This window comes from Poecilia mexicana, unplaced genomic scaffold (assembly GCF_051168715.1).
Source record: "Poecilia mexicana isolate PSO_F unplaced genomic scaffold, ASM5116871v1 scaffold_2, whole genome shotgun sequence".
NCBI classification, from domain to species: domain Eukaryota; kingdom Metazoa; phylum Chordata; class Actinopteri; order Cyprinodontiformes; family Poeciliidae; genus Poecilia; species Poecilia mexicana.
Genome location: NW_028263371.1, coordinates 12,163,369 through 12,288,455, shown reverse-complemented (window position 1 = coordinate 12,288,455; position 125,087 = coordinate 12,163,369). Strand labels below are relative to the sequence as shown.

At 39.8% G+C, this 125,087-nt stretch overlaps 5 protein-coding genes across 7 annotated transcripts; 1 reads left to right on the top strand and 4 right to left on the bottom strand.

Annotated features, from left to right (window-relative positions):
- Positions 1–3,613: 3,613 nt before the first annotated feature.
- On the bottom strand, positions 3,614–56,263 carry slc49a4 (solute carrier family 49 member 4). The gene is made up of 9 exons (XM_015001457.2): positions 55,821–56,263; positions 51,157–51,250; positions 40,307–40,578; positions 37,331–37,460; positions 32,566–32,674; positions 28,135–28,202; positions 19,623–19,750; positions 15,424–15,606; positions 3,614–5,256 (listed from the first exon to the last, which is right to left on the bottom strand). The coding sequence occupies exons 1-9, from the start codon at positions 56,116–56,118 to the stop codon at positions 5,141–5,143; spliced, it is 1,398 nt and encodes a 465-aa protein (XP_014856943.1). The 5' UTR covers positions 56,119–56,263; the 3' UTR covers positions 3,614–5,140.
- A 38-nt stretch (positions 56,264–56,301) lies between these two features.
- On the top strand, positions 56,302–68,568 carry hspbap1 (hspb associated protein 1). Of its 2 annotated transcripts, none has more exons than XM_015001456.2 (8): positions 56,302–56,501; positions 58,081–58,292; positions 58,639–58,817; positions 60,180–60,316; positions 61,820–61,991; positions 64,064–64,147; positions 65,171–65,281; positions 66,925–68,568. In XM_015001456.2, the coding sequence occupies exons 2-8, from the start codon at positions 58,097–58,099 to the stop codon at positions 67,396–67,398; spliced, it is 1,353 nt and encodes a 450-aa protein (XP_014856942.2). In that variant the 5' UTR covers positions 56,302–56,501; positions 58,081–58,096; the 3' UTR covers positions 67,399–68,568. The 2 variants fall into 2 exon arrangements, with proteins under 2 accessions (XP_014856942.2, XP_014856940.2); XM_015001454.2 differs by having other exon boundaries at positions 56,367–56,451.
- Positions 68,569–69,113: 545 nt separating this feature from the next.
- Positions 69,114–89,079, bottom strand: slc15a2 (solute carrier family 15 member 2). Of its 2 annotated transcripts, none has more exons than XM_088010923.1 (22): positions 88,088–89,079; positions 84,519–84,606; positions 82,756–82,897; positions 82,489–82,581; positions 82,151–82,250; positions 80,503–80,593; positions 80,350–80,427; positions 79,043–79,125; positions 78,837–78,920; positions 78,651–78,740; positions 77,132–77,176; positions 76,833–76,868; positions 74,801–74,889; positions 73,556–73,637; positions 73,248–73,373; positions 72,725–72,889; positions 72,390–72,436; positions 72,192–72,299; positions 72,007–72,106; positions 70,608–70,751; positions 70,173–70,277; positions 69,114–70,051 (listed from the first exon to the last, which is right to left on the bottom strand). In XM_088010923.1, exons 1-22 carry the CDS (start codon positions 88,277–88,279, stop codon positions 69,845–69,847), a joined length of 2,295 nt encoding a protein of 764 aa, XP_087867049.1. In that variant the 5' UTR covers positions 88,280–89,079; the 3' UTR covers positions 69,114–69,844. The 2 variants fall into 2 exon arrangements, with proteins under 2 accessions (XP_087867049.1, XP_014856938.2); XM_015001452.2 differs by lacking the exon at positions 88,088–89,079 and adding an exon at positions 87,710–87,984.
- A 3,026-nt stretch (positions 89,080–92,105) lies between these two features.
- Positions 92,106–110,012, bottom strand: cyp27a3 (cytochrome P450 family 27 subfamily A member 3). Its single transcript, XM_015001453.2, has 9 exons — positions 109,567–110,012; positions 104,497–104,687; positions 100,667–100,866; positions 96,485–96,682; positions 94,997–95,160; positions 94,646–94,812; positions 94,063–94,144; positions 93,626–93,832; positions 92,106–93,527 (listed from the first exon to the last, which is right to left on the bottom strand). Exons 1-9 carry the CDS (start codon positions 109,813–109,815, stop codon positions 93,381–93,383), a joined length of 1,605 nt encoding a protein of 534 aa, XP_014856939.2. The 5' UTR covers positions 109,816–110,012; the 3' UTR covers positions 92,106–93,380.
- Positions 110,013–113,052: 3,040 nt separating this feature from the next.
- On the bottom strand, positions 113,053–117,526 carry eaf2 (ELL associated factor 2). The gene is made up of 6 exons (XM_015001451.2): positions 117,317–117,526; positions 116,799–116,893; positions 116,492–116,628; positions 116,189–116,352; positions 115,835–116,086; positions 113,053–114,058 (listed from the first exon to the last, which is right to left on the bottom strand). Exons 1-6 carry the CDS (start codon positions 117,417–117,419, stop codon positions 114,015–114,017), a joined length of 795 nt encoding a protein of 264 aa, XP_014856937.2. The 5' UTR covers positions 117,420–117,526; the 3' UTR covers positions 113,053–114,014.
- Between the last annotated feature and the right edge of the window lie 7,561 nt (positions 117,527–125,087).

Here is a 125,087-nt window from a genome sequence, read left to right as displayed (position 1 = left end):
TTTCCTTCCTCTTCTCAGAGGGATTCTGATTCAATCATGCTTTTTTCCCTTTCATGAGATAGATGGAATAAATAAATAGATAGGTGCTTATTACATAAACAGATTTTTGCTGCATACTGATGAGGTTTAGATCCAAAATCCATTTTATGAAATGGTCAGCTGTAATAACGGAGCGTCTGTGTCTGTCTGATCAGCACAAACGCTCTAAAGACACTGAATATAAAAAATCTGTTTTATTTTTTGGCTCAGCAACTGTTCCATGAGGCCGTTTATTGAAACTGGACTCTCCAAGCAAAATCTTGATATAAATACAATAATTAGGACTAATAATGTTTTTCTTTGGCAGATTGTCAGCTTTACTAAAAGTTTTAGGGTTTTTTCATAGCTTTATTTTGGCATCATACAAGCGAACTAAAAAGCTCAATGGAATAATTTGGAACGCTATCAATGCAACGTCGATAAACTGAGGAGCCAAAACAAACCTTTTGTCTTTCAATTGGTGTGATGAACGCACGATGGTGTGAGAGGCTCCCTGCAGTGGATTCGTTATACATCCCATCAGGGATAGTTTTCCATCAGGGATAGATTTGGGTTATGGCAAGAATTTGAGGTCACACCCAGCCTAAAAACATCCAGACGTTTTTTTTTTTTCCTTCTACTTGTTAATTTTCTGAATATGTCAAAAAAAAAAAAAAAACATCTTGCCTTAGGTCACAACAAATTAGCATCCTAATATTCTTTTTACACTTTTTCAAAGTAAACCCAACAATTTCTTGAAATCTTAAGCGACTCTTTCAATTGATCTGTGCTGAAACCTTTCTTAATAAACAAATGTTAAAGTTCTAGATCCATGGTTAAAATTCAAGTATTTATGGAGCCCCCTGTAGTTCTGGATGGGCTTACGCAGCTGCTTAGTTTGCTTTGCCTTGGGCTGGCACCATTCGCAATAGAAGATACTCGCAATGAAAGATACTGTAACACAGTCAAAATAGCTGTTACCTTTGCTGTGCAACTAACACTCAAGATGACAGCCAAGACATATGCTTTGTTTTAAGTGAAAAACCAACTTCTTTTAGGGTTAGGACAGAAAATGCATAGAAAAAGAATTAAGGAAAGACATGTTTTGTTGTAATTTAAAACAAGATTTTTATCTGTCCGTCCGACGGATTTTCAAATTTGTGCATCCCTAACATTTTCTTTTCTGTACTTGTAATTAACCAGTAACAATAACGGCTGACTTTTTATGTCAACCTGGAAGAAAATTATACCAAAATCTGAAATTATATTCAATTTAATAATAAAGCAGTAAGTCCACAAAGACACCTATAAAAAAAAGAATGTCTATAGCCAGTTCCTCCTCGCAACTTCAGGGTCTGGAGCATCAGTCATGGTTAGATTGGCTCGACTCCTGCAATCAGTTCAGGATGACACTGCAGCTCCGCCGAGCCTCAGCGAGAAATGCTGATGTCATCAGATTTCTAATGGAAAACAGGAACTAGATGTCGAGGTCAGAAAAAAAATAAAATAAAATACTCATTTTCCAGCCAGGCAGGCTCTGATGAATGGATTGAACCATGCCAAAAAGTGACAACAACAACAAAAAAACTTCTGCCTCTGTTCCTTCGATTTTCTTTCAAAATGGCCAGCAACTTTATGGAGGAGCAATGACATGGTGTATTAAATCGAAATTAGCCTATGGAGAAGCTTCAGTTTACATGGGCTTGGAGGGGTATTATGAGGAACTGCTCCTAAGTGACCCATTAGCTGGAATTGATTGGTTGATTTAACTCCAGTGAATCGGACGTGGATGCGAAAGAGCATCAAAAAAAAAAAAGCATCTCCAGCTCAATGCAATATTTCAACCGCAGCGGCGCACAATGGGGAGAAAAAGAGCAACAAAGGGAAATTACATAATGAATAACATAACGGAGCAAAAGCAATTTCTAAACTCTTAAATGCGTTCAGCGTTCAGCTGAAAAGGAATTAATCGTGAGAGATGCATGAAAGAAAATCTTCAGCTGTGGTTCTGTGGAGAGCAAACAATGGGCTTTGGCTGATAATAATGGAAGGAAACTTCAACGAAAAGTCAGATAAAGCACGACGGGCACAAATAGAAATAGGACAGCATGTTAAAGTCTCCCCATTCTGTCGAAGATTACACGGTGCATTCGCACCGCTCAAACTTTTACATTTTGTCACAGTAGAAAACATAAATGGTAGTTTAAATCTGATTTAATGTGAGCGACCAACACAAAGGAAGTAGTCCTTGTAAAGTTGAGTGAACGAAAGTTGAAAAGCAAGGCAGGCATTTGTATTTAACCACCTTAGTCTATCGTGTCAAAGTATTAGCTATCATTGCAGGTAGGTACCTTTAACTACTCTTTGCAGCAAAACCCCCCTCATAAATAAGTTTTAATCTATGCCAAATGGAGCCACGCCTATTCGCAGTTCAGTATTCGCAGTTTTTTCTGTGAAATGCAACTACAAATTCTTTACGGAAAATTCACCTATTCTCTGCGTTTTTCTGTATGAACATTTCTAAAATATTCAAGAAGAAACTGCAGCTTGTGGCTGGGATGCTTTTGTGTCATTTACAAAGGAAAATTGATGTCATGTTGACGCTGATTGACTGTTTACCCCAAGAACGAACATAAGGATGCTGAATTGTGGACGCTAGCTTCAGTTTCCACTGTGAGTATTGAGGTATAAAAATATATATTTGGCATTTCAACTATTAAAACAGGCAGTTTTAAGCAAAGATGTGAATTTTAACCATTCAACAGTTGTGGTACCCAATTCCTGCAACCTTCCACATAGAACTGGTTTAATGTTCAGCTGTGTTGTCCTGGTGAAAAGGTCAACCTTCCTCTCAGTTTAAATTGTTTTGCCGATTGTTAGCAGACGTCTTTCCATGACTTTACCTGTAGAGAAAGTCTTCCCCACATCATGATATCGGCACCAACATTTTCACGTGGAGGTGACGTATTCAGCTTAGTTCGGTTTCACTTTACTGTTGTAAATTATCAACATTACACACAGAAAACAAAACAAAATGATAATTTACAAACCCGTAATTGACCACAAAAGGGAATAGGCTTATGCTTGACTACCATGTTCAGGTTAATGTTTTCCATGTAAGCCAAGAACTTTTGAGTCTTAGTTGAACAGAGAACCTTTTTTCACTCGTTTTCTGTGTCGTCTACACAATTTGTACCAAACTTAATGGGATTTCTTATGGCTTTTTTTCCCCTTTTCATTCTTCTTTCAAGCCCAGATTAATTGCTGTTCTGACAGTGGTTATCCACCCGAGTTGCAGATCCCCTCAACTCCTCCAGAGTTGATAAGCTGTTTTTATAAACAAAACTTTAATGCTTTTGTAGATGCACTGTTGTTCCAAACGTTTTCCATGTTTGGAAAATATATTGCAGATGTAACTCTTGGAACATTATTTGATAACCTTACTGACTAATAGTTTTTCAACCACAATCATGCACCACTTTATGTAAATCTATCACATAAATTAGACAAGACTGTAATACTTTAGCGAGGCATTGCAACCGGGGGTTCATGAATAGAACAAAGGCAAACCATAATAACAGACAAAAATGTGAACTGTAATTTGTAAAATCATCACTTTAATAAGGTGCTGAACATTTGTGACAGTCGTGTTTTATACCAAAGGAACTCAAAGTAATAACCAAATCACCGGACGCTACATAGTGTAAAAAAAATCAAAACAGAAAATGACCTTTGACATAATCCAGAGGTAAAATATTCACAGTGTGGAGAGAAGGAGGGGGTTGAATGCACTGCACTGGATAATTAAGGCAACACATCTGCAGGTGAAAGAGAACCTTTTCTTTACAAGGCGAGAGAGGAAAAAACAGCACCAGGAACAAATTACGCAGCCTTCTTTATCTCCAGAGGGAAAACATAAAAAAAATACTTCCTATAGTTTCTGGGAGAAAAAAACACACCAGAAAATAAGCATGTTAGAGAAAACCTATTTTTTCCCTCTACAGCAGAGATTAATATTCAGATGCTTTTGTTGTAGTGGCAAATCCATCAGATGGACTACTACTTCGTTTTTTTTATTTATTTATTTTTTTAGTAAGTTGTTGCAAAGGACGCTGCTGGTGCTTTGAACAAAAAAAATTGTTAATACGCTTGTTTACTTATAAATAAAAGGTCTGTCATCAAACTTCTTATTTCTGGCTGTTGTCTTGTTAGTGTTGAGGCTTTTTTTTTGTTTCAATAAATACTGGCACATCGCTTAGGAAGAAAAGTGAATGATTTAAAAAAAAAAAAGCTGTACAAAACAAATTAAAGTTATATTAAAATTATGGACATAATTAGTCATAAATGGGCTGAAGAACAGAACAGAAAACCCTCCAGTGAGTCCGGTCGCAAGGCCGCGTCTTTGGCTGGCGTCCAGTTGTCGATCTGACAGCATCTTTCTCTCTCTTTTTTTTTGCATAATATTCATTTTGAGAGGGCGATAAAACACAATTCAAGTGGCTCGCCTTTCGCTGACGGGTAATATCACAGGTCGCTTAACGCTGCAGGGTCAGTTAAGCCTCCCGGTGAGTCATGGCCGGCACTAAAACACGAGGAGGTCCCAGTTTTAATTCCTGATGGGACTAGTCCTTACTTCAATGTGCATGAAAGTCGCTCGGCGATGAGCCTTACTCTGTCTGACGTCCCTTTTGTAAACTTTGAGGAGAGTTTTCCGGTTACTTTTGAGATGAGGCGAGTGAGACGTAAAGTCACTCTATAGAAGCTTCCAAACTATCTGCGACGGGGAAACTGTTTGTTCAGGTGGGTCCGCCTCAAGTCATTCACGGACAAACAGAGGAAACCGTTAAAAACAGGTCGAACCACCATCAAACCTCGAGCTAGCTACTTCTAAGGTGTAAACATTAACGCCTCTCTACGGCGGAAACGTGCATCACCCTCACCGCGGCTTTACAGGCATACATATATACATTTACGTCCTAAAATTTTACATCTCACAAAGAGCGTAGAGTTTCCCGACTTGCTCTCCGTGTCCCTTTTCTCCTCTTCTCTGTGCAAGAGCAGGTGTTTAAATAGCCTCGATTTTCTTCCGTTTTTTTTTTTTTTTTTCTTTTCCTCGTAAGCGTCACACGGACACAAAGACGTCCAGGTAGAGACGATCGTAGGACTCCCTGAAGAAGAGGACGAGGACGAGGCTGAAGAGACACGAGCCGGTTACACACCAGTTCAGCCACGACAAATCTGTGCGAGACAAAAACAAACAGAGAAGATAAAAGTTTAGACACGAGGTTTTTAGTACAAGTTTAGAGCTAGGGTTTCCAACCTGAGGCTCTGGAGTTTAAAGTGACTCTTTATAACTTTGACTAAAATAATAAAGAATCAACAAACATGCTAAAATGTAGATTTTTAGAGATTTGGTGGCATTTATTGTAATACTGATAAGAGACAATAAAAAAGTAAGTACAACTTATTGTGCTTGTCACTGCAGTCAGAGCTACACAAATCAAAAATATTGATCTGCATTGAATCATTTTCATCGATGCTCTAATGGAATGAACAGTAGGGAAAATACACAATGCTGACGGTCAACCAGTTTTTAGGGTTTCCAAACATCATCCATCGTTACAAACGATGCATCACAAGTAAAACGATGCCCAAATTAAGCCGTACATAAATCCTGAGCAATGCGCCAGAATATATTTGCAACTTTAGAAAGAGTCATCAACATCTATATTGAACCCAAATGAGAGTCAGTCAGATGCAAAGTGATTTATGCACAGGCCTAATATATAATCAATGAGAATTTCTGACGTACCATAAAGTAAATATGAGCTTGTGCTGCTCTTTTACAATCATTCTGAATAATTCAATGGTATTGGCGGTGTTCCCTGCTACCACTGACCTACACTTGAACCTAAATGTTGTGTAGAAGGAGCCGTTTTATTTGCCTCGGTTTGTTCAGGCTCCATTAGGCACAGGGGAGTTGCTCTGGCTGTCTTCGTTAATGCTGAATTTGTTGGACAGGTTGGGAAGCTCACACCGCCATTGAACCCCTAATTCCACGTTACCATAACACCTCTAAGACACGTGCTTCTCTTCATCAAAATTAATGATGCCAAGACCGTTTAAAACACATAAAACATACACATCAGCCAGATGGCATTTGATTTTCTCTTTAAAAGCACCAAGTCTGGTAAGCTTGACCTGTTTGGAGAGGGAATCTCAGCCAGTGGTGCTTTGCTCTGGAGAGCAAGACAAACTAAATGTAGGAAAATCAGGTCAAGACAAACAGTGGGGGGTCTGGGACACAAGCCAGGACTATGTCCCACAGCGGCTCTGCTTCGAGTGCAAGCAGCTATTCATACGAGCGTCAATCACCTCAGACGATCGGTGTGTAAAGAAACGTTCATTTTTCCAAATCCGAGTCAAATTTCAAGTGAAGAAAATTAACACTCTCTCATCAAACTACTACTTGCAATACAGAACTGCAGAAGTTTATTAATTCAAACATTCCTTAGGTCAAATTTAACACAAACTCTTGCCAGCTTTATTTATTTATTGAACATTCAAATCAGCATGTAAAATACTGCCAGTAATTAATTTGAAAATTAAAAGATATATTTACTCTAGAAAGTAAAAAAAAAAATCTACATGGAACATTAACACAATTCAACAGCAAACGTCTGAATTAATCAAAGAGGGGGTGCTTTTACTTTCAAAGAACCGTAAATGTCAATAGCTGGGTTTTCATTACAAATGTGCATAAAATGTTGTCAATATTCCACTAATGTCGAGGAGCACACAATTTTGCAATTACGATGTTTCCATGAAATGAGAAACCTAATTAAAGTCAGATGTGAATAAGTTTGTTTATGCAATAAATCATTAAAAAGAATACTGCGCCATGATCCTCCAACTACTTCCTGTCGTCTTCTTCTTTGTGGTTTCCATCAGTGGCAACTTCTGGTTGTTGATCATGTGAGTCATGACACCACAAAAAAAAAAAAAAAAGATTCCCTTGCAGTTTTGCAAAATAAACCAATTTTGATTCAGCCAAAAATGCCCCCTTCATTCTAGGGCCAAAACGTTCTGCTGAAAAATGACAACACGATTGTTGCTTCCATTAAGCAGATATATTTTTCGAAATGCCAAAATGCACAATGGAAACACAGGTAGTATCAATGATGCAAGGTCAGAAGTGAGAGAATAAAGTAATTGCTATGAATACGAGCACAAGGATAGATTCTCAGTGTTCATAAATACTTAAAGCACTTAAATAAAATGTAACTGAACTTGTTCTCATTTCCTGAAGACATTCAAACCTAAAGGTTTCTTCAGTTCTGAAGATGAGCTGGGAGCTTCAGGCTTATAAATTTGTCACATTAATAGGGATGTTAAGGTCGATGAAAAGCCCGTTAAGGTACCCAGTATCTGACAGCAGTAGATACCCCAACTGGGCTTTTATAAAGAGATCCAAGATTAATAAAAACAACAAAAAACACTGTGCCCAGCTCAAAGAAGGATGAAAGTACAGCTGGAAAAACATTGTCATTCCAAATGTGGATGAAGTGTCCAAGAGACTCAGAAGGCTATATTTCAGGCGGAGCGCATTTTAAACACACAGACTGGCTTCCCTGACGGATAAAACCCCCAAACACAAGCTCAGTGATGTGATGCATGCGGTCCTGGGCAGTGAGGAATGTTTAGACCTCTGCAGTGGAGAAACTAAAAAGCAGCTAGACAAAAGCACCGTCCCAACGCAGAAGAGCGTCAAGCCTCAGTAATTCATCTACAACACTCTTGAAGATCGCAAGGCAGAGCGGGGATTCTAGACTGTAAAAACCCAACACAGGTGGCCTCAGATTTGATCCTTCTACCACCTACCGTGCCGTCTTCTTGTCTGCACAACCATTCACACCTTCAAACGTGTGCTACTCACATGCTACGATAAGTGGCATCAACCCAAAGAACAACAGAACAATGAGTACGACCAGGAACTCATGACTAACAACCCCATTAGTCCCATACTGCCCTATTAATGCGGTTGCTATGACTACAAGTTACAAGCAAACTGATCAGACTTGCTGTCTTATTTTCAGCTACGATAAGAACAGATAACAACTCTTCTTGAGTCCCAGACCTGGAAACCAATGCCCAGTTCACGAGAACGCAAGTTCTAACGAGAAATCAGGGCACAGCTTGTTGAATGTGTCGTTTAGCCGATCAGGAAGCGAGGTGACAGAAACACTGAGGGGAATTCAAAATGCACACAGAAAACAAAACAACTGCTATGGCCCACCAGAACGCCCGGCGGACATTGACGATGTCTTTGTATCGTTTTGTCTCTGGTAGATTTAGTCCACAAACTATCATCATTGCTTCTTCCTAGCTGGCCGTGTGTGTTTACTCAGAGATTTTCTGTCTGAAATCACAATGTTAGTGAGTGGAATCGGTTTGGTTGTGGTGTGTCACTCCACACTGTACCACCAAACCTGTCATCCCTAAGTTTTTTTTATCATCATGTGTGTGGTCTCTGATGTTTGGAAAGCCGGCCGACGATTTTAAAATCTTGCCGTGTGAACCAGGCACATGTCAAGAGTCACTCTTTACAAGTCTTAGTCAAGACTACATTATTTTTTTTCAACTGCAGCCTAAGTTACACAGTGCTGTCTCTGTGTCTATTAGCACACAGATGTGTGGTCTCCACTTTGAATCCTGGTTGGTTGGAAGTGATTAGCTTCACCTGTAAGGCTTACACTCTCGCTCACTTAATGCTCCTGTTTTTACTAAGAAAAACACGGACGTCGGGTCGGCTGAGCGAAGATGAAAGGCGTGTGGTTTAAGAGGAGAGGGGTTGAGGGATTGGGATGTAGGTGTCTGCTGAGAGAAGTCGAGACTCCAGAAGAGGCCTCATTAATCAGGACTGTGCGAGTTGGACAGCAGGAGACCGGGCATGGAGGTAGGTTAATGGAGTGTATTTATCTGACGAGCATTCTCCGTCGCAAACTCTCTCCCTTTCTTGTCTGAGGCTCGCCCATCTGAAGTTGGAGAAACTCGGCGTGTATGCGCGTTTGTTGGAGGGGTGGGGGGGAGGCAACGGCATTAAAGGAATGCTAATGCGACGCTGAAAGATTTACGAGATCTCTGATTTCTAAGGACAGAGTTGTCAGAAAGTCTGGAAGAAACTCAGCTGGCATACCAAACAAACAGAAGAGGGGAGGAGGAAGCGATGGGGAGGAGAGCGAGCGGGACTTAAAGACAAAGTGACAATCATTCTTATTCTGAACAATTTTATTAAGTCAACGACTGCTCGTTTTGTAAGGACAGAGACGACAAAGGAACTAATCAGACATTAGCACCAGGAAAGATTGAAACCTCATGAAAGTCTAAAAATCTCTACATAAATACATGAACCCCAGCTGAACCTCACACCTCTGGCATTCCTCCATGACCAGCATAAAACAAAGTTAACATGGTTTTTATTATGCTAGATTTGAAATAGGCATTCAAGCCGGCAGGGAAGACTGGAGTTATATTTTGTAGTCATTTCTGGAGATGAAATTTTACAATAAGTGGGATGAGATGGACAGAAACACTGATTGTTTTATATAAAGACGAGATGACAGGCAGGTAGACAGATACCCTATAAGAAGGACAAAGTAGAAACAAACTAATCCATCTGGAGAAGACGGTGAAAGTTTAGTAAGAAAGTTTGGTTAATGACCATTAGATGATGAAACGAAATGATCTGGGCCACATAAAGTGTTTCCAACTACTAATTGTTGCTTTTTAATGACACTGATTTGCAATGCTAGACTGCAGCAATGGAAACTGTCAGATCAAGGGTTATGTAGGGAAATTATTGTAGATTATTATCCAAGTCTTTGTAAAATGCTGTAAAGTCAAAGTATCGATTTAATAGGTGAACACAGCTATAACTGTAATGGCCAATCTGCTGTTGTTTTTATAGCAGAAGTTGGAATAATTGTCCATTTTCTGTTTTAAGTAAATGAAGTTTGAAAGTGGTATAGTACAAAGTAAGTGAATAAATAAGCTGGTAGTATATGCAGTTATCTTACTTGGCGACAGGTCAGTCATGTGACGATGAGCATGAACATCGTTTTCAGGAAATGGTTTTACCGTGAAGGATGGCATTCAGAGGACAGCTGTGTGAGCGGCTACAGTCCCTCATATTAACAGCCTATTATATCCGCTGCCAGTGTCAGCAGAACGGTGCCTCCGATCGGCGCAGGAACGGGCGTCGGCGGCCATCTTATGGCTTTTATGAGCCTTAATTGAGGTCAGAGTGGGGATGTGATTAATGACGCTCACTTCTTTATGGCATTGGCCTTTTGTACGAAAGCATAGGAAGGGAAAGAGAGGGGGCGGGGGGGTCACACCTTGAGATGGATTAGATCACTCAGGAAGAATAACTTCATCTTACAAGTGTATCAAATAAATTAGATCACCAAAATGTACATTTTATTCAGTAATTCAATTTGACACTTCAGCCGACTTTCTGCATGTAGGAGGTCTTCCTGAATGCTACATTACAGCTTCTTTGTGAGAAAAGCATCACTGTCTCGGTAATGTCTGAGTCCATGATTAAAGACCTCCATGGTGTCTTTAAGGACGATTTCATTTTAGGGCTGAATGCAAACTTTGGCAGAAACCAAAAAGGAATTGGTCTTGGTTGGGACTAAAGAAGTGCAGCAATAATATGCGCTCCTCCCCCCCAACATGTAGGAGGTCTGACGACGCACCGCTCCCCTCTGTGGGGAAAAACTCAACACCACCCTTCAAGTTTCATCTCGTCTTCCTCCTCCTCCGCATGCAGTTTTGGTTCTACGATGTCCCTCCACTGCTTTGTATGCTCTGTGTTCAGTGACACCAATACTCTGCAGACGGAGTCGAAGGGAGCGACAGTATGCATATATGGCCTCGGGGGTGCTGCACTCGTGTTCGAGAGTCACGTGGTTCAGGAAATTTTTTAAATATTCAAAACACAATAAAGTTGAAAGTTATCAAAGCTCACTGATCCACGACCAGATATTACAACGAACAACAGGGTAAATTCATAACTGCCTCCCTGCTCCCAGCGCCGTAATTCTGACCGTTTACCGAGGAAGAGGGCAGCCAGAAGGAAAACTTTAAAGTGGAAATAGAAGGGGATTTTTTTTTTTTCTTTAAAGGTCCGTTTTGCTAAGTTTTCAATAGCGAGAGGTTACCGGGTTTTCGAAAAGATGACGCTGATGCAGAACTGATTCGATTCAAAGTCTGAATCTTATTTGCCTCATCCATTATGAGACCACAGCGAGGATAAAATCACATTAATGAGACCGCGCACTAGAATACTTCCTGAGCGAATTTTGATAATCCAATTTTCTTTTGCACGAGTGATCTCTTGCGGAGAGACAGAATGTTGTTTTAAAGACAAAACTGGATTCAATCATTTGTCACGAGGCGATATAAAGTTGGACAACTCGCATGTATAATTGAAAGCAGAATGCGCCTTATAAGAATGGAAATATGAGACTAGGATAGAAAATACGCTACAAAGTCGCATAATACCCCAATACAACCTGTTTGGATCATTAGGCCGACACGTTACAACCACCACGCTCAATGAATCACGACGTGATTTTATGTAACACAGACAAAGTGAAACCAATTGCTTTAAAAGTCACTTAATTAGTCAATAGTAGAGGTGTGCCGATCGATCCCTTACATTTTGTTACAGTGAGTCTCGAGTTCAGGACGTAAAAACCTGCTTCTTTAAGTCAATATTCTTTATGTGCCAGGAGTTACATGATTGCCACAGAAAAGAAGCTGTCTAGATGTTTTTAAATAACTGTTTATATTGTAAACTTTTACTTGAGCTGCTGGTAATTGTGATGTTGGAACCTCAAAGACCTAGATGTACACTTATTGTCTCTGATGAAAAGTCATGTAAATAAGGAAGAGTCCCAGTGATTAGAGCCTTAAAACAAAAAGAAATGAAGTATCAGTGATGCTCAGGGTCATATTTTGTGATGTTTTGTGAAGAAATCAGGTGTGGATTACTATCCAAACGTCCCTCTGCTCTGACGTTTTACCTCAAACCATCCTGGAGACGCCTCTAACCTGAGACTGGATGACACACAAACAGATTTCTTTGGGCCATTAAGGCGAACACTGCCAGCGGTGTTTACCCAACACTTGTCATCACCCTGAGGCTGTCATCCAGCAGTGAAAAATGACGACGGCAGCAGCAGCCTGCTGCGAGGGGCATTTATCAATGCCTCGGAAATGGGAAGTTCTGCATTTCCCGCCGTTTAGGACGGCAACGAACCCTGTGATCGTTCCAGACACTCAGGGTCAGCGGCGCTTTGAAATATTCTGAAACATTTCGAGAAGAAATATTCTTCTGAAAATAAGAGGGTGGAGTCGTACGTCAGTACCAACGTCGTGCCAAACCAGCAACGATCTGGAGAAAACGACACAGTTCTACAAACTCGACCGTGACGTTGTGCATCAGCGAAGCTTCGAGAACGTTTTGCCAGTCATTGCGTCTGAGCTGATTCAGACAGTCGTCAGGTGTTTTCCCCTCAGGCCTTAAAAACAGCAGCTATCTGGACAATTGGCTGCTGCAGACTTTCAGGCCGATATGCAGCTGCCCATTCATCAGCAAAGTGACTGAAAAAGATGTTTCAGCAGTTAAATAGTTTCCTAACAATGACCAACCGCTTTGACGTCGTTCAGACTGATGTTTATGAAACATGGTGGAAAATCCTTTAAGTCAGGGCTGCGTAGCGATGCCTTTGATTAATAACTGTAACATCATAAATTGAAGTCTGTTTTTTCACTTTTCTTTATTCTTCCACTGCAGTGTAATGTTTTGCTTGCTTGTTGCTGTATTTTCTTTTTAATCTCATAAAGCACTTTGAATTGACCTGGTGCTGAAACTTAATAGACAGATTAAATTGCGTTTCCTTAAAAACGTAATCCAAATGTTACACCCAATAAATATATACATAACAGTTTAGAGTATAAAGCAGCAGCCTTTCCTCTGAGTGAGTTGACTGTGTCAAAAGTCAAAAGTGCAAATTGTGCATCTAAATAAATTATTAGATTAAGCTGAATGCTGAAAATTGTAAAAACTATAAATCTTCCTCATTAGTCACATCATAGATGGTGTGATCTCTAATCAGAAAAGAGAATCAGATCTTTGAGTCGTCCACCAGCTGGTCACTAATTCAATTCAAAAACACTTCATCGATCCCAAAGGGAAATCAAATTGTGTTGCAACTCATTTAATTAAAGAGTTGTTGCTGAAACACAACAATATTACAACCAATTTGAAGAAGTCTCCGATTGAAGACGCTCCGTTTTGCAATGTCAGAGTTGACCATAACTTTCTTATATTAAATTGAAGAAACTGTAAATTTAAAAATTACATTTTTTTTTTGTAGAGCTAAGCAGGAAAATTGTACACAATGTGGAGATCAATTAAAGGACAGACCAAAGATTTGATTTATTATTTTTGGGATCATATTGTGGTGAAGAATAAGAACAAAGGGGGGGAAATGTAATGCTAAAATACACGCAAATCTCAGGATCGGGTCAATTTACAGCCCTGAGTGCCACACAGTGACCGCTGAGACAAGATGACGCTGGAGCAGACTTTCAGAGACGCTCTCCGAGTAAGAGGCCAGCAATCTACCACCGTGGCAGCCGTCTCCACGCTCCCTTTACTGTGCCTGAAGCAAGGAGAAGTCTCTAACAAGAAACCTTGGGTGCATCATTATCTATTCATCAACTTCAAGGTTGCAAGTGCAGAAAAGGGAGAAACTAAAGCCTCCTTCTAATGTGCCTGATCTATTCAATTCCTGACACACTGATTGTAGAGATCTATCTCAGACATCTCTGAGCTTCCCCCATCACACACACACACACACACACACACACACACTTCTATGCACACAACATACTTAGATGTGCCTGCATTCAGCCACACCGTGTAGTCAATCATTCAGAGATGCAGAGAGAAAAACCGAGCAGAGGATGCATCATGTATACTTTATAAGTCCAGCTCTCGTGTCAGGCTGCAGTAGATCAATGCACACCTGATGTATTTCTGTCTCCTCCGTGATTCATCCTCGAGCTGAGGTGTGGTCATTTCAAATAAATCAGAAAACATCATCCGTCTTGTGGATCGCAGATTTCAAAACCGCTTTCACTCTGATTAAGTCGTCCCTCAACGCTTCCCGTTGCGGCAAAAGATAAATCTGCACATTTCAACCCTTCGCGCTGCTGTTCAACACGTGAAGCCGCACCGACGGTACAGCCACTGATCGAACATCACGGGTGATTTATCAAAGGTAAATCTGATTCTAGGATCTTTAAGCAAGAAAATATGGAGGGAGAAAAAAAAAATCAAGCATCCCAAATAACAATATGGCTCTGAGTTTGCACCTGTATTCACGCAGCAACAGCAGCTGTGTGAATGTTAGTTTTTCTTGCCTGGAAAACAGAAGAAATGCAGATGACAAGCTGTCCCATCCCTGCCCAAATTGTTACCTAAACTGACTTCGACAGCCAGCTCAGAGACACAAAAGGAGGCAAATGCAACAAAGCTTTTGTACCCTTCAGCAGGTTAGCTTGTCCTAGAAACAACATTTCCTTCCAGGTGCACCAGGATGTCTAATATTTACCCATTTAAACAGGAGTTCATGTGGCATAAATGTGTGTTTTACGTAAATAAGGCTGCAGATGATCCCCGTCCCCGTGGCAACCACGAAGGCTCTGCTTTTGGTGAAATAAAATGAGATTAAATGCTTTAAGTTTTCTGCAATTAATTAACCTGAACGGAAATGTAAAACTCTAATCCTTGACATGAATTAAATAAAAGGAAGAAAATATATAATAAACTATGCAAATAATGCAAAACATAATAGTTGCAATGAAATACACTGAACAGTCAAAGAAAAAAAAAAAAGAAAATATGTTAATGTGCGTATACCTCAAAGTTTCTGCTGATTAAACTTATAAGGTCTTCTGGTTATAGTTTACTCTGCATCACCAGAACCAAAACATGGAAAAGCAGCATTCAGTTTTCATGCTCCAAAAATCTGGAACAAACTTCCAGAAAACTACAAAACAACCGAAACGTTGACTTCCGTTAAATCAAGGCTAAAACCCCCTCCTGTTCAGAGCTGCCTTTCATTAATAACAACTGAAACATTGATTAATATAATTGATGTGTATTTTTATTTATTTTTTGATGACGATGATGGCATCTGACAAGATGCAACGACTATTGCTTGCGTCACATGTTTTTATCGTGTAAATCACTTTGTTGCTGAAATATGCTACGTAGATAAACTTGATTTGACCTTTTTACAGGTAATTTCAGCCGTTTGGTCTTACTTGTTGGGTAAAAGGTGAGGAAGAAGAGAAGAAGTCCAGTAGCCAGGTTCCCCAGGAAGGTGACGACACCACAGGTGACTCCTTCAGGGACCGGGTACACCGTCTCAATGAAGAGTTCGAAGAATATCGGCACGCTGCTGTTAACGAATATGCCAACCAGGATGCAGGAAGTGTAGAGGATGGCTGTGGAGAGACAAAACAAACCAAATAAATCAACAGAATAGCAGCACATTAATAAAATTAACCTGAGCAATTCTTTTTGAAAGAAAGATACGAGGATGCAGTTTGTGGAACAGGAGTGATATATTCAACCTTTTCGGGGCTTCCTGCTCCCCCATTTTTTACCAGCACCAGATTTATGATGGACCTTCACCACAACACAACGGTCCATTTAGTAAGCGAGGCCTCCAGGTGGCAATTTAACAGGAAACCAAAGTACTGTAGGTGTTTTCACAGTAAATGGCTTTCTTTCTCAAACCCAATTCCAGCGTGCCTTTGCCCCCGTTCCTCGCCGCGACATTAGTTTGTCACTCGAAATGTGTTTTTCCGGCTCAACTTCATAATTATGATGTTTCTCTTTCATGAGTGCTGTCTCAGAAATAATTGGTTGGAGGCAGAAGGTGCAGGAGCTAATAGAACATGCGAGCATAAAACGCAATTTGTTTTTCCACCAAATTGTGTTTTCGGTTTCTTCTTTCTCACTTACATCTTTAAATAATTCATCTTTAACTTTGGGGAAAATATTCATTGATGAATATATTAGCTCTGGACTCATAATTGTTGCATCTACCTTTAAGAAAAGTTGAGTGAGGAGTGATGTGTCCTGTCCTATTTCTTACTTTCCATCATGGGGGGGATTGTTTGTACCAGTCTGGCATGTCGTGCAACAAAAAACATGTTGATTGCCTTGGCCGACCAATTCGGTTTCAATTTATTTTGCAATATATCACTGGTTTTAGTTCGCCTGCGCACGTCGCATTAAGATGCAGCTGGTATCACGGATCCTATAGTACATTAAAATGAAATTTCTTATTCTTTTGCCAAAATGCACAGGTGTCCACTTGGTTAACAGCTTGTCTCATTTGCTCCTTGTGCACGGTGCGAATGAGCAAAACCAGCTCACAGGAACTACATTCAGCATTTTCAAAATTTGCTGGAACTGTTGGAGGGGGAGCTTGGGAGCTTTCAATTCGACATCTACCGATTCGGTCCGAGGTGACGCCAATGTGCAAAAAGAAACAAACTCATCCCTTCTGGAGCGTCAGAGTTCCCATTTTCTTCCTAATCTCAGCGAAATGGTGGAAATGACTGTCCCATTTGTCTGCATGTTCTTTTTATCCCAGCTCCTCTGAGGACCATCACATTCCTGAGAACAGGTTTGCTACTGGGAATCCTTGCCCCCAAGAGGCTGCCTTCGAAAGGAGATGTGTTTTCTCTGTGCCGGCTCCCAAAAGGTAGGAGGAGACCCTTTGAAGGAAGACGATAACTAATCATCTCTGAGGAACGCTTTGAATATTGTAAGCTGGCGGAAAATGTAAAAAACGAGAACAAGAAAAAAATTTAGAGCTACGGATCTATAAATATCTGTTACATGAAAGACCTGTCTCCATTCACTGCCTCAGTAAGTGAACTGTCACCCCGTAACAAAAAGGTGTTTGGGTTGCATCTACCACATGCTGAGAAAGAATACCTTGTGTTCCATCTTAGCATATGCAATATTTCTATAGATAATCCCGTTTTCCACCCACTGAACAAAATCGTTCATGTTTTAATTGTGGATTCTGTGTTAACCAATCATTGGAGTGGTTTTCTATGTTGGTAAGTAGGTTTTGAGTCCCAACCCGACGGTATTTTTGTGTTATTTAAGTATTTAGTTGGTAGTAGGTATGGACTTCTGACTGGTGATAGTCAGTAGAGGTGCAGCAATTGCATTTTTCTGAACCATCACTGATTTTTTAAAAAAGCCTTACCTGCCGATTACAAATTTTGGCCGATATCAATTTTTTTCTGTCTGAAAAGTCGCCAATTAAACAGCAACAAAGTTGCTAAGTTGGCAACAGTGTGGTGACTATTGTTAGCCTCAGACGTGGCCTGCTGGACGGGTCCATCATTAATTTATTGTCTGCTGATTTAGACATAGGTGATGTTTAGTACTGACACACAAAATGTAAAAACCACATTGAAACAACATATTTTCTAACCAGAAATGCTTACAGACAATACTGATGCTGATAAGACATGAACTGTTGTGCCCTTGTCTTTTAGCCTTGAGTCGTTGCTTCCCTTAAAGCTAACTTTCCATTTTTTTTCTAACAGTTGGGGAAATAATGTTTCCAACAGAAATATTGCTTTTGGTAAATGGGGTAATTCAATCCTCCTAAGTGGTCCAATATGACAAAACTAATCAATGTCCTTTGGTGAATTTTGGAGAAAATAAGTGTGCACTCTCCTTTTTATTCCCTCTGAATATTTTTTCTTTTCGCATGGCATATTAGGCAAACAACATGGATATACTACATGCCTACATGTACCAGGGGAGTGTTACTCTAGAAAAAAAGATATTGGGAGATATCTGAATTGCTTGAATGGTTGAAGGTTATATACTATAACCTTCAACCATCAATCAGTTTACCTCATTTCCTTTTGAAAGAGAAGTGATTTCTGGATTACAAATATGCTTCCATGCTCTGTGGTTCTAGATGTCACATCATCTATAAGTGATGGGTGTGAGAACAAACGCTTTTGTGTTTTAACATCCTTTTTATGTTTCTGCTTGAGAAACTGTGAAATGCCCAATTGTGATTAATTTAAGCTTTATACGTTGATGAATGGGATGTTTTCTGGTTGTAAAATATGACACTTCCTTTTCAACAGAATGCATTAGCTTTTGTGTGTGTGTGTGTGTGTGTGTGTGTGTGTGTGTGTGTGTGTGTGTGTGTGTGTGTGTGTGACCATTTCTAGCACATTTACTAAACCTCTGCAGACCAAAGGGCCTAATTTGGTGTTAGATGTTAGGTTTAGAGGTATGATGTGAGTTTAGTTTAAGGTCAGGGAAAATGTCTGGGTTAGACATAAATGCAGTTACTAAAATGAATGAAAGTCAATACAAAGTTCTAATCTGAGTAGAAATACAAACTCAGGGTTTCCTCCAGAAAGCCTGCTAAGCCCGGTGGTAGGGGGCGCTATAGGGAACACTACCATGTTTTTGTGCTTTAAAAATTTCTTTACTGTTACTGTACAAAAAATCCCATATAAAATCAAACAAAGCTTAGCCTGGTGTTGATCAAGTAAAGCCTGGTGGCCCGCCAGGCTGATAATACACTAGAGGAAACCCTGAAACTTGTGTGTGTGTACAATCTTAACTATTCTTCTTAGAACTATAATTTCTGGCATATTAACGAGCCTTCTGAAGGCCAGTGGTCCTTACTGGTACCAAAGCCTAGAGCTGTGGACTTCCCTGTGATTTTTATGGTTTTAGTTAAGAATATGGGTTAAGAGTAAGGTGTGAACTGAGTTTAGGTTAGGCTTACGTTTAAGCATGTGCTGATTATGGTTAAGTTTAGAGTAAGGGTACAGGTTGTAGAAATGAATGAAAATTGAATTAAAGTCAATGTAAAGTCCTTGTGAAGACAGAAAGGCATGCTAGGTGTCACAACGCGATGTCTCGCTGGCATCTTAGGTATGATGCCAGACAAATGAGAACTGGCTGCAGCAGGCTGCCAGTGTCTGGGATAAAAGGACATGAGCTAGATAGAGAGAGAGAGAGAGAGAGAGAGAGAGAGAGAGAGAGAGAGAGAGAGAGAGAGAGAGAGAGAGAGAGAGAGAGAGAGAGAGAGAGAGAGAGAGAGAGAGAGAGAGAGAGAGAGAGAGAGAGAGGATCCAGGGGTTGGGACAATGATGACGGACGATTGTGATTATAATCTGTGGTTTAGAAATACATGATTATATGCTTATTAGATGGCTTAGGGAAGGGGAGCTAAATCCACTAACATCCCTAAAGGTTGTTATCGCTGATGTAAATTGATTGATAGCTCAGCTTGTGACACCTACTTCCTTTAATCATTTTGACTTTGTACTCCAACACGCACAATGAGACAGTGACTACAGGGTGGAAAATGTGACTAAGCTTCAGTGACTGGAAAAAAAAGAAAGAAAAAAACCCGAGAGTCACCTTGATGGCGATGTTAGCGCGGGCCTACCTGCGGTGACTGGGAGGTGGGTAATTGTGCTCAAACAGGTGAGCGTAAACCACGTCGAGGACAGCGAGGCTCCTGCCAGCATTAGCACCAGAATCAGCTTCAGCATCCCACGGATGGAGTCTGCAAATCTGAGGATCAGAAAAAGGTAAGGAGGGGGGAAAACGACAACAAAACAAAATTCCCTGTTGTGTAAAAATGTAAAACACAGAGTCAAATTCAGAGATACGTACAAGCCGACAAGATTAAAAGGTAGCTGCTCCGGAAACAAGACGCATCCTTCACAAGCACAAGATGATGCGACGCAATTTTTCAGCAACTCAGGTTCCTCTGTGACGAGTGTCAAAATATATTACAGAGGACACGCACCGTTTCGCGGGAAGGATAGATCATTTCCATCTCCCACTTGTTTCTGAGTGCGTCAGTTCTACTTCTCATTAGACTGGGAGACAAAACGCTTCGAGTTGATTCAATTTGTCTCACCAACTGAGCAGGCAAACTCAAGACGTGCGGCATATTATAGTGTGGAAGGGAAGCCACTGGGCCATATTTACAAAGAGATCTTTCAAGTTTCCAGACTTCTTTCCCGTCTAAACTCATTTCAGCTGGCCCTCTCTTCTCCTCTGGGTATACATATGTATGCTTGAGGAAGATTAGATGAGGCTGGATTTGCCTGTAGCAAAGACAGGCACTAATTGCTTTCATTTCGTTGGTCACAGACGAGATGCAGAAGAAAAGAGGGCTGAACCCGACGAGCAACCCGATACGAGAATAAAAGAACCTGCTGCGAATGATTGATCGGTTCGGCTGGGTGGTGGAGTTCTGTCAATGAGCTGAAAGCGAGGGGATGACAGAAAACAGCCTTTGCGTTGAGAGACACATTGTGCTCCGCCGTGGCATTTTTACAAGACTAATGCCTTTTACACGTTCTATACGCTGACAAATTAGTTCTGTGTTCTCGTGTGAATGCTTCGACGGCCCGCCGCGACAGGCAACAGAGCTTAACCTGACGAAACACCGAATGAGGAGTTCATGGTCCCGCTCTTGCCAAAACACATGGATCTCTGTTCCGAGCGCACAATCGCACCACTAAAATCTGCATTCGCCATCTGCCGCAGGCTGGCTCGCATCCACAGCTCTTCACGCACTTCTGGTGCCAGAGATGGGCGAAAACATTTCCCCCCGCGGCCCGCAAAAGCCTCTCAACCCTTTGGCGGAGAAGATCACCGACGACCGAGCTGTGTGAATTCCAATCGGCTCGTTTATTCGCACCGAGCAGCTCTTCTCGAACAGTTCCCCGTCTAGCCCCAGAGTACGCTCAATAAACATGTTTGTTGCTGCTTTTGCTAAATGTCAGCTGAGCTCAAGGGTTCAAAGAGGAGTCAAGGACTCGATGCAACCTGCTGGGTTTCCCCCGATAGAAAACTTTTTAAACTAATCTGAATGATAAACTTGACTGCAGTGTTTGATAATACCAATCAGAATCTATGTTTGATTGGACTGAATGGACTTTTTTATTATGTAGCTTGAGATGACATGTTGTGAATTGGGGTTATATAAATAAATTGAATCGAGTTAAAATGCTAAAAAAGAAAACAGGGTGACAGCAGCTTCTCCAGTGGGACGTTGTAAAGCTAATGGTAACTTAATAGTGGAGTTGTTAGCGGCTAGCGGCTAACAACTGGACTAATCAAACCTGAACTAAATAATTCTACGTCAGAGATGATTTAAAACGACGTCAAGGTATGTAAACACAAAGCAGGCATTTTCAACATTCTTTAGAATCAGGAGTAACTTAGTATTAGACATAAAAACTGCAATAAATACAGCGGTTAAGGTTGGAATATTCTATACTGATCACAGATTTGTCAAAACACAGTACAGGATTTGTGAAGCCTTTAAAAAGAAATAATAAAAATAAAAGAGGACTCCAAATTCTTTTAAAACGTAAAAAATACTGTTAAAACTTTGTCTCTCTCATGAACTGTGCCATTTGCTAATTTAGGCGACTTAAAGAGGTAATATTCAAAGTAAAAGTCAGTATTTTCCATCGTTGTAACAGATTTTATTACCAGCAAACACAACATCATCTAAGTAGCGTCGAGTCAAATTGCATTTTCTGCTCTCCGGTGGATGCAGGCGGGGATGTTATCGTTCAGGCCTGTCCGCTGTGAGCGTGGCAAGCACAGATGGAATAATGTGATGACCAACACGCAATCACAAATCGTCCCTGGTTACAGGCAAAACCTATTAGGCCGAATCTGATCATCATTTGTGTTTGCTCTGTATCGTCTCATGGAGCTGGAGATTTGGGCACCTCGGGGCTCCGTGACGTGCAGGAAAATTACCTGGTTTGCTTTTCTGCCACCCACACGTCTCTTGGGAATTGTAATGGGAGGATAATTGCTGAAGCTCGTTAAGTTGTTTCTTTCTACATTCTTTGTTTCGTTTTAGGGAAAAAAAGACAAAGGCGCAGCGCGGAACTTTGAACCCATCAGCTGACGAACAGATACTAGTTTTTCTGCCGCGTGCGTTTCATGACAGGCGCGAAGACTCGGATTGCGGCCGGTTTGACAAAAGCCGTCATGAGAGCGCCCACCGGAAAGAGCCAATTTGTAAGTAAACGCTAAGCTCTGTGTTCCCAAAGAGGTTGAAGCAATCCGGGATTAAAAGCAGATTAGAGGCTTTCGCTGTAGCCGATGATCTTTCTATGATAAACTGGATTACAGACTGTTGCGTGAAATCTCCAAAGTTTGGGATATTTTCTATAATCTAACCCTGCTGTGAACTTCTTCTAAACTTTTACAGGGTATAAATATCTTACATTGAAACCACAAGACACCATAAAACACAATTTTAATGGAAGGAATTAAGTGATCGTACATTGTAGCAAGAAGACAAGATCTACGGTGGCCGACAGGTGCAAATGCGCACCAAAAGAGAAAACATGCAAACAAAAGAAAAGACACACCCCCGAATCAAATGCAGCAAACAAAAAAGAAAACACCCCCGAATTAGAAAACACCCCCGAATTAGAAAACACCCCCGAATTAAATGCAGCAAACAAAAAAGAAAACACCCCCGAATTAGAAAACACCCCCGAATTAGAAAACACCCCCGAATTAAATGCAGCAAACAAAAAAGAAAACACCCCCGAATTAGAAAACACCCCGAATTAGAAAACACCCCGAATTAGAAAACACCCCCGAATTAAATGCAGCAAACAAAAAAGAAAACACCCCCGAATTAGAAAACACCCCCGAATTAAATGCAGCAAACAAAAAAGAAAACACCCCCGAATTAGAAAACACCCCCGAATGAAATGCAGCAAACAAAAAAGAAAACACCCCCGAATTAGAAAACACCCCCGAATTAGAAAACACCCCCGAATGAAATGCAGCAAACAAAAAGTGTTGAAAACGGAAGTGCTCCAGACCACTATGGGGAGTCTATAACAAAAAATAGCTGTGTCCGAATTCAGGCTCTGCATCCTTTCAAGGGCCCTGAGAAACTGATCCTTCGAAGCATAGACATAATAAAAGAGTACACCCTCCCCCCCACGATTGGCTGCTCCGGCGCAAATACACTTTGCTTTGCTCAACCAAAACAGCAGAAGATGCCTTCAGCACTGCGGAATATTGTTGATCGGATCGACGGACTACTGACGTGAGGGCTCGACAGACTTTTCGCAAGTAAGATGGACATATTACTGTGTATTTTTGTGATTAGAATATTACTATACTGTATTTATGTCCACTGGCGAAATACCAGCTAATGCTAGCTATAGTGCTTGGTGTTCAGCCCCCGCTCTGACAGCTAACCGAGATTCCGTAAATCTTAAAATGTTTAAGTCATTCTCCAACATTTAGATTATCTGATACAAGAGCCTACTATAGAAATGAAACAATATTATAAAAATCATAACATTCACCAGCAAAGTTTACACAGATGACAATGGCTATTATTTAATTATTTAACTCAGTCAACGTAAGATAACTCGAAAATGTCCCGTTTTTGTTTTGAAGGTTTCCTACGACGTGAGGAAGAAGGGAGAGACAGATTCACTGCACAGCACGGATGAATCTCGTATCGGATTTTGGACCCAATCTCAGCTGCTGAATCACTCTTAAACCAGAACTCGTAGGCTGGAAAACATTATATATATATATATATATATATATATATATATATATATATATATATATATATATATATATATATATATATATATATATATATATATATATATATGTGTGTGTGTGTGTGTGCGTGCATAATCATGCATAGCCTAATGTATATTATTCAGTATTAATGATTATTTATTTATGTTTGTATACTTATATAAGTATGTATTGATAAGGCGAGAGCGGTTCATTAGGCGTCTGTCCTTTTATTATGTCTATGTGAGAAACGGCCCGATCTACAGAAGACGGGTCCTTCGAAGGCCACGAATATGGACGACCAGAAGAGAGAAGCTGTAGCCTCCGGCTAGCTGCCTCGCCTCCATCTCGGCGTTATGTTGCTTAGCAACCGTGACAACGTGAAGCACAGAGCAGCGAAGGAAAAAAAACGGACTCAGTTGTTTTTTACTCTTTATTTCTGTATTATTCTTCACCTTTTGTAATAAAAGTTGTTCCATAGTAAAAAGAAAATCTGTCTGATTCTAAAATGTTTAATGTATACAAGGGATATTATTCATTTTCAAATACTCTCCAGATCTCAGGTAGTAAGACATTACAGTTAAATAAACTATGTTTGAAGGCTTAACTTTAATCAGTCAAACCCATTTGCTCAGGAATAAATTAAATACTTTATTAATATCTACATGGAGCGCCCGGCCAGCTGACAGCTTGCGAGTGAAGCTGGCTGTTAATGCAGCGGGAGAAGACATCTCCGAAAACGTCGGAGCAATATTGGAAGTAGGTGATTTATTAATGAACCGAGCAGATATTTCAGATCTATACATCTACATTCTCGCCTAAAAACATTGTAAAAAATACATTTGTGTAATTTTAAGTGTAATACAGCAAAAATTATTTTGTCGCCATTGCTGCTTCGGGGGTGTTTTCTAATTCGGGGGTGTTTTCTAATTCGGGGGTGTTTTCTTTTTTGTTTGCTGCATTTAATTCGGGGGTGTTTTCTAATTCGGGGGTGTTTTCTAATTCGGGGGTGTTTTCTTTTTTGTTTGCTGCATTTAATTCGGGGGTGTTTTCTAATTCGGGGGTGTTTTCTTTTTTGTTTGCTGCATTTCATTCGGGGGTGTTTTCTAATTCGGGGGTGTTTTCTTTTTTGTTTGCTGCATTTAATTCGGGGGTGTTTTCTAATTCGGGGGTGTTTTCTTTTTTGTTTGCTGCATTTGATTCGGGGGGGTGTCTTTTCTTTTGTTTGCATGTTTTCTCTTTTGCTGCGCATTTGCACCTGTCGGCCACCGTAAAGATCAGACATTAAACAAATATAAATCAAAGCTCGTATTTAGATACAAGAGGATGAACAGAGGAGGTCGGTGAAGAAATTAAAATTCTGTTTAGCTCCTTTTTGTTTCATCTCATGTAAAGCAGCTCTTGCAAAACTGTTTTAAAATCAAAGGGCTGTCAAATCGCATCTCAGATTAATTTCTAAATACAGGCCCAGTGAGCGCTGATATGAGTAATGAGAACATCAGACTTCTGTGATAAAAAAGACACTAAAACAGCAATTCTGCTCTTTAATCATACTTCACTTTCCTTCTTCGCTTCACGTGTAATAAGTCCAGTGAGTCTGGTTAAATGGTCGCTGCATGTGGATGGGTTGCACTACACAGCAAAAACCTTTTGCCCACTACATGTAGCTGAATAAACTTACTTTAAAGTCTAATTTTTATGCTCTTTTCTCATTCTTCTGCAGAATGATACAGCAAGACAGAAAATCCAAATTAAAATTGAATTTTAAAAAAATTGCCTAGTGTAAAAAATATATATATTTGAGTTGTTGGAAGTTTAATAAACCTCATTAGTACTGAAGCTCCTTCCAGTACTGTTCAATACATTTTTCCAGCGAAAGAAGCGACGGGATAATTGCCAAAGCCAAAATTCATTTGAGGTATAAACTACCGCTCCAACGAGAGAGAGTAATTATTCCCTCCCCTGACTCTCAGAATGCATAATCTACACCACAATTTATCAGTTTTGTTTACAAATGCTTTCATCTCGTGCTGCAAACAGCCATATTGATTAAGATCGGGGGGTAAAGGGGGGGCTACGGGCTCATTTCCCTGATTATGACCTAAAGAAAACACCAGAACTGCCCGGAAGCGACGATTGGCTGTCGGCCCGCATCCATCAGAGCATGAACAAGATCCCCCCCCATCCCCACTTTCGTCTTTTGCAGACTCCACGCTTTGTCTTCGCCGCGTGGCTCTCTATCCATCAGCGGAGGGGGAAGTGGTACTTGCATCAGCATCAATTCCACTCTCTCTTTTGTCACTGGGCTCGTATTAAAAAAGAGAGCAGACGACACGAGGGGGGAAACAAAAGAGACAGATCCTCTTTGTTAAGTTCAAGTGGACGCTCCACTGTTCTTCACGTGGGCCTTATCGCTTGCATCTGATGTTATAAATAATGCTGCTAAAGTGCGGGGAGAGAAGTGGCTCGTCTCACTGGTTAGGCAGCGCAGTGACAGCCGAGGCTCTGGCAAAGAACATGAACATGTCTTGAATATGTCTTCAGATGACGCCTCGCTGACAACCGGCTTTTGTACTTCCGTACTGTTTTGACAGTGTGTCAGCTGTCATATATGTTAGACTCGCAGATGTTTTGAAAGATAAATTTGTATGTTTGCCGTCTCATCTTGCCTCCTAAATTGAAATCCACTTTGTTGCCGTCCATTTCTGTCGCCACCGTTTTCACATTTTGATGGCCTCCTTTACATTTTAGAGAAAATTGACACCAAACCTCAATCCCCAGCTTAGCGAGGCCTGATCTGAAACAACTGGGTTCTTTACAGTTCACCAACTGTAACTGGTGACTTTCCTTGTGCGTACAAAGTGCATCTTTCAGAGAGGGAATAAGCCTGCATCCTCTTTTCGTTGTAGACGACCTTTTCTTCTGAATAACTGACACAGCACGACATTGAGGATTAGACACAGAATGTGTGTGCAACCGAGCTGCGAATAAGGAGTGCAGCTGTTAATGAGGTGTTACAGTGAATGCTTATTTTCTAATTTAATGCCTCAGTGGCTCCATCAAGTTTCTACTGAGCTGGCTTGTATTAGCTTAATAAACAAACTGAACTGCCATTTAAAAATCAGATACGCGAGAGGCCGGTCGTCTCTCGAGTCTGCAGAGGATTGCTTTTGCAGACCGCGTTCATTTGACACTTGGTGTTAAAGTCTTGTAGTGTAGATGAGAAGGATGTGCATGCAGTGCCTTGCAAAAGTATTCAGACACATTTCTTTCACAATCGCATGTTACAAAGGCGTATTTTATGTGACAGACCAACACAGAGAAGTGCAGTCTTTTTCTTTTTGCAATAAATACAATAAAATAAAATATCTAACTATTGACTTCAGAAATTAACTAATTATAATTTAAAGCATAAATTAATCAAAGGTCTGTTCACACAAAGGCAATTTCAGGTGCATCCGCAAACGTTTTTTGGCATTTAGGTTTTGCCTGTACAGATTCTGTGTTTTTCGAGACCATAAATGATTATTTTTGAAACCGCATTTCAGAGTGGATACATTTCAAAATGCTGCCCTTGTGTTCCTCTTTAAAACGACAAAGTCCCTGTCCTGCAGGCGCCTCATTCTCGCAAGTAACAAAAATGGAGCCGTTTGCTGGGTTTTTTTTGTGTCGTTCTCTGCCAGCGTTACAGCGCCACCGATTGGCCCGGCATACCTACTACATCGTTTACTGTGGTGCTGCTTCCCCTTGTTGTTGTCTGTTGTAACTCTAAGAGAGCTGTGGGGCTCGATGGCTCAGACTGGAGAATCTTTTGATGAAGCTACCACTCCACAAGTCTGATCATACGGGAAGAATTACAAGAAGGAAGTTTTTGTTTAAAAAAAGGCAGCAGAAGTCAAATTTGCAGGTTGCTAGTGGAGACAGCAAACATTCAGAAGAAGATGATCCAGTGAGATGACAACAAGGACAGTAGGACAACAACACTGATGGATTGGTTTGGTCCATCTGGTGGCGAATCTGTGGTAGAGTTCAGTGATGCTCTTGGTAAAATCAGAAAGATGTTGAACTGTTTCTGCGAGACACATTGGCACAAATACCAGTTTCCAGATGTGTAAAGAGACTTATGTGACAGATTACAAATTTAAAATCAACAAAAGCCTCGAAAACCTTTTCCTTCCACTTAATTATAATTTAAAGTGTTAATAGAGAAGAGTAGCAGTTTGCTTGTTGAAAATTAGAGCGTCCATCACTCTAGTCATGTTATAGTCTTAAGTCTCAGAAGTCTGGACCTGATTGTGCAGCTTTACAGGCTAAATTGGTGTGATGTACAGTAAACGCAGGAGTATTTGACTTACCTGGCCATTGCTATTCCAAACACACATCCGCCAACAATAGACCAGAAACCAATCCAGCCTGCATCCACCTGCGAGCAAAAAAAAGAAGAAATTGAACAGTGGGTTAAAAGAGAAGGTAAGAGAGGGAGGACAGAGCAAGACAGAGAGCGAGCACTAAGTGTTTGAAGCCTACTGAGACCTTTCAGTCACCATGTCAGCTAAATTGCCTAGTCTGACAGTATTGCGCGCGCGCGTGCGTGTGTGTGTGCGTGTGTGTGTGTGTGTGTGTGTGTGTATAAAGGATTGTTGTCCCGCTTCTATTTAGAGGAATGGAAGCCAGCGCTGGAACATTTGCTCAAAGTCAGGAGACAGGATGTTATGGCCAGGGGACTGTCGGAGAATCAATGGCAGGTAAAATGCTGCATGTGTTGCAAACCTACACACAAACACACAACCAATCAGGGCGAGGCACCCAGATGAAAACAAGCAAGTGCCAGCGGCATCGCTTAGCCTCCCCGGGGCAATAACTCACTTTTCACCAATTCCGACCAGATGGAGGACGACACAGCGAGGGAAGCGAGTCAAAGCGAAGGATCCGGTGCTTTTTGCTTAATCATCCTCGGCGCCCACGTGTCACCGAAGGCAATAATAAATAAAAGTGGACTGCCAAAGTTATGGAACATAAAATGCGTTTTGGCGTAGTGAGTGATGAATGCCTGAATGCTATCAATGCTTGATGTAAATGACTTCCTGTGTCGTGTCCTTCGGATTTCTCAAAACGTAACCGCGTCTTCCAACTCAGACGAGTAGCAAAGATCCAAAAAGAAACATTTTAATCAGGAGGATTATAACCGAACATTTGGGTTCAATGATTACCCAATATTTGTTAATGCGAGCTTGTGCAGCACAATGGAAAGATTTATTTATTCTTTTTTAAATTTGCCCTCATTGAGGAAGCGAAACATAAATAGACTCCTAAGACATTCCAGTTCCTAAATCTGAATTATGGTGCACCATGAGCGGATGTAGAGTTAATTAACCGCGGTATTCTTAGTGCCTTGGAAGCCTTAGAAAGGGCAGATTTGAAGCCTAATCATCTCTGCTATATTTAAAGTGTGTTAATAAGCTTCAGACGACTGCTCCTGTAAAAAGGTAAATCCAAGGCTCCAGGCTTTACACCGGTTTTCATGTTTGTTGTCTTTAATTCACTCTGTCAATAATCCACTCAAACCAAAAGTCTAAACAAATATGACTACCAGCTCTGTTTCGTTCTCCTAACGGCTTTATGTAATCTTGAAGAGCCACACGTTGAACTCGCAAAAAAAGAAGAAGGCAGCTTCTGCACTCTGGTCGAATTGGACCTTGGAAAACGGTTTGGAGATCGATTCCGAGGGGAAACAAAACGAGGTAATTAAACTAAAAGAAGCTCAGACACATTGGATCAGAGTTCTGGGTGCTCGAATTAAAAATGCATATCCACTAAAGCGGTGAAAGCAGATGACTGATGAGCAAAGTGGAGCACCTGTTTCCTGAAACGTCGTCGTTATGGTGACGGGAAGTTCGGCGCTCAATGGGCCCGTCGACAGGTTTCCTCATACACAGATCCCGCAAATGCTTTAAAAAAAATAAACCTTCAGTATTCCAATACGCGAGCAATCATCGTCACTTTACACATTATTTTGTGCTTTAATGAGGGTTTTTACACGCACAGACAAAAGAACCGCTTTGAAAGAGAAACTTGTGGCCATCCTTGTGTCTGTCTTATGAAAGCCCATTTAAGTACAGTCTTATAAACACACCTTGCATATCTACGTCCTATGATGATAGTAGTAGACCCCAAACCACTTCATGGATTTTTTTTTTTTTAATAACTCCAAATTATGTGTGAAAACTTTGCCCATTTGGGGATTTTATCCATGGAAGATGTCAAAAATATTCAAAAGAAAATCCAGCTTAGGAATCGCAAAGCTGCTTGAAAGGCTATTGGCTGGCGTTTGCAAAGCATCCAATCAGGAAGCGCCATTCATTGTCCTTTGTGCCAAGAGGCGACGCCTGGTTCACGCAGCAAGATTTTAAAATGGTCTGGTGATGTTCAAAACCTGAGACACCTCACATATGACGATAGAAATATCATCGGTAAAACAGGTTTAGTCCCACGCCGAGTATAATAAAGACAATAAACAAATTTCACTCATGAACATTCAAATAACGGGGACAGCTTGTTAACCGTTTTTATCAAGAGAAAAGACAACACAAAAGGACGTCTCCAAAGTCCATCGGACCTTTTTGGCATGCCATGGCAGAACGTTTTGTGTTTTTATCTTGTATTTTGAAGAGAGGCGTTTCCATCACACCGCTTTCTGACTGGCTACACGTCACATGTTCTTTTGAGCCGCCTAGATCACTCTTACACACAGCAGGAATATCTTTAGAGCAGTCATGGTAATCAGAGCGTACTTGAGATGTCAGAAGGGGAAGATCAGGTCTAAATCTGGCATCTGAAACATCAGTGGTAGAGTCTACTGCGAGTATTGACACAATAAGGCATATTTGGTGTTTGAGCTATTAAAACACGCAGTTATAAGGGGGCCTCAAGTATTTGTTGTGGCCCCTAAATCCCATGAATATCAGGTGTTCACTGTATGTTCATTACCTGCAAAACCTGGCTAAAAATGATTAGATTTGGCAAGGTGAGGCATTGCCAGTGTAGCTGCAGGGAATAAGCTGATGGGTGAAGAAAAAAAGAAGCACTTCTTTAATTAATGGCTACACGATTTGTGAAAAACAACGCTCGTTGAGAGACTAGTATACTCTCCAAACACCTTAGCTCCGTCTGAAAATCTTGCTCATGTTCGTGTAAGACAGCAGGTACTTATGAGACTAAAACAACAAAAAACATGCTTGTTATTAATTTTCAGGGTTCTCACATCCCTCTTGGTGTACCATCCACCAGCCGCTAGACTTTTTATTTATTTATTTATTTTTATTTTTAGAAACAATCAAAATATACACATAGAGAAACATCCAGCAGCAGCAGCTCCCATGTTATCTGGTGTTAAATTGTGAAAAAGATTGATTAAATAACTAATGGACATACTTCAAGGAAAGCTGCCTAATCAAATGCAGGTGGAGTATAAAATATTACTGACGCCTGTAATGTGGATTTCAACAGTAGTGAGAGGTGGAGGAGAGCAGAGCATCAGGAACCACAGCAGCTCTGCCTGCCACTGGCTCCAATGGCCAAAGAGACAAAGACACACACACCTGTTAGTGTGGAGTGTGTGCAAGATTCACGGACTGGTATGAGAGCAAAACAGTTTAACCCTATTATCGCATTTACACAAGAAATGTGTGACACAGTCTAAATACTTTTATTTCAAACTGAAAAGCAATAATTATTCCTACAGCAGCAAAACATCTTATTCTTATATTTATGCTTAATATGACACTGATTTTTCTGTGGGCACAAGCAAGGAAAAGTCGTCTGTGTTAGAAGTGCAGCATAAATAAATGTTACTTAAAAATACGAAGGGTGACAGACATGATGCCTGCACCGTTTCACAGGATGTCCATGTGATGAGCATTTATCTGCACAGTTTGTGGATCTGAACAGCTCTAAAGCTTTCACCGACAGACAGGCAGGCAGGATGAAATGTCGCTGGAATACATAAGCCCACATTGGGCTTCGCACAAGATGTCTAAATATGATCTTTTATTCATTCAGACACCCCCAAACTGTCACTAAACAAACATTTCAGCTTGTTGGTTTTTTTCTTTCCCCTAACTGCAATACCTCTCCTTCACTTTAGCAACCTCAGCCCTTCTGCTCTCTCGTTTGTCCTTAATGAAATACAAGCACAGATTCCAGCAATAAAGTTCACGCAAAGCACTGACGTTAAGGAGCACCGATGAAAAGATTGAGGGGAAATTAAATCTAGGGAACGAACTTGTATCCTTCTCTGCGGCTTCCCGAGAGAGAGAGGCACAACGCAGAGGTGTGACAAGAAGTGTCTCATCCTCTGCTCTCCTGTGTGTAATTTCCCCACAAGCAGCACCTGTCTGATGAGAACCTCAGAATAATGCTTGTTTTGACATGGGTGGAAGGCAGGCGGGTACAAATCATGCAGAGTGTTTTCCTCCGAGCTGCACAACAAACCGTCCCCTAACTGAACGCGTCCAAAACTCTGGCAGCGTCAGGAAAGCAAAGACGACAATCTGACAGGTACGAGAAATGTGAACAAATAACCCAGCAGGAATAACATTAAGACAAGGACACGCAGTGGAACTGCGGAAAAGTTCCCTGCTATTTTTATTTATTTTTAATAATTGACATTTTTAAAAAAACATGAAAAATGGTGCACTTTGGCTCAGAAATCAATCTGAAAATCACCGTCTGTTTAAATTCAACACGTTTTTTGTGCTCAGACTTAGAAGTAATAATTTGGATCTTACCTGGCTGACGTTGGCTGGAGTCAGAACCATGTCCAGGACTCCAGACCAGCCGCCGATCACTCCAGTAGAGACGGCGTAGGCCAACGCAATCATCAGGAAACGGAAGTTACTGCAGGCGAGAAAGGAAACGAGTCAAGCCTGAACACAGAGAGCTCACAGTCCCTGGAAATTCACATTTTATTACTGATTTCATTTGCAGTGTCTAAAAGTATTTAACCCTTTTAGACCCGAATTTCAAACGTCTGCCTATATAAATCTTCCTTATTTTAATTGTAAGTAGTTATTTAAATGTCCTGTGAGATGATATACTTACCCATGTACCCATAACAACTGGAACTTTCAATATCCAACAAGTCATTTTCACAATTTACCGTCTATTAAACGAGTGCCCCCCGGATTAATTTCACTCTCTGCAGCTGCAGCTGTGAAATTACCGTAATAACCCGATATTGGCTGGAAAGTGCAACGTCTCCCCTTTCAGAAACCGTTGGAATTTTTCAGATAGCGCCAAGTGTGGTGGAATTACGGTACTGCAAATGTTTACATGTCGGCGGCGACAGGTTCGGTTCTAGAAGGGTTAACCATTCAGGACATAAAAAAATAAATCTGTCTCTCCAAAGAGTCAATGAGCTGCAGCTCTAGTTGTATCTCATAAAAGTATTGGTTAAAAAAATGTAAAATTGAAAGTTTTACATTATTAAATGCTTGTCTATTAAGGAAAGTGATCAACAATAGCAGGCTCTATGTATGTAATGGTTAACTGTATCAACAAACATTTTTATTAAGTCACAGTTTAATTTTTTTGTTTTTTCTGTCAAACCTTTATTTTTGTTTCAACGTATTTCAATAAAAAATCCAGCTGAAGGAACTGGAAAACTACAACTAGATGGAGCTCAGAGTCACACAGGATGGTCCCTCCCCCACCTGTTGCTTCGCAATTTCCAATTAGCATACTAATTATTTTACTTTAAAGAAAGGACAACATGTCTCCCAGCTAAAAACACTAACTAATGATTTCAGTACTAAAGAAGTTGTAGCCATTATTCTTATGAAGGTAACGTTGCTGTAAAATTACAAACAGCCTGTCCAGCTAATATAGGAGCAGGGGGAGAAAGCACAACATTTGCCGCGACACACACCTTAAAACACCTGCTAAATTTAACTTAAATACAATTCTTTACTCAATGTCCTATATGTGTATGTATGCTTTAAATTCAAATATTAAATAAATGCTACATATAAAATGACTGTAATTCTAATATAAGTTGGAACAATCTTAGTTTTTCTTAGTTTTTAGCCTGATCACCTTTATTCAAATATTTCTGCCAATATTACCTTAAATTGTTGGTATTTTTACTAGATGTTTTCATACCGTAAGAACTTGACATTATTGAAACAAAACAAATGATTGTCTCTAAGGAAACAGGAAAATGGATCAAATGGCAGTGCCAGTGGATCTTTTACCCTTTAATTTTGTTTATAAATTAGTCACGATCAACATTTTACTATTTTATCTAGCATGTTTTTATCAAATTGTCATTATTTTATCAATCGATCGTAATTTGACCGTCATGGTAAATTATAAAGACCTTCCAGAGAAACGAACTGGACTGATTTGGTTTGGCTTATTCCCATCTCATTAAAATAAATAAAACTACCCAACAACAGCCACAATGATAGTCTACTGGTGCCGTGTTGCAGGATTTAACACAAACTCTGCTGTTTACCGTCGGTGAAAAACAAAACCAGCTCCCTAATAGCTTAAGCGTGCCCACTTCACTTTCCTCTTTCGGATCGTGTGGCACCTCTCCACTCATGTGACACCTGAATACAATCACCGGGAACACAAAAATCTAATCTAATCACCTTTACCCAGTGAGGTGGCAAACTAATTTAAAAATCAGAGCCACCTACTCGGCCCAAACAATGCGATTAGAGACACTAAGCGGCTGACAAATGAGGCAGGGCCGTAGCAGAGCAGGCGGCAGACTCGAAGAGTTTTTATTTTATTTTCATATACTAACTCGAGTATTTATTGAACTGTACTTAGCAGAAGGAAGACTCTGTGGCTTAAATGTTGAGCAGAGAACAAAGCGGGCTTTTTTGGGGGAAAATGTGCACACCCTTTTTCTTTCAGCGTTGGACCTCGCATGTTGTTTCACTTCAAAATAGCGAGCGGAAAACTCCGGCTCTCTCCCTGCTGCAGATTCTGAGCAACACGAGGCTCGTTGGCCTTGGTGGCAGCGTGGCGGGACAATCATAAAAGCCCTCTGATGGAGCACTCTGTGGGCTTTTTTTTCTTCCTGAGCACCCTTTTCATTAACCTTGCCACAACAGCGGGAAATCAATACCCAAGCACCTTTATCTTTATACATGACCTTATGTAGACATCCAAAGGAAAGCGGGCACATGCTAGGTATGCTTTAACTTTCCAGTTTTTGGCAGTGATGAAATACCTCTGCAGGAGTCTCCAAGGAGGTCTCAAAAGGAGGGTGTCATCAGCTAAGTGCCATTTGTCCTTGGCCCAGCAAGTTGGAGACAAATGCATCAAGATGACAACTTTCAAAGCTAAAGAGTGTCTGACCGGAAAGGAGGGATGATCAATACTCGTGCTTTTTATTTGGTCTGTGGAGTTTGATCTCCCAGAGGCAAAAATGGGGGGAGGGGGGGAACACACACACACACACACACACACACACACACACACACACACACACACACACACACACACACACACAATGCAAAGACACAACCAGGGTTTTAATTAGGCGGCTGCTGTGGAAGCAGATGTGAGCGACTGGAAGCTCTCGTCAAGCTGAAGATCATTAGCGTGTGCTTAGATCTTGACAGGCTAAATGGATGAGCAGATACATCAGTGGGAAGGTGTCAGGAATACTAAGTGATCTGCTGTGCAGCACCTGCCTTCAAAGTTACTATGTGCACTCCTACATTTTTTTCATTTCAAGATTCAAACATCGGTACCTCCAGCTGTTGGATAGCTCTCCCGCCACGGCTGGCCAAGAAAAATATTCGTGAATTAACGGTTGTTTATGTCCAACTTTTCGACCGGCTGAAAATAGACTTAAAATGCAAACGTGCACGAGTGCAGGATCAACCACCTAAGAGGAGTTCGACATAGATCTCAAACCAGCAGAGGTTGTGCTCTCTAAAGCGTTCATGTTATGGAAAAGTGGCAAACGGAAAGAAATTATTGAAAGGAAACCATATAAAACTCCAATGGAAAGTTTTCTCAAGGCGTGCAACAAATGAAGCTGGACCAAAAATATTCTTCTTCAACGCACGTGCAAAACAAATAAGATGTTTAATCTCACCAAGTTTCTATCCTGGTTAAATAAATGTTAGATGAAAAAATGAATCCAATCTCAGTGAGCTTTCGCTACTTTGCAAAGACGGATGGGCAGGAATTCCCCCACATGTACCAAACTAGTAGAGACACCTTCATAAAAAGCCTCAATCCAATCTGACTGAGCTTCAGCTACACAAGAACAGCTAAAGATTTAGATTCTGTCACATTGTGTTTAGATTTAGTGAAAAAGCGGCCGAAATACAAACGAATGACCAACTTTTAGAGTCAATTTTAGCAGCAGAAAAATCTTAGCTATTCCTTTTCACTACTGTTGGTTTTTTGTTGTTTAATTACAAAATGTCCAATATAGACTGAAGCAAAACATGAAAACATGTAAGAGGTAGAAATTATGGATGCACTAATCCATTTGCCGACTGACGATGCCAGTTGCAAAAAAAAAAAAAAACAAAAACAAATAAAAGAGTTATCAGCTAGAATCAGAATGGGCAGGCCACCCATCATGACTGCAGCAGAACCTCGAGTTCCCATTCGTAACCTCATATAAACGTGTACATCTCTGTCCAGAACCATCCCCCTGGGTTTCTATCTGCTTGGTCTCTGTCATCTATCAACAGCAACGCCTACGGTGGGGAGGGGGGCGCTGAGCCTCTCTGAGCTGGTCACAAATCCAGGCGCCACAGTGGAGTGATTTCTTACTCAAGGAGAACAAATGCAGCCAAGAAAAGTTAAGCCAACTCCCCGACTGCTGTGGCCCGGCTTGTCTTCTTCCCTCTCCAGCCTTTATTCCCCGGCCACTGCTGCGGGCGTCATTCCTTAACAAGCCGAGCACCGATGCTCAGGCGCTGCTGCTTCCTGGTGGCCCAGGGGATCAACTTGGCCTTGATGGAAAGTGTGATGGTGTGAAGAAACGGGAGAGGGGTGAGGGTAGGAAGGGGGGGTGCAGAGGATTATAATAAAGTGTGATTCAATTTTACCTCCTCTTTGAGTGTCTTGTGGGTGGAAATAGACAAACAACAAATAGATGCCACTGACTTCCAGGGCCTTGTCTTAATAGACCATCTCTGTCTGAACATTAGACGCGTCTCTTGGGAGTAATGCTTATATGAAAACAGCAACTACTTTATCATCCGTTAAGAATCTAGAGGGAGGGCAGGGGAGGCTCTCTGACGACAGCTTTGATTTGGTAACAATGGCCGCCATCCATTGCCGGACTGGCTCTTTTTAGGAGCCTCTAGCATCTGCAAGCGAGAAGCCAGACAAAACTTTGAAGCTTCACCCAAGCATCACCCACCGACCCCTGACTGAAATGAGGCCATGAAACAATACAGCAGTGGAAAAGCAGTTTTCTGTGGAAATGGATCTCAACAATCACAGGCACAGGGTAAGACGAGGTGTGGGCAGGTCTGTGTTTGCCGTCTGAGCATGAGGAGTTTTTACCTGAGGAGTCTGCAGATGCTGCTCCTGTAGCTGAGCCTCTGGCTGGCCGCGGCCACACTGGGGGGCACGGGCGGGCGCGACGGGAAGTAGAGCAGCACGGCTACAAAAAACAGCCCGATCGCCGCCAACTCTGCCACAGCACAGAGACGCTGAGAGTTAGTTTCACAGATACAGTAAAACACTCAACAATGTGACTCTTTTTTTTTTTTTTTTTATAAAAAAGGTCAACATGACATCTCTGAAGACCCTTCACTGAGATAAAAGTGTAGACTAGAAGGCATGACAGTGAAATGAAAGTGTCTGACAATGCTGTCTGGTTGACACTACAACCCGCTTCTCTTGGGGACGTAATCCGGTTTACGCTTTTGGGATTAAGAATGACGGAAAAACTGCACTGCCATGTTATTTTTCTGTCACCGCAACGTGGAGGAAAGGGTGAAACGTAAGTTGTTGTTTTATTCTAATTTTTTTGACAGCGGAAAGGAAAAGCAGTCACACTTTGAAGTTTTTATCATTCTAACATCTACTTACTTTGTTGGGCTTTTAGGTGATAGCTAAGGTTGTACCGATATAATATTGACATCAGAGAACGGTCCAATATCAACCCCCCAAAAAAAGTATTGGATCATATTGACCTGCATCTAAAACCTCAGCATTTAGTCCGGCCCGCATTTCTGTTCAGCAGTGCCTGTATCCTACACACAGACCAACTGGTTAATAGTAATCGATCAGTTTATACATATTGTTGTTGACTATCGTTTTCTGTTTGAGTAACTAGGCTTTTCTAATAAGCCACGCTACAAGATACGTAATAAAAGTAAGCATACTTGGTGCTGATGTTGAGTCGGTTCAATATTCAAAGCTGCAATATCAGACACCTGCGGTGATAGCCCAACACAAAGTAATATAAACCTGTAGCGAGGGGAAAAAACATGGATGCATTACTTATTTTATTTTTTTAAACAAATAAAAACTCCTGCTTCTCATTTAAGTATCCGGGTCAACTTTCTGGCGCACCCCCAGCTAACAAGTCCTTTTTCCACAAGTTCCAGTGACAAAGTCATGAGCAGCTTTTGAACCTTTAACACCAGGCTTGAAACTTTCCTTACAGCTAAAGCAGCCAAGGTCATCCTGAGTCGTCTCTGGAGTTTTGTTGCTACAGGCTGAGGCCGCTGGAGGAAAACTGAACTCCTCTCCTCGCTCTGCTACAATGTTTACCTTCTCTCCAATTAGCATTTTTTGCTGTTCTTCCAACTTCAACTTTATACTTGCTGCCTAAAACTTTCCTTAGACAGAAAACTTGAAAATTCTGAATAATAGAATGATCTTGACTGCATTGTTGGACAACTAAGATCAACTTTTATTCTGATAAGTCATAAGTGAATTAAAGTGCAAGCTGAAGAGTGACAGAATAAGATGTAAGTTTTGTTTGTGTCAAAATGACCTGGAGTCATTTAACAGAGTTCAGCTGGAGAGACTTCAGACTTATCATTACTCTGCATCAAACATAAACATTTCGCTATAAATCATTAAGTCCATGAATGTCACCGGCTAATAAATCAAGCGCACCCTTTTGTAGGAAAATATAAGCGTCGTCTGTCAGAGCTCCAGTCTGCTACTTGCTTTTACGACTGATCACACCAGAGAAAGACCGCTGAGTGTCAGACAAGCTATTTCAGTCAAGCCTCTTGTCTATAAAGCACAAGTCAAATGTTACATTCACACAGCAGATCTTGATGCTCAATTCCAATTTTTTGCAAAACTTTGATTTCGCTCATATTTACCAAAGGCGCGATCGCAGTACGACTTCTGTGTGTGAACGATTTACGACCCCAGAGTGACCCACATTCGCAGGAGAACGTAGACGTTTCCAGGAGGGCATCGTTTACGGAGGTAATGATGGATGCTGCCATCTATAGATCAATTTTATAGCAATAGGAGTCAACAGCGCTCTCACACGAGACGACGGACGCTAATAAACAGAAAAGCACAACTAATAGCAACGGCCTTTAGTCTGTTTGGATGTGGAGTCAGAGGCCAGAGTGGTGGGACTGTGACACGATGCACTTCACCGTCGTTCAGAGTTTTATTACTGGAATGGACTCGCCACATCTGGTTTCTTCTGGTGCAGATTTATGACGCATGTCAATGACGTAAAAGTTGGACTAAATGCGATTTGGCTGTTCTGACTGCAGACGCTTTGAAAACAATCCAATACGCATCCAGTTTAGCATCACATATGAAGTGGCACAAATCACATTTTTTTCTCTGGGTGAAAAGATTGAGGGGCTCAGACTCCCATGAAAACCTTGGGAATGGGGTCACATTTTCCTGCTCTGCCCTCTCTGGGTGAAACTGCAGCTCGACTTTGACACTGAAGCCTGATCGACAGTCTCTTGTTTGGGACGATGTGCAGCGGTCAGTTTTTTTTTTTGGTTGGCCAAACGTCTAATACTGATCTCGTCTCATCAGTTAGCCTTTCATCCACATGTTTGTTTTGCTCCCTACGTAGCTACAGACATATTACAGATGGGACTTCTGATAGTTTCTTTTCACTCTTCCATAGGAGTGAACTACGAATATTTCCCTGTTGGACCTCAAGTAGGAAATCTTTCTTTCCTTTTCATGACCTTCAAGAACTTCCAATTGATAAATTATGTCTGCTGTGTCCTTCAAAAATTAATAACACTAACTTAGATTAAACAAAGCCGCTGCTACAGTCTATTACAGCATGCTTGTTTCTCTCTTCATCATGCTTTTAATTTTCTGAATCAGTTAAGCATAACAGTCCCAGCAAGCTATTTTTCAGAGGCACAGTTATGAGGATTATAGCTGGAGCTCTTGGCGTTTGTGTGAGATTCTTGAAACCCTGTTGCCTGATTGCATTTCTGTCCCCTGACGGCGCAGACACGATGTCGAAATAATGTGCCATCGATCGTGCGTGCCTTCCCGAGCTTCTTGCTCTCCACCCCGTACCTGCATACAAAACCAGCTGGATTCTGTTCCGGATGAAGGCGGTGGACGGCGGCGCGGCGGTCGCGGCGCCCGTCTGGGAGTCGTTGGGAGCTGGAACGATGAGAGGTCCCACTATGAACGACGCGGCGCCTCCCAGGTAGGAGAACAGAGAGGCCACGGCTGTCGCCGTTGCTCTCTGGTCGGGGGCGAACCACGTGGTGGAGAGGTACGGCCCGGCGCTCATTATGGTTGGCCCGGCCAGACCGTTCAGAAACTGGCCTCCATGTATTAACCTGCAACAGAAAAGGTCAAATATGGTGATTTCAAACATGCATTTGGGCCACGCTATATCAAGAAAACATATAATTGCTTCGCTTTTGATGAATATTCCAATGATGACATCAATTATGTTTAAATAAAACTCTTCTGACTCTTGTCTTTGATCAAAATGTCCTCACTTTTTGAGCTTTAGCAGCAAAGGCACCAAAAACATCCATCCAGTCAGTGAGAGTCTGTCCTAAACGTCAAATATATTATCGACAAGCAGAGTTTAGAGGCAACCAGACATTGCATCCAAACAGTCCTGTGTGATTACAGTATTGCACACATTCGGTCATTTTCAAAGAAATCCAACTACCTGTTTGAAAAGATTTATTTAAAAGCAGAAATCCTACAATAAGAAACAACAGTTATTTTTAACAAAAGCACAGTTGCATCACCCTTGGAACTGTCTTTTGTCAACAGGACGGCCATTAGCAGAACAGTTTGTAACGTCTGAGCAGTAAAGAGGATCTCTCACCAGTCCTCTTTGCACCGTCCCTCTGGATTGGCCACGGCTTCTAGCCTGCTCTCTTTTCTTCAGCTTTGTTAAAGTTGAAATGTCTTGGTATTAAAAAGAACTTATGATGCCATACATAGTCTCATTCTATCGAGGAGAGCCTTTGGAAGAGACTCACAAAACCGTTTTTGAGTCTTAGAGGGTGAGAAGGCGAGATATGTTCTTTAAATTTTAAGCTTTTGGTCATACAACAACAAGACCTTTACAATAAGTTTGTCCTCAATTAGTGTTTTCAAAATAACGTAGATTTTAGACATAGTTATTGTAAACTGACAGTTGTGAAATATATCTATATCTACTTTCTGAGGAAGCACAAAGGCAGCTCATCTTTTTAGGTTCAAGACAGAAGAGCCACGAAATACCAATGAGACATTTCTCGAAACAAATCTGAAAGAAAAGTTAAGCAGAAACTGAAACAATCTTTAGCTACTTTTATTTCAAAGGAAATGGCAGGAGCAGTAATAATTCTGTCTCCAGCTATTCTGCTAAAATATTTATTTTTCTTTAATATTTATAGGATTCCCCCCACCCCCACCACCACCACCAAGGCACGCTAAGTGTGAAATTAGGTAACCGTAGTAAAAGACTAATTACTTTTTGTGCTTGTTACACATCTTCACCTGAGACGGCGGCAACACATTTCTCAATGTCTGTAGCGCTAATAAACATCCAAGCTAAAGACGGCTGCACCATACGGCGCTCCATCGGTGTACTCATGAAATATAAAGTAAACAAATGAAGACATGCAGTAAATTATTTGTTTATGAGCGTCTGACAGAAAAATGGCAAGCGAGGGAATTAAAAGAAGCAAGGTGTAATTATCTCCAGGGATTAGTTTAGCAACTGGAGTCCAACTTTCAGTCGCACTTTCGCGCCTCGAGACCCAACTGTGCGAGACGGATGCATTGTGAGATATCGCCCCCACCCGATGCCACCGGAGCCCCTCGCCGCCCTCGGCCCCCTCCGGACCCGTCTGACGGAGACAGCCAGCCGCTGGAGACAGCTCACGGCTGATTGATTGTCTCTAAGCTCAGTAAAGACACCGTTCATTCACAGCAGTCTGAGGTGGCTCAGTGGGGACTGAGGCGGGAAAGGAGGGGAGAGAAACCATGGCAAACAAAGAGGGCGAGGAGAGGAGATCCTACGCTTATGTGGAGATTCAAAAATATGCAGCAAGTTTTCCATCACAATGGAAATTGTCGATCAAGAGAGTTTAATAAACTTTATTAAACTGATTCCTTTGGCGATAAGTCTATATATCAGGGATTTATACATTCAGCTTTGGGCAACCACTGAGCGAAAAGACATAGTCTCATTCAATTTCTATAAATCTCACAACTATAAAGGAGAGTTTTTGCTACCAGCATTGCCCCCATGATAAGTCATGTAGCTCCAGACTCTAAAGGACAGCAGGCTTGTCATTGGCTCGTAAAAGCCTCATCTTCACATTCCTACTAATTGTTCTAATACTAATTAAATGTCACACATAAAGTTACACTAAAATAAAGCATCAGGAGGCTTTATTTTGTTCAGAACCGTCATTATTCCATGCTCTCACCTCTACAAGTCTGTGTTCACCATCTGATCTCAGAATGTGGACAGGTTTCTTTAAAAGTCACAATAACTTTCAGTGACCTGCATGTTCAGACAGGAACATGTTCCACTTTCATCTGATTCACATCATTCGCTAAATTACTATTATTGTTTTTCAGGTTTTATGTTTCTGAAGTGTCTGTCTAACTTTTGAGGTACCACTATCTTGCAGATCTGAGCCTGTAAACTGCGAATTGTAAATTTGTAGAATTGTGTGTGTTACTGTGTTAGCATGCAGAACGCTACTTTTGCTGAAACATCTGAATTTATTTTTTTCTCCATATTTAAAAATTCCTTGAATGTCTGGTGATGAAGGTCTATTGCTTTTCACAAAGTAGTCATGAAAAGGTAAAGGATTGGAAGGCCATCCTAGCATTCAGCACAACCAAAGTGAGCAAACCTTCCTTGTTGTAGACAGAGCACAGGCTTAATGTATGATGGTATTAAGTAGCATTATTATAACGTTTTTCCACCACCTGCAGATGGTACTTGAAGGAAGTTTGATGATAGTTGACCATATTTTTGGGTTGTATGTTGTCTCTGAGTTGTGAGGCTGATATCTGATTTTTTTCCTGACCTCTCCAAAAACATCTGTCTGACTGAACTGGTGATCAAATTAGACGAGCGAGGCTATATGATCCTTAAAAATTAGATGCTTTAGACTTTAGCATCCATTACCTGTATGTAATATTGCAGCTTTGTTAGTAAGGTGTATTTATAGTTTTGGGAGATTTTTTTAAAATTGAAACTCGGTTTTGGTTTGGAATTTGTTGCATCAAGATGCGACTTGAAAGACCACATCATACCCACCAAAAGCGTCAAAATTACACATTTATACAGACAAAAAATATGTCGTGGCAAATGTTAAAGTTAAAAAAGCATGCCTGTTAAGTTGCTGGTGCAGTTTTAAAGTTTTAAAGAGGAGCAGTAAAAACCAAGAGTGGGACGAGTGGAAAAGTAAGGGCCACAGAGTAATCGAGGAGGTTCTGGTGAGTGGGTTGGGATGTCAGGGGGTCTAAGATGTGGGAAGAAGATATAGGGTGAATAAGTTTCTCTCCTAACAGTCTGCCTCTGACCACAGCTCTTTATGGTCTGCTGTGACACATTCATCTGTGGAGCCTAGAAGCTGTGGACAGTAATGGTAGAAAGAGCTCAAATAATTGCATGTGAAACGAAGTGCACATTTTGCAGACGATTTTGTCAGGTGTCACGGTTAAATGTTGCTGTCATCAACTCCGATACTCGTGCTGCACCCTCCACCCCTCTATGAAGTGTTTGCTCAGCCGAAGTGAATATAAGGGTTTGAATGTTGCACCTCTGCGCCGCAACTTTGACATCCAAAATGGCTATTTAGGCATCTCTAAAAACAACAACTACAACAAGATGTTGATTTTAAATGTACAACATAGGTATTTTTGCTTCCCAAAATCAAATGTTCAACTGAGTTTTTGTTGTGCAAAGCATTGACTGATTGATTGGTTCATCATTAATAATAAAGTTACTGAATTCACAAAACCCTTGTGGTAAAGCTGGGCACATTTGCTGCAGCAATCTAGTAAAGACATTGATTGGCAAAAACTAAGTCAGGAAATCTATTAAAAATTTACATCATCATTGCTTTATATTTAAGATAATTTTACTATTTATTACAATTCAGATTGCTGAAAACGTGTTAACCTATTTATGAAACGAGACGCGGTGTGAAAAAAGAAAGACAGTCGGGGGCATTAAGTTGATGGAGGACACACTTTGCTCTCTGTGTCTGTAACTTTCCTGACTGTGTTACTTAACGCTCTCAGTGTGTAAAAGCTAAAAGTCCAAGGTCCCCACCTGAACCACTTTGTCCCACTCAAAGCTTCGAACAAAGCTGCTTCAGGACTCTGAACCAACGACCAGCTGCCTTGCGCCGTTTCTTCTTGTTGTAAACTCAACAGACAGAGCAGACTTGGCTTTTCGTGAGGAGGCAACAAACACAGGAAATGTGGAGAGGCCAGTTCAGCCAGAGCTCACTCAGCCTCACCAAAAATAAGGTGTTTTGTTAAGAAGAACGACAGAACCAACTCACTCTTTAGAACCTGAACTCACTTCTCTTTCGTCCTTGATTGCGACGGTTTAACCCTGTCGAGGTTTTCAGTGCATCACCTTTTTCTTTCTATCGAGATTCAGACATAAACCTCTTTGATTTTTGCTGCTAATGATTTTAAACCTGATGGATTGTCTCTATCTTTACCTCCAAGCCTTTGAAATGAAGAAAGAAAGAGACTCCAGGTAAAATAAGGTAACATCTGTTCATATCAATGTGATGTACTTTCTGTTTTTGATTAATCTTACGGTTAGATCGGTTTGGATTATTCTAAACTACTTTTTCTCAGACTGGGAATTTTTCCAGTTACGATTTAGATTTATTTTTGTGTTATTGTATCAAACTTGTGTGACGTGAAGTTTGCATCAGAAAGCCTCGTCTTGTGGGGTTCCTCAAGCTTCAGTTCTGGGCCCTAGTCTTTTCCTACTCTGTGTGCATCCACTGGTGACATCCAGCTCCACTGTTTTTTTTTTCTTTTCTTTTTTTTAATCTCGATTATTCCGAGTTTCATAAATTGTCTAAGTTAATTTAGTGCCTGTCGGAGTTCCCAAAAAAAAATGGGTTTAATGGCCATTTTCTCCAGCTAAATGAATATAAAACAGAGCCATTGATCCAGCAATATCTCAGTTTTATAGGCTCGTCTGTTAAACCGTGCCTCAGTAATTTGGAGAAGCCAATGGCTGCACTGGATGTTTAAGTCAGAGGATTTATCACCGCAATCTGTGACACCAACACCTGGGAATCCACTCCCTCTGCCAATTAAAAAGCAGCCGAGGTCGTCTTCTTCACACAATGATTTCATTAGAACAGCAATTCTTTCATTTAGTGTCATTTTAGACTCTTTTTATTATGTTTTTCTATTCTTTATCCTATAGTGAACATAAATACACTTTGCTTATTCAGTTACATAGTATACCTATTTAATGGAGACTGACATTTGCTCTGAACTGGCATTACATAAATGAACTGAATTATTTCCTCTTGTTTTTCTGCATATATCTTTTAACAATATGATTACTTGCCAGCTAATCCATTAAAAAAAATTTGATTATTTGCAAACTGGAGATAGAGCAAAAATAACAAATAGCTAGCCAACTTAGAAAAAAAAAAAAAGAAGAGCATTCAGGACCTCAGAGATTGTGAAATCTTTTTTACTTTGGTCCCTTGCTGTCTATTAAATCACAGGAAGAATGTGATCACAAAAATGTCTCCGGAATGACAGCAGATGAAGAAAAATGGTGACAAACAAGACGAATTAGAGGTCAGCTGAGGACGCTGCGCTGTTGGAGGGAAGGAAGAGGGGAGAAATGGAGTAGCCATTTCAAAAAGTGACGATTAATCACAGTCGATGAACCCTGCCAGGCCGAATTTGATTGAGAACGAGACACAGAAGAAGCCTGCCCTGCTGCGAAATCGGCCCGACTGCTTCTGGTCCGCAAGAGCTTATGGACCCAATTCAGAAAAAAACGAATGAACAACAAAAAAAAAGGCCAACCGAATTCTCCTGCGGAAAACATCACCGCAGCAATCATGGGTAATATAAGAGCCTCCTGCGAGAGCGGCGGAAAGGGGCCTGGCGGCCAATCAGACAGTCTGTGAAAGGAAGTGGAATCCACCTGGTTTACACTAATCAGACAGCTGTTCTGTATGTTAATGCCAGACAGATAGACGGAGCGAGACCAGAAATGGCAAGGCAATGAGCGAACGTCTGCAAACGAAGGAGGCAGAGAAAAGGCTGACCTTTTTCATCTGAGTGTAAGAACAGATCACGGCGAGGTCTAATCAGTGACCACTGATGCAAGCCCTGAGTCTTGTTCGAAATTAAAAAAAACCAAAAAACATTCAGCCTGGTTATCAAAGATCGTTTTAAGCAGCTCAGCACACACACGCACACACACACACAAAAGAGAGAAAGGAAGTCAGACCGGTCAGCGTCCTTCCTTTGATTCCCTAAAAACAATCCTATAAACATGAAACAAAGAGGCAAATTAAAAGGTAAATCACAAAGAGAAGGCCCTAGTCTATCAAACATGAAAAGATGTCTGGAACAAACAGAGCTGCAGGAGGGCGGGGGGTTTGAGGGAACGTTACTGTTTCTAAACTACAACACTGATCACAGAAACGGGAAAAGTCCCTGCTGGGATTCGACTGATCATGTAACGCCCTTGATTTAAAACTCATTCACAATTTGTAGACCAGCCAGTTTCAGCTATTTGAATGTTTAATGTCTATTTTTCCCCTCCATCACATAATCAAAGTCATTTCAGCTCCATATGTCTGATACAAAATAAGTGGCGGCTACAGGAGAGGAAGTAGACTCCACAGCGACACAACAAAGCAAAGACGAATCCCCGCTAATGCTAATGCAAGGGAAAGACTGACACCTGCTGGTGGTCCGTGGCGATGCAGCACACTCTGGCTTTTCTTTTTCCCTCTGAGAATGCAGAAGGTCATCCATTAAAACATGGCTTCACAGGCTCTGACCTATTACATTTATTATGCAAATGAAACTGAACCGTGTCACGCTAACATTTGCGGTGTGATTAATGTTATCTCGGCTTTCACCGGGCTTTCTTGTTTTTCCCCTTTGAAGGAAAACTCCAAAAGAGCTGAAGGTCACGGCTGCGCAGGGCAACTCCTGCCAAAGGAAACAGCAGGCGGCCGTGACTGCGCGCTATTGAGCCTCGGCTCGTCAGATGCCAACGGATGATGTATGGTGTTGTGTAGCTGGACTCAGATAAGGTGAGACGTAGGCAAGCTGCGCTGAAGACGAAGGAAAAAAATAAGAAGTTTTAGCTTGTGTTGAAATTTTGTGAAGATCCAGCTCTGCGTGCATTCGAAAGGAGAACGGGCTGGCTGAGCGCGGTTTCTACACAATTAATTTCCTCTTTATAAGTCATCCACTTCGGTTTCAGAGTTTAAAAAACATGTGAGCAGAAAAATGTTGAGCTGTTCCACTCCAATCTCTGTGAGAAAAGTAGAGCATTGTTACATTTCTTGATAGTTTTCTGAGGGGGTTTTATGTTCCAGGTGCAGTAATGAAAATACCTTTGGCCTGCTCATTCTCAATTTAATTCAATTTAATTAAAAATACTTCAGGTAAATGCTTTTGTAGCTCATTATTGAAGATTCTTAAAGGAGTTCTTGTAGGTGGCGGTGGCTGTGAGCAGCTGTAGCAGTCTGTATCACAGGGAAACTCAACAAGCTTCTGACTGAAGATACAGTTGATGTAAAACAGTCTGATGAGGAAAAGGTTTCATTTTGTGAATAATTATTTTATTTTAAGCGTATATAACAGATACGCCTGTCAACATGTCAATAAACAATATAATCCGACAAATAAATATTAATTTAATATATAAAAATAAATATATTTACATTGAAATGTTACCTGAGTTACCGCATTTTAAATGTTTCTTTTAAAGAATTTATTACAAATAATATTTTTATATCGAGTGGCGCTGAAATGAGCTGTTTTTTACACAGCAAATCCCTTCATTAACCCCTTTCTTACCAAATCCCCAATGAGACACAAAGTGAGATATTATTTATTAGCGCTTAATAGGACAGATTTTATAACTGATATGACTCATTTAACAGAAACAATTTTCTGCAGGCTTCATTTGGGATATCCTGCCTCCTGGTAGAGCCCAAAGGAAATTATCCACGCAATGAAAATGCATTCTTGAAACAGCTTAATAATCAAAATGAACTTTTCTGAGAACTTGTGATCTGCGAAAGAGAAGCCTTGAGCTTACAAAGACGACTAAAAAAATGAAATAAAAAGTTTGTTTCTGTTGGGTTTTTTTGCCATCTTATATGGAAGGAGAGTTGTGCTTAAGAGACAAGCAGTTTGCTTTCAGAATCAAGTTGCGGCTGCATTTCTCTACATCGAGGAACACCAAATGAAAAGTTTGGCCGGGATATGTTAACAAAATATTAATTCATAAGATGAAAAACGCAGTATGTGAAATACCATTTAAAATTAAATTACCACTGAAATCCTATTCACTGACAGCATAGCAGGGATAATTCAATACCTAATTAGTACCAACCCCGGGTTTATTTATAACACGTTAAACACCAGAGGACCAAAGTGCAGTAAACACAGAAGGAAATACATAAGACTAGTGTGAGAGGAAACTAAAAAGATAAAACAAGACAGAAAAAGAGTGAGATTAGCATCAAAGACCCGAACAAAAGATTTGAGAAGTGGTTTAAAAACAGAGAAAAGCCTTTTCTAAATTACAGTGGTATGTAACAATATATCATATCTACACTACAGTATCACTGTGTGCAATGTTTGTATCGCAAAGGTTTGTTTGTGTGCAGCAATTATTTTATGATCTATTCCAAGGGTTATAAACTTGCATTTTTCATGTAACATTGAGTCCGTTGGTTAGAGTTCCACAACAGCAGCGGAAAAAAATGATATTACCCAGAATGCTAAAGGTCAGAGAGTGAAGGATTCACAGATGAAAAACAGAGGAAAGAGGAAAATGGGGAACATACGGTGATTGATGTTGGCATCGAAATAGTTACCAGTATTAACCATTGCTAGACTCTCCAGTATCATGAAGCCCTACTGGTAATCCATTCCACATCCAAAAAGGAACAGCCACTCTGCTCACTTTATAGGGTTTCCCAGTAGATACTGGTACAAGTTACCAGAAACGACTTTAGTACTGACTGGTCAACACTAAAGTCAAACTGGAAACGCAACGTCAGAAGACTGCCGGTTGCTGATTGGCTAACGGAGAAGCTTCAAGCACTCTGCTATACTTGGTTCATCAAGGAAATGTGGTTTTCCTGCTTAGCTTGTTTGCTGACGTTTTGCAACTATCACGGTTTGCTGAAGCTCAAATCAAGTCAAGTTTGTACATTTGCACATTTCAGCAACAAGGCGGCTCAAAGTTCTTTACATCATAAAAACATCACGTTGTCACCAATTACGAAACAAGCAATAAACATTACATTTAGTCAAACGCCAACATCCAAATCATCAAGCAAATATACATCAAATATGATGATCGATGTGGGTTCCAGTCTAGATTTAAAGGAACTCAGGGTTTTGTAGTTTTCTGGAAGTTTGTTCCAGATTTGTGGTGCATAGAAGCTGAATGCTGCTTCTCCGTGTTTGGTTTTGGTTCTGGAGATGCAGAGCAGAACCAGAAGACCTGAGAGGTCTGGAAGGTTGATAGAACCACAACAGATCTGTAATGTATGTTGGTGCTAAGCCGGTCAGTGATTTATAGACTAACAGAAGCATTTTCCCTGACTGAGTTGTGCAGACGCTGCTGCAATAATCAATGGGACTGAAGATAAACACATGGAGGAGTTTCTCTAGATCTCGCCGAGACATTAGTCCTCTAATCCTGGAAATGTCATTCAGGTGATAGAAGGCCGACTTTATAATCGCCTTTATATGGCTCTGAAGGTTCAGGTCAGATTTCAGACCTGATTAGCTTCTGGCTGTAATAACAGAAGCTGAGTGCTGTACTCCAGCTCGATCATCTTTAGGTAAAAAAAAAACCAAAACAAACAAACATAACCTCAGAACTGTAAAAAAATATCATTATTCGCTGCAGCTGTTATTTCTAACCAGAAGTTTAATTTCAGTGTGATTAATTCAATGCTAACTGTACTTGACCCAAGTTGGCAAAATTTCACAAATTGATGAGAACATGTTGAGAATTAGAAATGTTCTTTGGCTTAAAGTCTCTCTGTCGCTGTGCTTTTATTGTACCCATCAACTTTAGTACCAAGAATTTCAATGGAAAAAAAAAAAAAAAAGCTGTGATAATATTTTTGCCATGTTGCCTAGTGATACTGTTACAGAAAAATAACAAAAACAACTTAAGAGCCATTGAGTCAGATGAGTGAGTTTGGAAGAGTCCACACTTTATCCTTCCTGGAAGGGAGAATAAAGAGACAAATCACTCAAAACCTCATCTGACCTCGCCTACTTAACTTAGGATACCAATCGATGGAAGTACTGACAGACACGATTACTGTACATTAACATAAAAGAACAAATCAGACGTATGTGACCTAATGGGTTCATGTTCAGATTTTGTGCTTTAAATTAAATTAGAAAATTAATTTAGCATAAATGTCTATAATTCCTGATTTGAATTACTATCGGACTCATCAGACAAGAAGAGGACCTAACTTTGCCATGCTGGTCTCTTTTTCCGTCATATTTTCAGCTTAGCCATGAAAATATGTCAAACGCATCTAGTTCCAACAAAATGACCGCATTGCAGTTTGCAAGTCGCTCCGTGCCTCGTTTTCACCCTCAGCGTCACGTTTGCCCTCTACGACCATCTGCTTCCATAATGCATGCAGGACTCTTACCACCGTCTGAGGTGCAGGTCCGTCAGCGGGATGCTTCGCATGGCCGATCCCAGCAGCATGAAGAAGGCCGAGAGCAGGAGGGAAGCCCGTAATCCTGCACAGGAAAGAAAGATGACAAATAGACAGGAAGAACTGGCTGCAACTAAAACGAGTGAGAGAGGTTCATTTTACGACGACACTGGGTTCACAATTTGTCCTGATCCACATTTCTGTGACACATGATTCTGCTGCAACCTATGAAAGTATTCCTGTAGCGCGAGATCAGACTTTTAGTTCAGTCAATCAGAAAAACTGGTTAACTATAGAAAAACCAATTTCCTACGTTTCAGGTTTCCATGTATTATTTCACCTAATCTTACTTACAGAAATGCAATGCAGAGTAAATGTATTCATACCTCCTTGAACTGTTCAATGTTGTAGAATGACCCAGTCAAAGTCTAGATCTCAATCTAATTGAGAATATGCAGAAAGATTTGCTAAATACAAACACTTTTCACATCTTTCTTTGTGAAAAGAAACAAAAATACAACTTTTTTTTCTTGTTGCTTCAAAATTATGAATCTCTTTGTGTTTATCACACAAAATCTCAACAAAGTGCTTTGAAGTCTGTGGATAAATTGGGACAAAATGCAAAAGGTTAGCGCAGTATGATTAATTTAAAGGCACTGCATAATGCCAACCCTAACTAAAGTTGGACGAAAAACAATGGTTGCAGTTTTTCCTTTTTTTAAAATGAGTTTCAACAAAAGTGAAAGTCTGTATGTCGGACTTAGAACAGTGAGGCCTCACAATTATATCACCTGAACATTTCATGTACATCAACAAAAAAACTCTTGGTATCTTGTTAAAGATTGCCTGAGTTACATCAATACCATAAATAAAGCTTTGAGAAAGTTTGTCACTCTTAGCCTTGAGGATATTTAAGCTACACATTATAGTTGGCCTATTTCGAAGTGAACCATAATTTCCTAGATCTCTGGTTAACAGCCTGTAATAAAACAGAAGGGGTCAGATAAGCTGGATAATCATTAACTAGTAAATAGGGGCTTCAGTTCTGATCTGCACCTCTTCTCAACGTTACTTCAGTTTTCTACCGGGCGCGTTGCTTTATCTTCTGGATCTGTGCAACAACTTGATTCCTTTGTGTTTCAGCCTCTGTGTTGCACATTTGCTGCCTGCCTTGGAACATTGTCCTGCAGCAGGTTTTGTAAAAGCTGCAGCTGTTTTAAAGTTTAGCCTCCCATTTGACTTCCAGCAGGAGCGCCTAGCTAATTCAGTGATTACGACTCAGTTTTTGTGCTTTCTCTAATGTGCATACTGTTTTATACTTTACGTTGTTTGCCATGTTTGAACTGGTGTAGATGCTGCATTAGATGTTACGGTGCTGCCAGTGTCCTCTGTGACCTCAGCAGGTAGAGTACGGTCAACCGTGCCAAATGTGGGCATCTGCTCCAGTGAACACTGTCCAAAACGGTAATGAATTATGGCCTTCAAGAGAATCGAAATGCATTCCTGACACCTGAAAGTAATATCCAACAAAGACTGCATACAAAAGCAGTAGTGTGTAATTATATATTTGAGCCCACTGATTATCAGATGCCAATATTTGTGCGACATGCTGTGTTGTGAGGTTGAAATGAAATTGTTCTACTCTCACAGACCTGGCTTGGGACTCATTCTTGACACAAATTCCTGCAGCACTGTTTTATTTTTTTGTTTAGTTGTTCAAAATTTTTTTGTGGATGCGGTTACTGCATGGACAAATGCAGAGTGGGAGTGATCATTTTGTAAGATTGACAGTCGACCGATACTTAGAAACCAATCTGCAGCATGATTCTCTGCTCCTTATGTGGATCAGTAGACCAGCTACAGTACACAGTATTGCACACTGTAAGCTGATATAGTGACCCATAAAGCTTTATCTCATTAATAGACGTGGTGCAGAAGTTGTTCAAAGGCTGTTAGCTGTCTGGGGTTCAATTACAAGTCAAGAAAGTTATGACTAAAAAACTAGCTAAAGATCTTGTCAAGATGTTTCTTGTGAGAAAAAGCTTCAAATAAGATATATTTCATCCAAAAAAGAAAGAAAAAAAAAACAATTGGTCATTAATTTTAAGGGGAAGCCATAATATGCATACACATTTTAACGTTTGTTTTCAAACACTTCAAAACCAACCATTTCACCTTTTCAGATGAAAGAATTAAAATTCAATATGATTGAGTTATGCAGCCAGAACTAAATAAACAAATAAATAAATAAAAGATTTATCGGGAACCAAATGTCAGCACATCCAAAAATGAAAATAATCATTTAAAAACTTACATTGCATTATTGCTTAAGGCTTTCATCGTTCCTCTTTACAAATGTTTGCAGAAGCAGATATTTTGAGAGGCTCCTGCACCGTCATCATCTGACTGATTCCATGTTAACAGGTAACCACGGTTACTTCCACTTCCTCCCTTCATCACCACTTAAGTGTAGTGAGGCCAAGAATTTTAAATTCTGGAAAATAATAGATTTTTAATTTAGGTTATCAGAAATATATATATATTTTTAATCCTTCCTTGCTCCTCTCTCAACTTTTTAAATTAGTTTTATAAATCAAACTTCTCAAAAACATCACTTATAGAAATCATGAAGAGCACCTTTAAGCAAGAATTAACATACTTTTCATTAATATTTCTGTTTGTAAAAGTAGTTAGAGTGCTGTAATATTCTAATGTTAAATGTCATGTTTTCAATTACCTGTAAGTGGAAAATTATCATAATTAACAGAAATAAAAGCTTTCAAACATCCATCTGTGTCTACGTAATAGCTGTACAGTTTCTAAAATAAATGGGCTTTTCAATAATATTCTGATTTTCTGACTCGCTCTGTAGTAAAGTGTTTCTGCCCAGAGATTAAAGATAAAAATCCTTCATCCACAGTGACCAGTCTTTTATATGAAACTCTTCTAATAAAACGGGCAGACGTACTCTGATCTAAAACTGAATGAAAGAACATGAGCAACAGTTATCGGCAGATAGAAACGGTTTTATAGCCAACATATGCTTCAGAGAAGACTGTGAAATGCTAATAACATTACAAGTAAAATGTTGGGATCAGAATTTTGGAAAGTAGTCTCCATCACCAAATAATTATACCGTCAAAGCATCTTTTGTAACGCCGACGCTTCTGTGACTGGATTTCTCTTTAAATGGCGACACCTGCCCAGTTGTTCACAAGCAGTTTCTACCTCCGAGTAAGCAGGAGCTCTCAGCAGGGAGCGAAAGCCTTTCCCCCACTGATTCGTGTCTCTGCATGTGGATGTCAACATGTGCATGTATGCAGCAGAAATCCATGAAGGCAGACAAGGCTTAAACCTGTAGCAACCGCTCTTGTAACCAAATCAGACCATGTGACAACGCAATTTGAGAAAACAGGACATCTTGTTCTTATTTTTACTTTTTTTTTTTTTTAGGTTTTATAAGTCTGTGAGAGCAGCTTTACATTGACTCACTGTTATTAATTTCCTAACATTTATGTAAAGACGGAGAAATGCAGACTGAAAAAACACTTTGGCGCAGATAAAAACAGAACTCCCAAAGTTCTGGTGATGAATCAGGATCACAAGACCGTCAGAATTATTCCGCTCAGGTTTTTGCATGTTTGCAATCAGGATAATGAAATGCAGCACTTTGTCAGACAAAACTACCACTCCTCAGAGTGGAGGATATTACACACTTTGTGTCAGGTGATGCAGTGTGAACTGGTTAGGTGGGGCCCACTCTGACTCAGAGGCTTAAGTTGGGTTCTTCAACTTCCTCATAATAAATCGAAAGCGCTTCCCAAAATATTCAGGACTTTCTCAATGCTGATGTCAGTGATGACTGAAGTTTTAAAATGCAAACATGTTCTAATAGTGTTTATGTTCATATGGCTCCAACTTCAGCTGTAAACTTACCGAAGGGAACCATGGAATAATTAATTCATCATTTGTTCAAATTACAGTTTTGATATAGGCTCTTTACCCAGGGCAGCACAGCTTTAGGGGGCCGCAAACGAAGACTTATCTTGCTTATTTACATGTCCTGTTAATGGAAAATGGACACCCCCTCACTAATGTACAGTTTATACACTGTAAGAAAATACAAGTGCACACCAAAGTGTCTAAAGATGTCATCTTATTTACAGTTTGTAATTCAATGTCACATCGAAAGACTGTGTCACATTTTTGTTTTGCTTGTTGTTTGGCTACATTTTATAAGCTCAAAATCTAAAATGTCTAGAGTGGCTAAACCTGAAATTGATTATTTTACAATGCAAGATTATTTTAAAGTGTAGGGGAGAAAATATATATATTATTTTATTTTTAGTATTTAACCTGTGATCAGATCTTTGAACAACTGAGTGAAATCATTTTTTTTTAATTAGCAAAGTTTTTTTTTCTTTCAAAATTTTGTTCAAAGCTACAAATATACTCATACAAAGACTAAGTAAATGTATTCATTCCTTAATAAAAAAAATACAAATAAAAAAACGGTGGCAGTAGGTAATCATGTGGTCTTTAAAACGCTGCAATGTCTGATTTTCATCACCCAAATTCTTGAGAGTTTTCATTATCGAAACTTCGATAACATAATGTCTAGACAGGACACGTTGTACCAAATTAGAACAACTCACCTTTTTTGTCCATTAACCACATAAACAGCAACCAGGGAAAGAACCCAACCGGGCCCCACAGAACCAAAACTGCGATGTCAGACTTGGTGAACCCGTAAGCCTTTACAGCCGAGTTCTGAATGGGTCCCCAGAAGTTCCAGACCATCCCTTGCATGAGTGCCAGCAGGGAAAACAGGGTCAAAACCAGCCATCTTCTGCCATACACCCGGCTGTTTACAGGCTGGCTGTTAGTCGTCCCAGCGGAAGTCGGAGCAAGAAGCGGCTCCCTTTCTGCCTCGGTGCTCGAAGCGGCACCCATAGTAGCCGCTCGGTTGTCAGTGTAGTCCGAAAGCTAACTTTTACGTCTGTGTTTGAGGGACAACAGAAGTGCTGCTCAGCTATTGTCGTGTACAAAAATAATAACAGACAAGCAAACAGCCCCCTTTCTTTTTTTTTTTTTTTTTTTTTTTGGGAAACTGCTCCACTGCGCATGTCCAAACGGAAATAGTTTGCGGTGGGGGAAACTGGTGTGCTACCGCCGCCATTACGGCCCCGCTTACGCGCGAGCTTTACTGAGGATGTTGCAGCCAAAAAAGAGCCAAAATGGAGCAGTTACAAGAGCCAAATGTAAATTGAGAGCTCGCTGTGTCATGTGAGTTTTGTTTATATCCGCCAGAAGTTCCTCTGCACGTGTAGGGATAGGTGAGTGTTGATTTTCCATAGAAACAGACGTCTCCACGAAGCTAGCTGGAGCTGATTTCACTTGGATATTTTCACTGTTAAACGGAAAATATGAATCTATGCTTACAAACAAACATAAGGCAGCTAACACCATTAGTTCCATTTTTATTTTCCAATAAATGTACAGCCCCGTTAAGCTGGTATTTTGTTTGAAATTAGAATAGACATCATCTTAATTATTGGCAAAATGTAATGCTAATAAGTTGTAGGATTCCCGCTGTTGTCTCATTATAGTTCATTAGCATTCAATGCGGAAGTTCAAACTTAACTTTAGCTTCCGAGCAAGATTCAATTTCAATAGTTTTTTGGGGGGGAAATTGCTTTCAAAATACATCCAACACGTCTCAGAAAACAAACAAACAAAAAATCATTAAACAGGAACGACGTGCAAAACGGATACAACATTACTAACCTGGCAGTTATTGTGGTCAAACCAAACAAGGGTGCGATTAAATAGTACCATTATATTTAAAAAAAAAATCAACAAGTTATCCGAACAAATTTTCTTCAGATCTTCTTACATTGTATTACAAAAATAGAATGAATATGCAGAAGATTAATTTTTTTACTCAATACAGGCGTTAAGATGACTGCTTTTTGTTGCTAACAAACACATCACCACACCCCCACCACTCTGCCTGACAGTTCATGTAAAGGTTTTGTGGTCATGCAGGATTAATGTCATCTTGCGTCTTTGCTCTAATTTCAGAAATTTCTTTTGATAATTTCGCACCCAACGTTTTGGATACTAAAAATGGCTGACTGCTGGGTGATGCACACCAGATGGTGGTTTTGCTTTTTATTTAAAAGAGGATGATTTAAAGGCATTTCTTATATTGTACTTGTAGTTTTATGTTAGGAAATTAGGTTATTTTACAGTAAAGTGTATCTACAAGCAGCTGGGTTTTCTGAATTATTTTAGTTTATTTGAGGTTAAGAGTCAATTAACCCAAAGAGGAAGAACCTAAAAGAATATTAATAGTGTTATGCAAAATTTTTAAACAGAAAGACTATTTTATGCTTGTAAAATAGTTGTAAGTAGAGATTAAAAATGCAAAGAACAAATGAGGGCAAAGAACAAATGAGGGCAAAGACCTAACAAATCAATGACATCCAAATGACTGAAAACCGCATTTAATAAACCAAGACCAGTCTGTTTATCATCGGATTCAAAAGTCAAGTAAATTTATTAGTAGTCCAAATAAACTAGATTGGAAACATAGAGATACATTTTACAGAATATATTATGATCTCATAATGAGTCAAATTACCATTGCTTCCTTTAATTTTCCACTTGCTGTATGCCTCAAAAAGAAGACATAGCATAGAATAGAATAGAATAGAATAGAATAGAATAGAATATACTTTATTGATCCCCAAGGGGAAATTGCTTATTTGTTGAAAGCTACTTCATCTTAGGTGATAAATACAAAGTTTGTAAAATATATATCCTTCTGCATACCATCTGTGCTTGGCACAAATATTAAGCGCTGACTCTGCTAATACCGTATCTTATTCCCTTGCTGCAACCTGTGAACAGCGTGGACCCCCAGGCAATGGCTGCCGTGACCCCCATTAAACCCTTCAGCCCAGAAGAGACCAGATGGATTTTGGATCATTTGCAGCATCCTGCAGTTTTCCTGAACATGACCCAGGGCTGGCCTGTCCTGCACTGGACTGCACAGCATCTGTCAGGCTGCCTCCAAGACAGGCTGATCCGATTCAGACTCGGAAGGAAAGAGGCAACAAACGGTAAGAACGGATGATGGATCCCTTCAGAGGGAAGGCGTCGCTCCTCAGTAATAAATCATCTAGAATCCATGTTTAGCAAGAAATTGGACCTGAAGCTACAGTGAGTCTCCTCTGGCTCTCACCAGGTTAAAGCTGTTTATGAATTGAGGTTTCAAATGCAGATGGAAAGAAAACCATTCGAAAGTATTGAAAAAAGATTGAAGGGCTTATAAAACTGTGTTGCAGGTTTTTTTGTTTGTCTGTTTTGTTTGTTTATATAATTAATTTAAAATGTTTTAAAACAAAGGGATTATGAACAGGACTGAAGTTCATCCAAACGCTCTTGTTTCTTCCTCCCTCTCTGCAGCTCCTCTGTTTGAGACTCAGTGTTCGTACATCGAGGCCAACGTGGCTCAGTTCCTGCGCTGGACTCAGCATCAGACCGATGTGGGGTCTTTCTCTGAATACCCCTGCTCAGAGTACTGGGCTTACGCTGACTACAAGTACATCACCACGCTGTTTCACGATCAGCCTTCCATGTTTGAGGTAACCGTGCTGCCCCACTTTTTGTTTCCATTTGGACGCTGTTGGATATTTGTGATAGAATCGCCATGAATTCTTTGGAACACCCTGAGATTTTAATGAAAAAAATCTGGTGGACTCAACCAGCAAATAGAAAACAGCTTGTTATTGCAACTTTCAGCAGGATAATGTTTGAAAGCATGTGGCCAAATCAATTCTGAAATGCATCACCAGACAAAAACACAGCCTTCTTCGATGGCCGTTTCTGTCCCCTGGCCTAAATCCTAAAAAAACCGTTTGGGTGCACTGAAAGGAGCAGAACTTAAATCCCAAATCTCTGAATGATCCTGTCCAAAAAATAAAAGGAATGGTTCTCGGTCTCTCCATGTGTTCTCTGTGAAACGTTATAGAAGAAGACTAAGTGCCGTCCTATGAGCAACAGGAAGATGAGCAGCTGGGATGCTAGTAGTTGCACCACCAGTAAGTTTGGCTAAAACAAAAATGTCTTTTTTTCATAGAAATGTACTCAATAAATATTCTTAATTTAAAGGTTACATTTATTTTTTATAGCTTAGTCTCTACTCATTTGCACACTCCTTAGATATCTTAACTCATAATTTAATTTAATATAATAATAAATAAAAATATGCTGCTCACTTCAGCCTGCCAGACTTAGTGGAAGAGATTGAAATGTTCAAATATTAAGCATTGTGTTAAAAGCCAGAATAGCAGTTCCCAGCTTTCATTTAATTTGAGCTTCTTGTTTGACATTTTACGTTTGTCCCCGAGCACCAGCAGCTTTTTATTAACTAACTGACTCATCCTCTGCTCAAGAATCACATAAGTGTCACTTCTTTTCTTTTTTTTTTTTAGCAATGGTCTGGAATTTATTAATTTTTTTTTAGTCTGTGTGATTAACCGTTACAGGGGATCCACCTGCAATTATTATCTACTGACATTTATGGCTATGAGACGAGCAGAGAGTCACGGTGCAGGGAGGAAGGCTTCCTCAAGGCTAAATTGATCAGGCTGTCATTTCCAGCTGCTTTCATACAGAATAATGACTTCATTATCCCTTGTGGGATTTAATACTTTTGCTTTGGTAGTATGTAACTGACGAGGCAGTTTTCCTAGAAACAATTACCAATCTTAAGTTTACTTTTTCTGCTTGGACAACTTCATTTGTTTCCGTATGTGTGCTCTGTCACTGCGGCTGATGGTGTAAGGTTATAAATAAGCAATGAGATGGCGGGGTTGTAACTCTGGTGACAAGATCAGCCCTGTTTCTATAGTTTTGAAATAATTATGGGCTAAATTAATTCAGTAAACTTTAGTTATAATTTGGACACTGTTGTAGAAGGAATAAACGATTCCTGTTTATTCCAGGATGTAAAGTGGTCTGAGTTTGGCTTTGAGGGACGTACCGGGAAGGAGAGCACTCTGTGGATTGGCACAGAAGGAGCTAACACGCCGTGCCATCTGGACACCTACGGCTGTAACCTGGTGCTGCAGGTTCAAGGACGGTAAGAAGGAACAAACGTAAATCCATCACACAAACAAAAAAAAATTATACAAGCTGAGCTCTTCAGCTATATCCCGAACGGGCCCCCCAAATTTTCCTTTTCCGGCTTTTGTTTTGGAGCTAGAGAGGCATAAATGCCAATTAATAAAAGGCAAAAATAAAAATAAAAAGTTGTTTGTATTAATGAATCAAATAATTAAACAGGCCAATTTTTGAAAAAAATGATTTAATTATTTGTCTAAAATGAGTTGGAAAAACAAAAAAAAGGGCCAAAAACATTGTTTTAAAAGGAACGAAACCGCTGTGGGCGCGTTACTACGGCACACTACATCAAATTCACATTGGACACAGCCTGCATCAGTCAAAGAAATTAGCTTCATTATCTGCCCACCATCCATTTGACCTCTAGCGACCTTTAGGACAACCAGTAGCTACTTCTCTGGCACAGGAGTTGGTACCGGCGTGCTATAGTGAGTTTTAGGGTTGGCATTTTAAAACTTCGTTTTATTGACAATAACAGCAGTGTTGGTATCGGATACCAGATATTGACATCGGCTTAAACTTTCATATCGGTTCATTTGTACTATTTTCAGTCGGTCCGTTATTGTTAAGGTAACGTTTACCTTTCTTTGAATAAAAGATCCCCTACTTTGAAAATAAAGTTTTTGAACCAAATACAGATGAAGGCATCTGAGAAATTAGGTCTTTTTTAAAGCTGAATTTAATGGGTGTGTTTAAACCAATCCCTGCCATTTAAATCTGAAACAATGTCACGCTTAAATTTAACAGACAGGACCTGCAGCCGAGCAGGATTCCTCGTGTGTATTTCATCGCTGTTGGCGGGGAAAGTTTTCAGCCTCTTAAGCGCCCGACTCTTCCACAACGCTGAAGGTGAAGAGCACCGCGGCTGCTGACACTCGGCGCGGTCCGTCCTCTGCCCTCTGGAAAGGATTTAATTTGTCCCTCTGCTCTCCAGAGGAGCAGCAAAGAGCAGACGACGAGGCGAGCCACAATAACGGGGCAGAGCGAGCCAAGAAATGAAAAGGAAAAGGTCTGCGTTATCTCGCTTTGGCGGCCTCTCAGGGAGCAACAGTTGTGTCTCGCAGCTTGTAATTGGGTCTCGGGTTCTTTTATTCGGTATTGATCTCTGAAGGAATGAAATGCAGCTGCAGCAGTCTTTTGACTCTGCTGATCTATGAAAATACAACGGCGTTGATTGATATCATGACATTTGGCCTTCTGCTAGATCAGATCAACAGGAAATAAAAAAAAAGCATTGGCAAAGTCAAATAGGTTTTAAACGAACAATAGAGGGAATTCAATTTAGGTTTTAGGTTAGAAAAGATTGTTTGGGTTTGCAGCTGTCAAATAAGGGCAGAGTTGGAATGTGGATTGGGTTTTTAGGAATTCAGCTTTCTTTTACTGCTTTTTCCTTTTTCTTTATGCGGCATGAATACCGTGAAACAGATTGGACTCGGATTAAAATGGCGTCACTTCTCTGCAGGAAACGCTGGCATCTGTTCCCCCCTGAGGACACGGCGAAGCTTTACCCGACCCGGATCCCCTACGAGGAGTCCAGCGTCTTCAGCCAGGTCCACGTTCTCCGTCCAGACCCGAGGAAGTTCCCGCAGTTCCAGGGGGCCAGGGCCCACACGGTGACTCTGGAGCCCGGGCAGGTCAGAGTGGTTAGGTTAAAAATGCAACCTAATCTCAAAGATGACACTAGTTGATGAGTTTATTGATCCAGGACGCACAAAGAAAGGCTTGGATTGATTTATCTTTAAAGTTAATTAAAGGCTCTTTTTCACCGTCAAATTAAAACTTTCTTACTTCCTTTTTCTTTCTTTGATTGATGAATCAATGGCCACTTTCTATGACAAAGTATTAACACGGTACATGCGCCGTCGTAAGAAGTCCTTTTGTAACTTCTGGCCTGAACCAGAACGGAAAAAGTGAAGTTTTCCAAACTTTTATCCTTTTTTTTATAACAGATTAGAAAATGTATATTCTAGTAAGTTATCTAAACAGAGTAATTCTCATACGGTTTTATAGCAAAAGTATTCACTCCCCTTGAAATATTTTCACACCAAAGCCTACTCAAAAAACACAATGGGTTTATTGTGTTTATGTGACAAAGAAACGTGTCTTTGTGAAGGGGAAAGAAAGAGAAACATTCTTTATCAAAAACATCCAAGAAGGTATTGAGATCATAACAATTGTTAATAAATTGTAGCTTAACCTTACCTTCCTGCAATCACAGCTGCTTTTTTTGTTTTGAAGCACATCTGTGAACGTCAGGATTTCAGGTTTTCACACCTGCTTTTAATTAGATCTGGACTTTGGGCCGTTCTGAAACATGGCTTGTTCTAAACGTTTCCATTGTAGCTCTGGCTGTGTGTTCATGGATCCTTTCCCTGTCAGCCGGTGCTCTCCTCTATTTTTCTCGTTGCAAAAAAAACCCTCAAATTTTACAAAGTACTCTTGGTCTTGTTTCTAGTGCAAATATCTTATTACGCTTGAAGTAAAACAGACCCAGCTTACAAGTCACTTTACGGCAAGATACAGGAGCTTGTTTTAAATCAGTAATTCCTTAATATTGATGAGAAAGTGATAGTCCCACTAGCTTATAACGAGACATTTTTCCCAAGTTATGAAAATGGAATTCAGAAAAAGAAAATTAACACAGAAAAAGTGGAAATTGGGGAAAAAATAAAAATAGAAATTTGAAAATAGTAAAACAGATTTCATTTCTCTGTGCATCTCTCCACCGTATGAAATTACACTTTAGTTGTGGTTCTGCTTCACCTTTGGGTGATTTGGGATTTTATGTCAAGGAAAGTAAGATGATGAGGTTTGTGAAAGTAAACCTCGTCATCTCATTGGACAATGTGTTTGGGTGGGGGAAATCAGGGTTAAGTCCAGGTCAGCAGGTCGAGTGACGATTGACTTAACTTCCCACTTCAGATAAAGATGAGCTCTAAATTACTGGTAAACTCTGGGGGAGGGGGCTAGGAGCATTAACGTTTCCTCTTTCTCACCGTACAGTTCCTTTTTTCCTTTACTTGCCCTTCTTCATCCTGTTTTTTACTCAGGAAACAAAGAAACCAGTCCTTAGTGTCTGCTCTTCTCTGGGCCTCCTCAACCTTTAGAAAAACCCGCCTACATGTTGATGCGAGTCGATTCTTAGGCTGAAGTCATTGTTACCTGCTTAATTGAACATCTCTTCTGAGAAAGATGACCTAAGTATGTTTCATCAGAATCCCTGTCTTTCTTTTTTCTGGAAAAATATTATCAAGGTACGTTTTTTTCCATAATCAAGTCCCGATTGAGTCTGTGCGGCATTCCTGACCTTTGCACCTTTACCATCGATTTCATCGGCCTCCTTGCGTTTTCTGCTGCAGCTCACATAAGTAACCTTTGGTTCCTGCAGACAGCTTTTGGCCTTTAGTCTACATTTAGAAATGACTTGTTGACTTGGAAGCAAAGGCTGTTGGTCTCTATCTCTCCGGACTGAAGTCGATAAACCTTCTGCGTAGTTTTTATTTTTTGTTTTTAATAGAGTCGCCTTATGAATGGATGGACCGCTAACCAACGAGGGTTCTGGTTTAGGCTGCCATCTGCTGGATTATCTGCGTACTTAGTAGCTTTTTATCTTTGGAAAACAGAAGTTTAGAAACTAATTGCTGCCATTGAACTCTTGATAAATTAAATGTTTTTTTTCTCTCTCTTTCTTATCTCCTGTGACCAGGTGCTTTATGTCCCAAGGCACTGGTGGCACTATGTGGAGTCAATAGATCCCATCACCGTCAGCGTCAACTCCTGGATCGAGCTGGTACCGGCGCCCCATCTCTCCTTCGTCCTGTGTTCTTCACCTAAAACTTTCCTGAAGCAACGCTCTGAATAGTCCAAGGCGCTCTGAGGTTTTTAAACTCCTATGGAGTCTGGGAAAGTGAGAAATTTGATTTCATTGCTTTGTAAGGCCGTAGACGTGGGAAAAGAAGTTGATAGGACTGGAAAAATGCTGTCATTTTTTTTAGTCAAATAGCTGAGATTTCCAAACTATACAAGTAACAGGGTTCCTGTGTGCAGTCTGGAAAACTCTGGAATTTTAACATTGATCGTGGAAAAATATTTGTTTTCCAAGACTTTGCTCCCCGTCACATGGTCTAAACGTTGTGTCCCGTCTTTTCTCACACGCTGCTGTGACCTTTCTTGTCTTTTCTTCCTTGCTTACTTCAGGCTGGGGGATTTGGCTTAAAAATCTAATTCTTTTTTTTTGTCATACCAAATTTGATTTACGATTTTAATAATTTTAGTTTTTCTCACTTCCTTTCCATAAAAAGAAATTGCAAATGACAGAAAATATTGTCAAAAACAGACTTTTCTTTTAGTCATCCCTTCTCTGAGCTAACCTGAATTTTAGATTATAAATAATTAGAAGCTGTAAAACACGCTTGTCTAACAAGATGGCGGTCGTGAAACCTAAGAAGTGCTTTGGTGGGAAAAAGATCTAAATGAAAAAACTTTATCAATTGATCAAATCAATTTCATAATCCGAGTTGCTTCCGTCTTCATCTCCTTCTTTAGCAAATTGGTTTACAAATGGGGCAAAGTTGATTTATACTGCTTTTGCCTTATAATTAAAATCTCTAGAAAACTGCTTATTATTTTTACTCAGATTATCTTAGTCTAATATACAATGTGTTTGATTGGAGGCATTTTATTGTGACAATGAAAACAGAAGCAAATTTCTAAGCATTTTCACAAACACGATAAAACTGTCTGCATTAAATGTCAAAATTCTAACAGATAAATTGAGATTTTGCTTACGTTTGTCTCTCTTGTTTCTGCACAGGAAGTGGATGACGCAGCCCGAGTCAGCGAAGCCGTGACCAGGACGGTTGTGTGTGCGCTGAAAAGTGCGCCGAGTGACGACAACGCTGACGCCTGGCTGAACCCGACCGAGGTAACGGATACATGCTGCCGTGAATCCAAGATAACATAAAAAACAGAGAAAGTGATGACAAACAAAATGAAAATCCAGTTTCCAAATACTGACATGTTTTTCTTTTTATTATTATTATTAGTATTATTATTACCTTCACTAAAGATTGAAAAACATGAAATACCTAAATGTGCGGCAAGTTCTTTGAAAGCGGCAGCCATTTTAAATCAAACAGAAATAAAAATGTAAGACAGTATTATTCCCACCTAAACATCCTTATTTTCATCTAACTAAAAGAAATGCTATCAAAAAAATCACTGTCTCTGGAGAAAGCATCTAATAGTTTTTAGGTCTCCATCCAGTCTGCAGTCAGATACAAAACATCCTCACCTTTATGGAAAGCTTTTGTCTTACCTTGGTCGCCCTCTAGTGGTCCTTTTCAGGACTACCAGCCACATTTGGCTACTTTTTCTTTTTCTCTCTCTCGGTACCTCATGGAAATTCTGTTATCCCACCTCTAGAACATTCTTTAGTTTGTGTTTTTAAGCTGCACTGAGGCCACAGTGTGCATGGAGAGACCACAGCTCTTCTGAAAATGGACGGCTGAACGTGCGTATTGTTATACAGTGAAGTTAAATAGATCAGCCAGAACAGCTGTATGAGAGAATCAGTTTTATTAATCTATGCTGACAGCAATAAAACCAGCTGACTTATAACATGTACGTTCCACGCAAGCTGCCAAAACGGCTCTTTTTATTGGGATTTTATATGCAACACTAACGCAAAGCGGTGCAAAATTGTTTTTCTTTCTCTTTTTTTCTTTCCTTCCACTTCACAGAGGAAAATCTAAACCTGAAAAGCATGGCTACTTTTACCTCTGGATAAGATTCATTACAGCCAGTTGCATTCAGAAGTCACATAATTATAAATAACGTTGTTTGCATGTGTGTAATGCAATCTAATTATATCCAGCTCCTGATTCATGCCACACTTTTCAGATTTGTGTTTCTAGATGAAAGTAGGGCTGCATCTAACAATTATTTTTAGCTAATGGTTAGTCTATTGAAAATTCAAATGATTAATAGAATAAAAGAAATTGGCAAAGTCTGCAGATTTTTCATTTCACCACTTAAGCCTTTCTAGATAACTTTAGAAAGGAATGATGCGGATAAACAAATACTTCATTTTCTTTTTTAAGCAAGTTTAGGTTAACTTCTGCTTTCAGTACATTGTTCTTTCCCTTTTTTAATCTGTACACTCCTATTAACAATTATTCAATTACTAAATTAGTTCACAATTATTATTTTAATAATCGATTCATCACAACTAATTGTTTCAGTCATAGACAAAAGTTGAAAACACATAAAATGCCAATAAATATGACAAAACAGGGGGTTGAATACTTTTGCAAGCCACTGCATCTGATTTCTTCCCGGAGTTAGAAGAGATGATTTGATTTCTTTCGTTTACTGTCGCTGGTGTAAAGCTTTCCCAAGTTTAAACATTTTCACACAACACCAAATAAAGTGTTTTGTGTGATTATTAGTTGAAATTCTGGCATGTTCTGAAGAAATGTAGGCCTACAGCAAACTAACAGATCTTTTTTAAAGCATTATGAAGTTTAAAACATTAAATATTTTTTTTAAAAATTGTAAATTTTCCAGGAAGAAAAGTTCTCCCATGAAGAAAACATGCAGTATCTTAACCTGGCAGTGTCTGCTCAGAGAAAGACGGGCCTCTGCCACAGCAAGCCCAGTCCAGACCCGAGGGCCACGCAGCCTGCCAAACGGGACTCATGTGGACGACTGAAGCTCAGAGGAGACGGGGTCCGACTCCCGTTCGGGGAACATCTCATCCCCGTGAAGTGTCAGGACGACGAACCGGAGAAAACGGTTCCGGAGGACTCCTCCGGTGACGCTGCCGTCTCTCCTGGGAGCGACGGCTCTGCTGGGAAAACACGCACATGTGGTGCTGATTTAACTCGATTTAGCTCATGCGATTTAGCGGCGGACCACGGGAATAATCAGGGACCTTCGCTGATCACCACTAACGACCTGTTGGACTGTCTGGTCCATCCCGACATCATCAGCCGTGTGACAGAGCTTCTCCTGGAACGGCACCGAGGCGGCCATCTTTAATCTTCAATCTTCGATCCTCACCTGCCGCAGACGTGAGGCGCTCGGCGTCGAACATGGATCTCCAGCAGCAAGCTGCTCACTTCCTGCTGTTATGTGACACCTTTCATTTGTCCCCTCATTCTGGGGTCCTCGCGCTGCGGACTCCAAATTTGAGTAAACGCAATTATGTGGTGAGTCATGCCGGCGAGTGGCTCTGACATTTCCTCCCTGTGTCATCCAGAACATGCTAATCTGGTTTAGCTGCCCCGGCAGAGGAAAAATGAGCACCTCGATCAAGTTAGCATGTTAATGCAACAAGTAATTCAGAATAATATTCCTCTGATGGAAGCATTTGTTCTCTCTGTGGTGCTTTGGTGTCATTTAGTGACCAAAAAAATTGGGCCTGAACCTCCATGACTTCCTGATCGTAATGGTTTCAGGATGTATGAGAGCTGAATGTGGGGTTAGCGACTGAAACCGACCAAAATGTTTCAGACTTCTACATTAAAGGTGTAACATTTTTCTTATGTAATTGAATTTACTTGTTCGTTGCATAAAAGTCAATTTGTGTAAACTAGAATGTCACTGAAAAGTTCAGATATTACATCAGAACAATAATAAAGAAAAGGGTTTCTAAAACAGAAATGTTGTGCTATGGTTTACACCGTCATCGAAACCCTTCACAAGAACAAGCTGGCTTTTCATAAAAATCTGTATCCAGTCGTACGTGGAAAGTTTAGTGGAAGGAAAAGCTGAATGGTATATTTTAGAGCACATCAGCTTTCCTCTGCTGACAAGCTTAGGGAAATACAGATTTAAATTTTTAATACAAGTAGGCAAAAAAAAAGACCAATGCCTGCCCTAATAACCATGGTGTCACTGTGATTGATTGGCCAGCAAATGTAACGCACCTAATAAACTAGGTGTGTTTGAAGAGTAACAGACCACTGCTGAAGCAGTCTGGGCTTCCTTAAAACCCCCATGGTACGCTGCACTGATGCAGTAATTTGTGTAAAAGGAATCTCATGAAAAGCGTTGAGTGTACATAATGTGTCGTTGAGAGGAATACCCTTCACTAGGTTGACTTTGTTTTAAAATGTCTTATTTTGGGTCTTTTCTACAATTCTAAATTTTTCAGAAACTCAATTGGCTGTAAGCTGCAGTTACACAGAAATAAACTCTTGAAACATACCAGTCTGTGTGGAATGCCTTAATTCTCCCTGTTGCTTGGGCACTTTTTCCTTCCTCTAAACTTTCTAAGAACAGCCTTGGGTTCAGCACGATGCAGCTAGCTAATTTAACAGTAACCGTTCAATCACTGTTCAAATACAGGTTCCAATTGAACCAGGAAATTTGTCAGGTCCTGGATCAAACACCTGCTGTGAATTTGCCAACTTCCTGTTGGAGAACAGGAAGTTGTGCAAAAAGTACCACATGGATGAACAGTTGTATATGTGCATTCAAAGGTTTAGAGAAGATCATATTAGGTTCCCCTGTCCAGGTGCATTTTGGGTTCATCTTGAAATTTCTCTCAGAAGCTAAATATCCTTTAGTAGTGTGTATAAAACTGTGCTTAATGATTCAATATCATGTAATTTTTCAATTACTTAAACTTTTCCTTGATATTTATTCAGAAGTACCAATGGCTTTACCATAGATTTCCTTTTTAATCTTTTTTTTTTTTTTTAAAAAAAGAGAAAATGACACGTTTACAAATATTAATAAAAACAAGATCCTTTCACCATCAAAGATTTATTTACAGAGGTTCATTGGGAGCAGCTCGATTTCCACCTTCCCTGAATGGAAAAACAAACAAATGGCCACAAAACCTGACGGATTAAGTCAATAGCTTTGGTTTTGGCTTAGATTACGACACCACAGAAGAAGAACGGCGACGTTGCTACAGTGGTCATATTGATGCCAGAATTACAGGCTCCCTGTAAATCAAGACGGCATGAACATAAAGGACCGCGGCAGAGAAGAAGCTGGATGGACAGCAGATGTTTTCATAGTCTGCCATGTAATAATACTTACAGTAAATGTGATCACAGATTACAGTCCAGCCTGATGAAACTGTAATTTAGCTTAAGAAAAAAAAAAGTGTCAATGCAAAGCTTCTTTTGCTGTCGAGTATTGTTTCAGATTGTAAACCACGTTATTTCACGAATTTCACTGTGCGACAAAGTAAGCAGCAACATATACAGATTATAAAGTTAAACACTGTCAATCAGAGGGAAAAAGAATAAAAATCACTGCGTCTGGTAAACATTGTTACACATACACGAGCCGGTTCCAGTGCTTCCTGTGTGATTACAAGCTCAAGATTGAGTAGGCTATTGAAATATTTCACAGATTATATATATTATTATTTTAACAATGTCATCAATATTGGAACTTTAGTGTCTAATAACCAAGGAATTCCTGAAAAATAAAACAAATTAAACAATCGTTTCCTATGTCGCAAAAATCACATTTTGGTGCTCGTTTCTTTTTCCTTCAGAGGAATGTCGTCATGCTTCTTCTTGTCGTCGTCCTCCTCCTCCTCCTTCCCCGAGTCTCCGGCGTACATTTTGCTCAGCTGTTCAGGGTCGACGTACGTGTAGAAGTGGGCCATGAAGGAGAAGATGATGCAGACGCCCAGCAGGAGGCAGCCGAACAGCAGGAACTCTTTCCACTGAGGAAATGTCACAAAAAGTGGTAAATAAACTGAACCCTTGAGAGACAGAGGTTTATATCGCTAGAAAGACTTCAATTATGTCAAAGGTCTTTTTATCGGCGTCTTCTTAAAGCGATACCTGCTCCAGTCCAGCCCCCTCGGCCACAATCAGAACGATCACGTTTCCGAACGCGACCGTGAGCAGCCAGCCGGCCTGCAGCACCGACTTCATGCTGTTCGGAGCCTGGAGGACAAAACGGGTAAGCGAAAAATATCCCAATGATCTAAAGTTTCAAACAACTGGCCCCCTCAAAAACAATAATAATAATAAAAAAACATCTCTTGCTGTACCCTTAAGAGCTGGAGTTCCAGATTTTTTGGATTTCTTTACTATTCAATCACCTTCAAAGTAGTTTTGACATTTAGTAACTGGATTAGTTGTTTTCTATTTGCAGATTTAGCTGCAAGCTCGTCATGAAAAACTACAGCTTTCTGCCATTTTCTCTATTTTTTTTTACATTATTTATTCTGCACCTCAACACAAACAGACTATTTTAACAGTTTCATGGCAGACCTGTGAGTAGGAGAACTCCAAGCCTGTGATGGAGAACATGACCTCTCCTGCGGTAAGCAGGGCGTACTGCGGGATCTGCCAGGCAATGTGCACGTTGTTGGCTTTCACATCCTCCATCTTTTTAGCCACAATTTTACCTTCTTCCTGTTGAGATAAACACAGAGAGAGAGAGAGAGAGAGAGAGAGAGATCTGTCACGTTGTGCAAAATATTATAGTTATGCCAAACTGTGTGAAATCACTCAGACTTCGCCTGGCAACAGGAACTGGAAACTTTTTTCTTTTTAAACCCTGATTGGCGGTGAGAAGGATGGAAACGTAACCTTCTTCTGTGATCTGAAGTGATACCAACACTGTTTAGTGTGGAGGTTGTTACCCGGCTACTTTTATAGCCATTTTTAGTTCCAGTCAGGTCTTTAAAATGAATCCGGAGGATGTAAAGCTTACCATTTAAAAAAGAAACCGTATTGTTTAGTGCATGTTGAGACATTTGTGCAGTTCACTTGGGCTGTGATAAAGTGAGAAAGAGCAAGACTTTCAGCAGATAACAAGAAGACGACAGCATGCATGTCAATAAGGTGCTAGGTTTTATCCTAATGAGCTTCAAACTTCTACTTAGTCAACATTCTTTAGTGAAGTATTTAGTAGCTATGCTATCCATGCTAGTCGCTAATGTAAGATGCTAAATGTCAACCCTCCATTCATTTTGTTTTTATGTTTTACAGCAGGGGTCCCCAAGCTACGGCCCGTGGGCCGGATCCGGCCCGCCTCCTCATTTGGTCCGGCCCCCTGAACAATACCAGAGAGCATTCAGTGTTTTTTTTTTTCATATATATGTGGATTTTTCTTCAACCACCAGGGGGGCTCTTGAGCAGATATGAAACTTAGTTTCCCTCAATGGAATATATACTAGTCAGTACCAGTCACCGTTTCGCTCACGGTTTTTTTCCATTTGCATTCTGGGTAAAAATCTATCTACAAACGCGAATATGTCGTCGGCAGTAATCCAATCCCCCCCCCCCCCCCACGGTCCACAGTTTCACTCTCCCCCCCCCCCGTCAACAAAACTTTTCTAAGGTTTCTTTCTCGAAAAACTAAGACCGGCCCCCGACCAGAAAAAGGAACAGTCATGTGGCCCTCGCAGGAAAACGTTTGGGGACCCCTGTTTTACAACAACTGCTCTCTGCACTGTTACATCACCTCTACTAGCACAAAAATAATTACTGACCATTAACGGCAGGAAGGGTAGAAAGAAATATCCTGAACGCTGTTCTTATGTCCGATTATGCCGCTGCTTTTAAAGAGAAATCAGAATCGACTAAAATCTCTCAGACACAGCAGGTCAAAGCTTTACAAGAATGATGGAAATAAAATCAGTTTTAGTTGAAGGAGAGTCTTTACCTCCACCAGGACGATAGAGTAAGAAGCTCCAAAGTCCAGCAGGCCCAGGTAGAGATTCTCACACTGCTTTGACTGGTGGCTGCAGCGGACGGCCGCGTAGCTGGGAAAAAAGTTGGATTGGAGCTTGATTGAGTCAGGAAATCAATAACTCTGATTCCGATGTCCATCTTAGGCGTAATACTCACAGTCCCCGATTCACGCTGCTGTTTGCAGACATGCTGTATTTCTGGGGAACGTAAAACTCCGTTTCCCCCACAGTTATGTTCATGGCTTCTGGCAACGTGTTGAAGAAGCTGTGGAGGATTCAACGGAAACCGTCACAGATTTATTTAGATCAGATTACATGAAAACCAATACAATCCACAGGAACAAACGTCATTTACCGCACATTCGGGTTCCCGTCTTCATTTTTGGTGATGTAATCCTCCACCTGAAAAGTAAACATGGACACTGAGGCAGTTTTCTATCAGTAACATACTTTAGCATTGTATTCTTAGCTTATCTGCGGTATTCTTTCAGTTTTCAGACATTTGGACATGAACTACACTCAGTTCTTCTTCATAAGTTGCTAACAAAAGAAAGCTAACTACATAAAGTCTCCTGACTACTGTTAATATACACACCAGTTATTAGCTTTACCTTGCACGAGAAATGTTTAGCTTATTTTAACCTTAACAATTAAAGCCATTATCAAAAAAAAAGTCATAAGTGTACCTACAAGTTTGCACTCAATACCAGGAGCTTTCTCGTGTACGATGAGACTGTAAGCTTTTCGTTCTTCAAATTCATGACTGCAAGAATACGACGCTTCCTTAAACATGACGTCAAATGTCAGTTCCTTGTTGGGGGCCCCCAGTGGGAGAAGCTCGTATGCCGAGGGGTCCTGAGAGACAGAGAGAGAGCAGAACGTTAGCGGTCAAAATATGAACATAAAACCACAATTTTTAAAATAAAACTAAAAACAAAATACCATTAATGACCCGAAGCAGAACAACAGTAAAGAGTTTTCCAACAGCAAATTAAATCTTGGTATAAAATTGTTGAAATATGTCATTTAATCGTTTTCATGGCATCTCTGTGTAGCACTGAGGCTAGTTTACTGGTATAAAAGAATAAATAAAACCAAGAAAAATTAGGTTGGAACAAATGCAACAAAAACTAAGAATAAATGTTCTTGGTTTTACAAAAAAAAACAAAAAACTAAAACAATTACATGGCTTTCCAGGCGTTTTTCAAGTCACCTGAAGTTTTTTGATGGGGTCTTGAAACAGGTTGCCGCCGGCGACCTTCACGCTGACGTCTCCGTCTGCCAGGTTGAAGACCTGCAGCAGACTCTGGTCAGCAGGTGCTGGTTCCACCACCGTTTTCTACAGACACAATCACACTGGTCAACAGACAGAACGCCGCTTCATCAACACCTTATCGATTCATCGTCGTTAAAAGGCAAAACACATTTACTGATAGGAGGCATCAGCGTTACCTCCGATAAACATAAAATGCATTAAAAGTGAAATCTTGCGGTAACGGCGTGATTCGCGCTCAGACGTACCACAACATTGATCTCCACCAGGGTGGCTGCTCCAAAGGCAAGAGCTGCAAAGATCATCCCTGTGGCCATTTTCCTCAGAGGCCTGAAGGCAGAGTGACAATGTCATGTACTATGTAGGAATTGGAGGCATCAAAAAACAAGAAGTAATTATTTTAACTCAGTTTAGTTGGCATCTCTTTGATGATCGTGAAGACCAGTGTTGCATCGTTTTTCTGCAGAAACATTTTTCTAATATTTGTCGATATTTCCTTTTTGATCCAAGACGAGTCGGTGACTTTTTTATTCAGATTTCTGACAAAAGAATCAAACCTTTCCCCTTTTTTCCTTACTCAAACTTTTGATTTCGACGATGGTTTTCGACCATCTTAAAGATTGTGCCCGTCATTCAGGCGTTTCCTAACCACTGATCTTCCTCCTCAGGTCTTTATTGTGAGGATTGTTCGTTTAATCAGCAGCTGATGTTAAATCGCTCCTCATCGTTTATTTATTCATTTTGTAACAGTCTTGATGTTACCCTGTCACAATTTTTACACACACGTCAAAACGTTGAAAGGATAGACTTGTACCACAGATGACTTAATTTGCCTTTTTTTTTTTATCCAATAAGATCATATTGTAAACAATTGAATCTCTATATTTTTATAGTGCAATTACTTGTCCAGGTTAATCAGCTGCTCCTGCATTTGGTAGCTTTTCTTATGTCTCTTTCCTAAAAGTGGTTTATGATTTTAATTCATCTGTTTGACCATTTCTCCACTTTTTCAGTGAAAATGTAGCTCATACTTTTCAAAGTTTGCCTTGACATTTTATTTCATTGTGAAACCATCACAGAAAAAAACCAAAAACAATTTATGTCCAAAAATTAATCATTGGCTGATGATGCGTTTGTGAACATCTTAATGAAGGAAACGTGACATATAATACATGTAGCTCATGAGTTTTTATTACGGTGAATAATAATAAATTGGTCAAATGTATTGCCACATTAGTTTAACAGCAATAATTTTAAGTAGTTGTAGAGTTTTATGCAATATATACTATTAATCATTACGTTTCCTTCAATGCCTGAAGTGATGGATGCAGATTTGCATTTTCTTTAAATTCGTCCTTTACTTTGGTGTCAAAGTAATATTGTTTGAGTACTGTGCGTCATTTCTTTCTTTGATTTCATTCACGCTCCGTATTTGAGTCGATAGCTCAAATGTGGAGAGGCCGCAGCGTCCAGAACAACAGCGGTTTACTCACGTGATTTTGATTCTGCAGAGGCCGACGAGCGGATAAATGATGAGGTCAAAGATGGGCACGAAGACGAGAATCAGCAGCGCGTTCAGCAACTGGGCAGCGGACATGAGGAAAAGCAGCCTTTAAATGGCCCAATGAAACTTCAACAGAACTCATAAACGCTTCATTGTTAAAATATAATGAGCTTAAAGAGAAGATGGCAGCGATAAGCGCTCATAAAAGTGTTGACATAACAGTGACGGCGGCTTTTAACACCGGCGGTCTTCATGCGGTGGACGCAGAATTGAAAACTTAGAAGAAAAAAAACATTTGACTATTAATTTGAAAATGCAAATACTGACACTGTTTGAAATGTAAAAATAAAATGTGAGGATTTTTTTTGGGGGGAAAAGAGAAGCAAAACAAGATAAATTTTTTATAGCATCTTGTTCTACCATGTCAAAACAACATTTACAGTTTTTGGGGTTTAATGTGACAGATTTCTGCTGTACATTTACAGACAGGTCAACCTTTAAACACGGCCATTGAAAGCCACGTGACATCAAACTCACAGGTGGCAACAAAAGAAAATATGTTTGTGTCTTATGAATGTGAACTCAAATGACCTCAGCTGCATGAAGGAGGGACAGACACAAAGATGCATAGAACAAACAAAGAGGGCGCTATTGTCACCAAAGCACAGCAGTCAGTAAGAAATAAAGAAAACTAAACTAAAAGCATACACTTGACAAACGTTATACGAAAATCATACAAATCAACCTATTTTACCTTTGGGAAATGTTACTTTCCCATTCGTTTTGGTTGTTTTTAGGTCAATATGAGCTCAACCAACCACTGGATTGGTTGAGCTGATCAAGTGCGAATGCACAAAATACAGAGAGTGTTCCTAGAAATGAAAACCTGGAGCCAGGAAACGACCCCACTACCTTATTTCTGCTGACTTTGGCCCTACAGCTGCAGAAACACACGCCTCATGAACACCCACTGACGGTTTTGGCCGTTTCTTGTCACAGTTTTTGCTTCAGTGGCTCCTAACAAAATCAGCTTCAAAAAAGCAGCAATCAATTGAACACAAAATGGAACGAGACACTTTTTTCTTTAAAGATCAGTAAATCAGAATTAGTGAAAAAAATCTAATAAAACACAGTTAATAAAAACAAGTCTGCTGTAATCGCCATGGTGATAAGGTTTTTTTTTCCTCTAAAATTTCACCTCAGCAGGCCTGAGGCATATTTTCGTAATTATTTCCAGCTCTCTCTCATTATATTTGACATTTTGAATGCTTTGATGTTTTATTCTGTTATTTATGAATATAAAAATCAGGAGTTTTGGGTAGCTTCTGCTTATTTTTGTCCCAGCGAAGGTGACATTTTAAACATGCATTCCATACCTTAAAGCGCAAATAGTTGATTGTATTTTATTTTATCTTTGGCAAACAAAAAAAAAAAACACTTTAAAAATGGGTGTTGGGATAAATAGTGTAATCTAACAATTTGTTAATAAACATTTTTTAAGTAATTTGTACCAGAAAACTGGACATTTTAAACATTTTGTCTTAAAAGGAGAGGACAAAACTTCCAAACAAACTTCCTCTATATTTACATCTGCTTCTCAAAATATAATAACTGCCTATAATCTATATAGCTATATAACTCTATATAGGGAGTTATTATATAGATCATCTGCAAGTCTTTTCTTATACATTTTTCCTCCTAGTTTTCAAGCAGTTATTGTTCAAAACAGGAAAAGGAGCATAAACAGAGTGAAGAAGTATGAAAGAAATGTAGTCTAATGTAGGATGATTTTCAGCAAAGAATGAAATGAAGATTAAATATTGAAATGGGAAATTGTTTTATTTTTTCCCCCAAATGAAAAGTAAACTTTGAAGCCCATAATTTCCACTCATGAACATTAAAATCACGTCACTTTACAAAGGTTTCATGAGAATGCATCGCACTCTGTCTGGACATCCTGTAATAGTTTGTTCTTTATTCACAGCATATAGGAAACCGATGGCAGAATGAGCTGCACGTACCTGCATCTGGTCGGGCTTAATTGTGAAGGATTCTCCCTGTTGTGACACAGAAAATTAAAATTTAACTAAGTGAATCCAAAACTGGGCACTGCATGGGTTATCTAAGCCATAAACAATAAAAAGTTACTGGAATAAAACGTCCGAACGTGGAGGAAGATCTGCTTTATGGGACAGTTTGTGCAATCGGATTCACATCAAAATCCACCCACAGATATCAAAGTGCAAATGTCAGCATTTAATGTTTTTTTTTTTGTTTTTTTTTTTTGGGCACGTTCAAATGATTAAAGAGACAGACTTACAAAAGCCAAGTTCATCCGCGTGGCTTGGAGAGTCCAGCGGGAACCCTGCAATAAAGAAACCAGCTCAGAGTTGCATCGGCAGAATGACCCTGAGATCACAAGAGTAATAAAAATAGAGCTGAATAAATACTTCATATGCTATCGATGAAAACTGTAGTTTTTTATTCTTTTAAATCTTTTTCCAACTGTTTTTACACCAAAGTGAAGGAGAAGCTCATCAAAAATGAAAGTCAGGAATCGTAAATGTCGTGAAGTTTTCATTGCTCCATGTAGAGAATTAAATAAAACAAGCTTTTGACCGGATACTAATATACAAATTGATACTTTGTTTCATGCTCAGGGTCAGGAAAAATAGAGCTTCTCTCTCACAGAGTAGTAATGCTGACGATGAGCCAAGATGTACAAATGTTTGCATGTTTGTTTTTTTTTAACTTTAACATGTTCAGATATTTAGGAAACTTTGACTATAATGAAAGAACTAAATTACAGTCGATCCCAGCATATTCACCATTCAGTATTCATGAATCATTTTTACGCAGAGCATATCTGACATATTTTAAAGAAAATGCATCTTCATAAGATGAAGTTCAAACCTAGCTGACACATGATTGGCTAATGTTTGCAAAGGAGCCAATCAAGACGCACCATTCAGGGTTGTTGTTTTTTTGGGGGGGGCTCCGATTGGCTGTTCCCCTAAAGAGTGGAAATAAGGAAGACTGTAGATGTTAGCTTCTGCAGGAGAGCCAGGATGGTTACCACTGTTTGTTTTAGTGCATTTTGAGGTTTATTTGATGTTTAACTATTAAAATAGGCAGTTTGAAGCATTTTTGACATTGGTTCCTTTTCCCCACAAATACCAGGGGGCTCACTGCAGTAGATCCAAAATATAAGAACAGGTCTGACATTAATTAGCAGACAGATATACAATTCCTGAAAATTTAGGGTCAATTTTCATAGGCTAATTTCAGCAACAAAATATGTTTTGTTTTTTTAATGCCTTCTCCATCCTATAAACTGCCTGTTCTGGTCAGTCACATTTGCACTATTCTTACATTGCATTGGGGGGACCACACTCAATCATTTCAAGGGCCTCAAATGGCCCCTGTGCCACACTTTGGACACCCATGTTTTGGGAAAATCTTCATTGGATTCAAACAATCGGCCGTATTTCTAGTTGGACATTTTAGTTATACTCTGTCCAAGCAGCACTTGCGGTCAAAAAATTAATGATTAAGCTTCTACACAGTAAGCTTTAGTCTTTACAGCAACTATTCAATGCTCATGATGTTTTGTACTGGATGTTTCCTTAACTGTGGATTGCAATATTCCTACTGGCTGTTCTCTGTTCAAGAGGTTGAAGAGAAAATAATTCAATTGTTTAAAAAATAATTTAAAAAGTGAAAGCAGAAAACTCTTGAACTTCAGTATTTCTTATGTTTTACAATCGGTCAATTACACAAGCTGCTAAATGGTCAGGACTTTAATGTCGTTGCTAAGCGGGATGAATGTGAGCCTGTACCTGCTGGTCAAACAGAGCCCAGAACATCGGCAGGGGGATGTAGAGCACCAGAACCCGCAGAACCATCTTGATCTCCTGAATCAGTCGCTTCTGTTAAACAGTGGAGCAGAAACGCGGATGGACTCGTGAAGGTTTAAGCGAGTTTACATCGTGAAGAAGCGGCGATGGCGTTTTGCGGGTCGTTACCGGGTATTTGTCTTCGGCCCAGTCCAGCCAGTGCTTCCTCTTGAGGCCATCTTTTGAGCTGTTCCAGCGGTTTTTGATGGCAAACTGACCGGAGGAAGAAATAAGAATTAGAGAAACAAATCCTACTTCAATGTGCACTGAGCTAATCCCACGCACACTCATGTCTAACCCTAAGCCTGACAGGAGTGGGAGATGAAGTGACTCACGCCGATACATTTGCAGACTTCCCCCAGGACGTTTCCCTGAGGCGGCGTCTTCTTGTACATGCCGCTGCCAAATATGAACACAGCTGTGGAGGACCAGATGGAGAACTAGCATCAGCTCAAACCGATTTATTTTCCAAACACGAGAGGAAACAGAAGTCTTTCCAAAAGTCTGTCCTCTATTAAAATATTTCACAAAGCGTACTGCTCATTTTGACTATTTTCTTTGGTTCTCTCTACTTTTAGTCATCCTGAGTTTGTTTGATTTTTTAAAAATTTAATCTCTTAGGTCCTAAAGTTGTTTTTTTTTACCTACATTGCTTTATCCAAGTTTTCTTTTTAACCGTTTTCACTTTTTCCAGGGATTCTTAGCGTTTCTTTTTTTTTTTTAAAGTACCATCTTGATTTTTTTTGTCGCACACAGTTGCTCTTCAGTAAACCAATCTTAGGATTTTATTTCTTGTGGCTTATTACATTTTTGCAAAACGTATTTAAAAATGTCTTAAACTCAAGTTTTTCTCTTTGAAAATGTCTGCCGTTTACTGAAATAAACCGCATATTCACAAAATACGGTTCCCATCCTGACCGTCTTTCTTTAAGTAACACATAGTTGATCTTCAGTTAAACATTCTTGGAAAGAACGTTTTTATTTTTTCCTCGCTCAAAACAACAACACAAATTAAACCTTGACTGCTAAAGCTCCTTTCAGCCTAAACTCGACATCCATCCGTACGTCATTGGTGTCACAGTTTGCTCCCACAGTCAGCAGGCGACCGGGCATGAATCCCGCACGGATCAGGGCTGACGGGGAAACGACGGGCAGAGAAAACTGGCCGTCACAACGGATGAGATCGGGCCTTGATCAGGGTGAAGCCCGGCTTGTGAAAACAGCCTCAGCATGCACATTGCAGCCTGAAATGACGCCCACATCCTGCAACGGCTTCGAGGTCCCCGTAGATTATAAACGTTTAGATTTTTCTACTGCAGTTTGCGTATTTTAATACTTGCTAAAACCTGTAGCAATTATGACAAATATGTTTTATACCAAATATGATTTCGGCTCCACATGCACACAAAAAAAAAGAAAAAGAAAAAAAAGGCTCAGTAAAACCAAACAAAAAAAAAAAATCCAACATTTCTATCCATCTGTAACGACTTTGTGTAAAATCAAATATTAATTTGGTCTCTTATCGTCTTTGAATACCAGACACCAGATTCCATCACATTTTCCTCAGGCTGTTCTGTAAATATTTGAGTTCCCTGCTGCTTCTTAAATACCTGGGGCGACGAGGAGCCGATAAAATCCTTACCCAGAGCCACGACCATCAACGCTGCAGGAACGCCAAAGGCCAGGGCGTAGCAGTCGTCACCGAAACACTTCACATCACCTGAGGGGGCAGACGGCGTTTAGCGACGCCAGGGATGCGCGGCACATGCTGAACGTTACAACGGCAAAAGCTCACCTCTGAGAATGGGGGTTATCAGCGTCGACAAAACGCTCCCGGCGTTGATCGACATGTAGAAAATTGAGAAGAATTTCTGTCTTTCCTTTATCTGCAGGTAAAGAGAAAAAAAGAGTTAAAAAAGTTAAAATGTGACTGTGCACTTGGATCTTTAATATTTTATGGAACGCTTCACTTGTTTTTAGTATTTTCTAAACAATAATAATGGTTTTAAAATCAAAAGAGCATTGTGAGAAAAAAATTCAAATATTTTACTCTGGAGCAGGGCTGCAGATTTTCTGACATTTTTGCACATTTATCCTGACTAAACTGCCTTTAACAATAAATAAATAAAAACTACCTACCATGGTACCAATTTACCCCAGAAAAGCACCTCATAGCTTTTCCCCCTTAAAGTGAAGTCGTGTTAAATGCAATATAATCAAACAATCAAGCGTAGACTAAAAGAGATGCTAGTGGTTCAGCGATTTCAGATATCGATATCTGAAATCAGTCCAATATCAGCTAAAAATTTAATATCGGCTCGCATCAGCCTGCATCTAAAATCTCCTGTATGAGCATTACAATTAAATCAGTCTACTAGCATTTACTTTGCGGCACCATTTAATAATGACTGTGTCAATTGTTGTTGTTGTTGACTATTGTTTTCTGTTTGAGCAAACCACCAAAATATGTAGCAAAAGTTTGTACAATTCCTGGTACCATCATATTGGGTCAATACTGGTATCGGCCGACACTCAAAGCTGCGATATGGTTATCGTATCGCAAGTGAAAAAGTTGTATTGTGACACCATAACTATTGGCACAACTTACCAAAGCAGAAGTTTGCAGAAATAACTCAGTGAGGCAAACTTTTATGTATACACACACACACACACACACACGCACACAAGCCAAAACCTATTCAAAACACACAGCTTTTCAAGCAATGGCTCATGGGAGTTTTTCCGCTTGTGCTGCATTTCCAACTTTGGTTTGTGTATAAACCGACACAATGAAATGTCGTCATTTTGTCACTCATCTATCATCCTAGTGGACGCCCGTGTCTATTGGGGTGCATTCAGGGCGCAGAGCCAGCGAGGAAAATGCAAACAAACTGCATCCAGAGCAAGAAAGCTCTGCCTGAAGGAACACCTTCATGTAAAGTTCAGCTTAAAAAGAAGAGTGAGAAATGTTGATCAGATTCACTAAACCAAAAACACTTTTTACAATTACCAGCCCAAAGTGATAAGTGTGTGATAAAGATGTTTACACACATTGGATTTCCTTGAATGCGTCAACTCATCATGATAAAGGACTAATTTAATCTCATTTTCTCAACCTATCAATTCTTTTTATGGTTTAATTCTCACGCAGTGTCCTTCTTAGATAATGGAGGAATCATATCTGATATTTGTATCATCTCTTCAATCTAAGGAAAAGATAGCAAGCAGCAGAAGGTCTCACTTCAAAAGTGCTAAATTCCCAATATCTCAAGTGATACCAATACATTCAGTTGAAGTAAACTTTCAACTGAATTAATATTCAGTTGATATTTGTATCATCTGTAAGTGTTTATTATATATTTGTCAGGTGTCAGGCTGCCCCCACGGCCATGCTGCCCTTGGCAAAGAGCCACACCACAAACCCTCGCTGATTAGACGCTTACGTGTTCTTCCTCGAACTGATCTCCTCCAAACGCTGCTACACACGGTTTGATTCCTCCGGTGCCCAACGCGATGAGGATCAGGCCAAACATGGACAAACCGCTGGAGCACAAAAAAAATGAAAATCAGACACACTGAGAACGATCGTCACCTGCATACTGGACAAAATTAAGACAGAGTTTAATGGCTCTTTAACTCTAAAACAACGCTGGAAAGCATTTCTTATTTTTTTAATGTGCGGTTCTTTCTCCATTTTAGTTAATGACTGTTTCTTTTGCTCATTTTGATAATAAAATCAGGTCTGTGCGAGTGCAAAACAGGTCCAGGATCTGTGACTTACATGTGCACGTCAGTGTTTCCCACAGTGGGAATGGCTCCCACAGACTTGACCACATGGCCGATCACGTAAACGATGGACAGGTAGATGATGGTCCTGTTGGGAGTAAACAGTCATTGTGTGCACGCGGCGCTGAGCTCCTCTAATCTCTTTGTTTGGCTGTGTGTGGTCAGAGCGGGTCACGCCCTCCCTCGCCACACGCGGATTACTAAGCCTTGTGTCGGCTGGCAATGACCCCGGGGTCAGAGGCCAGGCGACGGGCGAACTCACTTGAATTTTCCGAGCCAGGAGTCGGCGATGACGGCTCCCAGGATGGGAGTGAAGTAGCAGAGGCCGCTGAAGGCATGGTAGATGGCGGTGGAGAGGTCCTTGTCCCACTTCAGGTAGCTGAGGAAGTACAGCGTCAGCACCGCTGTGATCAGAGCACACAGGCATTAGCTGGAACCGCGTAAAAAAAAAGGCCAGGTGGCGAGACGAATGGTTTCAAAGCTTTTTCCCCACATGTACGGTGACATTTAGCTTGTACAATTCAGCTGGAAAACTAATGTGTTGGACAAAGAAAAACAAACAAAAACCCTTTTATATTGAGTTCAGCTTCCTGTCTCCTTCACTAGTTGTCTGTCAACACTGCAAAAACCCAAAATCTGACCAAGTATTTTTGGTCTATATAGTTTTTAGGGCAAGACAAAACTAACTTATAAGTAACTTAAAATATAGTAGCTTGTTATAAGTCAATAATTCTCTAATATTGACCAAAAGGTGCCTGTTCCATTGGCAGATTATTTCACTCATAACATTTGGGAAAATATCTTGTTATAAGTGAAAATAATCTGCCAGTGGAGCAGGTACGTTTTCTGCAATTTTAAGGAACTAATGACTAAGGACTTGCTGAAAAGTTACTTGTAAGTTGGTACACTTGAAATAAGATTAAAAAAAAGATATCTAAAAATAAAATTGTGAAAAAGTGCAATGTTCTTTGTGATTCCTTTCAGAAAGTGAAACTGATTCCTTACACAGAAACATTTATTTTGATGATTGTAACTTACTGATAATGAAAACCGAAAATTCAGCATCTCAAAGTCAGAATCTTCTATAGAATCAGTAAATAAATATTTCAAACTGAAATATTAAGCTTTTAAAAAGTACTTTCCATTTCTGCACACCCAGTCGTGTTCTGTCTCGTTAAAGAGAAGATTTCCTCTCTTTTACAAGGTTGCTGCAAACGTAAAGACTCAATAACTGAGCTCAATTTGATGGGTTTCCTTAGTTTAAAGACAAAACCTTTTACCACTTAGCATAATCAACTGACCCGAAATGTATATAATTAAATTTTTCTGCGTGATTGTTTGGTATTGAGAAACTTCTATATAAAGTGAGTCAGTTGTGCCGAAGTGCCAGGAAACTGTTGATCTGAGCTGAAAACACAATCTGAATGAAAATCGTTACGGAGGTCTGAAAGTCAAACATGATTTGTCTTCATTTTTTCAAACTTAACTCAGACTAACTGCAGTGTCAAAAGCAGGTAAAATATACAGTTTAATGCACTTTAAAAAAAAAAAAAAGAATAACAACGACCTGGAAGGAAAACCTCCAGCATTCATCACCATGAGAAATCTGGAACTCTGGAGGAAAACGTTTCACAGTAATTTGTGGTTCTATAATTGTCCCATTTGACAGTGAGAAAAAAAATGATGTTTTGAAACATTTTACAACAGACTGAAAAAAAAAACATGTGCCAGTGATAAACTCAGGGGCCAACTTTGGGCTTGGATTTTATATAATTCAGAAAGAAAACTCAGGGGAAGAAAACCCCAAAAACTAAAAGCTTCTTTTCTCTCGCTGATTTCTTAGAGTGAACGCCGCCCGCTTTCTAAACGGCGATTTTAAGCTAAAAACATCTTATGGAGACTTTTACATGAGAAATGTAAACACTGTTGAGCAGGAAACTGGTTTTGTGCAAGTTTGTACTGTGACAAACATGCGGTCATTGAAGGAGAGAGCAACCAGGAGAATCCACAGAAAGCATCCCTTACCTTTCATGCCATAGTAGGAGAAACGTTCACAGAACTCATTCACCACTATGAAGCAGATGCTGGTTGGGTAGTTGGTTCCACATAGCTTCTAAAAAGACCAACAACAACATGCATTCAGAATAAATTAAGTCCACACTTTTACAGCACGACAAAGAAACCTAATAAATGACAGTAAATCCGCTCTGACGTTATCTTCCAGCCTTTCGCCAATTCCAAACAAACGCGGATCCGATCAATAAAGTCTCCATTTCCTGCTTCTGCCGTGACGGGAGAGGAATGTTGTCGATGTTGCTCTGTTTGTCATGACATTCCAGGTTAATTATTATGCACAAATAGTGGTTTGATGAAAGTTTAACAGCTGTGAGACCTCGGATGGGATCAGATGCTGCGCAAGAGTGGAAAATATATGTTTAGCAACACCAGTTTCTACCATAAAATATCACACCGAATTGCATTTGCATTCCCTCTGTTTAACTCACTTTGCCATTGGTTACAGTGGCAACAGTATGAGGAAATGCACTGAAAAAACACTTTCACAAATGGAGCCTTTCCACATAGAAAATAAGCATACACAATGTTGAATTGCCTTCGTAGGGTTTGTACGGAACAACTCTAGGGGAAAAAAACGGAACCCATTTGTATACCAACTCTTTGCTATACAAATGGACCTCGAGCTACTTCGATTCTGTGCCTCTCCACTCTTCCTCCAGACTCTGGGATCTTGATTCCCAAATCAAAAACGGAAAATGTATTTTCATCTGCTGAGGACTTTTGAGCCGTTGATCACCTTAGCCCAGGTAAGACTCTTCTGGTGTTTGTGGTTCAGTGACACGAGGAAGTCGACAGTTGTAGCTCGTGTCCTGGATGCGTCTGTTTGAGTTGTGGCTCATGAAACACCAACGGTACAGTTTTCTGGTTGATTTGTGTTGGATTTGGTGAAACCACATTGGGTCACCATGGGCCCAGGCTACCCATTCAGTACGAGAAGAATCAACGAGACCCGCAAGAATCAATGAGGCACGTCTTATGGCTGACAACGTCATTTAATTCCTAGTTTAGTTTGTATGCTTAGTCTGTTTGTAAAGTAATTTGTAATTAAGTAGATGAATATACAACCTGTGTTTATGAGGCGTAATATTAAAGAGGACCGTGTAAACAGAAACATTAATACTGATTAGTAAATTAGGTCATTTATTAGGCTGGAATAATCTAATTCAAATGTGTCAGAGATTTGCGACGTTTGTCTAACTATTCTTCCTCCGAATTAAAAATTACAGATAATATCACGGTGTTGAATTGTCAGCTTTTTGGTTCAGCAGTTTTCCTTATTTCCACATTATAAACACCAACTCAGGTCAGTAAGTTGTGAAGTACTTTAAATGTCGTTCTGGGTTCTTATGTGACCTTCTGGATAAGTTTGTAGGTGAATTCTTGGAGGAATTTTGGTCCATTTTGGTCCAAAATTGAATTCAGCAAACTAAATTTGTTTAATGCTTGACATGACAGTGCTTGTTTCGATTTTAAATTAAACCATTAGAAAATAGCATCTACTCAGGCTATGTTTGTTTTGTACAAAACATTTTAAAGGGGCAGCATTGTGCGTTTTTCAGGCACACATAGCGCCCATCGAGATGCGTTTAAGAGCTGACCCCAATGCAGCAGGCGTAAAAATAGAAGAAGCGTAATGTTCTGTAGATTATTATTTTATAACAAAAAAGTAGCCAACTTACAAAAAAAAGGAGCTAAAAGTAGCACTAAATAATCCAAGGAGATAGCAGGAAACCAGGAACATTTAAGTTTAAACCGCATTCAAGTCGCACGGTTCTGTGCCCATCATATTTATTTATACATGATAAAATGTTGACCACAAGCTAATTCTGTAAATGACGCAGGACTGCCAGAAAATGTCTCCAGCTGTGTTATGACACCAGATATACTATTTTAGTCTTTCTTGAAAAGAACATCAAGTATGAAGAAATATGTGCTACACTGACAACAGGGGAAATCGATGCAGGTTTTCATCTGAAGTGTCAAATATTGAACCGGCTGGACAATAGTTGAACTTTAAAGAGAAAGGGTGAGGCCCTATTCTGTTTGTTTTACAAAAACAAGATGTCAACAAAAAAAAAGAAACTTCTACAGAGTTTCTAACCACTACTACTGCAGCAGCAACACCTCCGTACTCGCAGAGGCACCATCCGCCTTAAGCACAATGTGGATGAATGATAGAGTCAGTATTTGTTAAAATTTATCTTAACACCATCACATGCATCAAGTGTTGCTTGCTCATCAGGGTAGGATGCAGTGCAGGTGATCAAAAGACAGCAGTTTGATCCAAGCTCATTCTCACAGGTCTTCATTTCTTTTTATGCATGACCATTTTTGGTAGGTGTAAAATTTAAAAAAACTTGCTCAAGATACTTCGATTCTGCAACTCTTTCAATAATACACACCCTGCTCTAGTTATCCGGTGTGCTTAAGAACAGTTTTGAAATGGTTTATCGGTTTATACGCGCTTTAAACCTATAAATGCTCACTGTAAAGCAATAAGAAACTTGTCCACACAAGTTTGGGGACCAGCCAAACTTGTTTACCCGCTCCCCTACCCTTCTAATAATTCACAGACAATTTAAACTAAACTTAATTTAATCTTTAAAAAAAAACTGCCATGTGACATTGAAGCCTCACAGATGTAGCGAGTAATTCTCTTATCTCATAAAAAAAAAATGCGGACAGAACAGACTGTGAGGATTTCTGCACTCGCAGTCTGTGCGAGCAGAGAGGACATCCTCAGCTCATCTGGCGTTGATAAGCGTCATTTTACTAACGCAAAGTGAAGAGATGTGCCGCTGCGATGTGCTTCCGTCCCGGGGAAGATAGTTGGAGGTACGCGTGGCAATCAGCTTTCACCAAAACAACTTTTTAACTGTCCGTCTGCAGAGGAGGCGGTTGCGTAATTTCACCCCGAATTAAACCGAACACCATCGGATCCCCGACTCAGAAAGCCAAATAAAATAAATAAATAAATAATCCGAAACAGGATCGAATCCAAGTCCGAAGCAGACCCAGAACTTTTCAACAAACTAGTTTAAAAAGAAAAGAAAAAAAAACATAGAAATGCGCGCTCAACAAAAGTAAATAAAACATGCAAACTGATGCGCACACTACACACATACATCGCTCGTATTTACCTTGCTCATGTTGCCTTTGTTTTCTTTTCTTTTTTGCCCACCCTGCGACTTTTGTTGTTTCTGTGGATCTGTTTACTGAAGCATCAGGCAGCTCCGACTACACCTCCAAGTCCGTCCCCTCTCTCTCTTTCTCTCTCTCTCTCTCTCTCTCTGACTGGGCTCGGAAATAAAAAGAAGAAGAAGAAGAAACAAAAACGAGATCACGCTGCTCGTAAAAACGCCGACGACTTTAAAGTTAATCTTCCACCACTGGGGGGGAAAACTTTGGTCTTATTGCCATGTGAGACAAACTGCGCCTTCCAGTCCGATCCGATCCAATAAGCTCGCGTTCTGTCCCGACGACCATTGAGATCCAGAAAGTTGGCGTTTGAAACAAACTTTCCGTGGATCAGGAGGTCCGTTAGTGGAAGTGGAGAGGGAGGCGGGGGGCCCCAGCAGCAGCAGCCTCTCGGGCTGTACAATAGCGCCGTTGTTGCGCTCGGACGCAGACCTGGTCCTGGATCCAGGGTCAAAGTGTTCTGGCAGTGCTGTCCAGGCTGTCCGGCTGGATAATTTCAAAGGCATGGTCATTAAAATCACTATGAACAACACGCACTCCCTCTTTGTGTGTGTGTGCGTGTGCGCGCGTGTGTGTGTGTGTGTGTGTGTGTGTTAATCACACTGCTGCAGCCTCTTCCATGTCTACACTGAAAAGGTTCCTAATATGTCCCAACCCTGTCCACTGCTTTTCATTGTGCTTCATCTCAGCTGATTTAAATAAAAGTGTCATGACGTCATTTACATCATTTGCGTCAGGTGTGAAGAAGCGATGACGGATCTAAACCATTCAGGATGAGAAGTCATGATGTTTTTTTGTTTGTTTTTTTTACGTGCTGTCTTTTGTTGTTCCTTGGAAAGACACCACTGAGGTCACTGCACGCCTGAAAACCACTGCGGTCATTTCCTCATGTTGAGTAAGGATGACCAAAATAAAGTCCTGAGCAAACGTCACATGTTCTTATCAACACACTGTTTTTCTAATCCTGCATTTGTATTCACGTTGACACGCTCGCACAGGGCCGCAGCGAGAATGATGAGGGCCCCCGTGCTGAGGTCAGTTTTGGTGATTCAAATTTCATTATCTTGATAAATAGGCCTACAGAACGTCCCATGTGAGAATGTTGGACCTGAAAATATGCACTATAACTTCAGAATGTTGACACATTTAAGGAATGTCTTACATTAATAAAAATGTACCAGTATTAAAACACCACGCCTCATGTGCGTTTCATATATGGTTCAGTGGAAATTATGCAAAGTGATGCTGAATGTTATCACAGGCAGTTGTAGTTGTGGTACAAGTGACCTCTCCTCTCCTCTTGTCGTCCTCACCCAGCCACACCCATGTGCACCCAGCCTTGCACTAATCTGGTTTTATAATATTTGGTTTTATCGCAATTTTTTACCAAATACTTTACCTTTTGATTTCAGGGTTCACTCGTTTTAGGCAGGAGGCTGTCGACATCAAACACCTGGACTTTGCCACATTCCCCGATCCTTAACTGGTTCAGTTAATACCTTAACAAACGTATTTTTATTTACTTATGGAAAAGCGATTGGGTTAGATTTAATCAACAGAATTAACTGTTTTACTCAATAAACCAGTTATGTGAAAGCTTTTTGTTAAGATAAGGGGAAAAAAATCTTTAATTTCTTAAAAGCAAAACCACAAAATGTTAAATTAAGATTTTTTCCCCTCCCCAACAATAAGTTAACCATGCAATATTTTAAGCAAATGAATAAAGTAGGAGGTATGTGTCAATAATCTTAGTTACAAAACTTTTTTTTTTTTTTCAGGTTTGTCTTATTAAAATCAAAGCGTTCAGGCTCACATCCTTTTGGACTTAAATAAAAAAAAAAAACTAGGGGAAAACTGATTATTTCCATCAACAAGGAAAGGATTTGGGTCACAGTTACTGTTAATACACTGTCTGTATTTAACTAAGAATGATAAATAAATTAAAAGCTGATTGGAAGTCACCAAAATTTGCTTTTGAGTAAAAGTCACTAGAAAAATGTGATCCTATTTACTACGAAATTAAAGAGAAATTAACGTCGTTTCGATCACGTCATCAATGAAAGATGTATACTTCGTAGGCCTTCTGCGATCATTTGGTCACTAATCATTTTCTTTGTCTTGCAGGTAAATATTTGTAAAAACAAAAACCCAAATATTCTAACAGTTTATAAAATGTATAATTACATTACAAAAAATGTAATTACAAAAAAATCTTAGTGACAGGGCCTATAAATAGAAATATATATCATTATACTTAGGTAATGTATATTCACTTTATACATCATATAAGAATTATTAACCACTTATACAGTGTATAATTTCATTGTATAATCTGTTAATGACTTATTTTAACTGAAATGCGTCACTTTTTACGACGAAAAAATGAAAGCCCACATTCAAATACTGTAGGCAATAAGGACTGTGCATCGCCTGCACATGATTGGCTCAGCTGGTCGTTGATCAGGGTGAATGTAGTTTATATATTTTGCTTCTTTCTGTGCTTTGGAGTTTCTGTGCTGATTAATTTTTTTGTGAAGCGATAAAAGCTGTGTAGCTCTTGAATTGCTACAAAATAAAGCTGTATTTCCTTCAACCCACTGGCTGCAATGTTGACACCTTGAGATGCCATGAGACCTAAATTCTGAACATCATGGCATGGAGTCATCCCAGTTTTCCATGTCTGGCGCCTCCTCACCCTGACTCTCATACTGAGGAACCACAGAGCTCTATTAAGTTAAAGTTGTACCTAACTTTTCAAAGTTTGCAATTTCATAATAATTTTGCCCTAATTAAGAATAAAGTCTCCATCTGCTTCAATCACATCTGCTGCGGAGACAAATATTTTGTAGCCTTCCACTGACTGATACTTTTATACAGTGAAATCCCTAAAATATCTGGAGGAAAATGTCCTTCAGACAGCAGAGTTTAGCTGAAGGTTGATCAGATTCGCTCTGACGACACATGAGTTCTCAAGAAGACATTTTGTTCTCTGCCTTGAACAGATTCTCCTGAGATGCAGTGGGTGAACTCATCAAGAACATTGTTGATTGTTAAATTCAGCTTGTTGCGCTAAACCAACAGATTTTTTCTTTGGTTTCCTCCCGCAGTCCAAAGGTTAAGCTGTAATTTAAAGTTGATGGCAGCATGTAACGTCGCTGGTCCCTGTCTGTGAGTCCAAAGTGTGTGTCCCTCTTCTTCTCGCTCAGTGTGAGCCGAGAACGTAGCGTGACCTGCAATAGATATTCAAGCTTTAATTTTGCATTTGGTGGTAAATTAAAGAAAAGCTTCATGAAGAGCAAGAAACACAACAGACAGGTCGGAGCCCCAGGTTGTCCAGTTTGTTTTTGACCAGCACCCCCTTAAATACTCACAGGAATGTAAATGCTACTAAAAACATTCACCATTTCTTTTTGTTTTTGTTTTTTTTTTCCACCCTTGATGATCTTTCAATGCCTGAGAAATCAAGACCTGCTTTTTCAGTGTAAGCATGTGGCAACTGCCTGTGAATCCAGTAAATCCTTTGGTAGTCGACACATCCGGATGTGAGCAAAAACCTTTTTTTTTTTTTTGACTGTTATTCACGGAGCACCCAGATTACTAAACCGATAAAACGATGCAGTACCAAGTACATCCACAAGGGAGCACCAGTGGTCAACAAGTAAACTGAACACACACAGTAAAGCTACAAAATAAAAGAAACCGCTGAATGCTGAAGGCTTTTAAGGCGCATACTTCCCTTGGCATAAAACGTCAAAATAAAAGATGAAGATAAATCTACATGTACGCTGAATTTAACACATTTGAAGCAGATATCACCTTTAAACAGCTATATATTGAACAGTCATGTACAATAAATTAGAAAAAGCTCATTTGTCACATTAAAGATACCTTTAGAAAATTGGCAACCGTTACTCAAGTATTAAACATGCTTTTCATTAAGGCTACATTTGGGCTTTTTTCCCATCTGATGTAATATTCTGAAGTTGAAAATCATCATAAACAGACATAACAACTTTAAAACATCCATCTGTGTGTAATTAATCTACACGATGTGTTTCACTCAGTGATAAAGTTCCTGGAATAACTGGACTTTTCAATGATATTCTAATTTACTAGTCATGTATTTCTTCATTTACATACAACAGTGGCAGAAACTCCATCATTGCAATATTTACTACATTTAGTTGTCATTCGCTAACTCTTTAATAAGTAAAATGGATAACTTTATGGAATCCTCACCCATTTTCTACTATTTAAAGTCAAAGTAAGGAGAGAGCAAGAAGTTACCAAACTTTTCTTATTCAAATTGATCTTAAGCTGAAAAAAGAAAACAACCGATAGGAAGAAAATATTATTTTTTATTCCATGAACTAAATCTTACAGTCAAAAATATTGCAGATTTGTACTAATTCACTTCTACAAACAGTTCAAAGAAGTGCAACATTAAGAAAAATGACAATCTTTTGATATTAGATTAAATGCAACTTGTTTTATACGCATCAAAATTGTCGTTTTGTGAAGATGAAAAGCAAATAGATTAACAAGATGGTGGTTTTAATTAAAAAATAATAAATACACAACTACATACCCATTTTCCCCCTTTTTTCTAGATTACTCAGCCCCTCTTTTACTCTGATACCTCCAAATACAATTCAGTGCAACTAACTGTCTTCAGAATTAGTGTCTGAGAATCTGCAGCGACACCAAGTGTAATTTAGACGTTTGTGGGAAAACATGAATGAACAGACAGCATCATGACGACCAAGGAGACATTGGCAGGGACGAAGCAAAGCATGCCCACACTGAAACAAGGTGGTGGCAGCATCATGCTGTGAGGATTCTTTTCATAGATAAGGAAGTAGGAGACCAGGATGGAGCTAAATACAGAGCAACAAAAAAAAAAAAAAATTAGAGACTTTGGCACAACTGCAAATTTATCAATTCACACGGCCTCTTAAAACTGACTGTTCAGCAAGCAGAGCGTTGATAACTGAACTTTATGGTTTTCACTGTCTGCACACGTCCCTTTAAAGATACCGTCTCTTATACTGAAACATGGCAGCAGCAGTTTTATTCTGTTGGGAAGCGTTTCCGCAATGTGTTCCTTTCACTTCACAATAACGCACTTCTTTTTGCAGCTACATCCCATAAAACAAAATAAAAACGTACATGGTTGTAATGTGATAACCTCATTGGGTATTGATATTCACTGTAAAATAGTTGAAGGGAGCAGGTTCAGAACAAGTTCAGTGCTTGAATTGAAGAATAAATCGTCTGTCCCTGTAAATTGCTGTGAGATGAGGCAGTGAAAACAACGCGCCTGTTTCTACTACAAACTGCTCCAAGTGGAAAAATGGTCAGAGCTTTCCTGCTGTTGGAAAACATTTGGACTAGAGTGATGATTTAAAATAAAGGAGGAACCAGCAACTCGTCGCGCTAAACGTTAGCATCTCCAAAGCGGTTGATTGATTAGCTGTGTTTCCTTTACTCTACAGCCTGTGCTGCACGCCTCAGTGAAGGCTCATTCCTGTGAACTCTGCAGAAACAAAAGCTTGGTGACACGATGGGAGCTCGGTTTGAATACCAAACGGCTCAGTGAGGAAAAGAAAACTCTCAGGCTGTCGCTCTCTCCTCGGCCGGCGCTGCTCTTCTGTCTAGAAACTGAAGGTTGATTGGTGTCGCCGGGCAGAGCAGAGTTCTGGTGATGGGCTTCACCGTCTTTCCAGCGGGATCGGGCCTGACCTCGTAGTGCTTTATCACCTGCAGCAAGAAGCAAGCAGAGGATTATGTTCACGAGTTCATCAGCTGCGTTTCATCTTGGTGATTGTTGGTCATCGTTTCCTCTCTGATTCTCTTACCCTGGACAAGACGAGGTACATCTCGAGCTCGGCCACCCTCCGTCCTAAACAGGCCCGTATCCCGAAGCCGAACGGCACCGACCCGAACGGGTGCTGCTTGACCTTGTCGTCCCTGTCTCTGAGCCAGCGCTGCGGCTGGAAGGTCTGGGGGTCGGGAAAGATGCTCTCATCGTACGACACGGCGTAGTGGCACAGGTGGAACAGAGTCTGTGAGGGACAGGAAGTAGTTAGGTACAACTAAACTGGCTTCAGCTGTATCTTTGATGTTAGGTGTTACTTACTTAATGTTATTTGTATTTGCGTCCAGTTTAATTCACCTCATTTGATATTGAAAGACTGTGAAATAGTGTTATTATTACTATGAAATATCAGAGAACCAAAGGGGAATCTGAAGGCGTGTTTGCTGACGGAGAGGCTGGAGGCTGGGACCGTCTCACCTTTTTTGGAAAGAGATAATCCCCGACTACGATCTCATTTTCAGCCGTGACACGGGCATTTCCTGGTACCACCGGATACAGCCTGGAGAACAGAGGATGCATTGAGGACTCAACACAAACAGGATGTTTCCAAAAATAATGTAATCAAATAAAACACACTTTTGTTCAAAAATAATCAACACACCCAGATGTAAAGTTGTATCACTGGTGGCCATTTGGAAAGTGGTTCAAACCATGTGTACTAAAATACTATTTTAGTGTATTTACACTACAATATAGAGCTGCTATTCGCTTTTTCTTCTGTGACAATCTCTCTCAGTTTATCAGTTAAGTTTTCTTCATGTTACACTTTTATACGTGACTCAAAAACAGATATAATTTACATACAGGTCTTACACTTAAATATATATACTCAGAAATGGCTTCATGCGCCAGACACCTTGGTGTTTGGCATGCAACTAAAACCAAATGATTACTTCCACTGTGCAAAAAGACAGACAACACACACACACACACACACGCACACGCACATATATATACTAATTAAAATGTAAAAAGTATTTTTAAAACATTTCTCTCTAACCGGAGCGTTTCCCTGATGATGGCCTTGAGGAACGGCATCTGGTTGATGTCATCACTGGTCGGCACCTTGTCTCCGGGGCAAACTCTGATCACCTCCTGGTACAAGCAATCCTGGATCTCCGGCTCCTTCGCCAGGTGGTACAGTGACCAGGAGATGGTGTTGGACGTCTGCGAGGGAAAACAAAAGTGTGACGCTTGAGGAATGTCATCTTAACCTTTCTGTGCAGCTCAAACACAACGCCTGCATTGATAACAGCGATCGTAGCTGAGAGTTATTATGCCTTCCCTTTCAACGCTAAGGTAAAAATAGAGCTGGGAGGACAGAGTACCGGTTATCATCTAAAACACTCACCGTGTCCACTCCGGCCAAAAGGAGCTCGGTGATGCTGCCCAGGATCTCCGTGACCGTCATCTGCTCGCTGAGCAGCAGGTGCGTGAGGTACGCTCCCTCCACGTTCTTGTCCAGGTCCACGTTCCGCTGGATCTCTTCAATTTTTTTATTCACCAGCTTCTCAGCTAGGACACAGCAAAAGCACGACGTTCATTTCCCCAGGAGACAGATGTGGGATTTTGACCGCTAGATGGCGACCGAGAGACACTGTGGGGATTCTGGCTCATGCGCTCATGATTCCTCTGTTTTTGGTCAGAGGAACCTGGATGTTGGACTTTGGCCCTTTAATTGAGTCGTAAGAGTGTCTGACCCTTGAAATGGACTGATAATGGAGTCCGAGAAATGGCCTTGGAGCCTGAACTCAACTTGTTTCTTCAAATTGTTCCTCTGCTGTTTCAACTGTTTTATTTTTGTTTCATCAACTTTAGAAAGTATGTACACTTTCTAACCACATTTTAGTTTCATTTTCAATTACAACCAGGATTCCTCTTGCAAAACTCCAGATCGTTTCTTTCTTTACACTGAAATGTAAATATGACGGTTCACCATAAATTTAAAGAAGATGTTCTGACAGTGGGTAAGATTTACCTGCCTAAAAGGAGGGAAGGATGGAGAGAGGGATAGATGAGGGGAAGTGAAAGATGAATGAAGATGGAATGAAGAGGTAAAGAAAAACACAATGTAAAGAAGAAAAGCAGAAAAAGAAGGATGCTAGGACAACGGGACAGTAAATGGAGAATGTATAGAAAAATATCAATACTCAATTTCATTTTTAAATACCAATCCATACCTGGAAAATACTTTTGAATTAATATTTAGTAAGTTATTTTTCAAAATTGCACAGGAACCCTGTCCCATCTAGTGTCCCTGCATAGTTTACACTTTTCAAAGATGTGCTGCTAAGGTTTACATTTGTGTTTGTAGCTTTTCAGATAATTAATTTATACTTCATACATCTGTGCACATCTAACATAAATACCCATGTTTAAATCTTAGTTTAACTTCACAGAAAAAGGCAAAGTTAACAACAAATCCTTTCACAGTTATTCTCTTTGAAGGTGTTTGGCATCTACTCTGTGGTTAAACACAAGTAAGACAGACTAAATATGCGGACAGGGTGAGACTTTTAGCTGCTTCCATTCACTGTCTCAATGTTTTAGACAATATAAAGTTTATATTCTGGTGGCACAGTTGCCTCATTAGGTTTTCAAGCTACTTCTTGTGACCAACATTACCTCTGATTTCCTCACTCTTACTGAAATAAACACCACATAAATCCTGTCTCATGAACTCTGCAGCTTTAGAATGAAAACTCGACTCAATTTCTCAATTTCTGTCCCATTTTTCACATATTTTTCAACTTCGGACGTGTAAATGCATAACTATCTTAAGCTGCAAACTTTAAAACAACTGAGAAGAATTTTTTAAAAAGTTGTGGATGCTGCTTACCAACTTTAAAAAGATGATCCCAGGTGGCGATGAACTGTTTCCACGAAGGCAAGTACGGCCAGAGGAACTTAGGGAAAAGGACAATGATAGGGGAGAGCCGAAACATTTCCCCAACCGAGAAGATGAACTTCTGGGTTTCCTCGGGTATGACCTCGTTCATGCAGCCCATACGGGTCTCAAACAGAACTGAGCAGATACCTGAGGAGGAAGGTATGACAATTAGCCCAAAATCTAACATATTTTAAAAGCATTAAACAAAAGAAAATGCTGAACAAAATGTGTAAATATGGTCCAGAGTTGTTGGAAACTAAAGGAATACAAGAACATTTCAAACTGTTTCCGAACCGGTGAGCCTCAAACACGTTTCCGGGAAAAGTAAAAGAACAGAGTTTATAATTTAGTGAAATCCATTAGTGACTTTTTTAGTGAAAAAATAAAAAAATACACATGCCAAGGGTTGTTCAACTGGGGTTAACAGGAAAGCATTGTTAGTTCATGAAGATTTTAAGCAAACCAAAGCATCTGTATGCATAAAAATAAAAATAAAAAATAGCTTGACACTTTGTGAAGGTTTGGAAGGTGGGTCCAAATTTCAGCTGTCGTCATCGACGGTCTGCAGTTGTTTCAGATAGTCTGGCTAAAATACTCATAACAGATAACCTGTGTCTGTTTTGGCATAGAAACTCCTTTTGATCATAAACCAGCCGGTCTCAACGCAGTTGGGAAACTGATTAGGCAAACAAGATAACATTATCTGCCAGAGCTGGATCTGAAAGGTGCTGGCAGGAGGCTGTGTTTTCTTTGGACGGAGCTGGTTGGTATGTTTTGATGAGATTTATTATGAACATGCTGCTATAGCTTCTGGAAAAAAAAAATAATAATAATAAACATTAATTAGAATTTAACTAGTAGTTTGATGGTGCAATTTCTTTTGTCTTGATCTTTTTTCTTAGATATTTAAAAGTTCTAAGGTTTGAGTAGAGAAATAATCTGAAAATCCAGATTTCAAGTTAAGAGGGAGGAAAGAAAGTTCTGAACACGTCAACATATTTCTAAGTATATGAATCTCTCCTAATGGAGAGATTGACGTAAAATCCAAACTTAATGTCTATATATACTGATTGCGAAAACCTCAAGGTGGGAAACTCATCACCTGGATCCAGAAAGGTCTCCATGGTCTCTTCTTTGCCTCGCTGGTTTTCAGTTCTTTGAACAGAGTCGGAGTTCAGTTCAAGTCAGGGGATTGAACAGGTCGTTCTAGAAGCAGTTCACTACAGTGGTATTTATCACCCAAACATTAGTGGGCAATGGGATCCAAAGAGGATTGTGTGAGGCATCTAGTCAGGCAGTACTGTCTCTGTGTTTCATTCGCTTGTTGAAATGTTCAGCACCAGCTTTCATCAAGCTTCTTCTTCTTCTTCTTCAGCAGTGGAGTGTTGTACCGTGAGTGTGAACAGAGGCAACTGGAAATGAGTGCATCAGTTATTGTTTTTATGGGAAAAAGAAAACATTTTTAGCTAACTCCAATTTTCCCCCCCTAAAGCTCTCAGAATAAAACTGTCATTGTCTCTTAACTTCTCTCATCTCTCTTCTGACTCCACTGTGAGGAGCAGCTGGTCGTTGTTGGCTTTGGGTGAATTTACTGTTCATGAACGCTGAGTTTAACCATTGCACCAAAAGGCTGTTTTAGCAGCTAAACAAGACTATTACAATAATTTTTAATTCTGAAACGTTAAAAGCTTTGGAAGCATATAACTTGTCATCATGCATTCTGTGAACTGCGAAATCCAGACCGAGAAATCGCTTCAAAATATCCCAGACTGAATGGCTGACAAACCTTAACCTGTCATTCAAAGGTTGTCATTACAGGGGTGTCAAACTCCAGTCCTCAAGGGCCGCTGTCCTGCAGTGTTTAGATGTGCCACAGGTAAAAAACAGTGGAATGAAATGGCTTAATTACCTCCTCCCTGTGTAGATCGGTTTTCCTGAGCCTTGCTAATGACCTAATTATTCTTTTCAGGTGTGGTGCAGCAGAGGCACATCTAAAAGTTGCAGGACAGAGGCCCTTGAGGACTGGAGTTTGACACCCCTGTCACGAGAGGACCCAAATTTGGGTCCTCTCGTGAATGACAGGTTAATTACACAAAGTAAACAACAAAAGTTCAGGGCACAGTGCTAATCCTTCATAGGCCTTAAAAATATGACTAAGAATTTGCAAAAAAAAAAAAAAAAAAAATTTAAATAAACAAAATTGTAATTGAGTTGAACCTCTCAAAGAAAAATCGAAAGGCGACGAAACAGTCGAGGAAAACGCACTAATGGCTTGACCACAAAAGAAGAAACATAATCTTTTCACATAAGACAGCTGAGAGCTACACAAGTTAAAATATATAATCCATATATAATCCTCCTCCCAATCTGAAGAAAACTGTAGTCTGTAATATAAAAACACACATATGTTTATGTAAAAAATAAACCCAACTGTGTCAGTTTTCGACTGTTTTTGGAATCCGCATTAATAAGGGAGATTATGTTGAAATGCTGAGAAAATCTCAGCCTGAATTTCTCTGAAATGTGAGTCAGTTGCTTTCTGGCAATCCAACACACCAGGTTATTCTCGGTATCTAATCAGTTCTGAACGCCGGAGGAGCCAGAAACCGGGTCAAAGATCAAACGTTGTGAATGACAAGCATCAAACTGTTGCTACACACACAGGTGGTGCTCAGCTCCACACCTGAGTAGAGCTGTGCAGTAGAAGGGACGGGGAAAGCCAGTCTGACAGGATCTACCTTCACCCCTCTGGTAATTTACATTAAATATGTTAAAAAGCTGAGGACGGTCGTGGCATAGTGTTTTGTGAATTTCATAAATTCTGTAACGGATTTTAACTCAGGAGGATAAATAAGTATTTTTTGGGAGGGGGGAGATTTTAAGCAGGGATGCACACAACGGATTATTTTCTGTGTTTTACCGTTTTTTTTGTTGTTTTTTTTTTTGTTTTTCAACGACGGAAAAATCTGAAGCCAAAAATCCACATGGGCACTGAACTAAAAGCATCTCGCTGACCAGAAGATGACAACATGTGGAAGAGTCATGGACAGGATGCTCTGGTTCCAAAAACACATCCAAAACGTTTGGCTCAGCGGATGCATTTGCACGCCTGCAGCTCGTACCGAACAGAAAACTAAAGAGAACGCCATGTTGTGTTCATCTATTTATACTCTGAAGAGATGAGTAAGCAGTTTACCTGGTGGAGGAGCGAGAGAAAGGAAGGCGTAGAAGTTAATTAGACTGTAACAAGCGCAGCGCGCGGCTCCACCCTGCTCTGATCACACACCACAGGCGATTTGCACCTGACTCACCCTGCCGTTACAACAAGCGACAGAATGGGGCTGGAAGATGTTAAACAGAAGCTAAAAACAAGAAAAGTTACACCGATTGCTCAAAAGATGAAAGCAGTAAAATCTTAATTAAAATAACATGGTAAGTGGAGTCGTTTAATTTAATTGTTTATATGTTGGTGTTGGATCCACAGTCAGTGGGTTTTGTCATTGTGGAGAAAAAGCTAGGCGTGTTCATCTGCTTGATGTGCGATGGGTTCTGGATCCTTTGTTCAACTTGTTGAATATTAATTAAATGCAACTGAGTAGCCTAAAAATCGAGGGGTAATAATAGAATATGACAGAATCTTTCTTACATCGTCAGTGACAATGAAGACAACAAAAAGCCTAGCGTGACCTCTGGATGCAGGATGTATCGGTATCGGCCGATATTCGTCATATTTTTTTCACATATCGGTATTGGTGCGATAAATAAAAGTGGAGCGATATTAACAACTGATGTTTATTTCCATCTTGCTTCTTCAGGGGGAGTGGAGGAGGTTGGTCATGTGGTATTTGTTTGGTCGTGGTGATGCAGCACAGGATTGTGGGAAGTTTCACTGAAGCAGCGTTGAAGTCAGCATTTTTTTTCAAGGTGTCGAAAGGGATGCGACATATATAGAGTATCAGTAAATATCGGTTAATATCGGATATTGATTTCAGCCAGAATTTTTATATCGGTGCATCCCTAATTTTCAGAAGGAGCGCAACAGGAATAAACAAAAGAATTGACACTATTAGCATCTAAAGAGATGTTTCCAACACTATGTAAATGAAGTCAGTTTGTTCCCTCTCAGCTCACCTTCGAATGCAAATTTGTACAGTTCTTCGGTCAGGTCGTTAACCATGACGCCCTGTCCTTTGGTTTCCCTCAGCCAGGCCACTCGACTGATGAAGTCCGTCACCACCGGGTTGATGGTGTTGGAGTACGACGACACGTGCTTCGGCTTCAGCATCCGCGGGTTCAGGATGCTGCGGATCCGCTGCCACTTGGCTCCCATCCTGCAAACCGGGATTAGTGAAATCAAAGATCGCCTTTCAGAGAGAGCTAAAAATAATCCTAAAAGACTGGAATATGACTTATGACAACATGTTGGTTTATTTTTGATAAGTTCGAGGTTTGTACCTTACACTCAAAGATTCCTGTCTTGGGTTTCACGTCATCTAAACAATAATCTGTAATGTAATATATTTACGGGAGATGCGATGAATTTTAAACTCTAGTCGTTTCACACAATGACAGTCATTTTGACGGCATTATATGGAATTAGGAGGTAATTCCTCATTGGGAAAAATAAGTGTTGCAGGTACAGAACATGTAAAGCAGCCATAAAATGATGTTTCCTTTGTTGACACTTAGACAGGAAAGCTCCTCAGGGATCTGATTTCTTAACAGTGTTCTGAGACAAAAAGCTGGCTCAACTCCAGCTGTGGAATCTGTTGCTTAAAGGATACGAGACTCTGCAGAGCCGTCAACGGCAGGTTTATGGGAAATAGCGGACTGAAAATGGTACACTTGCCAGATTTAAGAGAAAAAAAAACAGAGTTGCCTATATGAGTCTCCAGGATAAGAATGAGCTGCATGCCCAGACTCAATCCTGGCAACAGAAAATAAATATGGGAATCGGCCGTGGCGCAAAGCGGGAAAACAGAATCGACCAGGAAAAGGCTGATCTCTTCAATCGGAGATTTCAAACCCTGTCGTAAAGATTTTACAAATCACAAAGTGTGCTTGATAGAAATCCCTCATTAGAGCAGAACAGCTATGAGAACAGTTCACTTCTGGAGCAAAAACACACTTTGTTGTAAGACTGAAAAGCGGCTCGTTGTTTCCCAAAAGCGCGCTCGTAAGTGTGCAGCAAATGCAACTTTTCAGGGTTTCTAGTACTTTGTGTTCACCTTTAAATATGAAATACAGAAGCAGGCAGACTTTGAATATGTAATCTGCCAAAAGCAAGATACAGGAAGGAAGGAAGTGGGGCCAAAAGAGGGAAAAGAAAGGGAAGATATGAGGAAGGAAACAAGGGCAGAGGGCTATGAGGATGTGAGAAAGGAAGAAGGACACTAGATTGGAAAGAAGAAATGTAGAGGACACATGGAAGGACAGAGGAAACAAAGGCAAGGTCAGAGAGAAGGAACGGATGCGCCTTTTAGGCAATGGGAGAGAGAGAATATTTTGCCATATATGTGTTTGGTTTTTTCCTGTATTTTCTCAGAACTCTTATTGCTGAATAGTTCGTCATCCTGTTTCGCAGAGGTCCGTCAGTCACCAAGCCAAATCAAACACGTTGAAGCTGGGAGACATCAAGCTGCATCAAGACAATGAAACTGGGTTTCCTATCAGCTGTGTACAGGAACAAACGGCGCCCTCTACAGCTCTTTCTCTCATCTTTTATATCCCTCTCTCCAGTTTGAGTTGACTGAGGTCAATTCCTAAGCTAACAAGGAGCCACTCAGCATTCTCCTAACACATTTAACAAGGCCAGAGCGTAAAGAGAGGGGGGTTTATCTGCACAACCTCTCTAGACGAGGGATAATCGATTAAAATCCCAATAGGTCCAGTTACTGAGATTTCTATCACAACAAGGTCCAAATCGCGTGTCGATTTCATCCCGTTTATATTTATATTTATATTTCATTTTATATTTCAGACACTTTAAAGTCACTAAATAAGGCTAACTGTGTGAACGTCAGGCCTTTATTACCGATAATACAAATATTCTTCATCATAATATCAACATCAAAAGAGCTTCTTCCCGACAGTGTCGAAAACAAAGTTTTGATTTTTCCTGACACGGTTAACAGATGAGGAATTTGAGACCAGCTTTTCAAGACACGGAAGATTCATTTCTTTTCTTATCACCTCAAATAGCCTCACAAATGTCCTCCCCGTTTGACAGTATTGCTGATTTTCTGATTGCATGTGTAGCTGGGATAGAGATTTGTTTGATTTTGTCACACGGTTTGTCTTTTTGTTTCCCTTCAAGCACCAGGCTTGAAGGGAACATTCAGTGCTCACGTCACTGAATGCTTTTGTTTGTTTTTTTTATTTTGTTTTTTTATGCCGTCCTAAAATCCATGCAATCTGCAGAGAAAACTGGCATGAGCGCTGCTGTGCGGTGACAGAGTGTGAGTTGGGCGGATTTGTGGCACTGATCCTACCTCATTCGTTTTTTAAGTTTATTCGAAGAACTTGTGTTTGGTTTCATATAATATTCCTCAGTTTTATCAGCATTCGAGGCGTAAAGCTTTGACGCTGCAGGTCGGAAAAGTTTTTTTTTTTAATGTCTGTTTTCTGAATGAACTTTTCTCACCTTGGAGCATGCCGTGTCTGCTCCTCTCTATTTTGGGTGCAGAAAGGTGCTCATTTAATTGCCTTTTTTTCTCTCTCTCTAAGTATGTCGTAAAAGGTATAGGTGGTTCCCGGAAGAACTGGTTCACCACAACTTTCCGTTGTACTAATAAAACACGGCTCTGGGGTTTTGCATTTTGGGGATTTTGGGTTTTTTTTCTGGCACTGATTATTGCCAGTCCTGGCAGAACCAGCACGTGTCGCGGTCCGCCTCCTCTGTGGCTGAACCTGCAGGTTTTCTGTAGGATAAAAGTCTGGGTAACTGTGAGAATGTCGATTTCTGTACTGATTTCCAAACATACTTTGGATCGGAACAATCCTCCCGTGGCTTTTGGAGGAGAATCAGTCCCTCAGCATCACACATCCTCTCCTATGTTTGTCAAAAAGCTCAAGTTTGGTCTCATCTCAGTTTAATTCCCAGACGCAAAAAGCAAGCAAGTCTGCTTGGCATGTAGAGCAGATGACACTTAATAGATGGATAATTGGTGAGAACATGATGCACAGCTCTGCTGCAGCTTTGGGGGATAATTATCTCCTTAACTATCCTTCTCTCTGTATAGACTTGACTTCCTGTCCAGTTTTATTTGATACAGTCACCGGCTGTTTTAAGCGTTTTAATTACTTCCTTAAAGAGGAGAAGCCGCAAGAATGTGGTTCTGTACTTGTCGAAGATTCGCACATGTGGCCATCCTTGATTGGAACGCTCTCTCGTTTGTTTCTTTTTTTTTTTTTGAATAAAATTGATTTTCGGTAAGAGATTTTTGCAAAGCTAGACATGATCTTGCTGTTTTAGAAGACAAAATGTGTTCACAGTATGAGCAAAGACAGAAAAAAGTTGGATTGAGTTTTGTTTTGTTTTTTAAAGCCAGACTTTTAAATATTGGAGTAATTGTCTTTCGTCAGCGCCCTCCTAATCTGATCAATATGGTATTAAATCTTGTTTTGGTTTGTCTGCTCTGTTGTTTATGGATAAAAAGCAAACATATTTTGATTTGTTTTATAAAAAAGTGATTTTATGCACCTGCTGCTACAATCAAGTTAATTGTACAGCACTTTTCAAATGTTTTTAAATGTTTCAGTCTTTTATTGCAATCTTGTTTAACAAAACTACAGCTGTCACAAAAAATACTTTTAAAGTCAAAGTGAAAACGGATTTCTTCCATGAAAGCATTTTTAATCACAAAATAAATAAAACGGTGAATACTTTTTACAGGCACTGCATTTCTTAGTGGAGGCGTTGAAGAGTTTGTTGGCTGAGGGTTGGGGGATGCTGGACTCACTCTGTTAGGGGTCCGTGGGCCTTGTTCCTGAGCTCCCTGTAGCCCCTCCAGTGGTGCATGTCGGTCCGGATGGGGTGTCGGCCTTCCTGCCTCAGAACCTGCTCTATGAGGTCAGCGCTGGCCACGTTCACCACAATCAGAGGGCCGTATTTAGACTTCCATAATTTCCCGTAGATCCTCTTGTGCTCAATCTGGGGAGCAAATAAAATGAGTTAAAAGATTATTCATTAGGTTATGAATGTTGAACAGGAGTTTTAATTTAAAAAAAAAAGAAAAAGAAAAGTGGCAGGATTCTGGAAAATAACTCATGGAAAATGTTAGCGCAGGCAAACCAACTTGGGATAAAAAAACAAGTGTTATTTCCGTCAAGACCCTCCTTGTTTCTTAAATTAGTAAAGGGCTGTAGATGTTGGCAGAGTGGTGAGTCAGAAACACATTTTAGATTCAGAAAATGTCCACTGCTCGAGTAGCAGAAAGCCACTGATTCATATCTGTTCCTTCTTTCAGTAGTCTTTGTGTTACCACACGACTCTCTTTTCTCAAAAGGGAAATATTATGTTATAAGGAAGTAAAATATGTTAGCCATATACAGACATGAAGAACAAGCAGTGATGCCATCAGTTGGAAATGTGTTTTTAGCTGGCCTCACAGCAAATTCAAAAGTGTTAAATGTTTTGGTGTTAGTAGACTTTGTGCAAAAGCAGAGTTAATTTTACTCTTATAGAGTCACATTCTGTTTATGTAACTCTGGGATGTATATTATTAGTAGTTAAAATCCAGTGTTAAAACAAAGTGTTTCCGTATCAAATCTAGAGGTGTTAAAATAGAATCAATAACTCTTTACTTCTTAACTCTGAACTCCACCAGCGGCTCTAACACTGAAGGAGTTCATTCACTGCCTCTGTTCTGTCAGATCAGCATACGTTGTCAGATAGTCTTACGCTTAGCTCAGACATGTATACGCTGTCATTACCATATGATTTTATTTAATCAGCAACATTGAATCATTACGTAGATCATCATACACTTTGTTATTAACAGTTATATGGCATCCTGACTTAGCGGTTAAGTAGGTTAATGAGTTTTACACGGGCGTGTGTTGTAGCTGACTACAGCTGCAGTCAGACCTGCTTTAAATACACTTTGAAACCACGACAACACATGTATATCTATCTAGTTGTCATATTATAAACAATTTAATGACTTATTTTCATTATAACTTGTTGCGTATGCTGAACTGACAACTCCACTGACGGTCGGACTTCTTAATGCGCATGCGCGGGCATGCGTACTAACTGCATGTATGCTATCCTGACAGCGTGTGGCTATCTGATACCTCCGCCCCAGAATCACAGATTCCCACCGAAGCGAAGCGAAGAAGCCAAGTCATTTCAGGACTATTTACTTTTCTTATATAATTAGGCTAATGTTTTAGTTTTAGTTTTTTTTTTTTAGTATACTACATAGTTTTTGGTTCCTCTATTAGAAGGCTTAATCAATTTATTTGTGAGGTCTGTGTGTCTCAGACCTCAAAAGGGGGACTGTTGAGGAAAAATGATTATTTTTAGTGTTTAATACAGTTAATCTTACGGCATGTGTAAAAGGTATATTGAACATTCTTATTTTGAACAAATTTCTTAATTTTGAACAGGTTTGTGTTAAGGATTTAAAACTAAACTATTGATGGGTAAGTATTCAAAGTACAGGAAGGAAAATGCAGATAAAAGGGGATCTCTCAATGAGGCTCCTGTTGTGTTATCAGAGGCCAGGAGGCCATAAAATTAGCGTCTCCTGGAGGGCAGTATCACTTGAGCCTGGAGGAGAGAAGTCTGTTTGGTTCACAGAAGATCAAAAGTCTTCCAGAACCAACATCTGGGATGGTGTAAAACCAATACAACATAGAATGTTAAAACCACTAACATTTAATTTCTAAGACATTTTTCTAAGTACTAATAGCATGTTTTTAACGAAAATTGTATTATCTAATTTTAGAATTACTAATCTAGTAAATGATGAATGTATTTGAAAATTGTACTATCTGTGACAATATCGGAATCAAATGGAAATTGTTTGAAGGAAAATGTTTTGTTTAGTATTAGAAAATTGCTCAGGATTTATGCTAAATGGGGTTTTGGAAAATGATTGTGTTAACTTGTATACTTAGGATTGAATATTATGTTTCATAGGTTAGAAAAAGGAATTCTACCTCATTTTGTTCTGTTGATTTTATATATTATTTTTGGTTTAAGGCAGGACTCAATCTTTTGGGGTGCTGAGTGCAGAAGAGCAAAACTGGGTTTGTGAAGATAACCTTTCCTTGAACCAAATTACTGGATTTAAGTTTGTCCTGAGAATTTATGTAAGGAGAGATAACGGGAGAGACTCCGGATTCCACAGCTATCTGTGAAATCTTATCTTATGTTTTTCTTTACCCAAATGACCGTAGAACCCAGAAGGCCAGGACAAGCTCTTCGCTCTTTTGTTGAACAAAAGAGCAAATGGCCTTTGATCTTTGCAGTAAATTAGGGGGAGTTCTAAGTTTTCCTGAGTGTCCAAGGTAGCTTCCAGTTGGTCAACCAGAGGTACGCCTTAATTGAAAAGGAAAGACACACCTTCATTATAAGAGTTCGTGCCCAGGAGTAATAATTCAGATAGCTGCCACTATTTTGCCTTTTTTGCACCAGCTCTCTCCAAAGACGCGTCTTTGCCTTTTCTTTCTCTATCTTTTTTGTCTCAGGTAATGAATGTATATCTCTGTTGTTCTGCAGTTTTGTTGTTAATTCATACGTTGTTTTGTATTGGATTAAACTCTGTAATTCTGTGACGTCAACACGCATTGTTGTTGTTTTCCTTGTGGCCACACGTGGCTCGCCGGGAGGACCTGGGATCCAGAGGAAGAGAGAGCCAAACTTTTTTCCAAAGTTAACCAATTTAGATTATTCTTCCTTAACACTTTCCACCTGTCTGAGTTATTTACTGCACTTGGTAAGTTATTTCTTTCTTCTTCTTTTTTTCTGAGATGGTTTATAACTATTATTTTGAGTTGAGCTCAACCTGTATGATAGACGTCACGTTCGCCACACGGCTCGGTGTTAGCATTTTTAGCTTAGCATGCTGAATGTTAGCGGAGTACAAGTGTTGAAAAAAATCGAGCCGGTGAAGATTCAGTCAAATTCTTGGCTAACTTGAACAGACCTTTTTTATGTTGAAAGCATTATTCCCGCTGTTGTCTTACATACGTTTTGCAGCATGTTTTAATCCTTTTATTGCCTCTTTGCATATATTAGAACCAGTCTGGATGAGGATGAATCTCCAGCCTAACCTCCATCTCCCGATCCTTCCAAGGATTCATCGAAGATTCAAGCTCCACAAATGATTATGATCTATTATGATGATTAATATCTCCGAAACCCTACATTTCTATAATGGAGGCTTGTTGGTAGAGTTGTAGTAAAAATGTATTCTTTCGTTCCAGTTCTCATTGTTATGGTTTTTGTTTATGATCCAGAGACCGACACTGGCTGTCCTACTCAGACTGAAGACGGTCTGATGCAGTAGAGGAGCATGTTGGTGTCTCCGGCCAAACGTCACGAACAGCCCAACAACCTGAAGACAATCTGTTAGTGATGGACATCTCTCTGGTGGAGTGCAGAGAGGAACTGTCTCTTATGAACAGAAACAGAAATTGGAAAAGAAATGATGGATCTGAATATCAGGTTGGTCTGTTATGTAATGTCCAGTCATCTACCTGTTAAAAGGAAATGCACTCTATCATATTACATGAACTGCATGCATTGATACAGGCTTTATTTTATCCACCTTGTACTTTGAACACTTTCATGCATATTGAAGAAAAATGTATTAAGCATACTGCATGTTGTATTGCACAGCTGATATGTTAGACCTTTTAATAAGCAATATGTGAATGAAAACAATATGTGAAATATGCACATTATTCCACGTTGTAATATGTTTTGTAATTGTGGTGCACGTTTTGAAATAAATGCATTTGAGAAAATCATTGCCTCTTTATTAAATGTTTATTTTCCAAAGAATTTTTAAAAGTTCAAAACAGTATAGTATCTATTTAATATTAATTACAAATAACTCTTAAGAAGTTAAAGAAATACTCTGTGAGAGTTAATATTAAGATCTAACACTGAATTAGTGTCAGTAAGTGTTAAATTATTAACTCCAGCAGATTTGATATTTGACACTTTTTATAAGAGTTAAGGTACCAACTCTCCAAAAAGAGTTAAATTAACACTTTCTGGTGTGGACCCATATAGACACTTTAAAAGCGTTGAAATCAAATCTGACAGAGTTAATTTGGGCCTGCTGGATTTGCTCTGCTTTGACCTCTGAGTCAAAGCAGAGCAAGAGCTCCACAGAGCAGTTCCAATGAAATACAAAGGAGCCTTCAGTTCCCATGATCAGTTTCCAAAATTCACGTTTCACTTGTCTATTGTAGTAGAAAAGCTAGTCCCCATTTATGATGATGAAGAAACAAACAAAAAAGTTTTAAAATTAGCACCAATCAGTCTTTTCATCAGTTGATCAAAATTTTTTTCTTTATCTGTATAAAATGCATCAGAACTCCAACTATTTTTGGTCCTTACACTTTTAAAGAATTGAATACGATTCAGATCACTGTTTTGAAGTGCATCTAATCGGGATAATCCTCTGATGTAATTTGTATTTGTCCTTAGGGGACTAATATCGGAATCAGCAGAGATGATGACTTCAGAAATGCCGGAAATTTTCATTGTCCAGGAAAAGCCTGACTTTTCAAGCCTGTTATAAAGTTTTTTTTTTAATCACTAATTGTCTTAAAATGATCTCATTAGCATAAACCGTTTTGTCGTTGACATATCAAACTTCATCAAAAGCAAAAAGTCCTAAAAAACCCCAACAACAACTATATTTTGATTTTTTTGCAGGTAGAATAAAAGCCATAAAGGTTTCAAAAGTCCTCTAGATTCTGTTTTAGTAGCCTACAAGTCCGGACTTATTTAGCGCACTTCAAGGGTCAAATCGGAGACCAACTTCAGCGTCGCATTTCCAACTTGCCTGCATTTGCTGCGTTGTCTGAAAATATCCCTTAATAAAAAGCCAGTACAACGTAGTGGCGAAGCTCGGTCCGCCTAAGTCATCCATGGTTTTCAGCTTGCTGACGCCCATCACGGTGTCGCTGCTGCTGGTGGATGTTTGTCGGCGGTGGACGTCCGCACTCAGCCCCGCCGCGCCTCTATACATCCCGTCCTGCCGGTGGCGGCGGCTCAGCCGCAGACAGACGTTCACCAGAGGTTTCCTCAACATTTTTCAGCGCCAGGTTATCCGCGGTGGCAAGGAGCAAACCACCACTCCAGTGGTCTCAGTCCGCCGCCTGTGTGCGTGTTTCTCTCTCTCTCTCTCTGTGTGTGTGTGTGTGTGTGTGTGTGTGTGTGTGTGTGTGTGTGGGCTGAGGGAGCTGGAAATAATGGCTCCTTGTTTGTGCGTCTCCGAGTCATCACCGTGGACTTTGGGTTTTTTTCTCTGCTAGTTTACCAGTAGAGAGGTATTTGTAACATAGCAGCGGTAAACACGGAAGTATGCACCTGACACAGCAAATGATTTATCTAAATCCAGTTTAGTAGAGATGCAACAGGTTCACAAAGAATAGGCTTTTTGTTTGTTTTTGTTCTCTTCCAGCTGTTGAATCCTATATATCTCGATGCAAATTATTAGGCACTTTGGAAAATGTATTCACACAATACAAAGTTTGGGCAAATCATACTGAACTCACAAACAACCAAAATTATTAAGGACGGGGTTAATTCACAGTAGCTACATTTTGCCCTCTAGAAGGCGCTGTTACAACGTATTGGTGTACATTTTCTAAATTATTACAAACTGGCTACATTATTTCGATACTTGACAATGAGGTGTTTTTCAAAATTTAATGTAACTTTTGAGTTTGTTATGTGTCTTTTTTTCCTTTGTCATTTACACAAATGTTTTAGAATTAAGCATTTATTTCCATTTAAATGTACGAAGGGAGTGCAAGACTACGGTTTTGTTTCTTTGCTAGACTGTTGTGAAAAACCGCTTGTGGGAATGGTTGTCACATCCTCTTCTGGTTTACTGTCATAAGTCATTGTTTGCGTGTGATAAACAGTGGGGTTCCATTAGTGCCAAAAATATGTTTCAGTATAAGAAGTGTATGTAGTATCTGGAGATCTTTTATAAATACATTGCTAGCTATTGCACATATCTTCATGCCACGCTAAAAAATATGTGCACCGCCTCACCTCTTAACTAAAGAAAAATTAGTAACATGTTTAAGTATCATAGATGAAAAATTTCCAAGATGCAAAGCATATAAAGTACACTCAGTGTTCTTCATCAGATGTTTACTCATAATTACTTGAATTCATGTTGACAAGATTAACCTGAGAAATATGTGCATGGACACAGTGTGAACTGTACTCCACACCGGTTTCCCTGTTCACAAACCAAACAAGGCAGTAGCTAGGAGACGACGCTACAAGTCTCACGCTCCGCCAGTGTTTGTGTTTTGGTTTTCATTTGTGTACGTTCTCCAGGTTTTACTGTACCAGTTTGTTGTTTGTTGTTCAGTTTCTTTGTACATTCTGTTCTTTGTTCATTAGGTTTAGTTTCCTCCTTGGTTTGTAGTTCCTTCTGAGCCTTAGTTCGGCTCCCTTAGAGTATTTAGTCTCCCTCCCTCAGTTACCCTGCTTTCTCCTACTCGACGCCCATTTTAAAGGTTAGGGATGGAGCTGTGGTGTGAGTTAAGCTTAAGGTTAAGAATATAGCAGTATTGGGTAAGATCAGGTTAAGTGTTGGTGTTAGGCTCAAATGAAGTGACTAAAATAAATGAATGTTATTTAAAAAATCTTAATGTTGCTAGAACCTCAAACACATGAGAGCGCGTTGTTTCATGTGGCTCATGTTCACTTTTTTGTGTGTAATAAGATTGTTATGATATAACAGCAGCCTGGTGCTAGCTGAGAAAGTTAAACTTCAACTTTGATACAGTTATTGAATAAATAATATTGAAGTGCAGTTGTATAGATATTTATCTGATTCCTCAAAATATAAAAAAAATATGAGCTGTTGGGATTAGTTCAAAATGTGCCATAAATTTATTGCAAAATTCATCTTTCCATAGTCAAATCTTTTTATTGAGTGCCACAGAAGAGTTTTCTGTCATATCCTTATAAAGAAAATACTTCTTTTTAACACCATGCTGGTCTCCTTCTATAAAACAGTTAAACTTATATGATGCTACTAAAATATAGGCTCACAGCATGCAACTTGAAACCTCCACATGTTCAAACACGTAGAGGATTTCACAACAAATGCACCAGCACATTCCACATGTCTAGATTGTGTCAAAAAGTGCAACACAGGTCAGCAGCTCCCAGAGTTTTACTCCTGGAGCCACACCTCGTAATGCAAAAACATTTAAAACACTAGTGCCTCGGCTTGCACACCACTGATGAGTGTGTGCTACACGGCTGCCGGTTCCAACTTTCCTGTCATAGCAGTTATTCCACATGTTGTATAATATGAATGTAATGGGTGCTGGTTCTACTGTAAATATGGGCTGAAAACCTCCTCAGATTGCTAGGCTTTGACTACAGCTGCTGACATCCAACTAGAAATGTTTTTTCTAAACTTAGTGTATTAGCGAGGCAGATGTGTTGGAATGAGACCTCTGCAGAAAAGTCATAATTAAAAATAAATTTGTTTCATTGTATTTGCATGAATGTTTAAACCACAAATGTTCACCTGTGCTTGTTGTGATGAAAATTTTTTTTTCCTGTGTTTACGCCCGTTTTTCCTTGGAATGGCTGCAGCAGCAGCAGGTGGAGATGATGCAAGCGCTGTTTTAATTTATGCCGCACAAAGACAAATAAAATCCCCAGTTGCTGACGATTTATCTCATTTTTCCAGACTCAAATCCACAAAGTTTCTTTTTCCCTGCCATTTTTAAGTTTTTGAAAAGTTAAAAACAGAGTAAACGGTAAGCTGTGTTATCTATAGATCCCATAAACGATGCAAGCAATGAAACCAGCTTCCGATTTTCTGTGGTATTTTTCCATTTCTCTGCATCTTTGTGGACTAAAGTAGGTCAGCTCTTTCAAAATATAAATCTTGTCAAATGAGAACAGATCTTAAGACTAAATGCAGATTTTTTTAAAGCAGTTCTTGAAGATCATCTCCTTAAATTGCTTCAAGATTCTAAATTGTTTCAAAAAAAGTAAAAAAAAGTAAAATAAAAAAAAGTGTTTTCTGTTGCCAGAATTGGTTTGCATTCATTCAACAAGTCAAAAATCAAAATAACAAATGAGCAAAATAAGCATTTTATTTTTGCCCGTTAGAAAAAGAAGCTGAAAATCAAACTTTGCTGCATCTCGTTTTATCAAGATTGTTGATGTCAAAAAGCAGTAAATTTGAGGTAAAACGTTTTATTCATACCTACAACCCTCATGCAGATAATAATGTCTCGACAGTTATTATGAGCACAAATAGAAAATAATACACTTGAGAAACAATTAAAATCTTTAATATTGATAAAGATATTTATGCTACATATACATTTCACTTTTCCATTTCAAAACACATCTGCTTCACTCACTGCATTCGGATGGTTTCGTTGCCAAAGACTTCTCGGATTCCTGTTTGTCGAGACAATTCAGCCGTGACAAAGGATTTAAAAAAAGAAAAGGAAAGGAAAAGAAAAGGCAGGAAGGACTTCCAAAGCAAATAACACACATTAAGCTCTTTAAGACTCACTCAGGTGAAGAATAAACCTCTGTCTCTGCAGGACAGCTTGAAACTTACACTTCCAATTTCTTGGGTAAGAAACTAAACATAAAATCAAGTCATTTCTGGTCAAAAAGAAGAAAAAAAAAAGATAAATAACTAGATTCAAGTATTGCAGGTTTAAAGCGACAAAGCCACTTAAGTCCACTGAGTGATAATGAAGTAACAATTAACTGGATTTAAACACTCTCAGCCCCAGAGCTTTAAGGCAGTAGCAAAGTATGACGTCTGAAGATTTAAAAAAAAATCCATTTTCTTTCTTAAACAGATATAGAGTCATGTAACAACTAGATGGTGTAAAGCATAAGGCACAACAGTGGTAGGTCATATTGTCGGGCTGAAATGCAGAAGTCTAGCCGGTGGTTTTAAGATGACACCACATCGGCCTTCGTTTCACAATCGCTTCTCAAATTATGCCCCTTCTATTTCCTTGATCAGTTTAACCGTGGGGGTTAAGGCATCGAGTGAAATATATAAAAAAAAAATAATTAAAATAATAAAAATTGATTTCCAGCACCGAGTCACGGTGAAAAGAGGCGTCACATGAACTTTCACATGAGCAGAGCTAGAGATGAAATGTTATGTTTGTTGGCGGAGAAGCAGCGTGTCTAACAGAACGGTGGATATGTAAATAACGCCGTTGCACTTCACAGGAGACACCAAAACAGACGGGTTGGCCTTCAGCTTCAGTCGCTCTCACTGCCCGATTCACTCAGCTGCAGGTCGTTCTCTGGAGAGAGAAAACGAAAACACGCAGGTTTATTTTCCTGACAGAACTACCAGTCCCAGAATGCACTGCTCAGCTGCTTGACAGAATCTATCAGTGGAGTTTATAACCCAGCTACATTTTCTTACCTGAGGTTTAATTCGCACAACAATTTGTCAACAAGGTCATAAACTTCACTCCACATCAGTAAATCTGGAGCAATCAATTCCAAACTTGGAATATAACTCTGCGCACGTTGCACAATTTTGATGTTTCATCATCGATGTCCACAGGTTAAAAAGTAGCGCTGTGCTCTGCAGGTTAAAGCACTGCTAACATTTAACCAGAGTGTTCCTGGAAGCTCTGTGGTGCAGTTTGTTCTTAGACGGTGAAATGTTAGTCATTCTGATTCGCACATCACCCCCACCCTGGGTTCACTGCCAACATAATGACAATAATGCACATCTTTATATAACTGAAACTAGAAAATGATTCAAAGATAACCCAGTTCCATTAAAATGGACCCATTCACATTGTTGCTTTTCTTCTGGCTGCATGACCACACACAGCCGTTCCCTGCAGCTGCTCACCTGACCAAACAAAAAGCAGCAGCTGGAAGTTTTAAGCTCCGTTAACATCCTGAGTAGATCAAAGGGGAAAAACTGGGAGATGCTTTTTAACCGACGAGGCAAACAGCAGCGCTGGTTGGAGGTTCTTTCCCCGTGAAGCAGATGGATGGGGAAAAACACAATGTTCTACTGCAGTTTGAATTAATGCAGGAAAAAGCATTAAGTGAGATACTAAAGCACACGAGAGGTTAATGTGGCAAATGGAGAAAAGGTTTGTGGTGGAGTCCGACAGAAGTAGGGCTGAAACGATTAATCTGATTAATTTATTATTGAAATAATTCTCAACTAATTTAGTAATTGAATAATCATGAACTGGAGCATAAAGGCTCAAAAATGGCCATTTGGAGAAAGAACACAGAGCAGAAATAAAGCCAAAACTATATAGAAAAAATATACACTTTAAACTTCTGATTAAAAAAAAAACAAACAACTTTGTCTGCCGTTTTTTACCTAGAATCTTCCAACGAACTTTGCTATCCAACTTTTGATTGGTTAATCAAAAACAAGTGGCCCTAGACTGTACTGATGTCAAGTCGAGCAGAAAGCTCTGAGCTTTTCACATGTTGATGTTTTAAGTATTTTATTAGCTAGAGACATCCTTTCATACAAACAATCAAGTGTTTATATTATTGCATTTTAAGCATTAAAATTCTTATAGTCTTCTTTTAGAAAATGGGTTAACTATTTCTCCATTTAATATCATTTTAATAATGTAAAAAAAATGGTTTAAGTGGTTAAAGAAATTGCAGAATGTGGCAATTTTATCCAATTAATCGTCAGAATAAATCGATAACTAAAATAATTGTTAGTTGCAGCTCTGCCTCCCCTACTGCTGTAGTCGATCGTTAAAAAAAATATGTAAAATTTGCAGAAAAGTGCAAATTGTACAAAGGTGCTGCTGAAAATATTTGCAAGTGCCAGATCCTTACTTCCAGTGTGAAAAAATGTTTTATATGCTCCAGATTTACCTTGAAACACAATGACAAACCTTTATTTGTCCCTCATTTAAAAATTTACATTAAGTAGCAAACAGATAAAGGGAGCCACCCAGTGGCTTTCTAAAAGATAAATATAATAAAATCCAATCGTTGCACAACTGAACTGCACCTGATTGAAAACAACAACAAAAACACAAAGGAGACTCATTTCAGAAGTGGTCTGTGCGACTTACTGAGCGTGTTCATAATGAGGCCTCCTCCGCCCTCTTGGTGAAGACTTGTCACGTGATTGGTGCCGGTGCTTATCACAGGCATGCTCTGGTTGGTCGGGGCAGGAGGGTGAGGTGGCAGCGCAGGGTTACGCTCGTCTTCCGAGTCGCTGCTGCTGGAGCTGTCTTCGCTGCTCGAAGACGACGAGCTGTTGGAGTCCGAAGAGCTGTCGCTGCTGCTCATCTGATCCATGACGCGCGCTTCCGCCATCAGCTCTGCAGAAACACAGCGCAAGTTAAAGAGGGAGAGAAAATCCGGGAGACTTAGCAACATTCTCTTCTTCTTCTTCTTTTTGCTGAAGTAGTTTGGCACGCTACCTCTTTCGATGTCATCCATTGGAGATGCTGAAGACGTTTTCTCCTTGGGAGGAGAGCTCTTGGAGCTGGTCGAGGTCTTATTGTTGCCGTTTCCCTTCATCTGCTGGCTCAGACGGCTCGTTTGCTGCTCCAGCCGAGAGTGAATTTTACTGCTGCCTTCAGCTCTGGAAAGCCATGTAAAGAAAGACAAAAATTGGTCGTTTTTTAAAAATATTTTTAACCATTAATACCACAATTCTAAAAAGACTCTTCCCAGCAGAAAGGCTCTGGTTGTTAAACATACACCCAGCTATTTTAGCTCACCTTGTTTTCTTGACAGCTATGTTGCTGTTGAGTTTTTCGAGCCTGTACTCCCCTGTGTCATGGTTCACGATGAGGATGCACTCCTTCATGTACGGCCTCTTAGATCCCTTGAACACTGTGACTGGAGCACTTGAACCCTTAAATCACCGGGAAGAGGGAAATAAATAAATAACAAAAAATAAAATAAAATAACTCAAATAAATTTTCTTTAAGAACACATCAGAAAAACATTAACTAAGTTATATTAAATCTCACAGTAAACTGAAATCCACTGAAAATAGTGAAACTCATTTTTATATTTTCTAACCTCTAAATTCGGTAAAGTAATAGTGACTTGCTCTCCTTTGCCCACTTCAAGCTCTCCTTCGCATGTTGTATCAATAGAAGCTGGTTTGAAATCATCTGTGGAGGGAAATGAGAATATTTAGTTTCACAATTGTAACAGGAAGACATTTATAGAGACGGTTATTTTAAAATTTGCTTAAAATGAGCGCGACCAATATGGTGTACTTGAAAGCCTCCACCACAAGGTGGTGGTAGAGTACAGTCTGAGGTAGCGCTAACATTAGCTTCCACTTCGACAGCGTGAAACTGTAGTAGTTTTTAATAGCTAAAAGCTAAATGACACATAAGTCTGAAACGGTTGTCATTTTTCAAGAAGACAGGGGAAGCCGTTCGACTGCAATAAGTCACCAAGAAGGCTGTTCTAGCAACAGTACAAGCCAAGAACAAACTCCGGATGTGTAGCTTACAGGCTAACTAGCGTGCTGCTTGCTAGCCAAAGTAAACGGCAGACGTCACCTACTGAGTCCAAACGCCACTTACATCGGACCGTGTGGTAGGCACTTTTAGGGTGTTTCTCAAACGTCTCTCCTAGTTTCAAAACATGTTCCTGGTTGTCAAAGTTGGAATAAGCGGTCCCATTCATTCTGTGAGTTTCATTGGCAGTAAACTTTAGTTTCCTCTGGGCTTTTTAATCCGATAACCAGGTACGGCTAGAGGCACCGTTAAGTCCCGCCTCTTTTGATATCTACTTCATTATGATTGGTTAGAGCGTTTTAGTATGTTTTTGTCATTGGTTAAACACCTGTCATCTGAAATGTGACGTTTCAATTCAACCTTTCATGTTTTTGTGTCCAATCTTTATGTTAAGACAAGTGGTACATACAGGCAAACAAATTTGCCTGAATTTATAAATATTTTCAGAGTTATTAAATATACTATGGGGATGCCACATCATTTCAGCAAGAAATAAGTAGTGATGGTATTAAGAAAGTATTCCTTGATATGGTAATTTTTGTCTTAGAAAATGATCAAGTTTCAGTTTTTACCAAAAACAACAAAACAAAGCAAAAAAAAACCAAAAAAAAAACGAGAGAAAAAAAAATCTCTTTTAATATCTTTATGTGTTTTGCTACACAGTAGCTCCCCAGGTCTAGCCATGTATAGAAATTGAATTACCTTCCTTGTTACATTGTGAATAAATTGCAGTTAAGTATATTTTTGCTTTAGTTTCACAGACCACAGATCAGCTTGATTACTGTCAGATCTGTAGGATGAAGAAATCATTAAAATATAACCATAACCCTTGGGGGGAAAAAGTGGGAACACCAGTTTCAAAACTAAATGCATAGCATGACTTGACTGAACAGCTCAGGTTCACTGTGCATCTCCTGGAGGCCTTCAACTAAAGAGCCACTAGAGCTATAACCCGCTGATTGCATTTTCAAGTGTTGCCGTCTTCGGGGGCTTAGAGCTTCATGAACCTTGAGGCAGTAAAGATAATGTATTTTCCTTACTTTAAAGTGTTAACCCTAAGCCTTAAATCCTGCTTTGCCTGAAATTTGTTGAGGCCATATGCGTTGCTGCCTTCAAACATTAAAGGATCAGCATCCAGGGCAACTGAAATGTGAAGATTACATGAACAGATTATCGCCAACTGGTTCACCGTCCTGCTGTCTTCTTCCTGCTTGACACGACTCACCGAGGTGGGCGTAAGCGGAAGGTATTAGGTGGGAAGATAAGTAGTGATTCCAGCTGAAAAATGATTTTGAACACACGACATAAAACGCGTGTGTTCGAAGGAGTACAACCCGCATGTGGACTCAGGAGAGGAAGAAGATTAATTTTGACAGTCTTCGCGACTTTCATCCGTTTCTCCTTTTGTGATCAAAACCCTTTAAAGATTACGGAGCTTTGAAATTTGACCGGGGAGGTTAACAATAGGCCCGGAATCCTGTTTCACTGTGTCTGAATCCCATGTGAAAAGACACCAGCGTGGGTCCGTTTCCATGGCTGGAGGTAAACACCGACTGTCCTCCAGTGATATCAGTTACTTCATGGGGTTGCCCCTGGACTGTGGGAGGAGAGGTTTATGGTCTCTGAGCAACTGTATCCTCGAGCCACAGCGGGGCAGTCCCCGGCTGTAACCTGGAGGCAGTGCTGAGTGAAATGATAACACCTGTCTGCAGGGGCTGGGGGAGTCTGTGACCTGTTATTAAAGCTTATTGTTGCCGCTGGTTTGCAGATGATGCTGCAAAACGGTGCAAACCCTGATTCCACATCATATTCTACAACATAAAAAAAGCATACTTTGATACAAGTTAACACTGGGTACGTTCGCACAATCCAAATAAGAAATTCAGACCTTGCAAAGAAAAAAAAAGTGTATAACACTTATACTTGGATCATAATAGGCCACAATTTGTGGGTTTGAAGTACATATCCTTAAAAATAATTAAGCAGTCAGGATGAATAATGACACCACTTTCCTGCTTTTTGCATTCTTTTTCAGAAGACATGCACATTAAATCATTTCATGCAAGATTTATGGACTAATTCATATTCCAAAGATTTTCACATGTGCCTCCAGGTTAAGAAATTCAGCTGAAATCCAGTGTTTATAAAGGATTGCATGCCAAGTACATACTAGTTTTGTAAAAGTATTCATTCATGTCATTCTTTTCTCTTTTTTTTTTAGTTTGGTCCAGATCTCCAATTTAGAGCTCTGACATTGAAAATACTTATAACCTAAATATGTATTTCCAATATAAAGTAAATGGTAATAAGTGTTTTATCTCACTGTGGATACATTTTTGGCCCACGCTGCTTTGTAGACTCGTTTTAATTCAGCTGATTTTAAAGCTTAGACATCCTAATTAAGATCCTGCCAAGATCTCTCAATAGAATTTAAGTCTCAACTTTGACTAGGCCATGTAAAAACTTTGTTTTGTTATTTTAAACCATTCATTCATTTGCTTGCTGGGGGGTTCTGAATTATTGTCCTGTTGCATAACCCAAATGTGTTGGAGGTTAAGCTCAGAAACTGTTTGACGGACGTTCTCCCTCTGTGTTTTCTGTGGAAATGCATGCTATGCACAGATGGAAAAATATAAAAAGAAAAGAAAATCTAGTCATACGTTGAAGATTACATTTTCGTTTGCATTTCCCAGCTTATTTTCGTGTTTATTTGATTGGCAATGCTTGATTATATTTCTCACTTATGTCATTTAACTAACAGCGTGACTCAACTGTATTTTTGCAAGATATAAATCTTTAAATTGGTCACTACGTGCATCCCCCAGAGAGGGTATTCATCAGACTGCTGATCTGAGTGGAAAGGGGGATGAAGGAGAGGGGCACATGGGGCTGAGTGGCTGCTTCTTTCCCATCAGGACCAATCAGGAGCGGGGTTAGAGCCTTGTGTTACGGTTGTGCTGCATTCACTTACCAAAGTGTAAGTGTGCGTCTCACACAACCAAACTAAAACTGATCTATAATGTGGATTTCCGCTTCAAAGTTATTGATTTAACACTAGGTGGAATAATAGTTCACATCCGCGGTGCAGTTTTAAAAAATGTCAAATACAAAAATTATTCTTAGATTGTGTTTTTGTTTTCTTCTTTTCCATATCTCTTCATAAACTCTGTAGTATTTTTTATTGTACTTTAATGCTTCAATGAGTTCTGACTAAAATAAATCAAACTGCTACAATCCCTTCACGACCACTGAACTACGAGAGGGAAGTGAAGAAGAAATTCCATTCATTCAAGTTTTACGAGCAGTTCCTGAAGGCAGCACAGTTCCCAAGGAGAATCCCGCAAAGGAAGCAGGTCGCGCAGCCAGAATCCTCCGGTAAATATTTAGAAAACAGTGAAAGGCTTTCTTCTTCTACTACTTTTCTAACGCACAGCACACGAATGAGCGCATAGTGCGGGGCTTTTCTGCTCGTCCGGTTCCCGGTCGGCTTTCTCGGAGCCCGGTGTGAAGCTGAGTGAAGAGCCGCCGCCGCGGAGACTCGGACGCGGGACTTGGACTCTGTGATGTGATGGAGCGGAAAGCGCTCTGAGTGAGTAGACTTCAGGGGGGCTCACCTGCCGTCTGTGTGTTCCTGTACACACAGACGGCACAACATCCGAAGCTGCACATCTCCCTGCTGCATGCTGAGAGACTGCATGGTTGCATTCATTGCTTCAGTCTAATAGTGTCTAATGTGGTTTTGATTGTGTTGACCCTGCAGTTTAAGGTGAACTGTTGGCTCTCGGTTATCTGCAGATGTCGTTGTTTTCTGCGACATTTAGGCGCCTGCGGTTATATTAATATGGTGATGTGAAAAAAATAGAAAACCCCATTCAAGATTATGTCTTTAAGAAGTCACATATTGATGTTTCAACAAAAACTGGCCCAGTTTTACTCAATTTAATACACAAATATGATGTATGTTTTCAAGCAGAGGAAAAAGTCAGGACATTTTTTTGTCTTTGGTTGAAATAATTTCATAAAAACGTCTTGCATTTGGTTCTCTTGCAGACTTTTGGTTTGGATGAAAAATGTTATACTTAAAGCACAGACAAGGAGAAAGGAATTGACTACTAAAAATATTCTGTAAACTCTTAATTTTAAGAAGTAGAACATAAACTGGTATTTTGGTTACATTCATATTAAATGGATTGTTTGGGGAACCAGCATTAAAACATAGGCATTTTCCTAACATACATTTCGTTTCCTCCAGTGAGTAAGTGGACTGAAACTAAAGACAGATTTTTTTTTGTTGTAAATCTTTTTGAAAAAAATGCTAGTGCAAGAAAAGATTTAAAGATTTTTCAACATTCTCTGGCTTCCAATGAAACTATGTTTGGTTAATATTTATCATGGAACGACACATTTCTTGATATATGGCATATTTGAAAGCTATAGTAAATATTTGAAAGCTCAGAAATTAATCATGTTCCCAGAAATGTATGTGTAAATGGACATTTGAACGTGTATGTCAACGTTTTTGGTTTGGTTTATTAGATTTTTAATGTATTCCAATGTAACGATGGTCTTAAAAACATCTTAAATTGGGTTATTTTGTTAGTTAAATCTGAACAAATCCAGTTCTAGGTTAATTTAACACAACATAGTTGGGCTTTGGCTTTAAGCTGAAATTTTGTTGGGTTTTAAACAAAAAAACAGATTAAACTGACTTAACTTGAGATTTAATTCAGTAGCAAAATACTAGCTCAAGATAAGACAATATTTTAAAATGAACAATTTTTATTTTAAATTTTATCCAGCATTAAAATAAATCAGATTAAAAAAGACTTCCTAATGTCAGTAAGTTTGGATATCCAAACTCAAAGTATCTATAATTTTTGACGAGTTCTTTGGTCAAAGTGTGAATGGTAAACATGCTAGCATTAGCTTGTGCTAATTACTTGAATTTCTAAAGGCTAGTGTGATCCTACATGGACGTAATGTGAACTAAAGTCATAAACATAACCCTCCGACATTTATCATCAACATGCAGCATAATTTTACCATTTCACATTTTTTTAAATTTTGTCCTGAGGAAGAGGTTCAGTGATCTGCTTGTGTTATATTCAAAATGGCCGCCTGTGAAGATTAATGAGGCTCCTTCAACATGGGAGAACATGAAAAAGGTCAAACCTCATCTTTTTATGCAGACACATTTAAATTTCAAAGTTTGTATAATAATGTGAGTAAGGCTGCACCTACACTTTCATTATCATCTGTTAGATATTCTCTAAAACATGACCAGTGTAAATGTGAAACGTACACTAGGCTCACTTTGAAGACGTACCTGTGCTTTCTATAACAGCACAGCTATTGAAAGGTCTGGTAGAAAAATGTAGCATACGATCTGTGGGACTTTAAAACCTCCCAGCAATAGAAAAAATGACTCCATTTGTCTTCATATTTCTTCATTTAAGTAAATGAAATGGAGCCATTTTTCATTCGTGCCTGTTTTCCTTTGGGGACCCCGTGGAGTCTCCCAGAGGCTCCCGGGACTCCGTCAGTACCGCGGCAGGCGGACTGGTTCTTCCAAGCCGTTCCTGGAAGTACCTCTGTGGCCGATGAGGATCCTGGCCCACTTCCATACTGCAATCAGATAATGTTAATGAATACGGGAAAATTGTGTTATTTCCAGCCACAGCAGCAGTTTGCTTGTTTTATAGGATTGGGAACTGATGCATAATGGGATTCCAGGCTTGAGGAGTATGAATATTTAATGGATTCAGACGTTTTTCAAGTCTTTATGCTAAGATGGTGATCATAGGACTGAAAAAAACAAAACAACCTGTATTATCTTTTGGTGCTTCCACAAAGGTGTCCCCCGGGATGTGAATTACTGTGCTTTGAAACTCTTTAAAGCTTTGCTTGCACAGCGTTCATCATCCGGAGGAAACACACACACACACACACACACACACACACACACACACACACACACACACACACACACACACACACACACACACACACACACACACACACACACACACACATGCTCATTAATGTAAATCCGATTCTGGACAAATGGTTTTGGCTCGCCCACAAACACTTGTGGTATCTTTTCCTTCTTCTGCTGGACTCTAATTGAAGTAATGGAATCACAACCTTTTAATTTGTATCTGTTACTTTCAATAAATGCACTGGCTTTTTGGAGACACAGACGAGAAATGTCAACGCTTCTTCGAACTCTCACCTAATTTTGTTAAATATTTTTAATTGTTTTGTAGAAATCAAGGTTTGTTTTGTACATTTGTCAAAAAAAAACAATATTTTGTCGACCATAATTGACTGTTTTAGAAGCAATAAAAAGGATGAAACATTCAAAGGGATGAATACATTTTATAGTCACTGCATCTGGAAGTGACAGGCTGCTTAACTCTGTTAGAGACCTCTCCTTGTCGAGTCTCATAAATTATCCTTCAGAGTGTTGCTTTGCTGCTCCCTATCTGATTTCTGCATGGACTCTCCATCAGCACAGTGAGGTGATTAAAAGTCGAGCAGTGGGCCTGCAGACTCACACATTACTGCAAAAGAACTGCCCCGTTTTACATGGCCCTTAAAATGCAATAGACCTTTTCATCATCGTTAATGATAAAATTAACTTCGCTCTCTTAAAAAAGCTAAGCTAACTTAAACAAATTAGATAGTTCTATTTAATGTAGGCTTTCTAGCTAGCTAACAGAGTTCCCCAGTTTTCTAACTAGCTAACAGAGTCCCTCGTTTCCTAGCTAGCTAATGTTGTCCTTGTTTTCTAACTAGCTAACAGAGTCCCTCGTTTCCTAGCTAGCTAATGTTGTCCTTGTTTTCTAACTAGCTAACAGAGTCCCCCTTGTCTTCTAACTAGCTAACAGAGTCCCTAGTTTCCTAACTAGCTAATGTTGTCCTTGTTTTCTAGCTAGCTAACAGAGTCCCTCGTTTCCTAGCTAGCTAATGTTGTCCTTGTTTTCTAACTAGCTAACAGAGTCCCCCTTGTCTTCTAACTAGCTAACAAGAGTCCCTAGTTTCCTAACTAGCTAATGTTGTCCTTGTTTTCTAACTAGCTAACAGAGTCCCCCTTGTCTTCTAACTAGCTAACAGAGTCCCTAGTTTCCTAACTAGCTAATGTTGTCCTTGTTTTCTAACTAGCTAACAGAGTCCCTCGTTTCCTAGCTAGCTAATGTTGTCCTTGTTTTCTAACTAGCTAACAGAGTCCCTCGTTTCCTAGCTAGCTAATGTTGTCCTTGTTTTCTAACTAGCTAACAGAGTCCCCCTTGTCTTCTAACTAGCTAACAGAGTCCCTAGTTTCCTAACTAGCTAATGTTGTCCTTGTTTTCTAACTAGCTAACAGAGTCCCTCGTTTCCTAGCTAGCTAATGTTGTCCTTGTTTTCTAGCTAGCTAACAGAGTCCCCCTTGTCTTCTAACTAGCTAACAGAGTCCCTAGTTTCCTAACTAGCTAATGTTGTCCTTGTCTTCTAACTAGATAACAGAGTCCCTCATTTCCTACCTAGCTAATACAGTTACGCTAGCTTGAAAGCCTTGTTTTCTAGCCAGCTAATTTTTAGTGCTCATATAACGTTTGGTCTCCACAATGTGTATACGTCTAGGTCCTCACAGCATAATATATATCACACACACAAACACAGTGATGCAGGAGTCTGTTTCTCTACATTTAATGAGACAGCATCAGTCTGTCAGGCTGTGGCGGCAGAGAAGCGTGACAGGTACACTGAGGGCCCTGAGGCTGCTAATGCTAATGTGCACACTTGTGTCGGGCATCATAATGTACTGTTGTCGTTTCGGATCAGCGCGGCCGGACTG

Excerpts from the sequence above, each read along its gene's own strand:
- cyp27a3 (XM_015001453.2), bottom strand. The coding sequence starts at position 109,815 with ATGTTGAGGAAACCTCTGGTGAACGTCTGTCTGCGGCTGAGCCGCCGC. Across the intron at positions 104,688-109,566 it reads AGACAACGCAGCAAATGCAG|ATTGAGCACAAGAGGATCTA; the intron begins GCAAGTTGGAAA and ends TTTGCTCCCCAG. Across the intron at positions 96,683-100,666 it reads GTACAAATTTGCATTCGAAG|GTATCTGCTCAGTTCTGTTT; the intron begins GTGAGCTGAGAG and ends CTTCCTCCTCAG.
- slc15a2 (XM_088010923.1), bottom strand. The coding sequence starts at position 88,279 with ATGACCATGCCTTTGAAATTATCCAGCCGGACAGCCTGGACAGCACTG. Across the intron at positions 78,921-79,042 it reads AAGTCTGCAAATGTATCGGC|TTTGCCATCAAAAACCGCTG; the intron begins GTGAGTCACTTC and ends TCCTCCGGTCAG. Across the intron at positions 70,752-72,006 it reads ACTCTATCGTCCTGGTGGAG|GAAGAAGGTAAAATTGTGGC; the intron begins GTAAAGACTCTC and ends TTATCTCAACAG.
- slc49a4 (XM_015001457.2), bottom strand. The coding sequence starts at position 56,118 with ATGGGTGCCGCTTCGAGCACCGAGGCAGAAAGGGAGCCGCTTCTTGCT. Across the intron at positions 32,675-37,330 it reads AGCATCTGCAGACTCCTCAG|TAACTTCCGTTTCCTGATGA; the intron begins GTAAAAACTCCT and ends TCTCGCCTGCAG. Across the intron at positions 19,751-28,134 it reads TTTGGAATAGCAATGGCCAG|ATTTGCAGACTCCATCCGTG; the intron begins GTAAGTCAAATA and ends TCTGATCCTCAG.
- hspbap1 (XM_015001454.2), top strand. The coding sequence starts at position 56,378 with ATGTTGCAGCCAAAAAAGAGCCAAAATGGAGCAGTTACAAGAGCCAAA. Across the intron at positions 56,452-58,080 it reads TTGAGAGCTCGCTGTGTCAT|CGTGGACCCCCAGGCAATGG; the intron begins GTGAGTTTTGTT and ends ACCTGTGAACAG. Across the intron at positions 60,317-61,819 it reads GTGCTGCAGGTTCAAGGACG|GAAACGCTGGCATCTGTTCC; the intron begins GTAAGAAGGAAC and ends ACTTCTCTGCAG.
- eaf2 (XM_015001451.2), bottom strand. The coding sequence starts at position 117,419 with ATGAATGGGACCGCTTATTCCAACTTTGACAACCAGGAACATGTTTTG. Across the intron at positions 116,894-117,316 it reads TGCCTACCACACGGTCCGAT|ATGATTTCAAACCAGCTTCT; the intron begins GTAAGTGGCGTT and ends TTCCCTCCACAG. Across the intron at positions 114,059-115,834 it reads CCTCATTATGAACACGCTCA|AGAACGACCTGCAGCTGAGT; the intron begins GTAAGTCGCACA and ends TTCTCTCTCCAG.